We start from the raw sequence: 142,564 nt of genomic DNA on the forward strand, positions 1-142,564 counted from the left end.
TGGAGTGTGAACTCATTTCACTCCAACTCAGGAGCGAGCAGAGGCCATGCATGGGAACAAGTAAAGTTAGCAGTATAACCAGTTTTGAGATTTTATTGTGAGTTTCATGATATTTGTGTTTTTTTCTTAATGCTCCAGATGCTGGAATCAAGAGATTACATGAGAATCTCCATTTTCATTGACATAAAGTTCATCTCCAGCCCTTGTGATTGATGAGAAAAGCTTGGAGACATAAAGCAAAAACTCAGAAACCAGAAGACAAAGAAAGAGAACCCAACATTGATCGTTTAAAAAAATTCCGAATGACTTTTAAGCCAATCTCAAGGTTTGGGGACGTGACCCATGTTTTTTGAACACTTGGGATCGGCGATACTGGGTTAAATGCTTGGCATGACCCTCTGCACAGAGTAGCAAGGCCCTGAATCCTGCTTCCCTGCAAAAGCGCAGGACATAGCAGAAGGGTAGGGCTTGGGTGGAGAACAGTGTCTGGAGTGCATAGTGCTAATGATCGGCTGCTAGACAGGAAGAAGGTGGCGTCTTTCCAGCAGTACTGTCATTAAAGGAGCATGAGGTTCCCCGCCCATTCGGGCCAGCTCATTGCTTGCATGTGCACCTCCCCACACCTGCACTGTGCAGGATCTGGCTCTAACTGGGATCTCCTGCAAAACGAATGCTATTCTGCAAGGCATGAGGTACTCAGAGCTATCCTGCATGCAGTACCTGCCTCTCTGCCTGGAAATCTCTTTTGCAAAGATGCTAAGGATCCTGCAACTGCTGGAGATCAGGGCAGGGAGAGCCTCAGGTGGTCTTTAAAATATCCCCCATATTTGCATCACAGCCTCAAAAGTTACCCTGTTCTCCTGCTGTTTCTTTTGAAGCTGTGTCTCCAAACTGCATTTCACTTCCCCACCCTCCTGAAGCTTCTTCTTCCCCAACCTCCTATATCTGAAGAAGGAAGGAGTCGAGCAACCCCTGACGGGCTATTTATCCTCAGGTAGCTGGGAGTCAGGAGCTGCTCAGCAGATCTTTAGAGAAGACAGCACTGCAGTAGGCTAACCCACGCAGCCCTCTAGCAGTTCATCAGGGTTGTAAGACTCCCTGTGAAAGAGACACTTGCATTGCAAACACTGCAGAATCAAAGTCAAGTGCCAGGAATAATCCCACATCTGGGTAATGCTAATGTGGATTAGACATAATGACTCCAATCTCCAAAGGTATTTAGTTGTGTAACTCCCAAGATGACTTTTGAGAGGGAGGGAGGAAGGGGAGATTTAGAGCCGTCTTTGGCATTTCACACACAAACTGTTTATTTCACAAACGCATTCACTCTCCACCCAGGGGATCTCATTTTCCATCAGCAGGGAAAAGGACAAAGGAACGCTGCAAGATGTGAAACTGGGTGCAGAGGAGTGTCTGGGGCTGGTTTATGACCTCATGTGCACTGGTCCAAATCTAGAGTCATGTCGTTGATTTCAATGGAGTGACTCTGGATTTACACAGGTGTAAATGAGACTAGAATTCAGCCACCAGGGGCCAGAAAACTCCAAGGAGCTCAGCTCTCATTTAGGCACGAAAATCAAGAGCCAGCTTTTCTGAACAGCTCCACACCCAGTCTCATGTGCTTGCTGGAAAATCTGACCACAAGTCTCACAATGGGAGCAGCCGGAGGCTGAGCTGTTAGGAAATGCTGCCCCTTATTTAGGTGTCTGGATAGGGGCCTCGCTCTTTGGAAGACAAGGCTCCAATTGTGAATGCTGAGCACTGGGGAGCCTGGCCCTATATGTTTCTAAAGTAGGGTGACCAGACAGCAAGTGTGAAAAATCGGGACAGGGGGTGGGGGGTAATAGGAGCCTATCTAAGAAAAAGACCCAAAAATCGGGACTGTCCCTATAAAATCGGGACATCTGGTCACCCTATTCTAAACTGAAGTTTATACTACTATAAACTAAACCTACCTTTGCCCCTTTCTATCACACTCATGGGGTTGAGTTCAAGAGGTGGGCGTGGCTAGGTTAGGAGACAGTGCCCCAGCTGCCAAAGCTGAGGGCAACGTGACTCTTTTGGCAGGCCACTATCTCAGCTGAAAAACAACAAACCCAGAAGTGCTAAAACTCCTGCGGAGAAAATGTCTTTGGGAAACAGCTTCTCTCTCTCTCTCCCCTCCCTTTGCACCCCCCCCAACACATTCATGTGCATTTACCTCTTATTGATTGATTCCTTTGAATGACTCCAGCTAAAAAATCTTGTAGCTGCAGCCTGTGAGGGGAGATCAATGGAGAGGCATTAGCAAGAGGCACAGAGAAAAGATCTCCTGGGTGGAGGGTCTCTTCAAAAGTCCTCTCTGGGAGCAAAACCACCACATCGATATTTCATCATGACCTCTCTCTCCCCTCTTCCCCCAAGAGAGCTTGATAACAAAGCAGGTCCTCAAGTCTTTCACAGAGACTAGATTATAACTATCCCAATTGATCTGATATGTAAACAAAAAGGAGGCCCCTTAAGCCAAGCGACTTATTGGCAAAGCTCCAATGGCTGCACAGACAGGGTCAAACTCTCATTAGTTTCTAAAAGCTTGGAACCTTTCTCCTATGGATTGTGGAACCTGAGCTGCAGAGAAATTCAATTAGTTATGGCAAATTTTAACTACTCATCCCCAGAGACTTCCCAATCAGCTGGCCGCTCTGGTTAGACCATTTCACTGATGTCAGAGTCAATTTTCTTTCTTCACTGGTTAATGTAGGCCACAGATTTTGACCAAGGGTGTTTGTATCCAAAATTTGGATTCAGTCCTGTGGAGAGCTACAGGCCGCCCCTAATGTTTGGGTGCAGATCCAGACTTACCCAGACACCAAGAGTGTTGAGATTTGGTTCCATCCCTCATACAAGTTGTGACATTTGGATCCTGGGTCCACACTCTCCCAAAATTCAGACCCAGATTTTTGGTTACTGGGGATTGTCCCCAGTAAAAATAAACAGGAGGGAAGGGGAAGACACAGAATAATACTCTGCAAAGTCAGGTTTGGTCTATGCTTAAAAGTTAGGTTGATATAGCTATGTCGGTGCAAGGTGTGGAAAAAACCACACCCCTGACTGATATAGGTATTCTGTCCTAACCTGTAGTGCAGACACAGCTATGTCAATGGAAGAAAACGTCTGTCAAGCTAGCTTAGAGGGCTAGTCTACACTGAAAAATCCACACCCCAGAGAGATATAGCTCTACTAATCTGTACCCCGGTGTAGATAACGTTACATTGATTCAAGAATTCTTCCATCAAACTAGCTACTGCCTGTCAGGGAGGCGGAGTAACTACGGCAATGGTCAAACATAATTCTGTGCTGGATTAGCAGGAGTGTTGTAAGCAAGACACGAGAAGTAATTCTTCTGCTCTACTCCACGCTGACTAAGCCTCAGCTGGAGTGTTGTATCCAGTTCTCGGCACCACTTTTCAGGAAAGATGTGAACAAGTTTGAGAAAGTCCAGAGAAGAGCAACAAAAATGATTAAAGGTCTAGAAAACATGAGCTATGAGGGAAGATTGAAAAAATTGGGTTTGTTTAGTTTGAAGAAGAGAAGACTGAGAGGGGACATGAGAACCGTTTCCAAAGGTTGTCACAAGGAGGAGGGAGAAAAATTGTTCTCTTTAACCTCTGAGGATAGGACAAAAAGCAATGGGCTTAAATTGCAGCAAGGGCAGTGTAGGTTGGACATTAGGAAAAACTTCCTAACTGTCGGGGTGGTTAAACACAGGAATAAATTGTCCAGGGAGGTTGTGGAATCTCCATCATGGAGATTTTTAAGAGCAGGTTGGACAAACTCCTGTCAGGGATGGTTTAGATAGTGCTTAGTCCCGCCATGAGTGCAGGAGACTGGATTAGATGACCTCTCAAGGTCCCTTCCAGTCCTATGATTCGATGAGAACAGAGTCCTAAAGGGTCAGTATCCCCTTACTGGTCCCTTGGGGGGACCATGCCCCTTCACAGCATCAAGGAATTGACCTGATGCTCATTAAACACCTACACAGTCAGGTTCCCTGACCAATCAAACTGAGAGTCTCTGAACACCCTACAAACTGGAGTCTAGCAAATATATACAACTTCAAGCTGCTAGAGACTCTCTGAAAGGAGCTTTGGTTGCAAAGACCACGACCAATTGCCTTGTTTGCTACACAGCCTTATTTCTTCTATTTTCCCCCTTTGAAAATTGCAATGTTTTGGCAACCAAGCGAGGGGAAGGGAAGGCTGTTTGCTCTTTCCCAAATGCCAAAGAGCTGCTGCAAACACTCGCTTTGGCTCCTGTTCATCCACGATTCCCGCAGTGCCTTTCATTCTGTAAACCCTTTATTTGGTTAAGGGGCAATCACACAGACAGCACAGGCCCTGGGTAGCTGAGATGGTTTGGAGCTACATTTTTCTTTGTGACACTGGGGAGAATCTGGATTAAATCTACTGATTTCACGGGCATTCACATTGGCATGATGGAGGAAAGAACTGGGCCCTAATTTGGTCTCACATGCTAGTTGCAGATGAACCTAGATACAAAGATAATCTACCTCCCAGGGTGGGTGGCTATTTTCAGCTGCCGCAGATTTCTTTTTTTAAGTAAGAGGAGTTACAAAACCGAGTGTGACTAAAAATTACATGGTATTAAAAGTATTCTTGTGAGCTGGATTAAAACCTCATTGAAGCTGATGGGTGCGAAGGTCCCTTTAATTTAAGATGACAGTAATTGACATGTAAGGGGCCTCACCTATATGAGGCAGGAGGAGGCTATGGAGAAACTAGCACCATGTGGACAGTTCCACTGAATATTGCATCTATGTGTCTGCATCACTGGGAGTGGGTGTGAAAAAGGCAAGCTGGGGTGCAGATAAGAAACTGAGGGAGACTCAGATGCAGAGCAGGGAAGCGATGCAGCAGCCTGGGTAGCTCTGGGAGAAGCCTAGAGGAAGATTTTGGGGTAGCACGCTGGCTGAAAGAAGTGATCCAGTGGCTTTAGTTCCTCCAGCCCTCACAGAAGCAGGACTTCCTACATTCCATAAACAAGACCGAATCATAGAAAGCACAAACTGAACAGCTCCCTGCTAGCGAACGAGGCCCCAGGAAGTGAGACTGACTCTACACAGGTGATGCAGGGGCTGCTCGAATTTACGCCAGGGCCCAAGCAGGACCCAGCACAGCCCCACGGTGTGGAAAGCACAACGTCAGCTTAAAGTCCCACCTGTTCCAACCCTGCCCCTATTGTGGGAATGGAGGGAGTGGGAATCAGGCCCAGGGATACTTCTGGTGTGGTCTGGTAATTAATTCTTGCTCCAATATCATCACCTGAGAGTTGAGGAAAAAGTGCCTGAGAACCCCGACTGCCGGCGCTGCGTCTCTCCGTGATTACAGGGTCTTTGGGAGACTTGTAGGGGGATGAGAATCACTCTTTAACCCAGCCCTTTAATGTATTCTGGACAAACTATTGGCACTGCATCAAAGGGAAACAAAAAGGGTGCTGGGGGCTCGCAAAGGAACCAAGGAAATTGGGCTGTCACTCACATGATGGAGGTTGGCCTGGGGCAGGGGGCAGCAGCGAATCTCCTGCTCTGTATGGCAAGGCAGGGCACAAGCCAGATGTTTTGATGCAACTGAAGAAACAAGTGGGACTTATCTGCCTCACTGGTTCCTCTGCCCAGCACCTTAGACAATCAAAGCACCAATGCCTCAGCGTTCCGGACCAGAGGCCACATCCGGGTGCGCAGAGGACATGGGTTGCAGCGGAATGACACTGCCAGGAGAACAGGAGGTCTCTGAGCTGGAGTGAGGCATAGAGCAGGGGATCGAGCCAGGCCATATTTGAGTGAGTGGCACAGCAGCTGGGCCAAACCTGAAAGGCTCTGTCACCCAAGTCGCACTGCACAGAGCAGAGAGCTGAGCCCAGCCAGCACCATGGGACAGAGGCTGTGGGGTACGTATGTTAATGTGTATATTCTATATTGTGGGTAAGAAATATTTAGCAAGCCAGATTTTTTTTTTTGCACTAAAGGTATTTCCTGGCTTGTGATGGGCCATCAAGGTTTACAAATGGGTCGGGAGCCCAGAAAGGCTGAGAACCGCTGGCACCAAGTGTCCATGGGGATGACTCTGGGTATCTAGCGGATCCCGGGCATGTGGGCCAATCTTGGGGGTGGGCTCCATTGAGCAGCCGAACCTCTGCCCTGACACAACAATTGGAGGAAGGCTCCGGGACTTGGCCTTGAGTTCAGGAAGGGATGTTGCTCTGCCAAGGATGGGCGGAAGTTCCTCCATCACCTGTAGTTTCCCTGGCTGCCTCAGGTCAGTAATAACTGCGGCGCTCCGAGACACTGGAATAAAGCCGTGCAGTGTGGTCATGGACACTTGGCATTACAGACCTCCGCTGTCTACGCGTGTTGTTGTTGTCGTTTAAGATGGGATTGGGAGATGCTAGTGCTCCCCTTGTGCTAAAGTGTGTGTCAGGCACAAACAGGCTGGGGTGAGACCACCCAACTCCCATCTTCACCTGAACCAGGGTCTGGACCTGAGTCTCTGAGGTGCAAGGCCAATGGATTAATGCCCCCACACCATAACTATATTCAGAATACGAAAGAAGAAAAACCACCCTAGGCCCAGATGCTCTTTCCAGAAAGAGACGGGGCTGCAAACGAGTCAGATCATAGCTGGGGCATCTATTTCCCACGGGCTGTGGGGAATGGGTGCTCTGAGGTGCAATGTGCCCCTGTCATGTGTGTGCACATGGATAAGTGTGTGCGCGTGTGTGTGTGACCAGCTTTGACTACACACAGCTGTGTCCCCACTACATGATTCTTCCGAATGTCACACCACATTCCAGCAGCACCAGTCAAACCCAGCCTCCTCCGGCAGGACTTGACCTTTGGGTGCCACCTGCCGCTCAGTGTGACACTCAGTGACACACCCTTGACTAACGCAAAGAGAGACCGAACAAAGCTTTTCCTTCTTTTAAACCCCACCCCACTGTTTGTCTCCTTTCCCTTCCCTGCCTGGAGCTCATGGTAGCTTTTCTGTGGTGAAAACCCTGGGACATGGGGAGTGAGCGGGGTTGGGAGAGAACTGTAGGCCCGGAGCAGGTAAACACTATGTTCAGTGTCACCTTGTCGAGTCTGACAGCTTGTTCCAGGCCTTGTGGGGAAGTGAGACCGCACAGCCTGCATCAGTCTGCACAGGAAAGGAGTCTTATCACACCAGCCCTGTTCCCTGAGATCCTTCGTGTTGCAATCAGCAGCATCTTCAGAGCCCTGAGCTCACCTGTTAAACAACAAGGCTTCTCCCAAAGATCGCATTCCTGTTTCTGCAGCTTGCAGACATACCAGTTTCACAGGTGCCTGCCCCAAGGGGCTTACAAGGCTCCAATCCTGCATTCAAGTCCACATAAGTCCCATTGGGTTCTGCAGGGAGCCAGGGGTCCATCCACACATATCCGATTTCAGGATTGGGTCCTAGGAGGCTGACTCTATGATGTATCCTCAGTTCCCACTTCAGTGGGAGTTTATCGAGGAGTCTCTGAAAGAAGAATTAGGTGCTTGGGCGGTAGCTTATGGAAGAAAGGGGCATTAACCTGGGGGGCAGGTTATTGCATTGTTCTGCATCTGTACAGCACCTAGCACCGTGGGGTCCTGGTCTCTGATTAGGGCCCCTGGACACTATGGTAATACAAATAATAGATAATAATACTTGCCCATTATGGAAATCCTTGCACCTTGCTCTGAATCAACTGGTGCCAGCTGCTGTCTGAGACAGGTGAACCGGAGTAATTCTAATCTGCTCCGGGCCTCTGGCCATTCTGGTGTTATTGCAAATCCTGCCCTTTTGCATGCTCAACCCTTCGAGTCCAGCTCTTTCCTACTGACACATTATGTCAGTAGATGAGACACACTTGGGAGATGAAGACTGACTTTAATAAACCCGAGAGCTGTGTATTTCTTTCCCAGCAGAACACCACTTAAAGGAGCTGTGATATTTCACGGATTCTGCAGACGCTCTTAGAAGTGTAGCTCAGTATAAAATTTCATTTCCTGCCTCCATGCCTCTGAAGCTTTATTGTAATGATGTTAAAGCTCTTCACTGCACTGGAGAGCTCAGTTCGCTCAAAACGTGGACCAGCTCGGAGCACCGCTCTGATGCCAGGAGGAGCTCAATGTTTTTAAGCATTTTTAATCACATGTCCAGTATTAGTGACTGATCAGCCCGAGGCCTCTGTCTTTGTCTGACTATGGCTTGTCTGCACACCTGCCAGAGTACAGTCCCAGACACACACGCTTTGTATGTATGGGACAAATACACAGTAAATATATGTGTGCACAGTAGAGATGGCCAAAACAGGAACTGATTAGCTGTGTTTGTATATGTGTGTGTGTACAATAGCTCTGTGTGTGTGTGTGTGTGTGTGTGTGTGTGTGTGTGTGTGTGTGTGTGTGTGTGTGTACAATAGCTCTGTGTGTGTATACGGCATCGCTGTCAATGTGTATTTACTGTAGTTGCATATGCAGCAGTTGTGTATGCCATAGCTCTGTGTGTATAACTCTGTGCATGTGTCCAGTGGTTTTGTGTAGCAGTGTGTGTGTATCGCAGTTCTGCGTGTATTGCTCTCTGGGTGTGTCTGCAGTAGCTCTGTGGTATTAGCTGTATGTGTGTGTGTGTTGGGAGGGTGTATAGTGGTTCTGTGTGTACCGCCCTATGTGTACAGCGTTATTGTGAGTAAAACGTTGCATCCAAAGTCCATTGCCCTTGTTTCCAAGGAACTGATCTCATTGGCTGTAACTCTTGCAGGGAGAACAAGATGGCTTTGGCTCACGGCCTCTTTCTCTGGAGAAGACCCAGGCTTCTTTGTTTTAAGAGCTAATGGTGGGATGATGCCTTGTGGTGGGGGGAGGGATTAGAGATGGGGGAAGCAAAGGACTCTTCACAAGGGTTTTTCTCTGCAGCCTTCATCTTCCAGCACAAACAGTGAAGACTGACTAACAACTAACTAACTCACTCAGTGAGCTACATTCTTTTCCTACATTGTCTCAGGCTCCTTCAGCAACCCCCTGTCTTCCTTCTGCTCTTGGATTCTCAGCTGGGAAGAGCCTGCAGTTTGCACATGACAGAAATCCTAATGAAAGCAGCTACCCTTTCAGAGCCGCCTGGCTGGCTGTTCTGAATGGCAACCTCCTCCCACTCCTTCTGACTCCACCTTTTCGCCTTTAACTCCAGCATCTGAGCCCTGGCAAGCTGATGAATTGGGCTGCTAAGCAAGCAGCTCGGGCCGAGCCCAATGAATTGAGCTTGGAATCTCCTGGTGGAGAAAGGCAAAGAAGAAAAACATTTCCCTGACTTCTGCATTGCTAGGGATCGTCACCTGCGTCATAAGCCTGACTCAGCTTACCTTGGGCTCGGGGGGAGGCTGGGTGCTGCACCCGGCTGACGTCAGGGCTCTGGCCCAGCTGAGATCTCCCCAGCAAGAGCTAAGCTGCAGGGAGCTCCTCGGTGTTTTGAGCGACGAACAGACGTGATGACAGGGCCAAGAGCAGTGCAAGGTGGCTAGTCGTGGGAGGGCATGGCCTAGCCTCTCCCCTCCCTGTCTCTACCCACTCACAGCCTGGCTGCTGAACTCTCCAGGTGCATGGGAATGCAGAAGGCATCCTTGCTGGTCAGCCCTCCTGGGAACCACACCCATTCGTGCAGACAGGTACATGCACTTGGGCTCACATGCACTAGCACACCTGCACACCCGCACACACACACTTCCACCAGCCTGATAACTGGGGAAGTGTCTCTCTTGGAAAAAAAATCAAAGGACAGAGGAAACTGAGGAAAGGAGCACTGCAGAACAGGCCTGCCCTCTTCCTTCCCCCATCCCACACTATATCAGCTTGTTGCCTCTGCACTCTATTGGCACAGATAAGGTGAGGAACTGCCCTGGTGCTTGGCAAGTGGTAGGTTGTGACCTTGAACACCATGGCCCAGAGATGCACTGGGGTCATTAAAGTCATGTAAGCTGAGCAAAGGGCACTGCCTCCCCCTTGTTCTGGGGCTGGGCACATAGGTCCATCCCTCTCTCTTCTGTGACAATCCTGGCACAAAAACAAGCCCAGAACCTCCAGGCCTGGGCCTTTGAGTTCCACTTTAGCTGCCCAGGAAGATTTCCTCTAGTGATGGGGAAACCTCTGCTGGCGCAGTGTTTAGATTCAAGTGCTGATCCAGAGTCTCTGTGGGTATGTTCACCTGGCACATTCTGCTCAGTCACTAAATGTCCCAATGACAACTTTGTGCGTGAAATGAGACAATCACTAGGCTCTTGAATGAATTTGCACCGAAAAATGATAAAAGACAAAAACACGTGATCACCCGGGCAAACACTTTTCCGAACGCGATCACGCCTCTTAGAGGAGACCCCCTAGTCCTCATCCTCAAAGAAATCTGCACAACCCCTTCAAAAGATGAGCCTGGGAGCTTAAATTCCAACTTTGCTAGACACCAGAAATGATGGTAAAGACCCTGTATTTGCTGCTCAATACAACAATCTGTATCCCATTAACCCTCCTGTGCCCTATGTCTGCAGAGATGTTAACTGCCCACTTCACCTTGCATGGTCTCTTGCAACATGTGTTAACTCCTTATGCTAATAATCCAGTCCACCTCATATTGCGCTGGGGCACTCTGAGTACCTTTCCCAGCCCTGAAGAAGAGCTCTGTGCGAGCTCGAAAGCTTGCCTCTATAACCAGCAAAAGCTGATCCAATAACAGATATTACCTCACCCACCTTGTCTCTCTAATGTCCTGGGACCAACATGACTACCACACCACTGCAGACAATGACTTTGGGGTCAGTTTGTGCCTTGGGCAAAAATTCAGATCAAAATTCAGATCGCTTCCTATTTTATGGGAACTTCGTGGCCCAAGCAGGATTCTGCTGCCTTCTGCCCCCTTGGTCCATCGTCCCACCCCTTTGCCACACCCCATCTGGGCAGAGTGAGGCAAACCCACCCCACAGCTCTGCAAACACAAGGCAAGTGCAGCTGTTCCCCACTGCTTCACCATGTGGCCTGAGAGGATTTCACCTCCCTGAGAAATGTGTTTTCCATCTCGGTTTGTCAGGAGATGAGGCGAGGGGGCAAGAGGTAGAAAGGCTGCTGTGACACAGAGCCTGAGCTGCAGTAATGTTTTTGGTGTGGGGAATGGATTGAACCAAGAGGGCGGGGTATACAGGGACAATTATAACAATGTACATTTTGCTGGAAACAGGAAACACTTACAAAGTCAATAGGCAATTACTTCTGCCACTGTATGAAAGCTTGAGGAGAGACCACGGGGCTCAGCTCTCGCTTCTGCTGTGCTAAATCCGGTGTGCAAATTGGGACTGTCTGGGTCAGGACACAGCCAAGGCAAAGACACGTTCTCCTCCAGCGTGCACCTGTGTCAATCAGGAGCAACATCACTGAAGTCAATGGGATGACACTGGGGTAAAAGCAGAGAAAGCTGAATCAGTCCCTGAGAAATCATCTTGCCTCTACAAACCATCTCAACGATCCAGCTGAACCCAGCCCCTGGTATCCGAGGATCTCAAAGCACTTTACAGTCATGAATGGAATAAGCCTCACAAGGCCCTGCTAAGGGGCAGGCAAGGATTATTATCCCCTGGGTAACAATATAATTAACAGGACTTTGTTCATATTCACCCTGTGCCTTGAGAAATGTCTGGTAGTACGTAGGGCTCAGTGTCCTTAGTCTTACACCTGGCTGGTATTATCTCCATGTTAGAGACGGGGAACTGAGGTGCAGGGAGGGGGCATGCCCCAAGCCCTCAATCTGAGCATCCCTGAGCCTTGGAGAAGTCCCAGTGCTGTGGCTGTGTGGGACTCGCACGAGGGAGACAGCGGAAGAGCCAGGAATAGAACCCAGGGGTCCTCTGGGGAAGAGGGAGAAGAGACGGGGATAGGAAAAGGGGACGCTAAGAGTCTCAGATGAGGGAATTGAATCCTGATGTCCCATGGGGTGAGGAAGAAATTAAAGACAGAACCTTCCTCTCCTCCTACTTCCCGAATCTTCACTGGCCTTTTCATTCAGGTTCTGAAACAGCCTGGTCCGTGTCTGCGTGCCCTGTTTCAGGCTGAGGCCGGAGGGGGAAGTGCTGGGAATCTGCTTGAACTCTCGAGGTTGCTGGCCCAATTCTGCACAACCAAGAAGTCCCGGCAGGCAGGTAATACAAACGTTGCTTCTTTCGCCCTCCCCCTCCCTGCATGCTGATCTGAACAGACCCTGAATTCCCAAATTGGAGACTCACTGATTTCAGTAGAGTTTAATCATAATTAATTAATTAATGGGGAATTCAGAGAAGGGGTGGAGGGGACACACACACACACACACACACACACACACACACACACACACACACACACATACACACACACACACACACACAGAGAAAGGGAATATTGTGTTGGGGGTGGGTGGGCTGCCAACCCAGAAAAACAAGAGCCGATTAGCATTTCTAATTATAACTGCTGCACCCAGCAACATCAGCCCTGTCAAGCAGTCAGAGACAGCTGATGGCATTGTGTACAGCCAGCTGTGAGTTAGATGCAGGAAGTATGGATGATCTGTCTCAAACACCTAAAGGATGAACAGAAAATAACATTACAACAGGAGTCTGTCATCTACTGAGCGGAGCTGGGAATCCCAGGTTGGGCGATGAGTCAAACCTGCGGCCATGTGGGGCTCTCAGTTCCCACCTCAGTAGGCAGAAGGGGAAATCCTGAATATGATGTTTCCTCTTTAATGCTAACAGGGTGCAGTGTGAGCTGCTTCATGCTGATTGGGCTCTTGCTGGTTCAGGGCATTATCCCCTTTTTCAATGCCCTGCCTGGAGTGCATCACAACTGGCCCCCTTCTTGGCTGATTAGGGCAATGCCATCCATGTAAGAGACTTCCATATGGCATTTGACTTGGTAACACACAACATTTTGATGCAGAAGCTAGAACAATACAAAAACAACATGGCACACCCTAAATGGACTGAAAAATGTCTAACGGTAGGTCTCTGAATGTAATTGTAACTGGGGAATCTCCATGAAGTGACTATGTTTCTAGTGGGGTCCTGCAGGGACTGGTTCTTTCTTGGCCTTGTGCTACTTAACATTTCTATCAATGACCTGGAAGTAAACATGAAATCATCACTGATACAATTTGGAGATGACACAAAGATTGGAGGAGGGGTAAATAATTAAGAGAACTGGTCACTGATACATAGCTTGGTAAGCTAGATTGCAAGCAAAAATATGCCTTTTAATCAGACCAAATGTAAATGTATACATATAGGAACAAAGGATGTCAGCCATACTTAGGGGATGGGGGGGATCTACCCTGGGGAGCAGTGACTCTGAAAAACCGTGGGGGTCTTGGTGGATAATCAGCAGAACATCAGATTCCAGTGCAATGCTGTGGTGTAAAGGGTTAACATGATCCTTAGATTTATGAACAGGGCAATACTGAAGAGGAGTGGGGGGTGGGTGGGTTATATTTTGTATATGACACTAGTGCGACTGCTACTGGAATGCTGTGTCCAGCACAGGAGTCCTGAAGGATGTTGAAAAATTGGAGAAGGTTGAGAGATGAGGCATGAGAACAATTAAAGGGTTGGAAAACATGTTTTATTGTGATAGATTTGAGGAGTTCAATCTATTTAGCTTAACAAAGAGAAGATTAAGGGTTGGCTTGATCACAGTCTATAAGTACCTACACAGGGAACAGGAATTTGGTAATAAATGACTCTTCAATCTAGAAAACAGAGGTATAACAAGATCCAATGATTGGAAGAAGCTAGAGAGATTCAGACATTTTTAACAGGGATGGTAGTTAACCAATGGAATAATTTACCAAGGGCTGTGATGGATTCTCCATCTTCGGAAATTTTGAAATCAAGAGTGGATGTTTTTCTGCAAGAAACACGCTAGTTCACATGGGAATTCAAGGAAGTCCTATGGCCTGTGCTATACAGGGTGTCAGACAAGATGGTCGCAGTGGTCCCTTATGGTTTTGTAATCAATGAATCTATGAGCCTGCTACATCCGCGGGTAACAGGGCAGGCTCTTTTACCTGAGGCTGTAGCACGCTGTTAGAACCAGACATCCAAGGTTCAATCCCTGCTGATGATAACCCACCCAAGGGCACAGTGTTACAGATGGTGGCTCCAAACTCCCTCGGGACCACCATCCTGATGCTGACCTTAGAGCAGATGCCTAGCTCACTGCAGCCCAGAACTCCTGAGCTCAAGTGATCCGCTAGCCTCATGGTAGAACAGGTAGGGGCAGGTGGGGAGAAGGCTTCTAAATCTTGGGCTTTACAACAGAGGGCGTAGCTGAGGGGCTTGGTAGGGGACCCTGGCTTAGCTTGACCCAGCCTGGAAACCTTGACCTGAGGGCTCCAGGTAGCTGGAATCCTTGCACTGTTTGACCAAATGCAGTAAGCACTGTGCCTGCTGCCTGCCCTCCCCAGGAATAACAGGGGAGAGAGTGGGTGGGTGGAAGAGAAAGAATCTTATTTTCAGCTCGGCATTTCGTGGCGCTGGCTCATCTCAGGCTCTTTGCAGTAGCTTAATGTGGATTTAAATCTCTTTTTAGACGCATGACTGTGAGGGAGAGACTGAGATCCCACATGGAAGGAAATAAGAATTGACATACCAGACTAGCTCACTGGCAAACCCAGTGATGTGAGTTTACTTAGCAGAATATCTTTGCTTTGGGGATTTCTGTCCATGGGCCCCGCAGTCCTAGGACTCTCTATTGAAGCTGCCAGCTGGCCCTGATGGATTCTGTGATGGGGACACCTGTCCTGTTAGAAAATTAATTTAGAGAAACACCTTGCTAAGCAGAACCTCCACAGTCAGAAACCTCTAGCATTTGAGAGGAGGCAGAAACACTGGATTTCAGAATAATAACATCTAACCCTTATACAGAGCCTTCATCTGTATAGCTCAGTGCACTGGCAAAGGAAGGAAGCAGGCTCTGCCCCAGTTTTATAGACAGGCTCAGACAGAGGAAGTGAATTATCCACAGTCATCCAGTGGGGGTCAGGAATAGAACCCCAACTCTCCTAAATCTTACACCTGTGCCCTATCCACTAGACCACACTGCCTCAGATACTAGATCATGGTTTAATCTGGATGCCTCTTAAGAGTGGGCAAGTGCTCAGTGACACATCAGAATGACTGGGCTGTCACCAGCGGGAACTGTTCACTCTCACGCAAAGCCAACATCCAACTTCCTGCCTTCTCGGCTGGTCTGATGAGCCGTGAAGACTGGGGCAGCTCAGGGGGATTTTTCAGAGAGACAGTCAGCAGGGCTGGCTTACGGCGGGGAGCTGGGAAAGCAAAACCTCCTCCTTTCAAATCAAGCAGCAAGATCTGATCTGTGAGTGGTGTGGCCTTGTCATCCCTCCCTGAGCCCTGTGGGCTGAGCCACATTCCTCTGACAAGATCAAATTGGTAGCAAGGGCTAAATGTGATGAGGGCAAGTCTCTGCACAAGGAATCAGTCAATTACCAATCCCAGGCGATCCAACCTGCCCTAATATTGCATAGCAATGATCTAACGATTCCTCTTCAGGATCCTGCCTCGCCTCTGTCATTTGCAGAACAGCTCCCAAGAGATGGCAGCTGGGCGCTCTCGGGAGCGAACACGTATGTTCTGCAATGTGACCGAGTCGCTTTAAATGCAGCGTGCAAGAGGGGCACATGCCTCCTGGGGAGCTCATCTCCTTATTCGGGTGTGTGAGAGTCTACACGCGTGTGGCTGTGAGTTAGTGTGTGAGAGTGGCTGTGTCTCCGTACGGTAGTGTGTGTCTGGGTGTTCCTGACAGTGTGCGTGTCCTTTGGAAGCCCCCATCCCCTGCTTCGCTCCCATGGCCTGGCTGGTCTGTGAGTTAATCCCTCCGGGAGAGAGAGCTGTTCCTTTCCCCTCCCCCCCAGGGCCTGATCCTGTAGTGGATCGAGCACCCTCAAGTGCCCTAAACTCATCTCTGCATGTGCAGAAGGCAATCAGCACCTTGCAGGATTGGGTCCCTAATCTTTCTCGTAACAGATTGCAGGCCTAATCCTGAGAGGTGCTGAGCACCTGCCCCGACCCCCTGAAGGCAAGATCCTGTAGGATAGGACCTGAGGAAGCAGGGAGGCTGCTGTGCTGCTCTCCATTTTTGCATGAACTGTTTCCATGGGGATGATAGGAGAGGCTGGGGTCCGGATTCTGCTTTTATTTCCACCAGGCTTACCCCTGGGATGCTAGTTTACACCAGCACAACTCAAAGCAGACTCTGACTCCTTGTGTTTCCTGTCGCGCTAGCAGCATAATCAGTCCCACTAGGGAGAATTCAAACAATCCCATTGAATTCTACTTGACGCTCTGTCTCTGATTCCTTTCCCTTTGCTGTGTCTGGAAGGGAGAACTGCCATCCTTCCACCCTGGAGGTTTCCCTCCCCGGGAAACCTGGCGTCAGCAGCACCCTAGAGCTACTCATTTGCTTTTCACATCCACTCTGTGCAGATAAAATCCCTGAGACTGTAATCTGGAATGATGCTGGGTGGTGAGCGAGTGCAGGATGGGAAGGCACAATGGTCTCCGACGATGTGCCTGTTCCCTACACCAAGCAGCTACCGGCGAAGGCACCATCGGTCTTGGGGTAGGACGATGTAGTCACCCTGATAGGTAGGCTGTCATGGCAGCAGTGTCCCGGGGGCAGGGCCCCCACACAAAGGCTGCTGGCAGACACGATCCAGACACTTGGAGAGATTTTGCTCAGAATTACAGGCAAAGAGGAGAGGGAAGGAGGCCTTGTTCTGAAGGGGCTGGAGTGACTCTGGGGAGTCTGTGTGACCTTGGGCACGTCACCTAATCACTCAGTGCCTCCGTTTCCCTTCTGGGAGTAATAATACTCCCTTTCTCCCAGCTTTAAGCTCTTCAGGGACAGGGACTGGCTCTCACTCTGTGTCTGTACAGGGCCGAGCACGATGGAGCCTAATGTTCATGAGGGCCTCTAGGTGCTACTGTAATACAAACAGTCGGAGTTACTGGCACTTGGACAGGGCTTGGTACCCCCTGAGGACAATCATCACTATCCGCATTTGGGGGTGGCTAATAATGAGGCAGCACTGGGGAAAATCAAGCACGTGCCCCATTGTCTGTCCATCCGTCTATCCCAGGAGCCAGAGGCACAAAAGGACAATGAGGGTGTTGCTGCCGGTCCTCTCACTCCACGCAGGATCGCTCCTTGCACTTTATCAATTCTACTCCTAAATGACCCAAGGGACGGAGCCATCACTTCCCTTCAGAGACTCCACCACAGTCTAGGGTCATAGGCTGCAAGGCCATGTCCACCCAGCCCGACCTGCCTAACGCAGGCCATGAATTGCACCCAGCCTAATAAAGCTTGCAGACAGGAATTGCTTCCTGATGTTCAGGATTTGTTCATTCCTCTCCGCCCTCCCTCCCTACTAGGAAAGATGCCAGCCCCATATCCTGGGTCTAGCAATCTAGTACACCTTCCTCTGAAACATCTGGTCCTGGACATTGTCCGAGACAGGAGATCAACGCCAAAGAGATATTGGTCTGATGTGTTATCACAATTGTGTCTACCACATCTGTTTGGAAGGGAAATCGTCTGGTCCACTGGTAAACGTTTTGCCAAATGATGGAGGGGTTGGAAGGGTCATTCATAAATAAGGGCTATTTATTATTCAGGGATGCTTATTACACTATTCTAAGGATTATATATTATACTATTTGCATGTATGTGTCAGAAAGAGACAGATAGCTGAGTGCTGCCACTTGAGAACTTCTGGAGATGTAATTGGAATTCATGAGGTCTCAACAGCACTTCAGAACAAGAGAACATATTCCTATCCTACTCTGATTATACACAGAAACATTCCCATGGCTCTACATTTCTTGAGAGGACACTGTGGGTGTTTTTAGAAGCCAATGTATCGATTTAATGCAAGGACACACAGCCAGTAAGAGTGAAACGGTCGCCAAAGACGCACCATGGCTGAGAAGTGATCACAGGACTGTGGCTTTCTAGGAAGCCGGTTTATTGGAGATTATCAGGGCTTTGTGATCTAAATTACTGGAGAGAAGCTGAAACAAGTTAATCAAAGGGCCCATATGGCCAGTGTGGTGTGAGCCATATAGGCTACCGAGAAAAGTTTCTCCATTGGAAACAAGGGGAAAAAATCCTGGCTCCATTTGAAGTCCATGGCACAATTCCCATGATACCTCAACAGAGCCTGGATGGCACCTAAGGCCTTTAATGAACGAGTTATTTTTTATCCAGACTTCCTGCCACCCCACCCCATCATACCTCTTCTCTCCTTCCTTTGCCTGGCCTCTCTGGGTCTGGCAGTCTAACAGAGCTGAGGTGTTTTAATGAGCTCTTTGTACAGTTGGTCAAAAACTTTCCATTGAAGCTCTCGGATGGGAAATGGCTTTTTTAACATTTCATGAAAAATGTCCATTTTTGTTGAAAAATTTGGGTATCTTGTAAACAAAAAATGCCAAAGCCTGAAAAAAATGATGAATATTTTTAACAAAAACAACAGTTATTTTTGTTCAAAATTTCCATGGGAAATTATATAATTTCCCAGCCAGCCACTAATCCTTTGTTGGATTTCAGCTCTTTCTGGAACAAAAGGATAATCTAAAAAATCCCCACACATCTGATGGGAAGGCAGAGAGTCAGAGCAATGCAGTTTGGGCACCAAGGACTTTTGTGCAGGTTGATCTGAATGCAAGAGGCCATAGGGCCTGATTCTGATCTCACTCCAGTTTTACACTCGTGTAACTCCAATTGCTTCAGTGGAGTTACTCCAGATTTACCCTGGAATAAGGATCTGATCTTACTCCCATTAATTTCAGTGGTGCAGGATCAGACCCTTAGAACAGAATCGGCACTCCTGATTTACTCCAGTGTTCAGTGTCAGATACTCTATGCGCACAGTATGTAAATACGTGTAGCTAGATATCAGAATCAGAGACAGATGCAGAGAGATTCCTTTACCCATGCTCAGTGGATAGATGATATAATCACACCTGCAGAATTTTTATTACTCTCATTATTGGATTAATTAATCATTCAGTGATAACTGAGCTTTAAGCATCTCAACAATCAATACTAATCACTTAATTACTTGGCAGGATGCTGCTGTGGATGCAGGATGCAGCTAACGCCTAGCTAGATAGTCTGGACAGTTCACCCCTGAATATTACACAGCCTCTATGGGAATCTGTGGCATTTCAAACCCCTCTGAGCCCTTCTCACAAATGTGTCATTTCTCATCTTGCTCCTTATTCCACCAGGCCTCCACACATGGTACGATTGTGCCTGTCTGAATGGAGCTCTGCCCCAGCTCTTGGGCTTTTAAAATGCATAAATCTCAAGCAGAAGAATGAAAATTAATAGCGAGCATAGGGCGTAGGAGCGAAAGATCAAGAGCCGTACATCTGCCAGGGTTATGTCAGCGAAAGCAAGATGCTGCTGGAGTCAAAGGCAGAGCTATATACTAAGGCTGGGTGCTTTTATTAGGTAGCACAGGCTCCATGTACACAGAGGGGCCAGAATGGTGGGTTTTTTGCAAGTAGGTCAATTAGGTCACCTGTCAATAAAATACAAAACAAGGATCGCTGCATAATCTTATCAGAAGGACTCTGGCTGGCTGTAGAGAGCCAGGGTGGAGGTGGGGCAGGCAGGGAGAGAAGGTGTGGGGAAGAGGAATATTATCCTTGCCATTTGTGATACAAAAGCCTCAAGAGAACATATATATCTATATCTATACACACACACACACACACACATACAGTGGCCTGGAGACTGCTTCATGGATCCCCAAGCCAATGAGGATTAGGTAATTGTGAAAATAATGATCCTAAGATTCAAAGCAAAATAATGAATTATTGCTTAGGAATACGGCTGGTTCCTGACTTTATGACCCTAGTCTATGATGAGGAAGAGGGGGTGATGAGGGGGAGTGGGAGAACCATGCCATGTTCTGTTATGAAATGAAATGCTAGGTGGATGAGAGGACAGAGTGTGTGTGTGTGTGCGCGTGCGTACACGTGTGAGTGAGCAAATACACCATGGATCCCTCTTATTCCAAACAGATGTTTCCCTACAACTAAAATGGTAATCGGGACATTGCAATGCGCTGGGATCATTTGGGATTTTCACTCTATTTCACTGGGAGGATCTTGTCTGTACACCAAACCTGGATCTACAGAACTTTCCTTATACCAGTAGCAACTGCTGTGTGTCCATGCACACGTCCTCCTGGGCGAGTTCTCTACACTTCCATTGACACAAAGTAATCTGGCTTGCAACCAAAGCAACCCTCTACTAGTGGGAGTTAAACTGGTTTAGTAGCAGCTGCAATGCATCCCATTTCCAATTTAACTAAACTTGTGCAAGTAGGTGTCCAACTTCTGTCCAACATTGCCCTGCGGAATTGACCTGTCTGGTCACTTTTCTTTACTCCACTGCTCCAGGAGCATCTGGTCCAGATTAGATGTCAGTCACTTGTTTTAACTGCTCTGGCAAATGCCTGGATCCCATTAAGCTAGGCATAAGCCCAGCTGTGTTCCAGGTTTCTGAGGGCCTCCTGAAGTAAAACACTTGAGTCTCGGCAGTGAGGGTAGTGAACTACAGAGCTTGGCATCCACTCTACACTGACTAAACTCTTAAAAGTCCTGTCTTCCATGAACTTGCAGTAAAACCTGGGATGGATTCTCTAACGGTGGTTCCAAAGTCCTGAAGAGGAATCATGATGGGATGTTGCCAGGGCATTACAGGCTTGCCTCAAAACCCTGCATCTAAACCTCCTTGAAATATGGGATTGTCTGAACTCTGAATCCAGGAGCTAATCCCCTTTTTCCAGTTGCCTCCTTATCTTTATAATGCTTTGAACTGAAAATCCAGAACAGAACTCCCATGAATGTTGAAGTGTTCAGAATCTTGATCCAGCCTTGGACTTATGGACTATAGCAGCATTTGTGGTGATACAGGCAAAGGGACTGATCCTGCAAGGTGCTGAGTACCTCCTGAGTGAGGCTGAGTGCTCTCAACTCTCACTGTAGTCAATAGGTGAATCATAGATTTTAAGACTAGAAGGGCTCATTACGATCATCTAGTCTGACCTCTTCTAGCTCAGTACCTCCAGGGTCAGGTCCTAAAATAGGGGCAGGAAAGTCTTGTGCTTAAGGATATAATAATCTGATTGGGAGATGTGCTTTTTGGGGTGGGGGAGCAAGGCTGGTGCAACCACTAGGTGAACTAGGTGGTCGCCTAGGGCGCCAAGTGGTTAGGGGTGCCAAAAAGTGTTGCCCTGGCTCAGCAGGGAGGAGTCGTCTTCCGGAGGCACTGGAAAGCCAGAGCGTTGGCTTGCGGGGGCAGTGAGCCGCAGCCATGGAGGAGCTGGCATGGTGCAGGGGGGCACACAGGAGCCAGGGGGTGCACAGGGGCCGCAGCCCGCAAGCATCCGCTGCAGCCTGCAGGAGCCCTCGGGAGGGGTGCCGGGCCACAGCCTGGGGCAGGAGGGATGGAGGGGGCATTGCTGCTTCCTGCTTGCGGCGCTGCCGCCTTTGCAGGGCTGCTGCAGAGGCCCAAGCCTGGCAAAGCCAGTGAGTGGACTTGGGGTGGGGGCTGACGGGGTGGGGTGGGCTCGTGGGGGGGTTGTGCACCCTCCAGGGGAGTTCAGGGGGCAGGGAGTGGGGAACCTGGTCTGGGGAGCAGCCCCTGGGCATGGCTGGCCCCTGAGATCTATAAAGGCTCACTGGGATTTGCCCCTCAATGAAAAGATGGGCACGGGGGGTGCAAGGTGGAAGTTTTGCCTAGGGCGCAAAATATCTTTGCACTGGCCCTGTGGGGGAGAATGAGGCAGTGCTGGTTTCCTCCAAAACATGAGATGCTGGCGACAGATCACTGAGTGCAATGAGCACACAAACTGATCCGGTAGGAGGTCCTGTTTTCCCACACTGCAAGTGACATTGGCAACGTGCTTTTCAAATGTGTTTCCACTCACTGGGCTGACTTTAGATAAACAATTCTCCTGGCCCAGTGGAATATATTTACACCCCACTGTGGTGGTCTATGCCAGAGGTCTCCCAGCTGATCTCTTTGTGTTAAGAGGAACACTTGCTGCCTGGGACATTTGACACTTTCCCTACTTGTACTAGGGGTTTTGGTACATGTCTCTCACAACCGTCTTCTTGCTCTCTATGTTTTCCATGAAAATGGTGCTTAAAAGAAAGTTCAAGGGACTTATCTGTTTTCCTGGGCCAATTAAAACTAAAAATAAGGTGGACAACTTCATCAGACCATAGAAAACTGAGTAAATGAGACCTCCAGAGACCGTAGCTGGCTGTTAATCCAGTCTTGTTATGAAAGGGATGCTGTTAACTAGTAGTTTCAAACTCCCAGGGCAGAGGTAATAAAATCTTTCTAGGGGATTTAAGATGATTAGAATATTTTTTTTTATATTAAAAGCAAAATTAAATAAACAGGATGTTTTATTTATTTGTTAATTTAAGCACATCCCTAGAGAGTTATGAACTTAAACAATAGCAGCTTTGTGCTAATATATAAGAACCAGAAAGGAAAACTGAATAGAAACCAACGGGAAACTAAAGTGAAAGTGAGCACATTCTGGTTTCAGAGTCCCCCCTGAGTGAAGTGCAAAAGTAAACAACTAGTTTACACGCTGAAAAGGAAAGTACATTCAAAGCAAACCAAACCAACGCCAAAACTATCTGTGCGGGTTTAATAATCTAAAGTGCTCTTAGTAACACAGGCAAGCAATTTTTTTAAAAATATGAGTTTTAACTTTTACGTGTGACCTTATTCATGTCATTTCCCCCTCTGTGCTGCTGTTTTTCTTCCTTGTTTATTTCTATTGCAAACTCCTTGGGGCAGGAACTGTCTTTTTCTATCAGTTCGTACCATACCTAGCACAATGGGGCCTCTATGTAATACAAACAACAATAATTAATATTGTTATCAGTGTACTGTTAAATTAATAAGATGAAAGAAAGAAACTTGGAATTTGTTTTCTCACTACAGGGAAGGAATTTTCTCCTAGGTCAGATTGGCAGAGACGCTGGATTTTTTTTTGTTTTGCTTCTTCTGCCGCGTGTGACACAGGTCCCTTGCTGATTTGAACTAGTGTCAAGGGTGGATCCTCTGCAACTTGAAGACTTTAGATCAAGATTTGGGGACTTCAGTAACTCAGCCAGAGGCTATGGGCCTATTACAGGAGGGGGTGGGTGAGGGGCTGTGGCCTGATATACAGGTCAGACTGGATGATCAGGATGGTCCCTTCCGGTTATGAGAGTAGCTCTGTGGAGTTTCTATGATAAGCGTCATCTACTGGAATATAAAACAAAAGGGAAACGTGTAGCACTGAGAACGCTCTCATAGGTTAGTTACTGTAAACAGATCAGGGCACTTTTGTGAGCATGTGTAAATTATTGGTCAGAAAAACCAGTGTCTTTATTGAAATGCTTTTGTCAGCTGAATACATTATTTCCAGTTGAACATCTTGCAGGAAAAGCCCATTAGGGACACATTTTCTGGGCATACTCTCTGAAGTTGAATGAGACTTCAGATGAGGTATTCCAACATTATAATGATAAGGGCCATATAGATACCTACAATAGATAGATAGATAGATAGATAGATAGATGGGGTGGATGGGGATAGATAGATAGATAGAGGGGGTGGATGGGGGTGGATAGATCGATAGATAGATGGGGATAAATAGAGGGGGTGAATGGGGATGGATAGATCGATAGATATATAGATAGGGTGGATGGGGATAGATAGATGGGGTGGATGGGGATAGATGGATGGATGGGGATAGATAGATAGATAGATAGGGTGGATGGGGATAGATAGATAGGGATAGATAGATGGGGTGGATGGGGATAGATATAGCCCTAGGTTTATTAGAAGGGACAGATATGCAACAAGATTTTTGTCAGCCCCACCACAAACTTGCAATTGGACCTGCTCGTGTGGGCTCCGCGTGGGCCAGGGCTAGCAGATGCAGTTGCAAGATGAAAGCCCCAGGGGGGTGATTTCATGGGCTAAAGCCCTTGCGTTTTATCTGGCAGCAAAGCGCCAGGCCCACTTTGGGGGCACTCTGCAAATAAATGGCCCCCTGCACTGAAATGAGAGGGGGGAAGCTCATTCAGCAACCAGGGCCTCTATCTAGGGGCCAGAGCAGCCTCGTTCCCTGAGGACCTTCAGTGGGGTCTGGGGACAGGGCCGGCTTTAGGTCTATTCCACCAATTCCCCCGAATCGGGCCCCGCAACTAAGAGGGCCCTATGTCCAGTGAGAATCCCTTCCCTGGCTAGAGGCACCTTTTTAATTTTTACTCACCTGGCGGCGGGTCTTCAGCGGCCCTTTGGCAGCGGGTCCTTCGCTCGCTCCGGGTCTTCAGCGGCACTTTGAGTCCGTCAGTGCCGCTGAAGACCTGGAGCAAGGGGACAACCCGCCACCGAAGTGCCGCCACAGACTTGGAGCAGGGCCCGGTGAGCACAAGCCTCACATGTTTTTTTATGTGTTTTCTTTTTTTTAAGTCATCCCTGCCCAGGCCCCATCAAAACTGTTCGAATTGGGCCCCGCACCTCCTAAAGCCGCCCTGTCTGGAGACCCTCAAGAGGGCTGCTGGATTGGAAAGAAACTGGGGACCTGTCTCCCTGTTCCCCTGCCTGCGCACCCAGCGGCCCCCCCAGGGGTCATCTCCCCCAAAGGGCTCCCCCAAAACAGCCCAGCTTCTCACTGACTCAAGCACCAGCCGGCGGGGGGCGATGGGGGCTGGGGGGGGGGACGCTCAGCGCAGCTGGGGGGGGGAGGAGGGGAAAGCAACCCCCCCTCCCCTTCCCTATCGGCCGTCAGAAAGCCTCCCTTGGCCGCCCCTTTAATTCCGGCGCTGCGCTGCGCTGGGAGCCAGGCGACTTGGCTGCTGCAGATCCCGCCGCTCGCCCCGCAGCCCGGCGCCGGGGTCCCCATGCACCGGCCCGGGGAAGGAGCCTGGGGGGTCCCCGGGGCCCGGCCAGGCCTGGGGGTGAGCGGGGCCGGAGCGAGCTGGGCTTGATCCCGTGCAGCCTCCGGGCCGGGGGGATGCGGCTGCCCTCGCCCACCGCCGCCCGCTGCCCCGTGCCGCCGCCCAGCAGCCGGGCTCGGTAGCCAGCCCGCCCCCGGCGGGGAGGAGAGCCGCGGACCCCGCCTCGCCCGAGGATCGTCTTGGCGGCGGGGGCTGAGCTGCTTCCTCCCGCCCGCCCCGGGGGCTGCAGCCGGACCCGGCGCCGGAGAGCAGGGAGGGGAGCGGACCCGCTTTCTCGTGCGGCTCGGCCAGCCCCCCGCTCCGCAGCATGCGGCGGCTCCGGAGACTGGTGCATCTGGTGCTCTTCTGCCCGCTCTCCAAGGGCTTGCAGGTGAGGGCCGGGCAGGGGGCTGGGGGTGAGCAGCTGCCGCCCTGGCGGGGGTCCATCCTGCCTCGTTGGGAGGGAGGGGGGCGCTGCCTTGGATCCCAGGTTGGAAATAAATAAATACCTACAAAGTTAAGCCCGTGTCCGGCTCCGCAGATCGAGCCTAGTGCAATCTGGAGAAGGAAATTAAAAAAAAAAAGGGGGGGGGAGGGATTTAACCCCCTCTTCTCCCATCACTCCCTAAGGGATTCGCCCGAGGCGGAAACTGACAGATGGTTAATTTCACTGCACCTTTGCCTTTCCATTGTAGGGGACCTTGTGGGTCAGGGGGCTGGATACATAGAGAGAGATGAAAATTGTGTTTTGTGTGCATATGACGGATGGATGGATGGGGAGAGTCTGATGAAACCATTCCCTGGTACCAAACTCATTTTCTTCTGCAGAATGCTGGGTTCCTATACCAAACATTAGAAAAACCTCCAGCCCTGTGAGCTGAGAGTCATTGTGGTGGCTTCTTTTTCCATTTCCCCCCGAGAGTTTTTTATTTTATTTTAATTTGATAAGAGTGACTGGTTCCCTGTAGTTGCTGGAGAGGGTCAGTATGGATGCTACATTTGTAAATCTGTTTCTGACCCTGCTATGAATGAAACCTCAGGTGTGCATGTAATGAAAAAAGCAAATAGATGGATATTCAGCTTCAGCGCCACTGTATTTAGGGCTTGATCCAACGCTCATTGAAATCAGCAGGAGTCTTTCCACCGACTCCAAGGGGCATTAGGTCAAGCCCTTAATCCACTGGTTTGCAGTGAGATATTTTAACCACTAATGCTCTCCCCCACCCGCACCCCTCTCTGGCTTGTTTTTGAAAATTGATCCTGGATTATTCTACATGGAGTAAATATGGACCAGCACGGCACACCAATTGCATAACAGGAAGTTTAACTGTGAACCTCATGTTAGGAAGAATCCACATTGATAAACTGGCTCTTTTATGCTATGTAGAGGCAATCAGTCCTTACATAAATAATGGAACAAGCCAATGCAGCAATGTACCAGTCTAGAACGACTACTTTTTTCTCTGGCACACCAACCTAACTGAATTCAAAGTCTGGGTCATAGAGGAGGAGAAGGACTAGGAATAATTATCTCCCAAGAGGTCTTTGGAGTGGCAAGGAATAGAACTTAGCAACAGAACCTGAGGTTCTCCCTCAAGGCAAAACTCCTAGGGAATTTCAAGGAAAATGAGCAGAATTTGAGGCTCACTGATATATATTGGGTGGGGGCAGATCTGACTCTGGAGAGCAGAAGTTCCTCATCCATGAATGTTCTACCAGAAAAAGTCACACGGAAGCCAGCAATGATACTTGTCTTTTCAAGTGGCCATTAGAGCTGAAGGAATAATCCCAGCTGCTCTTACATGTTTGGTTAGCTGGAAAATGGGCTAATGTGAGGAGGAGATCTCGTATTATCCAGTAGGGCCAGCACTGGGGGAGAAATGGTAAGAATGGCAGAGAAAATGAGAAAAAGAAACCCAGCAAACCCCAAAAGGCTGAGGGAGCAGTTAAAGAGCAAAGTTCTCAGCTATGGCATATCTGTTCCTGCAGAATGATGTATTCCCTACTGCCCTCTCAACCCCTCTCCAGCTGGAATGATCACAGTCCTGGCAATATAGATCGAATTTGCAATGCTAGCTCGGCCCTGTGCCAAAGCATGTGGGATAGTCACAATGAGATGGGGACCGCTGCCCAGGAAGGAGCTGAGCTGAAAGCATTCTGCTGGCTCCTTTTAGTCCTGATCTCAGAGGTGAAGGGCCTCTGAGCTGCCCAGGCTCTCTGCTTTCCTTATCGTACTCAATCATGGCATTGAAATGGGCAGTGGGGGTGCTGCTGTACATGAGGAGCAGCGTGAGCTTTACACGCAGGACTTGAAATCAGTCCCTAGTATGGGAAATGGAGTGTCAAATAGCGAGCTCCCACCGACGCAGAACAGAAACAGGCGAGCATGTTAGCCATCCATGTTGGCATCTCTTTACTGTGCTCTGCTCCTCTTGTGCCAACTGTGCAGCTCTGGCAATACTTAGCAGCCTTTTGCACTTGCATTAGGATTAGTGCCATGGTTCTTTTTCCGAGTACTCGCTGTGTTAACCCTGCATGGCAGAGTCAAGAGACCGGCAGAGCTGTTTAAGGACCAAATCCTGCACGACTTCTTCGCACAAGAGGTCTCCTTGAAGCCATAAAGGCTTGATTCTCTGTGCCCTGCACCTTGTGTCATCATTTATACTTGGGCAAAGTGGGCCAGGTCCTCAACCTATCCCCAAGTATCTATCTAGCCCTGTAAACATAAACTGCAGCTGTGCTGATTTGCAGCAGCTGAGGATCTGGCCTAGGAAGGGCAAAGTGGGGAGTGAAATGCCAGCACCAGCGTGAGTGTCAGATTCTGATTTGATTGCATTTCTTGCTCCTTTTGCCCAGGTACGCATGCTGACGTAAGGTGCCAGACAGTGCAGAATCTGCCTCTAGGTGTCTGTGTGAAATCAGTGCATTTGGCAGCTGATGTGTGCATGTTTGATTTTGATCTGCTTCATCAAATTATGAAATCAGAAATGTGATGCCGACAGAAAGGAACTTGATATTCATTGGCTAGAGAACCTCGGTCGGTGAGAGCCTGGTGTGCACTGATAATGGTCCTGAACCAGTCTTCTTTGTGATGCTGTATTTTGCTTTTTTAAAAATTTGCCTGTAATACAGTTTACTCCTTTAATGTAAGAGTCGTGGGAAATCTTATTGACAAGGCCTGAAGTTTCTCTCTCTGTTAGCAAGGCCTGGCAGTTGGCAGTGGTAAAGAATCACAGAAAGAGCCTTTTTCCTCCAACACTGAACTCCATTAGAATAAGAGAAAATCCAGCATTATCCCTAAAGCTTCCCTCTGTGTCTCCAGGCTTCAATGGGGAACTTTTGCTGAGAACCCAAGGCCCATCTTGTCTAGCTTCCTGCAACCGATTTAAAGAAACAGTACAAATATACAGGCCATGGGGCAAATTGTTTTGAAAAGAGCCAGAATGACGTGGGTGATGAAACCAAGGTTACTCTGGAAGGATGTGGCAATGCACCGATGCTCTCTGTAGTGAAATAACAGCCAATCCGCTAGTAAAGCCCAGCAGAGAAGAAAATGGATGTTGCACATTTTGCCCTAGTCCCACATCTGTCCTGAAAGAGCATCGTCAGAGGGGCGGCTAGGTAGGCATGAGACTGGCTGGCAGGTCATGGAGAGCTGTGGCAAAAGAAAGGAGACAGAGCAGCCTTTGAGCGCTCTGTCAGGTTCGCCTTTGAAGTTCACTCCAGCCAAGTATCTGTAGCACTTCAAACAGGAGGCACTGAAGACTCCTGCTGGCCAGCTGACAGCTTGTTATTCAGCCTACCCACTGTACCCTGGCCAAAGGAAGGGCAGAACGCGAGCTGCTGATGAGATGTAGTTGAACTTAATGAGAGCGTCCGGTGTTATGGTAAAACCCTGCCCTATAATGAGAACAGGTTTTTGTGAAATATACATTAAAAATACCCGGAATGTCTCTGTCCTCACTGAGATGAAAACTGCCTGCAGAGGGAGCCAGTGGGAGCAGAAGTTCTGTTGCTCATTCTCAGGGTTTCACAGGGGGTTAGAACACACTTGTCTGCAGTTCTCTTGTCCTCCAAGCCCCACTCCCTCCCTTTCGTCTGTTCAGTCACCTGTGTGCGCTGTGAGCTCTCTGGGGCAGGGAAGTGTCTTTCTGTTAGTTGGGAGGGGGCCCTGGTCCCTGCCATTAGGGGTTACCGAATGATTAGTCAAGGAAAGCGGCTTTTTAAACACCAACACAAATTCCCTCTGATTTCCTGGAAAGTGGCCCATATTTTGCCAAAAACTAAATACATACAAACTCGCAAACAAACGGATCCCTTCTGGGGCCAGATTCTGTTCCCTTTTACGCCGTATGAACTAGAGTCACTCAAGGTTTTTAGCTTGGTGGAGTTACTCATAAAACTGGAAAAAATTAAACCCGAAGGGCCAGATCCTCAGCTGGTGTAAACTGGCAGAATTCCACTGACTTCGGTGGAGTTATGCTGATTTATGCAAAGTGAAGATCCAGCTCTAAATAAATCAAGACAAATGGGTCCTGTTGTTATTTATAGAGCAGGTCCTGATGCCATTCAAACAGCTCTGATGTAAATCCAGAGTAACGCCGAGATTTTTAGCCCAGTGGATTTATTCTGGATTCCACTGGTGTAACTGAGAGCAGAAGTAGCCCTGGCGCTGGTGTGATGAACTGGGAAAGTTCTTAATGTTTTCTCTGAATACTGTGTTGGTGCCTCAGTGTCCCCATGGCAGTTCTTAAGTATCTGGCAGAGCAAAGGGCCAGTGCACCTAAATGCCTGACACTCTGTCTCTTAGCAACTGATGGCCTGGGCCCCTCCTCTGCAAAGGTGCCAGCTGAAAGTGTTGGAGACAAAGGGATCAGGTGACCTCCTGGCCCGGGGAAAGGGGCTGAGCAGAGAGGAGGGGCTAGGGGGGGTAGTTAGTCTGGAGCTGGCTGGGGACAAGGAGTGAAGTGCAGACTTGGGGGAGTCTGGCTCACTGCCCTCCAGAATGGACCCGGCTGAGGGGTCCGGTTCGCTGTATCTACAAGCTCTGTTTTAGACCCTGTTCCTGTCATCGAATAAACCTCTGTTTTACTGGCTGGCTGAGTCACTTCTGATTGCAAAGTGGGGGTGCAGGACCCTGTGGCTTCCCCAGGACCCCGCTGGGGCAGGCTCGCTGTGGGAAGTGCACGGAGGGGCAGAGGATGCTGAATGCTCCAAGGAGAGACCCAGGAGGTGAAGACATGTGAGCTTCTTGCCCTGAACAAGTCTGCTCCAAGGGAGAGGAGGCTCCCCAAAGTCCTGCCTGGCTTGGTGGGGAGCAGTTCCAGAGCATCGCCCGGTGACTCCGTGACAGCTGGAAACTCTAATACCAATTGTCTCAGCTCAGTGGATGAAGGCTGGACCATGCCACTTATAGCAGCTGAAGATGGAAAAGGCCCATTCGATTGTCTAGTCCAGGGGTAGGCAACCTATGGCACGCATGCCAAAGGCGGCACTCGAGCTGATTTTCAGCAGCACTCACACTGCCTGGGTCCTGGCCACCTGTCCGGGGGGCTCTGCATTTTAATTTAATTTTAAATGAAGCTTCTTAAACATTTAAAAAACCTTATTTACTTTACATACAACAATAGTCTAGTTATATAATATAGACTTATAGAAAGAGACCTTCTAAAAAGTTAACATTTATTACTTGCACGCGAAACTTTAAATTAGAGTGAAAACACGAAGACTCGGCACACCACTTCTGAAAGGTTGCCGACCCCTGGTCTAGTCCATCCCTACAGTGTACCTTGGAATACATTGTCTAGGCAAGTTTTGCATGTCTTAAGAAATGGCATTTCCAATGCCCTCCTTGGGAGAGCACATAGTTGACTGGACCATCATTGGGCTGATGGCTGAGCTGTTAGGGTATGTAACTTCCCTTGAAAATGGAGACAGGATAACATGAGTGCAGCCTCTCATCTCTTCAGTTATCATCTAATCTCTCTGGGTACGTCTACAGGGTAATTTCAAATTAACATAAACCAGTTTTATAAAACAGATATTATAAAATCAATTGCACGCGGCCACATTAGGCACATTAATTCAGCGGTGTGCATCCATGGTCCGAGGATAGCATCGATTTCCGGAGTGTTGCACTGTGGGTAGCTAACCAATAATAACAATAACAATAACTTCGATTTGCGGCCACACTAACCCTAAATCAATATGTTAATATCGATTTTAGCGTTACTCCTCTCGTTGGGGAGTAGTACAGAAATTGATTTAAAGAGCCCTTTAAATCAATATAAAGTGCATTGTAGTGTGGACGGGTACAGCGTTAAATCGATTTAATGCTGTTAAAATCAGTTTAACTGCGTAGTGTGGACCAGGCCTCTCTCTCTAATCACTTGCCCCAATATAACATATACTATTCTCCTGTAACTGGCTTGCACGGATTTATGAACCTATGTGTATGATGCACTGACATTAAACCAGGGCCTCATCCGAACTGCCAGATCCAAACACTTTCAGAGTTTGAGGTGGTCAGAATCTAGATCCAAAATGTTGTGGCCCAGGCCTGGCCCATCCATTGTTGACTCTCTGGAGGTTGGATCCCAGCCCTGGCAGCTTGTCCCAGCAAACCTCTTTGACAGCCGCAGCCAAGGGGTTTTAAAAAAGAATAAAATGACCAAATAGGCCAAAGGCAATTGGTATTTGGATCCAATTAATCAAGAGGGAAAAGCCACTGGTGGTGTCTTCTGGAATAATTGGCTGGCTTGCTCCACAGATGGAGACCAGGTGTAAAATAAAGAACCCTAACATTTTAGGGACCTGTCCTGTAGTTCTTATGCAGGTGAGGCTCCCAAGCACCTCAATGGGAATGTTGAGCCTGTAGTGGTGTGGCAAACTCTGGCAATTTTATTGCGAGTCTCAGGATATTTGACGTTTTTTTCTTAAAGCCCTAGCTGCTGGAATCATGTCAATACATCAGAATCAAGGCTTAAACACCAGAAGGCAAATATTATTTTTTAAAATCTCATGGATTTTTTTTGTACTGGGGTGGCCGCTGATGCATAATTTGAACACCTGGGTTTGTCTATACTGCTGGAGCTAGCTTCTGCCTGCTGAACCGGCTCTCTCTTCTTGGCCACACAGGAGTTTCTGGCCTTGCTGCTTGGGCCAATGCAATAGAGCCACTTTGTTCCTTCTAAGCTATCAATGGTGAAGGCACCTGGTGAAGCTTTGTGACACTCAGAGGGTACATCTACACTACAGGATAAATTCGAATTAGCTTAAACCGATTTTATAAAACAGATATTATAAAGTCGATTGTGCGCATCCACACTAGGCACATTAATTCGGTGGTGTGCGTCCGTGGTCTGAGGCTAGCGTCGATTTCTGGAGCGGTGCACTGTGGGTAGCTACTGTAAAAGAATGAGGCCAATAACGTCGATTTGCGTCCACACTAACCCTAAATCGATATAGTAATATCGATTTTAGCTTTACTCCTCTCGTTTTGTAGGAGTACAGAAATTGATTTAAAGAGCCCTTTAAATCGATATAAAGAGCAGTGTAGTGTGGACGGGTGCAGCGTTAAATCGATTTAACGCTGTTAAAATCGGTTTAACAGCGTAGTGTGGACCAGGCCAGAGATAATCCAAAGACATTGACTCATGAAGATTCCTCCATCAGTTTTCCTGGGCCAGTTTGAAATCCGTACACTGACACCTACAGTCAGACAAGTAACCAGACTAACTGGGACAATATAAATGTTCAGGTGTTCCAAAGGACTCAGATAGCATGTGGCTTTACCAAAGTGTGCTGTGAGCAAAATTCCTGTTGAAGCCTCCTGCTTATGAAATGCATTGGCCCCGTGCATTTTTTCTCCCTCTAGTGGCTGAATCATGTAAAAGGAGTATGAGTCTGTTACTGATTTCAAGATTGCAGACCCAGGTCACGCTTGTAGCGTGAGATGTCCTGGATTCAGTGCTGTAGGTGACCCAAGCAGGGCATCATTACATTCAGATACCAAGAACCGGAATAGAAAGAATAGGATTTCTAGACTAAACACCCAGTCTCACTTGACGGCCCCATATCAGGCCCCCTCTAGATCCAACAGAAGCCTCCTTGGGGGCAGTATTAAACTGCCAGGAGAAAGCACCATTTGCTGATGATGTGTGTGGGCCTTTATTGAGTACAGCTGTTTTTAGATAAATGCAACATAGTCAAATAGGAATAGCCACAAATCTCTTGTATTTGTCAACTGCTCATGGTAATTAGAGTCTCCCTTTTTGCAGACAGTAATTTGTGGTGAATGTTTTTGATGGTGAAATAAGGCTAACCCAGGGCCTTGTAGGCTGATTCACACCTTGGTACAGTATTTGCAATTAGCACACACTGTGTCAAGATGTCTGCTCAAACCTAGACACTTTCACACTTATCTGCAGATTAGTTCAGAAACAGTTATTCAGATTGAACTGAAATAATGTAGCTAACTCAGTCCCATTGAGCTGAAATGCAAGAACGGGAGTTTGTTGCCCTTGTTTCCGACAGCAAGTCAGAAAACCATATGGCGTTCATGCAGCTAGATCAAGGAAGTGCTACAGCCCCAATATTTAGAATTCATAAGTGGCTTTGGAAAATGAAATGGGCCAAATCCTCAGCTGGTGTGGACTGGTGTAAATCCATTGGGTCCATTCAGATCCGGCCTTACATGAATAGAAACAGTTGCCAATTTTGGTTAGTTATTTCACTGGAAACTGTGGGTCAGATTCACCCCGATGTGACTCTCTGATTAACTGGACCAGTGTATTTATAATCTTTGCTGGAGACCCAAATACAACATCACTGAGTGGGCATGAATAAACCAATGAGTGCAACATTGATTGGTTGATGAAACATGTTTGCCGAACTCTCTAAGGCTCAGCTGGAAATGTGCTCATGAAATAACGAAGTGAACAATTAACAAAGTGACCCCCCCAGTGTCAGTGGAAGTTCTCACTGACATTTCTGCACCACTTCCTAAAACCGTGCTGGCCCTTCCGGCTCATGCCCTCCGGGAAAAGCCAGCAGAAATAGGGAGGCATTGAAACACACATTGAAGGTCAATAAACGTGGCCTCTCAGACCAGTATGCGGCGTGAGTCCACAGCTGGTGACCTCTAAGGGAAGATACCCTACTTCCAGCCCCTGGGTGTCTGATCCAAAGCCCACTGAAATCAATAGAAAGATGCCTATTAACTTCAATGGCCTTTGGATCTGGTCCTAAAAATGGAAACTCTCAGTTTGAGTGATTTGACTGATCACAGCTGTTGTGACAGAACATTAGGAGCGGGGGCATTTCTGCGGTAGCCATGATCCCAACCATAAAATGCCAGGAATTGCATCTGGAAACAAAGTCTTCTGCGAAGAGCTCTGCCAAGTAAGGGACTTATCCAAAGTCCATTGAAGCCAATGGGAAGACTCTCATGGTCATTGGCTCAGGTCCTAAGTTTGCAGCTGCTATTCTGTACTAGTTGAAGTTTCTAAGTGATCTCCAGATGCAACCTCAGGAAGAGTGCAATGCAGGAATCCAGTCTAGAGCCAACCAAGGACTGGCTTACTGGGGCAAGGTTCCTCCCCAGGAAAGGTTGCAACCTCCTCATCACATGTGGATGAAATGAAGCAGTTGGCTGCTAGATCTACTTAACTGTTTAAGAGGCACTGGGGATCCACCAGGACTCCTGGATCCCATTACAAAAGTCAGGCCAAGACCCTCATGGCAGGGAAGCCAAATGATATCAGAAAGCGGCATTGCGGTTGCTGGCCCTGGGGCAGAGAGGGAGAAATTACCATCTTAATGCCAGGAACAAGTCAGTCTCTGAACCTTGTCGTCGTTTGCATGGAATATTGTTGATGCCTTTGACAGACCATTCATTATTCATTGTTCCTGTGAACTCTCCAGAATGAAAACCCAGAGGTAAGAACCTGACAGTCATCATCATCATCACGTTCCCATTACATCTCTGGTGTTTAGGGCAGTGACAAAGCTCCTCCACCCCTGTCTTTTTCTGGCAAGTCTTCCAGTGGTTCCCCAGCTGTGCCCCAGGTTTTTCAGCTCGGCTTCCACAGCTCCTCACCATGTTGTTTTCAGGTGGCCTCGTTTTCGCTTGCCTTCATGTGTCCATTTTATTCCTACTTTGGTGATGAAATCAGTTTCTGTCTGAAGCACATGGCCTGAGCCTGTTGTTAATCTTCCTAATCCCATCCATTTGCTCTCGCTGGCACCCAGGATGTGTAAACTGAAGCGTCTCATCTCTGCTGAGATGTCCGTGTGTTCCAAACACCAAGTTTGGTTTTTCTTTTGGTGGTGAGCACTTCAGTCTTCATGCCAGTGGCTTCCTCTTGGCTTTCACTGCTGCCGGTCCTACGGGTTGTTGACTCCTGCGGGCCATCACACACAGTAACGGTCGATTTCTCCGCTGCTGTTTCCATAACATATTTTGTTTTTTATGGGACAGGGTTGCTAGCCCTGTGCCTAACCCCCAACCTGGAGGACCAGGATGTCTGTTTTGTCCGGCCTCTCCTCCACAGACCAATCCAGCCGGGTTGAACCTGCCCAGAGCAAGAAGCCTCCGCCGACACAGACTCTAGGGATTGTTAGATCATGTGAGCTGTCTCACCACAACAAGGCACGGACACCAAAGGACAGAATATGACAGTGCAAGGGGTTTTTGTTCCATGTACACGAGGTGTCCTGAAGGAGCAACAGGCAATGCCTCCAGCTGTATATGTCAGCATAGAACCATTTTATCCCAGGCCCCTTACGAAGGGGACAGTGGCGGTGTTAGAGAGTTTATGGATGACTGGAATCCCTGCCCTTGGATTATATTGTATCTAGGAAATGTAGCTTTTTTAACAGGCCCTTGGAACAGTTTCACAAGAGGGTCAGTGCCTCCGCTGTTGCAAACCAACCCAGTCAATGGAGCTGTGCTGGCATACACCAGCTGAGCCCAGCATGTGCCATGAGATAGGCGCTTGCATTGTGAGCTTTCCCAAGCAAGGCAGCGCTGGAGCGGCTCTGTACAGGGGAGATGAGAGCTCAAAGAGAACCCCAGGGGCTGCACATGATCACAGGGGTGATTCCCCCTCCTCCCCCGAGCTGGCACTGAACCAAAACACCAGCATGGTGTTAGGGACTCGAAGGTGGGGAAAGGGCTCTGTAGACCCCTGCCCCTCATTTCTCCCATAACAGATAATATTTGCTTTGGAAAGGGCTGACGTTTCTTGCATCGCAGTGACAGAGCTGCATCATCTTGGGGCACAGTGACATCACCCCAAACCTAGGAGTCAGCTGGCATTTGATTTCGCCTTCCGAGTTTCAGGACATGTGGTTACCCATCTCCATTGTACTGAAGAGTCTGGCCAACTTCTTGGATCCTCACAGCATAATCTTCCTTTTCTTTAATTTGCAAATGACCTACTCGCAGCCATGTTACATGAGAGATTGGGGTGTGTGGATAAACCAAAATAAAGGTTAGAAAAAGAGTTACTGAGAACAGAAAGTCTGAAGTTTCTGCTAGTGCTCAGACTGTTCCATGTGGAAATGTAATCACGTGAGCATGCCTCCCGAACACACGCAGACACAGATCTCCCAGGCCCAGGTCCTCCAAGGTGTATAGCTGCCAGTGAAGATCTGTGTCACAGTCACTCCCGTACACACGCCCAAGGCCATATACACAGACATGCTCGCACACACACACACACACTCCCCCAATAGGTATGTACCCAGATCCACACGTGACTACATATGCCCATGGCCACACACACAGCTCACATGTCTGCCATTAGGATATTTTCCCCTGATAGTAATGCATGTCTACAGCCTGTTTGGTGACCTTCTCCTCTCGCCTCCACATGTAATAAGCTTTTTCGATGGCAATTCCTCTCCTTAGGGGCTGACAAAAGCCCCATTTCAGCTTAATTGGGGCTATAATCCGTGAAAAAAATGACTAGAGTTGGGCAGAAACCAGCGAGACTCCTCTGATCTCAGCCTGAGGCTTTTGACACTCCCTCCAGCTGGGCTTTTGTGCAGCAGGGCAGCATGGGTGTGTCTACACTGCATTGTAAGCCTGGGTCAGTGGGACCCGGGCTAGTGGACTCAGTGTGTCCAAGCCCAGGCTGGAGCATCCACACTGCATTGTAAACCTGGGTTTACAATTGCTGGACCTGTGGTCTCTCACCTGGGCTAATGGATCCATGCTGCCCTGTGCAGACCTTCTGACTTGGATCTGCGGCTTGAGCTGCATCCGCACTGCAGAATGACAGGGCTTGGACTCAAGTCTCAGTGGGACTTGGGTTCAGACCCCCTGTGCCAAGTGGGTCCTAGGACCTGGGTCCTGAGTAGCTGACTTGAGTCAGACTGATTTGTGTGTGGACAGAAGGGCGGGGTTGGTCTCAAACCTGAGCCTGAACTTGGGTCCACAGTGCAGTGTAGGCATACACAATGGGATTGAGAGGAGGGTGATTGCTTCTTCCCCTAGGAAGGACTCTGCAGGAGCAGAACTTGCTGTGGGTGACTCTGATGTGATTTGCTTTGTATCTGCCAGTAATTCTGAGAGTGAAAAACAGCCCAGTTATAAGTGCACCTAACTGCTCCATCTAGCGTGCTTTAAATTCAAGATGACTGCAGGAGCGGGGAAGAGGAGTGACTCCTGCATTCTCCTTGTGCTCCTTCCCTCCATGCCCAGAGGTGACTGGGGGCAGAGCCCCAGCTGGGGTGAATTGGTGTTAATCAGCAGTGCTCCACTGACTTCAATGGCCAAGTTCCACCAGCCACGGGTCTGAACCAATGGAGGATCCTCGTTGTACAATATGTCCCCTATGGGGACCGCCGCCAAAACCTTAATACTGCTGCTCCTTGCAGAGACTCACCCATGGCCACCTGCTTATTTTACCTGATCCTTAGAGGAAGGAAAGCAGTGCTCCTCCCATGGGGCCCAAATCCTCTTCTCTGTACTTGCCTCCTTTTTGTTATTTGCATTGTAGTATGCCCAGAGGCCCCAATCTGGGATCACTGCCCCCATGTGCTCAGAGCTGTACAAATATCCATCCATACACTACTACAACGCAAATAACAAAAATGACAGAGGACTGTCCCTGCCCCAGAGAGTTCACAGTCAAAGCTCAGCAAGGAAACAGGGGAATACACCAGCTGGGGTTAGGAGGACGGATAATGTAACAGTGAAATTATCACCTGGAGTGTAATAAGTCACAGTACACACCCTGCCTAGCCTTTTTCAAGTGTTAACTTTTATATTCCTTGTATGTAATGTTGGCATTTTCCTGTTGTTTTTTCCAGAGTCGTCTCCCTGGCATCAAAGTGAAATATCTTTTCCTTGCCTGGCTGGGCATCTTCGTGGGCAGCTGGGTGGTGTACATACATTACTCATCCTATTCCGAACTGTGCAGAGGTCACGTCTGTCAGATGATAATCGTGAGTGCTGGCAACTTTTACTTCCTCCTGCTGCTTTGCTTCAGATCTGTGTGTTTTTCAAAGCCCTCAGGAAGGGAGAGGGGGACTTCGGATATTGGGAGGTAGTGTCATCAGAGCAGGGGACTGGACTCAGAAGTCCTGGCTACATTTCCCCAAGGGAAGCGATCGCTGTGATTGTTTGGGTGTCACTTTTAACACATTTTGAGGGTTCTTGAGGATGAAAGGGGCCATATATAAAACTAAGACAGGAGAGGGCTGAGAATCTTATAGGGGAGATTTCTGGTGCTTTCGGCTTCCAGGCAATGAAGGGGGAACAGCCTGTTCCATGATGTTTTTACATTTCAGAAGTGAAGAAACAGCCCAGTGAAAGATCCAGGCACTCACATACTGTGGAGAGGCTCAGAGCCTGATGTACACTTCATAGCTGGTGTGTGCTTCTATAAGGGACAGAACCAAGTCCCTGGACAAGAAGCCCACCAAATTCAGGGATGTTGGTGTCCCTTCCCATTCTTTGCTCTGGTCTCAGTTCCCACAGTGGGTTGATCCTGCCCCCTAGGGACAGAACAACACTAGGGCTGGCCAGAAAACAAGAATTCCTTTTCACCAGTGTTTCTCAAACTGGGGTCGCTGCTTGTATAGGGAGAGCCCGCTGCAGGCCCGTGCCACTTTCCACAGTGCCCATTGGCCTGCATTGGTGAACTGCGGCCAGTGGGAGCCACGATTGGCTGGACCTGTGGACGGGGCAGGTAAACAAACCGGCCTGACCCGCCAGGGGCTTTCCCTACACAAGTGGCGACCCCAGTTTGAGAAACACTGCTTTTCACAAAACATTTAGATATTTAGTCATGTCTTGTCATTCTGTGTTGGAGATTATTTTTATGAAAAATCAGACAGATAGAGCCCCAGGCAGAGCGGAGACTTGTCCCCAGGTCTGGGAAACATTAACATCAAACCCAAGCTGCTTCTGTGACAGGTTTCAGTTATGACAAATTGGCATTTTCCAGCAAAAATAAGTTTTGTCAGAAAATTCCCGACCATCCCCAAGCTTTGGAGAAGTGTGGACGCATCTCCAACCCCAGCTTTGTGGCTTGGCCTCATCTCTGATTTTAGCATTTCAGGACTGAGATGAAGTTTGGTTTGAGTTCTTATGAGGCGCCAGGAGTCGGGGGAGGTTTCTGTTTTCTCCCCGATGGAAGAGAGCGGATGACTGTAGCCAAATGATGCTGGAGGGCTTTTTGCATGGACCTGGCTTCTTCCCTTTGTGGGGAGATGATCTGCTGTGCTTGATAACATATCTAGGGAGCTCTAAGGCCTTTATTCCCCTAATATCTGAGTACCTCCTACTGAATGAACTGGCTGCCGGGGGATCTGAGAATGGAGCGTGTCCGTGTGGGCAGAGATGGAGCGAGGCGAACAATGTGGAAAACGTTTCTTGACAAATGCATGGCGTGAATGTGTGGCAAGGGCCTTGTGTGCAGCAGGGGTTGTCAGAATGAGTTCAGTCTCACAGGGCCGTGCGGAGTCTCAACCCCTTGCACGCGCCCAGGGGCAGGGTAAAGGAGGGCCGGGAAGGGGTGTGTCTGAGGAGCCGACCTGGGCTTGACTTCCAGCCTTATCATGCTGAGCAGACATGTAGCCAGACTCTCCCCTCTCAGGCCCCGCTCCTGGTACTCGGCTGGAGTAGCCTGGAGATGAAAGATGGCCTTGCAAGGAGGGCCCTGGGCTGGGTCTCAAGACACAAGAGTCACAGATGGGTAGGACTGGAAGGGACCCCAGGCAAGACAGCTGGGTTCAAATCACAGCTTTGCCCCAGACTCCCTCTGTGAGACCTTGGGCTGGTCACCTTGCCTTGGTGCCGGTTCCCCCTCAGTACCATGGGGAGAATCTCTTTTTGGGGACTGTCTCAAACTCTGTGTTTATGGAGCTCCGATTAGGGGCTCGCTGGTAACACAAATAACTAAGAACATGAACTGATGAGGTAGGGTCCTTGCTCTGCAGTGCACTCACCCCTGCTCACCCCTTCTCACCTTGTGCCAATACGCCCAGTGCCCTGAAGGTGTCCTGGGCAGCTCTTCTCCTCCCCAGCAGTCTCCAGATGTGCTGAGCAAGCAGCCCCGCAAAGTGCGGCTACAGGATTCCACAGGGTGATGGCTGGAAAGCTGCTTCAAACCATCATGGTGCTTCTTACGAGGCTCCTTGGGCTTTATGAAGGGATGTCTAATTAGAGTGAACACCCCTTTCGTGGTCCAAGACGCTCGCCCAGTGCTTCCTGTCTGTGACTTCCCAGTGCCAGAAGCCTCTGACCTGCAAAGAAGCCCAGTTAGTATTCACCTGATAGCTGTAATTAGTGGGGAATCAAAGATCGTCTATGCCACAGTTAACATACACAAGAGTTTTCAGCGGTGTAATGAGGCGTAGATGCCGGAGAATTTTCTGCTTCTCTGGCTCACTTCTTACTGCCTTCCTAACCCCATTGACACTTGTTGGGTTCTGCTTCGTCTCAACTCACCTCTGCTCTCACCCAACCTTCCGCAATGGAAATAACACTGGCCCCGAGTCAGCTTTAGGGGCGCCCATGGAGCCCCAGGACTGGGACAGGGCCCCTTCCATTCAGATCTCCTTTAAAAAAGGAGTCAATGTCTTCTCCTTCTCAGAGTACTGTTGCCAGGACAGGCATCCCAAGGCCCTGAGCCTGCTCCAGCTCACAAAGCTGGTCTTCAGGGCTTGAGACCAGGCCCCTGGCTTCATATAGCAAGAACGGGACAAAAGCAGCCCCATTTCCCCTGCACTCAGCAGTTGTGTCACTTAGCAACAGCAGCAGCATCCTGTCCCCCCGGCATGTGGGGAAGAGCAGGCACAACATGTGAGAAGGCGAGGACCTCAAGCAGTGAAAGGAAATTGCAAATGTTGCCACCTTGTGAAGTGACATTGCTCCACAGTAGTTTTCTGCCCTGCCTCCCTCCTCCAAAGCCCCCTCCCTAAAACCCAGCCCTGGCAATGTGGCCACTTGCCCAGACAGCCTCCTGATCTCCAACCCATCTATTTCCTGGAGATCCACCCGCTGAAGCATCATCCAGGGTGTGGAGGTGCTGTTGATCCTGGGGAAGGTAGCAGCTTCCTCCCACTCTACAACATTTTCCCTCCTGTGTGTGCTAGGACACTGTCCGCTCCCTTGCGGGAGAAGAGCCCTCTGACCCTAGAGGATGTGAGCCGATAGCTAGATAGGAGAGACCTAGCAGGGCAGCTGGGACAGCCAGCATGTAGAGCTGTGCTAACACGTCTCGACAGCACCATCGGCTGGAGGGTGGGATCTGGGTACCAAATGCACAAGCATCAACTATTGAGCTGCAGGAATAAGGCCAAGATTTGCAAAGCAGCTAGTGACTTTGGGTGCGTCAGTAATCAACTTCAGGTGCCTCAAAGGGGCATAATATTCAGAGGAGCAGAACACCCCTCAAGTCAGACCGCTTCAGAGTGACTCAGGTTGGGCCTGCACTAACCAAGATCACTAGTCACTTTGGAAAATCCTGTCCTAAGTCCTTCATCTGGGAGTAAGGAGAAGGATGGGGGCAGGTACTAGAGGGAGAGCCATAGCTAGGGTGACCAGACAGCAAGTGTGAAAAATTGGGACGGGGGTGGGGGGTAATAGGTACCTACATATAATAAAGCCCCACATATCAGGACTGTCACTATAAAATCAGGACATCTGGTCACCCTAGCCATAGCTGAATGCCTTGAGCCAGGGTATTAGACCAACATGTCTGGGAAGCTGAATTTTCCAGCCTCATGCTGGTTTGGTTTGGGGTGAGTACACATCCCACGAGCAATGATCACAGCTGCCTGAATGGCTATTTGTGGGGGGCTAAGCAAGCGACCCCACCTTGAGACTCCTGTGCCATGTGTTGACACTGGGACACAACATCCACGTGCTTTGGAGGCTGGGTTGCAGCGCGCCGGCCGTTTCATGACGCTATGGTGACGTTGTACAGAAACATCCTGCGGGTCCCATTGCAGCCTGTTGTTGTGTTGGGAGAAGTTTGTCTTGCCGTGCAAACCTCCCAGACTGACAAGATGACTAGAGAGGCAAATGGTGGGAGAGGGATTTTTTGAGGTGGGGGGGCATGCCCCCAAAATGCAGGGATATCCTGTGCCAATGCAAAATGCACACAGAGATGGACAGGTAGCCATTTTTCAGGATCATAGGATGGAGTCCAGTGTCTTCCTGTTATACCCACCCAGTACAAATCCTAGTCTGGCAAAGAAAATCATTCTGGGCCTGATCCTGAGCATCCACTGAGCACCCAGAACTCCCCCTGATGCAATGCTCTCAGTATCTTTCCAGCTCAGAGCCTGCAGGACAGATCTCTTTGCTGCGAGGCTGATGATAAAAAGAGCTACTGTGTGTCAACAGGTATGGATGCTTGTATGTATAGGCATGCATGTGCTTGTGTGTGTATGTGCATGCTTGTGAACATCTGTGTACATGTGTTTGAGTGCGAATGCCCGTTGGCGTGAGCGTGGTTGTGTCTGTGCAGCCTTGTCCACGAGTGAGGGTTTGTTTCCGCATGTGCGTGCGTGTGTGTGTGTTCACTCCATTTAAATTCCCAGAAATGTATTTCCTGGCTGTGGGTTTCATTGAGACAGATTAACTCTCCCCCCTAACCCCACTAACCAGCCCTAACCGACTCCTGCAAATGGCCGTAGTAACGTTGTTACGTTCTAATCCGATAGTAGGAAGGAAGAAAGCAGCAGTGGGGGAGGGAGGATGTTAGTGGGATTGAAAAATGCTTCATCTGGCATGCAGGCTGAGCTGTCTAATTGAGCCAGCCAGCTCTGGGAAGCTGTTAAAACCCAAAGGAATGGTGGATGGGGGGAGCTATGAGAAAGACAATATTGAATAAACGATGCAACACTGTCCATCAATTTTATCGTTAACTCTCTGTCATATCCCTTTGGGGTTCTAAATACCTCCTAACAAGTTATTCGTTAAGGATTTAAATTCTGCTGTCAAAATTAGAATGAAATAGCGGCACGTTCATCTCCTTTTTTGATTCTTATTTTAAAGCCATGAAGGGTCTTTTCCACTTCAGACCAGGAAGGGAATGATCCCGGGCCCCGACCTGGTCCTGTCACCCCCAGGAAGTTGAGCCGCACGGGCCCACAGGGGAGGAGGAGGCAGGAGTCACTTCCACCTGCAGAGGTGCCATGAGCATGCCAGGGCTGGGGCAAATCTGGAGGAATCTCTGCCCCAGAGCTTTAGAACTGCCCAGGGGACTGGAGCCGCATAACAATCACCAGAGCTTCTCTGAGCAGGGCGTGGAACTGGAAGGGGGCTGGAACAATGAGGTTCCAGATCATTGGCAGAGCTCTGAAGTCAGATCAGTTCATCCCATCTGGGGGTCACAGCCAAACAACAGGTGTATGTATGTGTGTCCAAGCCCGTCCCTCTACTGCTATCCCACTGAGGCCTGGGGAAACCTGTGCATTTCCAGGCCTGAGTTCCCTTTGGAGCCTGAGTGCCCTTTGGAGGAGGTAGGCTTCTGAAGCTTGCTCCAGCTGACCCATTTGAGCCTGTCTTAATCTCCTGCTATTGATCCTGACTCTGCAGCTAGGAAGCGTGTGGTAGCTCCTGTGTAGAACTCAGAGGGGAGAGAGGGACTGGGAGTGGTGGGGGGCGGCGGTGAGGAACAGCCCTGTGCATAGTAACTGACATCTGCGGAAACTCGATGCCTTGTGAACTGACCCCGGTCCTCTGGGTGCTCACACGGGGCCCTTTGTTCAGGGCAATCCTCGCTCGCTGGATACCCGGCTCCGTCTTGGCTCCTTTGGACTCAGTCACCTCTCCCTGAACCCAAAACCTCTCCCTTGTAACATGAGGAGAGAATCGGCCCTTGTGTGAGCCCACCAATGTGCCCGGTATGCTCCCTGCCCCTCCGAGCCCATGCCAGGGCTGTCTCCGTGCTGCCAGCCCTGTGGTCACAGGGATCCCCCTCCTCCATGGCTCGGATGAAAGCTTTGTGCATGATGCCCAGATGACACGATGCTGTGTGTGAGTGGCGCCGCTCTGCTGGGCAGCTCGGCAGAGACAAGCAGGCATTAAAGTGGATGAACCGAGGAGAAGCAGCTGTCACTGGACCAGCCATGGGAAGTGGCCTAGGGAGCATACCCCACAGCTGCCAGCCCACATCTGGTACCCGTGCCCCTGCCCCACACCTGCCTAGTTCTTGGAAACCTGAGATGTGACTTTCATAGTCCTGCCTGGGCCTTAATTCTCTTTCTTCTTCAGACTGAATATTCCCTTTGTTATTGGAGGGTTGCTCACAGGTCCTGGGTTGCATGCGTGTGTTTGGTTTTTGGGTGGCTCATGAGTCCTGGAGCTGAGTATCCTGGAAACTTAGGAATTGTCTGACCAGAATAGACCCTTGGCCCACCTAGGCTGGTATCATGACTTGAAAAGTGGCCAGCGACAGGATGCTTCAGAGAAAGGTGCTGGACGTTTCACATGGGGGCAGTTTCTTCCTGACCGCCAAGCAATTAGTGCTCAGCCTATACCCTGAAGCATGAGAGTGTACTGGCTTGTTTTTGCAGCATCTTGTAAATAGCTGCCAGCATAGATCACACTTACAGAAGAAAAAAACATTTCAGCTTCTACTGTGGGGAAAAAGCTATACAAAGAATTACATAGACTTTGAAAACAGAGTGAAAAAGATGAAAATAGATCAAATTTGGGGCCAGGCAACTTCAAACCTCTCTCTTTAAGTTGGCTATAAGATTCGGTATCAGCATCTCTTCTAGACTGCAGTGTAGTGCTGTTGTGTGCTGTTAAACAGCTGCCATACTCCAACCCAGAAGTGGCCGCGTTTCAGTGGGGGCTGAAGTGACTCCCCATACAGTTTACCTATCACTTTGGGATGATATGCAAGATATTCGTATTGGGCCAATGCTCAGTCCTTACTTAGACAAACCTTCTGTTGTCTTCAGTGGTTGTTTTGCCTGAACAAGAGCTAGATAGCATTTTGGCCTATTGTTATTTATTCCAGGGGTCGCTCCTGACTGACTAGCCAGTCTAGTGTTCACATCAGATCTGCCTTCAGTGGTGATTAATTCTTGTAATTGGAATGAAGTGGGGAGGAGAGGCTTTACTGTGAATGCTGCTGGAGTCGGATCCGACAGCAACCCTGATGAATGAAATCTGCTTTGTGATCTAATTAATAAAAGACAAGGGAAAATGATAGCATCGGTTTGGAACAGATTTTGTTCTAGATGGGGTAATCCCTTCCTAATAATTATATCTAGCCCTTATATAGCACTTATCAGTCAATCCCGGAGCACTTTACAAAAGGAGAGACCGTATCATTATTCTCATTTTACACTTGGGGAAACTGAGGCACAGGGTAGGAAAATGACTTGCCTAGGGTCACCTAACAGGCCCATGGCAGAGCCAGGAATAGAACCCAAGTCTCCTGTATCCCAGTCCAGTGCTCTGCCCATGAGCCTTATGATTTCCGTGAAGTTATTCCTGATTTATAGGGTTGTTACTGAGGTCACAATCTGAACCATTTCCTTCTGTACTGTTATTAACTGGTGCACAGGCCTTGTGCTGACCCCCTTCCCAGAGGTGAATCCCTCCATGACCCCTCATTGAGCTGGAAGACTTGACCAAGGGGACTGAGTCATCCGCACAGTGGGTAACGGAGGCTGGTTTCACGCTGAAGGCTTCACACAGCAGGTAGTGAGTAGGTGGGTGCAGATACCTGCGTGTTGCTCCCCAGCTTGTGTGCACAGCCGACCCATGCTGCATGCGTACCTACCTCCACTGCCTTCCAGGGCAACTCTCCACACCTGGCCAGGAATTCACCTAGCCAAGGGATGGGTAAGGTCCTCAACATGGAAGGAAAGTCTCGAGAGAGCAGGCTCTCTCTCTCTCGCTCTCTCTCTCTCTCTCTCTCCCTCTCCCCCACACACTTACCGAGACAGGCTTTTTAATCAGCCCTGATTACTGAAAGGTTGTACTATGTTTTGTTAACGGATCAGGGACTGGAGTGAGTGAGAGGGAGAGAAATCCAAAGTTTTTAGCGTGTCGGGGCCAAAATGCACCATCGAGAGCTGGGGATGGGAGCGGCCTCTACTGAGCAGTTCTTAAGGCCCCGATTTATTGGCTGTTAAATGAGGCGTGACCTGCCTCCCATCTGATTGAATAGTTGCTGTACAGGCAGCGAAGGGGGTAACTGCACAGCAAGGTGCTGGGTGACAGGAGGAGGGAGGGCACTGGAAAACATGCAGCAGCCAGGCGGCTGAGGATGTAGAGGTTGGCAGGGGTACCAAGAGCAAGGAGAGACCAGAGCTTGTTTGCCTTTCTGTCCTGATACGGTCCAAAAAGTGGTGATCTGCTGGGCAGTAGTGTGGAGCGATGGGTGATCGGAGCTGAACACCTCTTTATGAGGATGTATTAATAGTTTGTATTATGGTTACGCTCAGTGGCCCCCGCTAAAATTGTGGCCCATTGTGCCAGGCACCATGCAAATGCCCAGGAGGAGACAGTCCCTGCCCCATAGAGCGTAGACCCTAAATAGACAGGGTGGCAGGAAGGCAGGATGATTCTTAGAGCTTTATGGATTTTCTCGTTCCGTGAGAATTTTTCAGATTTTTGAAAAATTTTCCTGTCCCAAATTGGGCCAAAAAGTCAAAAATCTCTAAAACTTTCATGACCTGAAAATCCTTCATGCACTGCTGATCATCGGATGATGGTGCAGAGAACTGTGCAGTGACCTGGAGAGACTGAAACCAGTTTGATGGGCTCAGAAGAGGCTGTAACCGATTGCAGCCCTGAACAGAGGAGAGGAGAGGTGCTGAGACGTGAGCTGTGGCAGTTTAGTAGCAGAGAGGCTTATAAGTCAGTCCACAGTGAGGTGGGGACAGTGGGTTCTAGGCTGGGGACTGGGATCAGCACAAGGGATGAGGAATTAGGAGCCTGGATGCTTCTTTGAACCTTCTCTACCTGTGGAGCGTGCAGGGTTTGGCTGCAAAGCACACAAGGACAGAGTTCCTGCTGCTGGGGGGCTGGGAGTCCAGAGAGGGCTGGCTTGCTTGTGGAGATGTTTGGTGTTTCCTCTGCAGCCGTGCAGGGGGAGACAAAGTGGGGAAAAGCTACTGGCATGGCTTCCAACCATGAAGGCAGGGCCCAGTCTGGGACACAGATTCAGGTCATAGGCTTATAGAAATGCCTGGCTGGAAGGGACCTGGAGAGGTCATCGAGTCCAGCCCCCTGCGCTGAGGAAGGGCCAGGTCACCATCCCTGTTCCTATGACAGGGATTCCACAACCTCCCTTGGAAGCCAGTTTCCGAGCGTAACTGCCCTTACAGGTACAAAGCTTTCCCTAATATCTAACCCAGCAGTTCTCAAACTATTGTACTGGTGACCCCTTTCACACAGCAAGCCTCCCAGTCAATCCCCCTTATAAATTAAAAACACTTTTTAATATATTTAACACCATTATAAATGCTGGAGGCAAAGCGGGGTTTGGGGTGGAGGCTGACAGCTCACGACCCCGCCATGTAATGACCTCGCAACCCCCTGAGGGGTCCCAACCCCCAGTTTGAGAATCCCTGATCTAACCTAAATCTCCCTTGCTGCAGATTAAGCCCATTGCTTCCTGTCCTTCCTCCAGTGGACATGGAGAACAATCCACTGCTCGCCTCTTTATAACGTATTTGAAGACTGTTCTCAGGTCCTTGCTCCATCTTCCTTTCTCAAGACCAATCATGCCCAGTTCGATTGGTGCTTTGGCCCCTCTCCCCAGGCAGGTGTCCCAGGCGCTGGCAGAAAGAGCCGGGGGGCTGATATGACAGCAGCAGGTGGAATGTCCGTGTCCGCACAAGGGTGGTTCTGAACCCGGCATACACTTGGCAAGGGCACCTGAGAAGCTGGGTGTGTCTGGTGGGGACATGGAAGCAGACACCTACTGATTAGCCAGAGACGGTGGGGCTGGGATGAGTGAGCCCCATTGACTTCAATGGGACTGGCTGGTATCCTGCCGTAGGAGACTGTGGACTGGTGATTACAGCTTAGTGACTGGACGGCGGTGACCAAGGTAAGGGGCAGGGTGTGTGTGTGTGTCTATGGAGTGAGAGCTTTATGGAAGGACAGCAGAGCCTTAGCTCTGCCCGGGCACTGCCGGGGTTGAGATGTGGTGGCAGGGACATGGATCAATGTGCCAGCCTCAGCTCCGTTTTCTTTCCCGCTTCCCCTGCCATGGCAGACCCTACTTCTTCTTGATCCTAGTCTCATGCTGGCTGGCTCGGTCTCCAAGGAGATCCCTGCCTCCCTCTCTGAACTGCTGGCAGACAGAGGATTACACAGCAGACGGTGCTCCCTGACAGCTGCCATTAATGGCCTTCTGAGCATTTCCCTGTATGCAGCCTGGACTTTGCTGTGACGCACTCCTGTGAATCCACTGCCTGCGCCCCCTCCCTGCCCGCCACACACACCCCAGATGTGCTCACCTCCGTTCCACTCAGCCTATGGGGCCACATTATTATTAGAACTTGTTTAGATAGAGAGACCCCAGTGGAGATCAGAAGCCATGGTGCTAGGTGCTGCATGGACATGTAGTGAGAGAGAGTCCCTGCCCTGCAGAGCTTATAGTCTAAACAGACAACTCAGGATTATTACCCCATGTCACAGAGGGGGAACTGCGGCCTAGAGAAACAAAGTGGCTTGCCCTAGGTCACACAGGGCATCTGTGGCAGTACCGAGAACTGAACCCGGGTCTCGGGAGTCTCAGGCCAGTGCCTGAACCCGATGGCAGACCCTGTGCTGAAAGGCGCTAGAGAATAGGCATCGAGCAGAGGGAGGCATGATGCAGACACAAAGAGGCAGCTCCTTCTGGGAAAGCGTCTCCAGGTGCCTGGAAAACAGCAGCTCAGCTCCCTGAATTTATCGTTCCATCTCTCCTCGCGCTCTGCCTACCTGTCGCCAGCTGCCTGCTCTAGTAATCCCTCTGTGACACATCAGCAAGCCTACGAATCTGTACCCTTGTTCCTGGCTTCTCCCTCTGTCTCATGACAGCTGCATTACTATTACAGCACCCTAGCTGTAGGCTGTGACTGGCGTTTTCTCCAGCGATCCCCAACAGCCAGGGCCGAAGGCTTGTGGACTGGTCTGGGTCATGCCGCAGTCGGAAGCTAGGGAATGCTTTTGCTTGAGACTTGCCGTGTCTTAGATGTAAATTAATAGCACGAGCAGCAAGATTGGAGCAGGGAGACCATAGCCGTGGTCCTGGGAGCATTATCGTGCTGTTGAAGCCTGTTAGAATGATGGGTTTATATGCAGGGTGACACGCGTGGCAGACACCGAGCAGCTAGTGGGACATGGGAGGAAGGGGTTGCCAGAGGCTATCGCAATGGCAGGCAGATCTCAAGAGCACGGATGTTGAACAGGTTTGCAGCTCTCAGCAGCGAATTGAGCCTATGCTAAAGGGGGCGGTCGGAGCCCTTGCTTAGCACCGTGAGTGCACCACAAAACCTCCCCCTGTTCTCGTCCAATGCCCTCTGGGTTTGGGCCACGGTTGAATGGCACCAGGGCTGTTAGAGTAACGCGAATCAGCTCCCTGCTACCGCGGTGCTTCATTCTCACCTAGTTTGTCCGTTGGTGTTTTTATCTGCCTGTCTAGTCCCTCTGTCCACCCATCTAGAATTGTAATGCCACGTCCATCACTGTGGCCTCTGGGCACCTTACGAAGAGATCGCTCCCTCTCTCGGCTCCTCTCTCTCAGGCTTTCCTAGGCACAAGCTTATAATGCTTGAGTTTGAGTCCAACTCCCCAAGCCAGCTATCCTGGACTGTGGATTTCAGCCATGTAGGGCCAGACTGTGAACCCCTTACACCCACTGGTGAGTAGCTACAGCCGTGCATTGTCCCAGAGTGGGGAAGGAGTTCAGAGCCTGGGCCCTTAGCTTGTTACAGCAGTTGAATAATATTGTGCATTGTTAGTAATGCAGTAGCACATAGGAGCTCCAGTCACGGCCCAGGGCCTCATTGCGCTAGGGGCTGTACAAACACAGAAGAAGACAATCTCTGCTCCAAGGAGCTGACAATCTAAGTATGAGGCAAGAGCCAATCGATGGATACAGGCAGATCCCCTGGGGAGCACAAGGAATCAATAAGACAGTCCTGGTCAGCATGATAGGCTGTGGTCTGAGCACACCAGCTGCCTAACTGCGCTCAAGCATGTTGCATCCTGGCAAAGGGGAGCTGAGATATTAAAATATTCAGGTTTGAAAGCTGGGCCCCAAGAACTCTTTGTAACTCCTAATTCCCCTCCCTGTTAATAGCCCAGGATGTGGCATTGTCACATGGGGAAGTCACATAATGAGCGAGTTGAGCTTGTCCTGTCTGGAGGATGGCAAAGCAATTTAATTAGGTGTCGGCAGAGAGGAGGCTAGGCCAGGCAGACAGCGGCAAATTAACGTCAAAGTCAGGCCATGGAAATGAAGTTACAATGTCAAGGCAATGACAAAGCGATTCCTGTGTCAGGGGAGATCACGGTGCACCAGCAGAACGGCAGCAAAATGATTTCAGTCCACGCCTGCCAAGGGAAAGCAGGGCCTCTTAGTGAGAGCTGCATAATAAAGAGAAGTGGGGGAAAGCTGTGGCTTCTGGAACTAGCACTCAGCGGTACAGAGGCCCAAACAAAAGCCATGAAACACCGAGGAGTTGTGTTAATGTAACGTTACGCGATTGACCTGAATTGCTGAGTGGCCTGTGTTAGGCACGGGGTCAGGCTGCAGGATCACAAGGAGACTTGCGGGCCTTAAAATCGATGAGTCGAGACGAGCAGTGAAATGCCCCAGAAAGGCTGCCAGCCGGAACTCAACCTGGTTGTGCCAAGGCTTTGTAGCACACAAGCTGCTCTGCCAGAGGAACAGATGCAGCGTGTGTGGCCACTCTGGGGAGATCCTGAACACATCAGTATATCTCTGGCAAGGGCCTGCCCTGCAGGCCCCTCTGTGAGAGGGTCGGGTGCATTGCTGGGGCTAGTCCGACATGGCTGGGCTGAGGCGTTAAGGGAGAAGCTCCTGGTTATACTAGTTATCCCTTTCTCCTTTGTATCATGGCTCCAATTCTCTGGCAAGGAGATTCCTAGCCGTTCGCAGACAGCTTCGCTGTCTCTCCAACCGCCCTTAATGAGATTTTAACAGCAGCCGTTGATCGTCCTCAGTGAGTAACTACTGAGTTAATTGTGTCAGGCAGTGGGCACCCGATCACTAATCCTGCAGTAATAACGGGAAGGGAAGATCAGGAGGTCAGAAGCACTAGGCCATTAAGGATGCATTAATGTGCAGGAGTCCCTGTTACGTCCCGCAAGCACACATTCCCCGTGAGAGGGACCTGGAAGCATACACGGACCCTTATAAAGAAGTGCAAGAGAGAAGGGCAACAAAAATGATCAGGGGTAGGGAACAGCTTCCGTATGAGGAGAGATTAAAAATATTGGGGCTGTTCAGTTTAGAAAAGAGACCACTGAGGGGAGATACGATAGAGGTCTGTAAAACCATGACAAGTGTGGAGAAAGTGAATAAGGAAGTGTCATTGACCCCTTCCCATAACACAAGAACCCCCAATGAAATTAATAGGCTGCAGGTTTAAAACAAACACAAGGAAGTACTACTTCATACAACGCACCATCAACCTGTGGAACTCATTGCCAGTGGATGTTGTGAAGGCAACTGGGTTCAAAGAAGAATTAGATAAGTTCCTAGAGGATAGGTCTATCCATAGCTGTTAGCCAGGATGTCAGGGAGGCAACCCCATGCTCTGGTTGTCCCTAACTCACAGTCAGTTCCTTTCTTATGGCCTCTTCCTACTTGGTCATTTTTTCCCCCCAATATAAAGAACATTGTCTAGAAGTTAGAACCTGGACTCAGGAGTCAAGACTCCTGGATGCTGTTCCTAGCTTTGACAGGGAGTGTTGGCCTGTGGTTAAAGCCGCTGGCTGAGAGTCAGGACTCCTGGGTTCTTTTCTCAGCTTTGGAAGGAGACTGCAGGCCTGTACTTAAGGCTGTTGACTGAGGGTCAGGACTCCTGGGTTCTCATCCACTGAGTCATCACTTCACTTTGCTGTCGCTCAGTATAAATGGATTTAAAAACACTTCGTCCCTGCCATTGCTGTGAGACTTAGCTGACTGACGCCCTCAGACCAAGTGCCTGGCAGATTCATTATTTTAACGGTTTTTTTCTCTTGGCATGTACATTCTCCTGTTTGTTCCCAGTACTACCCTTTTGATAGGATTTTCTAGGGTGCCAGCGTGAGAAGACAGGGGCCCTTCCTCACCGGCTGGCAGGGGGAAAGCACATGCTATGCCCGCTCAGAGGTCAGAGAGGTTGCTGCTGTGGTATATGTTGACACCTGATCTCTGTACCTTGTACTCGTCTCTGCAGGCAGCTTGCATCTAGGAACTGCCACTCGTGCCGAACTCCTCTGCTCACCCCCAATGTGGCAGCAGTCGGTAAAGCCGCGATCCCACCCCATTTGTGCTAAGATCCCTCCCCTCTCAGCTTTATCGCTAATAACGACTCCCTGGGTAGGGAACCTTTTCATTTGCAGGCGCGCTGTGCTCATTTCAGATTTCAGCACTACCATGCCTGCCTTGTTTTGACACATTAATTGATTCTACTTGGTGAGATGTCACCGAATCAACCCTGCTCCTAACGAGCCCGCTTGATGAGGGAACACATAATGACAGTATTGCTGGAAATTGCTGCCAGGATAGATAGGCCTGGCCTTGGGAGTGCACTTATCGTTACATGGAATAGCTACGGGATGATTAAATGCTTGGTGCCCCATGGGTCTGCTGCTGTCATTTCACCAGCACCGTTTGAGAGTCCACCCACATGGCCAGCCAAGCTCATTGCTGCTCTGGCATACATTTCCCACTAAAATGTGTGTTGGGGGGGAGGCTTGTGTGGGGAGAAGGGTGCAGGGGGTAGATTGCAGGCCCCTAGACTTTCAACTTGGAGCGAGCTGTTCACAACAAAACACGCATCGCTCTGGTAATTCCAGCACATATGGGTGAGAAACTATTGGCTGGTGGTCTCTGACCTGTGCTATGCAAGAAGTCAGACGAGATGATCGTGTTGGCTTCAAAAATCTATTCTTCCCCGTCTCCCCCCCAGCATTATTTATTTATTCCGATGCTTGTGTGACAGTAGCGGCCAGAATCCCCAACTGCTGTGCAGGGCCCCATTATGCCAGACGCTGAACAGGCACATAATGAAAGACAGCCCCTGCCCGAAACTTGCCTTCTACATAGACACGACAGACCAACAAAGATTCTCTAGACCATTCGTTTTTCATACCTCTATCACGTTCCCTCCTGTTCACTCCCCCCTGCCAAACTAAACACAAACTTTTCAGGCTCTCCCTGGGCGTCTCTCCTAGCCTCTGATAATTTCCACTGCTGTCTCTGAACCTCCTGCTAGTTCTGCTGTAGATTTGTTACAGATTGGGTGACCGGAGTGAAGCACGGGATTCCAGTTGTGGGCACACCGTTCATCAATATTGGGCCAGGAGGGACCAATATGATCGTCTAATCTGACCTCCTGTGTAGCACCAGCCATGGAATTTCACCCAGTAATTCCTGCTTCAAGCCCATAACTTCTAGACGAACTGGATCATCTCCTGTGGAAAGAGATCTAATCTGGATTTAGAGACATCAAGTGACAGCGGATCCCTGGCATCCCTAGTAAATTGTTCCAGTTGTCAGTTCCCCTCACTGTAAAAAACACCAACGTGTGCTTTGTCTCTGTCCTGAATTTACCTAGCTTCAGCTTACAGCCATCGAATCTTGTTATGCCTTTGCCAGCTAGATTAAAGAGCCTTCTGTTAGCAGAAGCCGTCTCCCCAATTAGATACTGATAGACAGCGATCAAGTCACTTCTTAGTCTTCTCTTTGATAAAACTGAATAGGCTGATCTTCCTAAGCCCCTCACAATAAGGCAGGTTTGCCAGATTTAAAATTATTCTGGTAGCTGTTTTCTGAGCCGCTTCCACCTCTTTTCTACCTCTTTTCCGAGTGTGGACACCAGAACCGAACACAGTATCTAATGATGGTTTCACTGATCCCATGTACAGGGGTAATCCCAGCTCCCTTCTCTTGCTAGTCCCCTTCTTATACATCCAAGAATTGCCTCAGCCCTCTGTGAGCTCATGTACAACTGGCTTCTACCGGGGCCCCCATGTCCTCATCAGAGCGAGGCTACAGTCCCTCATCCTGTAAGCAGGATGCATGTTCTCCTTCTCTAGACTGGTTTATAGAGGTGGCCCATACCCTGCAGCTGAGTGCTCCAAGCAGTGGAGGTGCTTGAAATCTAGGCCCAATGGGTTTAGAGACACATCACAACCTCAGAACATGACTCCATAGGCAGCAGGATCTTTGGGGCAGGGCGAAGGAGAGTGCGTGAAATCTCCTGGGCAGAGCCTGGGGCATGATGGATACTACAGGAACACAAAACATTGTGCCTTTGAGTGCAGCCTGCCAGCCTTAGTAAGGGCGCCTTCCCCTGCCGTGTGCTGAGCTGGCAGTGGGCAATGGCTGGGCTGGGTTTCTGCTGACCCTGCTTTACCCCAGCTGTGTCTCACTGGTAGCCTGGATTTCAGGCTCTGTCTGCAACCTTGGGTTCCCTTGTCGGCTCTAACCGATTCTGCTGGGGCAGGTCGTGGGTGGGAGCAGGCAGGATTTGTAACCTGGTGCAGGAGTCCACCATCTGGCCATGCTGAGCCCGCTGCTGCAGGCACCCAGCCCTCCTGAGCTGAGGGTTCATTTGTCAGCTGGGGGAGCTGGTCCAGCCCCACTGGGGAAGTGTTGGACTGGGGTACACAGGCCACGTGCTGCTGGAAGCATCCTCCCTGCCTGGATGAGACAGCAGCTCACCTGGCTCTTTGCTTTCTTTTTCAGAGGCTTATTCCCAGGCCTGAATCCCCAGGGCCCTGCGTGCTCAGGGGGGAATTGGTGGGAGCTGCAGGTGCATCGGGCTGCATGCCGCTGGGGAAGGCCAAACAGCCAGGGTGAGCACAGTGCTGATGTCTGCACAGGCCTTCACAGCACAATCCCTTGCTGCCAGACTGCACAGGTGCAAGCTCAGAATGGTCCCTCTGGGGGTGGGGGGAGCTGTTGGTGGGAGTTGGGGGAGGAGAGAGAGTCAATGTCATCTGGGGACACTGGAAAGACCCATTTATTTTCCTAACTCAAAGTCCAAGTCACCGCAGGGCCCAAACTTCTTAACTGGCAACAACTGCTACGAATCCAGCCTCTGAACCAAGATCTCAGGAGATGCTTGGTCAGGTGGCAGCATCTACATTGCCTTGGGAGAGGAGAACCGGGCAGCTCCTTGAATTGACTCATTTGTATCAAAGCATCAATCAGCTTGTGGATCAGACAGTGCCCAGGCTGCATGGACAGGTGCACAGCCCTGCTGGGAAGGGGCAGAAATGGGGTCCTTTGAGGACAGAATAAGACACATGGCTTTAGGAGGGAAGGCAGCCTTATCTTGCAAGGTTGGGACAGTGATTCATTTGGCCAGGCAGGTGTAAAAGACCTCCTCCCCCCCTCCCCCTTAAAATGCTTTTTCAGTTTCTATGCGGCCGCTAGTCACCATTGATTTGTATCCAGCCCTCGCCTTCCCCAGCAGCTCTACCAGCCATCGTAGCAAACACAGAATGAATTCACACGGCAAGACTCCTTCTTCTCTCCCTGATTCAGGTTCATCCCAGCTAGCCCCCATTCCCAGCAGCTGCCCCTTCCTCTGTCAAACCTCAGAGGTGTTTCATCTACTCAGCAACCTGGCATACCCCCAGGCTTCCCTGCCTGGACTCTCCCCCCACTACAAGCTACACAACAGCTTGAGCAAAGGAGACTTTTTAAAAAAAAGTTTTTCCTCTCTCAAGAAATCCCTCCACAAGAGCCCTAGCACTGTAGCAACTAGGAGAGTCACTACCTACCTAAGGGCAACCCAGGCCTCAGACAGGCCCTTTCAAAGGCTTGGCCACCTTCCCCACCCGCTCTCCAATCAGCCAGGCTCAGGGATGGCAGGTGTAGCCCATCTCCCACTCAGCGTTTGTCTACACAGAGTTGTGTCTGGGTAACGGTTCCTGACTTACTCCACCTAGGGCCGCTCTGATTCTGGAACAGGAGGTGCCTTGTTCCGGTTTAGCTCAACCCAGCAGGTCAATCAGGAATAACTCCAGCTGTAACCAATCCCTCAGACTCACAACCCCCTGCTTTATAGTGTTGCCTGTTTACTGACTCTCCCTAGCTTTGCAAGGTTGGGACTCTCAGCTCTGCTCCAGGGCCTGGCAGCTTCCCCTGAATGCTCTAGCTAGCTGGCTGTCCCTGTGTGAAGTGGGGTGCTTCTCCCCACCCCTGTTTAGCTACATGGGTGGGGAGTTCAGGGGCTTCCCCATCTGGTTCTCCTGTGGTGCTGCTGTTTGACCCAGCTGGTAACCCTCTTCTATCACCACCATAGCAAGCAGAGCCAGAGGGCCCTCTTCGTATAAACGGAGTGATGGGAGCTCATCCCACAAGGTGCTGAACACTCCTAAGAGATGCCCAGTGCCCTCAAAGGGCCCTCTGCCCCTGGCAGGATGAAGCCCTAGGTCAGGGTCAATGTGACCATCTCAAATTGCAGTTCACTGAAAGCAAACCAAGGTGGCTTGTTTCCCCTCCCCTAGCCCCGGCCTTGTCCGTGAGACTTGAGATTGCAATGGCACTAACTGGAGGAAAGTTGTAGTCCTGTGCTAAAGAGGGGAGGAATCTCTAGTGACAGATGCTCCCATTCCTGTAGGCTGGGACATGCCTTAGCACCAATTTCACCTGGAGAGGGGCTCAGAAAACTCCCCCCAGCTCATTAGCCCTGACCACTTCACAGCACAGCTGAGCGCCTGGCCCTTTGAGGCTGGTCTTTAGCACCATAAGAGGCCGAACGGGAACCCCCGCATCCCTGAACGATGGGGGAGTTTGGATCCCGATTCAGTTTGCGACTCATCCTCATCTGGAGAGTAGTGTCCTGGCTGGAAAGCACCATCTCCAAATTGAGCCAGAGCATCCTGTTTGCTCTTACTGAGAGCTGGGCAAAGAGAGGCGTGAAACAACTCAAGTGAGGGAAGCAATGCGGTGACCACGCAGCCCATCTCCCCCCAGTGAGAGCAGCAGGTCATTTAGTGCTGAGCTGCCTGCCCGTCCGTCCTAATTAAGGTATTACTCATTCTGTCAGATGGAGACTGCCACAATGGAATGAGTGATTACCAAGTATTGATCCACCCCCTGCCTGCGGGGACTAATTTGTTTATTGATGCCTGCTGGATCGTTAGGGCAGGCCTGAGCCTGGGACAGAGTGGGCTTAAAGGGCTGGGTTTCTTTCAGAACAGAGAGGCTAATGCAGCCATTTGGGTAGACAAATGTGCAGCACATATGCCTGGGTGGGGGAATTTGCTCCATTCCCAAGCGGTGGGCTCATCCTTATCAGCTGTCTTGCTTCTGATGATGGCCGTTTGATAGTGTCCAGGAAGAGGCTGGACGTGTGCTGTAGGCAACAGGTCAGAGCAAATTGCCAGGAAAGACAACAGCTCCAGCTGAGCTGCACAGTCTGCTTTTGCATAAAGCCAAATGTAGATGGCATGTGGAAAAATTAGACCCAGCTCAGCTGAAGTTATAGGAGCCAGTTTTACCTTAGCCTTGGCTCTTTATAATAGAAATTCTTGGGCAAGATTTTTAGAAGTGACTGGTGAGTTTGGGCACTGCCCTTTGTGGGGATGCCACCTGAGCCCCAAAGAGGCTTGACTTTCAGAAAGTGGCTGAGCACCTGCCCTCTGAAAATCACGACCCTTCTTGTTGGCTCTGTTTGGGCATGCGACAATCACCAGCCACGTCTGAAAATGTTGGCCCTTTGGATTGATATAGCTCCTCTGGGATTTCACAGCTCTTTGCAAACATGAATGAGTTACGCCTCACCCACGCAGATGCAGTTGTTCAGTATCATTATCCCCAAGTTACAGGTGGGGAAACTGAGGCACAGAACACCTCCACATAGCTGAATCCCCCAGACAAGTTTTGTGTATTTACAATTGCCCTTATCTAGTTTGTAAAGTTTTCTTCCCTGACCCCGTTACTGGCTGAAAGGCCTCACCCCCGAGAAGAGGAAACTGTGAAACTGACTATAAGCAAAATGCTGTTGAATTCACAAAGTAAACAAACAGAAAAACAGAGCAGTATGTATTTTCCTCTAATCTGCATGTCTTGTCATTTTAGCTGGTCAACTTCTACCAATAGATTAAAATATAATTTCAGACAGCTGTGCATGTTTTTTTAATTGACGGTGTCCTTTTGACCAAACTGTATAAAACCTATTTAAAACATATCTAACAATATAAAACTAGTCCATATAGCTACTGAACCATTAGCTAGCCTAAGCTCTGAATCATTTACTGTAGGGTTATAGTAAATAGCAGTAAATTAACATCACTTTAGTTTTATGTATGAGGTACAATATCCGTTAGCTAGTTACACCTGAATCCATGATTTAAAAAAAAAAATTAGTAGTCGATGTTTGTTTACCAATTGGGGGGGGGGGAGCAGGGGAGGAACAGGAGAATTGGAAGCAAAAAGCCCCCCCACAAAGGCCATGATACTCTCCCAAGGACAAGTTCCAGCCCTGGAGATACCAAAACGCTTCTCCGCTCCCAGGAGTCTGTGCAGCTCTCAAAATATGAGGGTTTGTGGGGTGCTGTGCGCTGTGCACTTGGCACTGCTGCCCCCATGGGCTCTTGGTCGTTGGCTTCCCCCTTTTAGCGAGGTTACCCTACAGGAACGGGCTTGCGAAAGCTAAAAGGCTGCATCTATAACGAGGACACAACATTAAAGTTCCACGCACTCTTTGAGAGCAAATAGGATTCGAGCTGCCTGAAGAGCATCTCGCTGTGCTCAGAGGAAGATGCAAATCTCAAAACGTAAACAATGAGGTGCTAGACTATGGAAAGAAGTAAACTGTGCTGATCATTCAGCTGGTTTTCATGCTGATTCATTTCGAGGCCAATGGCCATGGACTGGCTGTGTTTAACTCCCACGGAGGGAAGCATAGCTCTCTTAGTCAAGAGTGGCTGAACTTTACATCAATTTCAGAGGCTAACTTAGAGAGAAGATTGGCAGCAGTTCATAACATATAGTTAAAGTACTCAGCTGCTACAGGCTCTTCTGTGTTTATTTGCACATGGGTCACAGAGTCGGAAACTGAACTGAACCCAGCTGCCTCTTATAATTAATTTTTGGTTTTCTTTTTTTCCCAGTAACTCAAACTGTTCTAGATCAGTATTTAAAAGCCTTAGCAGCAAGAATTGAAGTTAACCCCCTGTGAAAATGGTGGTGGGTAGGCTGGACAGCTGCAGGTTTCATCCTGCATGACTCGCCTGACAGATTTACATGGAGCAGGACAGCGAGTAGAGAGTGCCACAATCAGATGGGGCGATTAGTTCCTTTGAATTGGCTGTTTGCATTCTGCATTAAGGTTAAATCTGTCTGACCCGCCTTTCATTCGTTGCCCTTGGCAGTCATTTTATGCCTCTGATCCTGAGTTGGCTAACCTCTCTCTCCCTCTCCCCAGTGCGATCAGTACAAGAAGGGGATCATTTCTGGCTCAACGTGCAAAGACTTGTGTGAGGCGCACACCCTAGTGTTCCAGCAGTGTCTTTCCTCATCCCCCGCTCAGCAGGTAGGTAGGGCTGTCTGAGCTCTGGGAACTTAACTTGGTGGGTAAATGAGTCTCTTCCCACAGGGGGAGTAGGCTACTGGCGTCCCTTTAAGATAGCTGTGTGCCATGCACACCCCATACTCCTCAGAGCCTGGTCTGCACCATTTTCGTCACAACTGTCTTTTGCTTGGGAGGTCTGGGCTGAGCTTCTTCGAGACCTCAGTGGATGCTGCTTCCTTCTCCTGGAGCTGCAGGCCGGCCTGTGCTGCTAAGCAACCTCATCCATCCCCTGGCCAGTCTCCTACAGTCAAAGCAGGGAGGGCCTGATCCAAAGTCCATGGAAGTTCCTGGGAGCCTTCCTATGGACTTTGGATGAGGCCCTTGGAGAGGAGGCAGGTCAACCAGCTTTTCCTGGCCTCTGGTGGGGGTGGCACTGACAAGAAATAGTCGCTGTACAGAAGCCATCAGAAGAGTGGGGACGCAGTGCTTACCTGAACTCACTGGAGTTGGCATCCAAGATCCCCCTTAAATAAAATGGAGAAGACTTGGTGCAGGGCCAGCGCTTCCATTTAGACGACCTAGGCAATCGCCTAGGGCGCCAGGATTATTGGGGGGCAGCATATTGCTGGGGGGGGGGGGCGGCGGCAGGCGGCTCCGGTGGACCTGCCGCAGGCACAAGCAGCAGGTCCACCAGAGCTGCGGGAGCAGCGCGCGGGGCGGCGAAACGGCCGTGTGCCTAGGGCACCCAAAACACTGGCGCCAGTCCTGACTTGGTGCAATGCTGGGCTACCATAGCAGTTCTGTGGGGCTGCTTTTCAACCGCTCCCTTCATAGGTGGGTGAACACACTCCCCAGACCACCTCCACTGTGGTTACCCCCCATATGCCTCCACCCTGGCTACGTCAGTGGAAAGGCCAAGGACTGAGTGGGCCACCCAGAACCCTTCTGAGTGATGTGGGCACAGCAGCATAGGCGAAGCTTGCACTGCCTCTGCCCATGTGGTGCCTGTGATGCAGATAGAGGGCTGCATGGCTGCAAACCCACCCTCTTACTGTTACCAATACTAAACTAAATGGAATTAGTGGAAGGAATCTCAGTGATATCATCCAATGGGCCGCACAGCCACTGGGCTCTCCTGGGAACCCTTCAAGAACCTACCAATTATTTGCATTTACTTTCAGCCAGTCAATCTTCCCATGGTCACTTACCTCTGCTTTGGTCCAGGTTTACCAGGGGCGCTGGATGGAGAAAGAAGTGATCATTAAATGTGGTATTGAAGATGCTTTAAAGGCAGACAGCAACCCCGATTCAGTGCCCAGGAAGGACCTGGTTCTCTTTGACAAGCCTACAAGAGGGACATCCATGGACGAATTCAGAGAGATGCTCCTGAACTTCCTAAAAGTCAGTGTTGCTGAGGCACCCAAGCTCTCACAGTGCGTTTTTCCGGACAGGATATTATCATCTCTGTTTGGAAGTCCTTGGGACCAGCAATAGTGCTTGCCAGTGGGGAGAAGCCTAAACTAAATGCATTCTTCTATCCCCTGTAATCCGTGAAAAGATCCAGTCCTGTCTGAAGGACTCTGATCCCCACTGTTTGTTGTAGAGTGAGGCTTCATGTGATATGTCATATTCAAGATAATCCCCAGAGCAGATACTGATCCACTAGATAAGGATATGTATCGAACAAAATCACTGTGTTAGGTGAGAGGGTACATTTCAGTCTCATTTTGGAATTCTATTTGCAAGACCAACCCCTACAGTCAGTCAGAAAGGGACTCAAGCTGCTCCCTCCCATTGATTTCAACAGAAGTTAGGAGCCTAAATATATTTAAGGATCTGGGTCAAAGGCCCTTTTTGGCTCTTCTCTCAGCATTGCTAATACAGAGCCCTGGACAGTGTCCCATGTGTTTATATAGCAGTTAAGGGGACTCTCTTACTGTCTTTAATGCAGCACTACTGGGGCATCATTCTATTTTGAATTTATATAGAGGTTCTAAGTACTTATAAGTCTTTGTCTTTAAAATACCCTGTTTGAGTTTGAATGTAGCTTTATTGAACATTTTCATTGAAAGTGTTCATTTTTCCTATTTTCAAAAATGATTTTTTAAAAATGTTGAATTAAAATGCACCCCACAACCACACTGATCAAAAAAAAATTATAAAAAACCCAAAGTAAAAACTTTTACTTATTGCAACTTTTACTTTTTTTTTTTCCTGACCACCTCTACTCATGTCTTTTAAAAGCAGCCCAGTGCCCTTTTGCTAAGGAGGAGTTTATAATCCCAGTGACCCAGCCAGATTCCAATTCAGCTGCCATTCTATTTGAAGGAGTTATAAATGTGGTCTCTACTTGACTGAGGTATCCATCACATCCAAGCCTAGAACTGCTGGGTAGCACTGCTGTGTACTGCTAAGCACTAGCTACTTTTCACACTGGTGTGGATGAAACAATAAAACCGTATCTAGAGCTCTAAAGGCCATGTTATTTGATTACACTTTAAGTCATCCTGTTAGGAATACTCAAATCACTTCTCAGTTGGTAATTCCCTCCAAGTGAGGCAGGGATAAAACCTGCATTATGGGAAGAGAAATTAGTGATCTTAGGTGACACATGCCTGAAATTAAGTTTTCTAGCTTCTTGAAGCCGACAAGCACTGGCTTCCTTTTAACTCCTTTTCTAAGCTATTATCTTTCAAGAAGTATAAAAAAAGGGAATTTTCTTAAAGGGGAGACTGCACGGATTAATTAGAACACCACAGACTGCTGCCGTACTTTCTGCAGAAGAGTCCCAAAATGTTCAGAAACATGTTAGGAACACTCGCCCCTGCTTTCATCCCAACGTGCTACTTTCTCTCTCTCCTCCTAGAACTGCATATTTGCAAATATTTAGTCTAGCTGCATCTCCTGATAGCAAGTAGGTTAAAATGCAAAAGTAGGAACCTGCAAGCAGACTTTCAAAGCCATGGGGAAATAAGTGATGTTCTGTTTTAATGTGAGTCTCTACTGTTCCTGTGCAATCTAGTGGTAACGTTTGAACCTAAATCAGAGTGTTAAGATGACATCCTCTTATTCTGACTTTAGAATATAGATTCAATTGCAATAGATTTCCTGTGAAGAAGGGGTTGGTGGCTCTGATCCCAGATTGACTGCAACTCCCTGGGGCTGGCCCCAATTGGTGTAGAACCACTATGCCCCAAGGGTAGCAGACAGGCACAAAGGTGTGTCCAGAGCATGCTGCACTCTGCCTATCCCCCTTGAGGGCTCTTCCCACATTAAAGCAGCTCTCAGCAGCAAAATCACTCTGAGAATCTGAAGGGCTGTAACCAGCTGGCTGCAGCAGAGCGCGTGTCTCGGGGGTGTTCTAGCACTTTTACCTCACTCAGAAAGCAGCACCCTAATACTCTGCCCTGAATTAATGTACACAATGGGTAAAATTTAAAGAGCTGATGCGATTTCTTATTGATTTGCAGGCTAACCTAGGAGATCAGACATCACTTGCAGCCTTGGTGAACCGAATCATCACCATGGCAGATGTGAACAGAGATGGGAAAGTATCTCTGGCAGAGGCCAAATCCATCTGGGCCCTACTTCATCTAAACGAATTCCTGCTCATGCTCTCCTTACAGGAGAAAGAGCACACCTCCAAATTGTTGGGGCACTGCGGGGACCTGTACGTCACAGAGAAGATCCCTCACAACTCCCTCTATGGTACTAATGTCCCTCACTTCTTCCAGCCATTGCTGCCTTCAGCTATCCACCGGATTATTCACCAGTGGTTTGCCCCAGCCTGGCCCAGGAGAGCAAAAATCGCCATTGGCCTTTTGGAGTTTGTGGAGGAGATATTTCATGGGACGTACGGGAACTTCTACATCTGTGAAACTAGCTTTAAGAACGTGGGCTACAATGACAAGTATGACTTCAAAATGGTCAACCTGAGGAAAGTGGCAACAGAGATGACAATCAGAGGTTTCCTCAAGGGACGTCACTGTGAGCAGAATGTGGACTGCACCTATGGGAAGGACTGCATGGCAACTTGTGACAAACTCATGAAGCAGTGCAAGGGCGACATGGTCCAGCCCAACCTGGCAAAAGTCTGTGGGCTACTGCGGGATTACTTGCTGTATGGAGCGCCATCTGACTTGAAAGAAGAGCTGCAGAAGCAGCTACGAACTTGTATGACCCTTAGCGGCCTGGCTAGCCAGATGGAAGTGCACCACTCACTTGTGTTGAACAATCTCAAGACCTTGCTTTGGAAGAAGATTTCAAATACCAAATATTCCTAATGGGGCAGCCAGGATGGTAGGCTGTAGAGTTGGTATCCAGTTAAGGATAGACGGTCATGCCTCTTCATTCCGCCAGAGGAAATGCATCAGAAGCAGGTAGTTCACATGGCTGCAGTCTTTTCCTTCATGACACTCCCCCTCCCCCCCATAAAGCATCAATGACCCATTGCCACTCAGCAAAATCATCAATAGCGTGCTGTAAAGAACATGATGCAAAGTAGAAATACCAAGAGCCTGGCTGAATAGGTTTGGGGGAAGAAGACAGAGGAACCAGAGTCGAGCTGCACCTCTTTCCTGCTAATCAAGGAACAATCACAAGTGCAGAGAGAGAATGAATCATCATGCTGTAAATGTCATATCTTATTTTGATGAACACCTCATGTAAATAAATAGCTTTTGTGAGAGGAGCATTTGTACATCAATGGCAAACAGCCTTTTAAATACCAGCATCCTGGTGATTCTTAAAAGGGTAAAGTATCCCCACCCTGGAGTCTGCACAATTTATTTTAATGTCTGAATTTGATACTGTAAAATCAAGACAGTGCAGGGAGCCAACAGACAAGCTCACCCCCACACACTTCGATTCCGGTTGTTACACACCTTCCTGAACTGCCTGACCACATAGCAGGTAGGTCCTGGCAAATTCTAGGTTTTGTGTAAATAGCTGCTACGCTTGCGAGAAGAAGCATTACCCGGTAGACTGCACCATTACCCATTTGCATTGTTTAATAACGTGTTAAAATGATTACAGTTAAAGGAAGACACTGATGGCTATAACATAAGGATAAAACAGAATGTACAAATACAGAAAGTCCCCAGGCAGACACTAACTAAATTAACATAGTGGCATATATGCTACATGGTATACTGTATTCCCCATATCAAGAGAACAACAGTGCTTAGACACCAGTTCAGGTCCAAATCCACCTCTTGGTTTAATTGGCACTTTTAAAATTGACAGGATTTGACTGGAAAGGTAAAAGACTAATCCCCCATTAATCCACTGCTCTTCCCCTGCCCCCAAATAAAAATAAAAGGAATTTGAGACAATTTTTCAGTAGGCAACAAAATCAAATCTCAGTTCGCTGTCTCACCACTACCTGCTATTGAAATACTGACCCTTTGTTTCCATTTGTATTTACTTATAATAATCCTTTAGCATTCAAGATGCTCTGAACACATGGACTGAGTGGGGTGTTTAGTTTACGTGAACTATTGTTGGTTCTCCATTCCCTGCACAATTTTATCCATTCTGATAGACTGTATGCTGGTGATCCGACAGTAGCTTCGTGAAGCGAAGCACATCTGAAGTACAATCGCTAGAAAAAAAATTCTGTCCCACAGGATATATGGCCTCTAAAAGCAATCTTTAATGTCAGAGCTGTAAAGTTATGAGCCCTTTGGAGTGGAGATATCAGTCCTTTCTATTAGTTCTAAAGATCATCACCACCACTCAACTGTTATTTATGGGGAAAATGTTTTAGTGGCAACAATGCTTTAAATCTAGCTTGCAGCCAGTCTAACTTGCTTTCCCAGAGCCAGGCCAGCTTTGCACCACTGTAATTCATGCACCAGAAGACTAAGCATCTTTTGTGGGGGGTACTTTGTTTGGGGTTTCAGATTCATTGTGTTATGTCCACAGAAGTTACTCTGACTTGTTAAATACTATAGAACTACAGTGGGTAGAAAAAAAAAGGAAAAGAAAGGGGCCTAGAAATGCAAAGGCAAGGCCAACAATCTGAATGCAATGCATGCTGTTGCATTAAAAGGGCACTCGGTTGAATAGTTTTTTTTTAAGGATCCTGCCTAGTTAAGTGCCAGATTTTCCATCTTTTGCCAGTTGAATCAGAAGTGAATTTAAACAATTTTTTGAATGCAGTTTAAAAATAAACCAATTGGAATGGTTTAAATGGATATTACTCATGGTACTGTGAATACATCAATATAATTCACTTTAGATTAATTGGGTAGGCCCCTTTTTTCTTTAGGCTGACACTTAAATGAAGCCCCCACCCCAAGCCAGGAATAAAGTCAGTTTAAATTTTAGCCTCTATGGTTTCACTAGCCATTTGCTAATCTGAAAATGCCTGGGCAATACATGTATATAGCATTTAATGTAGTTTATCAGGAACATGCACAAGCAGTGTGAAGATCAGAATAGCTATTTATTCTTTATTGCACCTTGGCTCAACAGGTTACAGAGAACATTTAGATTTGCAAATAATATATTTACATCGCCGCATATTATATTCACATTCACTGTCTGCAGTGCTTGCAGCGTCTTTAAGCCAGTGCATGGCAGAGGCTGAAGATAAATCTAGCAAACTTCAAGTGCAGAGACCTCATATGGTTTCTTTTGCTGCTGCCAGGCTTGTTAGAAAACACAAACCTACAGGTGTCATCTGCAAACAAAGTGCCCCAGCATATTAGAATAAGAACTTCAAATAAATGTCGCCCTCAAAATATAGTGCTAGACATTGCAATACTTCCGTAGCCCAGGAAAGTACATCATGCTGCTCCTCACGCACATCTGGTTAGATACTTCTGATTGTGGCTCTGAGGAGAAAGATAGAAGCTGATCAGTCCCTGCATTTAAGACCTTGCTGATCACTGTGGAACAGCATCTGAGTACTGTACGCATTTAAAATGAACATACATCTCTGTTCTGATTGGCAACAAGATGATCTTGTCCCTGTAGCTAATGAACCAAGGATGTTGAACAGAGTCAGTTATGACTCAAGGACTATTCAAGAATTTCATTTCTCAAAGAAAAACAGCTCCATAAAATGAAACTCAGTTTTCCAGTACAGTCATTACAACGGATAAATGAAGAATTCGAAAGGCGTTTCCATTTTAACCGCTCCATGCCCAAGAACAGTGGTAGGTGGACATTACTAAGAAACAAAGTAATATGGACTCTCAGTGGGTAAAATTTATCCCAATACTGAAGGCCTTGCAGGAGGCCCTATGCAAACTATGAATCCCTTTGACAATGCATTTAAGTCATGAATATGGCTATGTGCATGCACCGAGCTGAATTTCATTCTAGTAAAGAATACTCAGGGCCCATTTAACAAAGAGGATAGAAGGTTAAGAAGCCATTCACAACCTCGTGACTTGTCCACAGCAAGGGATTCCATTTTTGCATAAGGTTATTGGGTGACACTGAACCATCAGCTTCAGGATACGGGTCACTCAGGAAAAAGGTTAAAGACCTAATCATTTGAGCTTAGCAAGCCATAAGCTCTTTTTCACAATCCTTTCTTGCTTGTGAGGGTCTTCTGAATCCCTCAGAGTCCTCTCCCAGTTCCCAAATTCCCCCCTAATCACCAGTGTAAATCCAACTTGTAGCCCCCTTCCTTCTAACGGAAGAGGAACGAAGCATCAATAGCAAATCTCAAGATGAGCAGATGCTACTGGTGAGCAATGCAAGGTTCTCTCTGCCTCCCACCTCAAAACAAAGTTGTGTGCTAACATCACAGCAGGTCCAAGCCCATATCAATCAGAGCCAAAACTAAACTGCATGATTACATCAGCAAGTAGGCTTGAGACTGAGAGTCTGTGTTAGTGTAATTTCTATGTGGAGGTGCTGCAAGAGGGATGTACAGGAAGGATCAACAACAGAAGGACATCAGAGGCTACATTAAGCAGTCCTGCACCTGCTCCAACTCTTTCTTATTTTAAACTCACACCTTCCTATGGCTGCTCAGTATGAAGATGCAGCTATTTAGACACCCTTCTGAAGTCTAGCTTGGATTTTGGCTCTTGGTATTCAAACTGGGTCTCCAATAGCAACAGAGAGCATTACCCAGGATGCCGCTGAGCTATACCAAAGGAAGGATTTTTTTCCCAAAACCATTTGCATTCAAGGATTTATCATTCTCAGCTGCACTCCAACAGATTGGATCCAGCCTTAGTTATTTACTAAGGTTTTATTACTTTGCTATTATGCAAATTACTTGATCTCCTCTGGCAACTAATTTCACTAATATTATCGATTGTAGTAGTTTCTGAGCATATTGAGTAATAAGATTTGCTACAAGAACCCATCTCAGATAATAACACCATTGCCACAAGCTGCAGGTAAAAGCCTATGGCAGCAGATAAGCGAACCTGATGCAGAAACCAAATTATAGCAATATTTATGAAGAGATTATTGCCATATATAGTAAGTATGAATTCTAAGACAACCCTAGAAGAAAAAGTAAAGGCAGCATAAGCTAAACTGGGTCTCAAGACAGGTTTTATGTTTAATTCAGAATATGCAACAATGCACATTTTAACCTTTCTTAATACACGTGCTTCTTGACTTTTTACTAAGTTTCTCACTATATCAGTAATATTTCAACTCTTCCAAGTTTTTTTTTAAATCCTCCAAGTTTGTCTTATAGCTGTCCCATCATATTCCTGTTTTCACGAGTTACAGATGTTGGTGGGGATACATGAATTAAAAAAGCTTGAAATATGAAATCCTATTACAGTTCCACAAACTATTGCTTGTTCTGTATTAACACTTGTGTCGAGACTGGAACTTTCATTCTCTCAAACTCAGACCCTCAAAAGGCCTGACACCACACGACTATGGTGATTTTACAACTGCAACTCTCAGACTGCTGGAGTGCTTAAATCAAACGTGTTGAAGTCCTAACTTACTACCTCTATTTGCAGTGTCTCAAACGTTTTCAGTGATGCTAATTACATTGGCAGGAAATTACATATAAATACCTGATAAAGTAACGTTGAACTCAACTGAGATGTCCATGCTCATCTGTTTAATCCTTAGGAAGGTTGGTATTTTCCTCACTGCCAGCTAGAGAACAGATAGTGGAACACAGGCCTTTAGTTTCTCTTGAACTCATTTAGCGGTGTCCAGGTCTTGGAACAGTGACTTGCATTAGGTATCATATGCAATATCTAATCAGTGAGCTGTAACTAGAACAATAACCTAATCTCTTAATTTCTTTGTATTCCTTGGTTTAAGTCAGACCATTACTTAATTTTGTAGTTAGTCCAAAAAAGCCATTACCTTAAATTTTGCTCAACATCTGAGACTGTAATTATGCGGATCATTTCTTTCTTCCCACTCATTTAAATATCTTGATTCTTAACTGGAAACCATTTTACTACTGATCTCCTTCTGGCACAGCTTTCAATATGCTATGCTATAATTCCACCTCCTTAAGCTCTCCTCCCATCTGTCTAACCATTCATACCCCAGGTGAGTCTCAAAAGCACTTTATTTCGCCCCCCCCTCCCCTCAATATTCACATCTTGGATATTTGTGATTTAAATGCAATATATAATGGTAAAGACTTATTTTAGAGATTATGCCTCAGCATGGAATGGTTCTAGATTCTGATGTATGAGTCAATGTGAACAATGGTTTTTCTTTCAAAACATGTCTGTCAGAGAAAAACAGAGTTCTCACTCTCTGGTTGGGTGCAACAAAGTCAGATACTTATTATCTCCAGCAATTGCTTGGTGGGAGACAGCTAAACAGGTCTCTCTCCAGGTAAACAATTACAACAAGCATTTATACCTTTTGTTACATACAATAAGCAACAGCTGCATTTTGTTTATACATAGGTCATCTTGATATCTTATTTTTCTCACTTCTATTTAGACTACAGTCTACATTCCATATCTAGCAACAACTTCTCACACAGTTTTCCCACTTGCCCCTCACAATCCTCACTTCTACAAGTCTTGTGTTATTACAGTAACAGCTGGCCTGACTCTTGCTCACAGAAGAGACTGTTTGCATTTAAATCCCCTTCAAATCCCTGTCAGTTCTTGCTCTACTTCCACATGTCTTACTTTAAAAAGGTTGGTATTTTCAAAGGCTGAAAATCAGAACCATGGATGAGTCCCCCAGGAAGGTGTAGTCCATATCTGGATTGCTGTCTGCCTTTGGGAAGACAATTATTAACTAGCACTATTAACATGTTGGGAAATCCACTTCAACCTTATTAACATTCTTTTATGAAGCCACTGCTATCGGGCAGTGCCTTTTCTCAATTAAATGGCTCATTTTGCAGCCACCAGTTACTCGCTTGGTTAATGGCACCTTTGGCGCCTCTAATGCCCACTTAATGAGGACATTTTCCAGCATTCGGCACTGTCAAATTGTGTCAGGCTATTAGTCAAAGCCTTCAGGAATTTTAGAATGCTCAGTATGGCTATAGCCTATTCCTCTTCAGTCACTTTACAAGACCAATACAGTGGAGGGCTATCTGCACTATACCCCTGAGATGGCACAGGTGTTGCATAATTATTACAACATGTTTATATCTTTGCTCCTTAACAGTTCATTAGCTTGGAGGTCAAGCTTCTTCGCAGACGTATTAACATATAAACTCATTGGAAAACTTACAAGCCATGTTGCACCTTTGAAGAAAAAGTTCTTTTTTTTTTTAAAAACACAATCAGATCAAAGCATTTCATCATTGGATGCACTGTGAAGTTTATTCCTCTCTTATAAAAGGACTTCACTGAATTTCTGCACAGAATTTGGATTGGATATTGAAAGCGTATTCTTTTAGCTGATCTATTCCTTTAACATATCTGAATTAATGTCTTTTATTACAAACTTGTGACATATGATGAATGCTTTTGCAGTGTTTGAAAGGATTTTGCAAACAGACGTGTGGAAACATACAATCAGCATTAAAGTTCTTTAGCAAATGTGTCTACTGGATTTAGCATAATTTTGTTGTTGAGACATTTGAGAGAAATGCTGTGCTTTAATAATAACTTTGTATTACAAGTTAATTGCTATATTAATGCATTAAGACCAATTTAATTTGAAACAGAGCAGTCCTTAAATGTGCCGATTACTTTAAAAGGTAAGTGATTTTCATTTGCTGAAATGGTTGTGTAAAAACCTTAATACAAATTCAATCTCTACAGAACAGTCTGATGCAAAGAAAACAGATGGCCCTTCTACCCTTCCTCCCCAAATTAATAAATTGTTTAGCCACTCATAAAGGATATAGACTCAAAGCAGCCAATGCTTCCTCTCTGCCCCCCTCTGGCATAAAGACAATACTGCAGTTGTATTTATGTGTCCACGGGGCAGTAACTGATTAGCAGGCAACAGTAAAAGGAAAATTAAAAAAAACCTCAGCCTTTCCAAGTGAAGTAGCAAACATCTACTTTAGCTATCTGAACTTAAGAGGCTAATATGTCTCCACAATGCTGACACACTAGTGATAGAGCTGCCCTGTGCCAGAGGGTTAAGCAGTGTTAACACACACACACATCTGAGAGAGTCTGGTTTCAAAGGTAGTCGCTGTTATCAGTAAATATTATGATGAAAGTTATGTAGTTCTGCTTGTGTGCACATGAATTGTATAGTGCTTACAAATATTAAAATGTACATATAAAACATAAAATGTGAGAGCTCTCACATTTTATCAGTTTCCTACATGAGCCAGGAAAAAAGTTCTAGCCCAAACCCAGTGGACAATGATGTATGATGATGACAGTTCTAAATTAAATAATGAATGCATTGTAGGACTGCCTTCCATGGTTATTGGGCTTTTCTTTAAGGCTTAAAAAACAAAGATGGACAAAAAGTAGGAAAAACTAATTGCTCTGAGAGTTTCTCAAAATTAACAATAGATGGTCTGGGAGCTTAGATCCAAAATGAACGTTGTAGAAATATAAGGTATAAATTGAAATGTACTCAAAGTTTTTAATTCAATGAAAACAGTTTACAGGTTGAATTTAAAAATCCCCTTCAGCCTAAGTAACCTAAACATAACTCTAAGCAAAGTGCTTCAGAGAACCAGAAAGTGAAACTACCAATCTAATTTCATTGTCCAATCTAAATAAGGGTCAGTAAAGGAGGGGAGGGGAAAATCAGCAAAAATGATGGAAGGTAAATTACATTTTAAGACCATTCATTTTCAAGCATTTAACAGTTTATTAGTGACAAATAAGGACTTTTTTTTATAAATATATTGTTTTTAAATAACCGGATCATGATGTCCCTTAAACATCAGTTTTTATGCTCCAACTCACTAGCACCAGCAGTTGTGGTAACTGATGTCATGCCTGGAATATTAGCTTCCGGTGCAAAGGATGTCATAGTACGTACCTTCAACAGCATTTACATTACGCCACTTCAAAGGAAGTTAGTGCTGTCCTCCTTCCTCAAGAGCAACTATGAACAGGAGAGAGAATATCAAACATTTGCAAAGCAAGGCACTGATTTTAAAATACTTCTCAGTTCTCCCTATTTTAAAATTATGGATTCAAATGTAAAACCCACTGCACTGTTTTTATTTCCATGCAGGCACTGCATGAACTCAGTAATGTTCCTACAATTCATACATCATTTGCTCACCCCCCCTTGTTGGGCACTGTGTAACCGATATACATTCAACCATGCTGCATGCCAACAAAACAGCCACAAATATTTCTACTTCAATTCATAAATAACCAGAATTGCTCTCTTCGCTCTTTCATTAAGAAGTGTGCCTAGTCTCACAAACCCAGAACTGAAGCTAATCGATTAACATTTTAAATAGAAGCATTACTTACGGCTTGCCTACATGGGAAATTAAGCAGCAAAACTATAGCTGTATAATCACACTGCTATAGGTATACTGGGAGAACTCTTCATGTGGCATTAGATAAACTGGAAAGTCACTCATTCCAGGTTCTTAGCATTTATATGATGCTATTTGTCTTCAAATTGCTTTAAAAGTATAACCCTCAAAAAACCTCATAAAGGGTATTAAAATGTTATCTCCAATTTAGATATAGCAGAACTGACACCAAGTGGCAATTTCCCCAAGGCCACAGAAGACAGTTTCAAAGGCAAGCATAGGACTGAGGAGTTCCTGAGAATAGAACAGTCACTTCTACTTGTCCTTGCATACAAGGATGTATGGCCTTTTCCTGATGCAGCTAAAATTAGTGTGCTTTTAACTGCCTTTCAAAGGATATTTGCACCATCTTTCACTGATCCTCTGAAGAAAGCTGGTATACTTGGAAACAATGTCAGGCTACTAATCATTCTGAGTGCTCACAGGTTCCAGAGCACTGAGTGCAGACATAGCCTCTTCCTCTCTGCCACCTAATGACACACACATGGCATGACAGCCACATGTGTAACGCCTCTAGGGGCATAGGACTATCAACACACAGCATGCTGAAGAGTAGTGATTCTTCCACAATAAAATCAAAGCAGCAACAAAAAAGAAATCCAAAGTAGGACCTCAACCATGAGACTGAAATCAACACACATAATCGCATCTCTATCCACTTACTTTAGAAAACATGGGCCTTCAGAAAACAAACAGCTGCTGAATTCATAAGCAGCTCCTCTGAGACAGCTCTCATCTCTCAGCAATCTAAAGCAATGCAAATACCTGCCATTTTGCAGCTTATATCTGTATTTAATTGTAGAGCTGTACATCAAGGACTTAGCTAGTTACTTCCAAATTCTGGTCTAGACAACACAGACTAGCAGGCTAGTGTAGACAAGGCTGTGTGTTTAACACAGTATCGGAGGGGTAGTAGCCATGTTAGTCTGTATCCACAAAAACTATGAGGATTTCTTCAAATGCATCTGAAGAAGTCGGTTTTTTACCCATGAAAGCTAATGCCCAAATACATCTGTTAATCTTTAAGATGCCAGTAGACTCCTCATTGTTTTTAACATGTCAGCTTAATATGTGTTAAAGGCACAACGCCTTGTCTACACTCCAGACTGTCAACATTGTTAGGAAACACATGCTAATTCCTAGTCTAGACAAGGGCTTAGCTGATGGTCTCTGATATACGGAAGTACTATTTAGAATGTACACAGACTCCATGCTCACCTCATGTCTAGGATGCAGACTTCTGGGACCACGTTATCTTTTGATTCTTCTTCCCCAAAAGACAAAATGCACTGAACAGCAATTATAATCATTCTAAAACTTGGCATGGAAAGGAATTATAATTCAAGAGAGATGGAAAGGATTGGGATGTTTGGATCTAGGATATTTCAGAGAAGCAGAGTTTGGATTCAGGCTCACCTCTGCAAACAATGTTCTTGAACAAATGGAGGGCGGGGAATAATATGCTAGATGGGCATTTATTTCCATGAAAGGATCCCAGTCTGCAGAGTAAAATATCAGAGCAGCTCCACCTATAATTTTAAAGAGGGCCAAATACTGAGTATGTTACAGTTCACAGAAACACCAGGTCACAATAGCACATAAACAAGGTTAGAGCTCCCCACTCTTGCTGATCAAAACAGCGAATTTTCACAAAAGACCTTGTTCATCCTCTTTACGCTACTTTAGAACCAACATCATTAGGGGATACCAAATGATTGAAGGGGACTGGTACTGGTGGAATACAATACTCATCAATTCTAGGCTGCTGATTAAAATTCAGCTCCAGCTGGTAGTACTGCAACTAAAAATGGTTAGCCACTAAACAGCTATCTACTGGTAATGCACAATAGGTTAGCTGGCGTCAGTCCAACATAGGACAAGTGTCAACATTGCAAAAGGCATCAACCACAATTTGCCCCAACGGAACGGGTAGAGACACCAATTACCTTCTTGCCCAGAGGTGAACACATTGGAGCAGGGCAGGACAGAGAAACTGGCCCTGCTCCTGAACATATGATACCTGCACTTGACAGAAAACTTCTATCTTCACAACTCAGAATCCAGCACCTTTCACTGACTACTACATTTATACTAAAAAATGTCAGGCTGCTAATCATTCTGAGTGCTCATGATTTCAGAACACTGAGCACAGACACAGCCTCTTCCTCTCTGCCACCTGATGACACAAACACAGCACAGCAACCATATCTGCAACGCCTTTAGGGGCATGTAGTGAACCTACAAGAAATGATGCTCACCTCAGCTCTAGGAGAAAACTCCTGTGTCTGCAGTATTCACATCTGCCCCCCTGTAAAAAAAAGCAAGAGGAAAAACAGAATAGAGCATTTATTATACTCATTTAGACATGCGCTTCAGCGGCCCGCTATTTGGGTATCGGTGTGTGGCTGAGAGCAGTTTGGAACACTAAGCACTACAGCCAAACTGAATATAACCATTTTTTTTAACCTTATGAGGATAACACATGTACATCATCTTTGCAATTAATTTTACTTTCCACCAGCCCCACAGCAAGACCAGAGTGGTTTTTTACAAGAGATGTCCCTTGACTAACCTGACCACAGAATCGGATTAGAAGGAAATCTTTAGAAAGTTTTCATCAGTTCTAAAAAAAATGGACAGCAGCAGCAAGAACTAAAAAGCCAATTCCATATGAAAAATATGGAGAAATTAATCAAGTGGTTAGAGCTGTGGACTAGGAATCAGGACTTCTGGGATCTATTCTCAGTAGTGCCACCAATTTGTTACATGACCATAGGTAAATCATTCTCTCCATTACTCAGTTTCTCAATTGTGAAATGGGTATAGGAATATTTACTGAGTGGATCCATAATTTCAAAGGATAAACACAGACAATGCCCCCACAAACTTTCTAGTAGTGTTTTCCCACTGTAGTACAAGGTATTCTTTGATCAATGAAGTTCAAAACAGGAGAAGTCAGAGACTTCAAGGGCACATTTATCCAGTTTCTCATGTGCCGCCAACAAAGCAAGTCTATTTTATAAACAATGTCAGGCTATTAACCATTCTGAGTGCTCATGGGTTTCAGAACAGAGTGTAGACATAGCCCCTTGCTCTCTTCCACCCAATGAACAAAGATGACAGTAGCCACTTTGCACAACTAGGGGAAGGAACCCATCTAATGTCAAAAGATGCATACACAAATGGCAAATCGCAATGATTTAATTATATTGGTGACGATTCTGATGCACAAACTGAGTCAATAAAACAAAAATATGTCATAACATCAATAAAGTCATATACCTCTTTACACTCCCATTTGTTCATGCACTGTTGTGTGCGTATGTAATGCCTCATACTGCTCTCTCTCAAGGGAATTTCCCCCAAAGCTAGTTACAGTGTGAGATTTTAAGATTCATACATTTTTAAGGCCAGAAGGGACCATTAGATTGCCTAATCTAACTTCCTGCATAACAGTGCCAAAGAACGTACAATAATTTCTACATCAAACCCATATGTGCTTAGAGTGGAATAACATCACTGATTCTCAAGTAGATGCACTACTCTTTATATCCTAATTGCTAAGCGAGGGTGCTCAATGTCTTTCATTGTACAAGTCATGTTTTAATAGAGATTGTCTCATGGACAGGCCCCTTCTCATTTGTAATCATTCAGCATACCCCTGGGACCTACAGGAAAAGTAACATTAGGAAAACATTTCATGTATTTTCCATGTAATTTAGCAGCTTCATAATGAGAAGCAGCTAACACAAGCTCTCTGCTAGCCAGTACAATGTGTTTCATAGATCACCATACTTAGATAACTTTGTACTAGGCCTAAATTCACTCACCCGGTGTCTCATTTTCAGGATCAAACCTCCTTGCATGCCACAATCTCTTTATATACTTTTGCTAAACAAGAAAAAGGAAATCAGAAAGAGGACGCTGAGTATAAAACAGCTGCCTCACACACAAGCCCCATAATTTTATTTTTTCCTCACCCAAGAATTCCCTTTCCTGAAAGCTCACCTCCCACCTCAATTTACCTAAGTCCCCAAAAATCTTCGCCCTCCTTTAATTTCTAAAATATTCACTTTCACCCCTTGTCCCAACCTTCCTTTAAAAACCTTGGGAATAAAAGCACAGCAGTAGGATTGGCAGCTCCCTTGTGTCTGGATGCACGACTACTACACAAGAAAGGGTGTAACTAACTAAATATTTCCAAGGAAAAGTGCTTTAGAGAGAGTTTTGAAAACAACAATTTCCCCTCTAACAATTCAAGACGCACGGCCAGATTATTTAAAAATTTTATCTGCAGGATAAGCAGGGCTCGATTTTGAGAAAACCTGGGCACTGCCAACCAGGGGTGGCTCTAGGGATTCTGCCACCCCAAGGAAGGCAGCCTACCTGCCACCCTTACGGCGACTAGCAGAGCACCCCCCATGGCTTGCTACCCCAAACACGCGCTTGGCATACTGGGGCCGCCCCTGCTGCCAACTCCACAGTTGGGCAGTGGTCAGCATCTCTGAAAATCAAGGCCATAAGTAGCGCCCTACCAAATTAACAGTTCATTTTAGTCAAAAGATTTTAAAAGTCATAAATGTCATAGTTTCAGCTATTTAAATCTGAAATGTCAGTGTTACAATTGCAGGGATCCGGACCCAAAAAGGAGATGTGTGTGGAAGGGAGTGTTGCAAGGTTATTGTAAGGGTATGTGTGTGTGGCGGTACTGCTACCCTTACTTCTGCACTACTGCTGGCAGCCACGCTGACTTCAGAGCTGGGCATCCGGAGAGCAGCAGCTGCAGGCTGGGAGCCCAGCTCTGAATGCGCCACGCCACCAGCAGCAGCGCAGAAGGATGGCTCAGCATGATATCACCACCCTTATTTCTGCACTACTGCCTGCAGAGCTGGCCCTGAGCCAGCAGCCACCACTGCCCAGCCACCCTGCTCTGAAGGCAGCACAGATATAAGGGTGGCAAATAACCCTGTGACCACCCCCAACTCCCTTCTGGGTCAGGACCCCAATTTGAGAAACATTGGTCTCCCCCGTGAAAACTGTATAGTACAAGGCAAACACACACACAGGGAGAGCAGATTTCATGGGCTTGATGCATTTTCCATGGCTGTGAATTTGGCAGGGCCCCTGCTTATCTACAAAGCTTCAACAAACCCCCCCCCCTTTAAAATGGCCGAACTGAAGAGGAAGGACCCAGCAGGATCCGCGCACCCCGGAAGCGGGTTACTCACTGCGGCCCCGCTCCCACTGGCGCTCCGCCACCCCGCTTTACACGGCTCCCCGCGACAGCCCCCCCCCGCGCTGTGCGAAAGGGGGGAGCAGCGCGAGCCGCCCGAAAAGCGCCGGCGGGAGCTGGGGACCAGGGTCAGAGGGGCACCCCCCCGCCCCCAGGCCCTTCCCCCTCCCCCCACGGGGGCGGGGTTCGGGGGGGTTGGAACCCCGGGAAACCCCCCAAGATACACGGGGGAGGCGCCCCAGGAGCAACCTGGGGGCGCGAATACGGGCCCGGGGGGGGCGGGGACAGCTAGGCCCAGCCCCGCGGGTGACCGTTGAGCGGAGCACGGCACGAGGGCTCGGCCCCCCCCCCCACAGTCCGGCGAGGCAGGGCCCTGCCGCCCCACACTTACTGCCTCTCCGCAGCCAGCCGAGACAAAGAGCCTGTGAGGCCCGCGCCTCATGCTTATATAGAGCTGCCCGACGGGAGCCCTAGAAGGACAAAACACCTTGTCCTCCGCGGCCCGCAGCTGCCTCGTGGTCGCAGACACTCCCCCTGCTGGACAGGAGCGTGAAGTGCAGCGAGTCGGCTTCAGGGCCCATGGGATGGGGAGGAGGGGTCAGCCTGGGGAGGAAGCAGAGAAGGGAGGAGAATCAGCATGGGGAGGGGGGGCCAATATGGCCAACCTCTAGCGTTCAAAAAGCACGAGCCTAGCTCTGTTCAACAGCTACATTTAAAATAGCTTGAGTGTTTTTTATTGCTCCCCCTGGTGTCTGAGCCTATACAGCTCACATTTCCCAGCTTCCTTCCCCAGCCATGCAAGCTAGACACACAGGTTTCCTAAATAAAATAAAACAAAACAAAACCCTACAACAGTCTCAATGAATCCAGTGACTCCAGGAGACGGAGCTTTAAGAGAAACACCAAATATCTCAAGAGCTGGCAACACTGGAAAGGGGTCTGTAAAGGCAGGGGACGAAAGGAAGGGAAATGAGGAGATCAGCCTTGGGGAGGACCAAACATGGAGTAAGGCTGGATTAGAGACCCATTCCTGTCCAGGAAGTGATTTTACCCCTGGAATATCTCAGTGTGCATGCATATGAGGAGAGAGCTGCAATGAGCTGATGGACTGAAAGCGAGTGGGAAGCTAGTCTGGTGAGCTTGAGTAAGACCTGTGCACCGTTTCTGTATTCAAGGTGTGCACACACATAGGACCATATAGGTAACAACGATTACTAAACACACTTTCCTCTTGAAATGAATGGGGAGACTGGTTTAAAAAGCAATGGCACACAGAGACCACTGATCAAATTATCAGAGGGGTAGCCGTGTTAGTCTGGATCTTTTAGCCTGCTTTTACTGATCAAATTATGTTTGTCCAAGTCAAACACAGATCTTGCCATGGTGTTAAAAGAAACTGATTGTTTCAAATACTAAGATGAGAACCCAGTCTTTTCATAATATAGGCTGCATTTCATCAAAGCACCTAATCGTGTGAGTCGTTCAATGGGAAATCAATGTGAAGCTAAAAAGTTAAGCACAAGTGTAAGAGCTTTGTGAACTGGGGCCTTATTCAATTTCGGCACCCATATTTTCCTTCCACATAAAGCAAGAGTTAAAAAATAAAAAACAAAACATAAAAGCCTTTAATGGAATGGTCTAATCTTTAAAAATATCACACTGTTGTCTAGATAATGCTTTAGTTGTTGTTGTTACAAGCAGCACTTACAATCACTGTGATGGGAAGAGACTAGAGAAAAAAATATTTCCGCTGTTAATTTAGCTTGAATATGACTATACAAAGTGTTGCCAAATACAGCATCATTTCCCCTTTGCAGCCAGTTCCCTCTAGTGTTTGTGTGGATCTTTCAGTAACAGAAAAACAAAACACTCAAAAAGGAGATGAATGTGAGATGACTGGATGGTAGTTAGTGTAACACCTATTTTTAAAAAAGGGGCCAGAGGCAATTCTGCCAAGTACAAACTGGTAAGCATAACTTCTGTACCAGGCAAATGGACTGAAACTATAGTAAAGAACAAAATGATCAGACACATTGATCAACATGATATGGAGGGGAAAAGTCAACAGTTTTTGTAAAGTTGAAAGCAGCCCTCACCAATCTATTAGAATTCTTCGAGGGAGTCAACACACACATGAACATGGGTGATCCAGCTGACATAGTATTTTTGGACTTTCAGAAAATCTTTGACAACTAAGCAGTCAAGGGATAAGAGGGAAGGTCCTTTCATGGATCAGTGACTGGCTAAACGTTAGGAAACAAAGGTAGGAACATGTGGTCAGTTTTCACAATGGAAGGAGGTAAATAGCGGGGTCCTCCCCAGGATCTCTACTGGGGTCTGTGATATTCAACATATTCATAAATGATCTGGAAAAGTAGGTGAACAGTTGGCAAAATTACAGCCAATACAAAATTACTCAAGAAAAGTTAAGTCCAAACCTGACTGCAAAGAGTAAAGTGATTTCAGTAAACTGGGTCACTGGGCAACAAAATGGCAAATGAAAATTCAATGTTGATAAGTGCAAAGTAATGCAAAATGAAAAAAATAACCTCAACTATACAAAATGATAGGGTTTAAATTAGCTGTTACCACTCAAGAAAGAGATCTCAGAGTCATCATGGATAGTTCCCTGAAAATATCTACTCAATGTGCAGCAGCAGTCAAAAAAGCTAACAACATTATGTACCATTAGGAAAAGGATAGATAATATAGAATAGAAAATATCATAATGCCACTATATAAATCCATGGTATGCCCATATTTTGAATATGGATAGGACTGGGGGCGGGGAGGGAGTAATGATAGAGGTCTATAAAATCATAAATGGTGTGGAGAAAGTGAACAAGGATGTATTTATCCTTTTCCATAACACAAGAACGTGTCTGTGTGTCACCCAATGAAATTAATAGGTAGCAGCTTCAAAACTAACAAAGTATTTCTTCACACAACACACAGTTGACATGTGGAACTCATTGTCAGGGGATTTTGTGAAGGCCAAAAATGTAAGTGGGTTCAAAAAAGAATTACATAAATTTGTGGAGGATAGATTCATCAATGGCACTTAAGCCAAAATGGTCAAGGGTGTAACCCCATGCTCCGCGTGTTCCTAAACCTCCAACTGCCAGAAGCTGGGACTGGACAATGGGATGGATCACTCAATAACTGCCTAGTTCTGTTCATTCCCTCTGAAGCATCTGGCACTGGCCACAGTCAGAAACAGGATAATAGGCGAGATGGACCATTGGTCTGACTCAGTATGTCCATTCTTATGACTTTCAAGCTACAAAAATGGGCCTGGGTCACTCACGGGCTAGTGTAGAACCTGAAACTACTTAATTCGTTCTTTAAACTCACCCGATTTCAAGCTGATAGGGACACTTTAAATAGTAGAGATTTTACAGCCATATTTTAGGATCATATGATAGGTCATAGGCTGAGTATGAATTGTAACACCTGACTCAGACTGGGCACTGATTAGGCTGTAAGACACCTTTTCTCTCCCCCAATCAATGACATCCAGTCAGTTTATATTTTTGTAAGGGATTTCTCATCTTTCATTTAATAAAACACACTTGCACGTGCAAAAGAAGGAATATTTTATTTTTTTCATAGGGAGAAGAGAAGTGGGAGGAGAGGGGATGGGAACTTCAACAGTTAAATTCAGATCACAGTAAGTTTAAGGGGGGTGGGGGGAGGGAAATCACAAGACAGATGCTTTACATGTTCCTCCTTGAAGAAGAGGCAAATACAAGCAAACCAGACTGGATATACCCGTCTTATTTAGCCTTGCATAGTTCTAGTTGCTCTGGATGAAGTTCCTTTTGTGGGGGAAGTGGCTCTCACAGGTGACTGATATTCACTGACAAATCCACACACATTTTTTTTTTTTTGCTTGGCAAGTTAAGAATCACAGATGAGCACAGATGTGTGACAGCAGAGCGGGGGCTGCCATCCCCATGGGATCTCCTCCTCCGGACTAGGCCAGGGACCTCTCTCCAATTCTCATTGAAGTTCATGTTAATATTTCCACTGTCTTCAATGGGAGCTGGATCAGACCTGTACAGAGCTAAGATTGGAGCCAGCATTCCCATCCCCTCCTCCCTCCCTCCCAAGCCCTATGCAAGTCAAAGAAGCCTGGTAGGTACCCTGCTGAGTACTGACCACCATCGTGGTATGGATGAGCTAGCAGATCTTGCACTGGGGCTAGTAAGAGCACGACGCTGACCTAACTGCTGTCAGTTTTGTTTTGCAGTCCATACAAAACCTCCATCTGCTTCCTTTTGTTCTTTGCCCGGGTAATGGTCATCTTAAAGAGCCTGCAGTAGAGCTCCACCGCCAGGGGGCTGTCGTCGTTCCCAGGGATGGGGTACGTGATGATGGAGGGGTTGCAATTAGTGTCCACCACTCCCACAGTGGGGATGTTCATCTTGGCGGCATCCCGAATGGCCACGTGTGGCTCGAAGACGTTGTTCAGGGTGCTGATGAAGATGAGGAGGTCGGGCAGGCGAACCCCGGTCCCGTACTGGATGTGGGCATTGGTCAGCAGGCCCCCCTGCCAGTAACGGGTGTGGGCGTACTCCCCGCAGTCCCTGGCCGTGACCTCCACCAGGTGGCTGAACTGACGGTTGCGGCTGATGAAGAGGATGATCCCTTTGCGGTAAGCGACATGGGCTGTGAAGTTCAGAGCCAGCTGGAGGTGTTTCATTGTCTGATCCAAGTCTATAATGTCCTGATCAAGACGGCAGCCAAAGATATACGGCTCCATAAACCTGGGGAAGGAGAATGAGACATAAAGAACTCAGAACATTTTTATTTTTTGACTGACATTTCCAAATGCTCCCTGCCCCTACAGAAACTCTTCTACACTGGGGCATCAGACAGCCTCTAACCAATGGGAGTCAAGGAGATAATTTGCCAGGGGGCAGGTTGTTCCATAATTGCCTTCTTGCACCTTCGTCTGAAGGATCTGCTGCTGCTGCTGTCAGAGACAGGCCACTGGGCTAGACGGACGTGGATCTGATCCTGTCTGGCAATTCCTGTGTTCCATTTAAGAGAAAGGGCAGTTAAGGCCCTGATCAGCCAATCAGATCCCTGCACCAAGCCCTGATAGACGGGCTCGTCCAGGTGGATCTGGTTTTATTTTGGTTCTAAACCAACCGACTGGCCACTCAGCTCATTACACTGGAATCCCAGAATACTGGCAATATGAATACATCTTTGAATGCCAAAAACCTTTTGCTTCCAGTGCTGCATGCCTGCATAACAGCAAATAAAATAACCTTCTCTGTGATATGACAGTCAAACACAGACTTATTGTCAAAGTCATTAGTAAGGAGCCACCTGAAAGCACTTTACAGGGCAAATAATCCGACCCTTCTTTTAACTAAAGACCGGATCCAAAGTTGATGGAAATACACCCATTGACTCAATGAGTATTGGCTCAACCCCAAGGCTCCACATCAAAGGTGTGTAACTTACCTGTGACGGCAACCCTTTTTATGCCCCAAGTGCACTCTGGCATCAAACAGCTCTTTCAGGGAGAAGAGCTCCTTCACATTGAAGAAGTCCGGGTGCCTGAGGGGCTCGGTTATAAGCTTGTCATTAATAACTGAAAGGAGGACAAAAAAGAGGTTTGAGCTCTGCCCCTAGTTTGTGCAGCACAAAAGTTCGGCGGTGGTGTGAAAAGGAGAGGGTTGTTTAGTCCTGGATTGCCAATAACAGCACAATGTTTGGGTGTGTATATGGTGGTTAATGCATTTACACAATCCCTTCCATCCAAGTATTTCAGAGCTTCACATTTCAAGACTCATATTATTTCTCTCTTCTTACATACAGGGAACCAGACATACAGAGAAGTGAAGTGACTTCCCCAAGGTCACACTGGAAGTCTGTGGCAGAGCCAGGAATAGCATCCAGGAGTCCTGACTCTGAATCCCAAACTTTAGGCACAAAACCTTCCTTCCTCTCCTAGGTGTATGATCAGATAGGTTAGAGGGGAATCAAATGTCCTGAAAATCCCATGCATAGACAATATGAAAACTAAAGTAGCCAACAGGGCTCAGAAGAGACGCTCATTAACTTAGTGATACATTATCTTCCGGCTTAAAGCAAACCTGGTGGCTGTCAGAGAGGGATGGTTGGCTTAACTCAACTTGCTTTGGACAATAGAAGCCAAATAGCCTGGTTGCTTTCACTCTCCTAAAGTAGGTGGGGTAAGGACTCTCACCAGTGGTGTCCACCTGCTGATTCGCTTCCGGGGCAAGAAGAGTTCCATAAAGCCGACTGCTGAGCTGTGAAGTACTGGGAGCAGCTTTCCCCAGGGACCCCAGGCAGCGAAACCTTGGTACCACTGACAATGGAGAGAAGGAAGAAATTAAACAAAAGCCTTAAACAGATGGGTAGTAAAATAAAGACACCAATCAGAATACGTTGCAGCACCCATCTGCAGAAGAACCCAAAGCACTCCACAAACACGAAGGCTTTCCGTGGCACACGATGGAGAAGTGGCTTGCTCAGGACCCTCTCAGGGTTAGAGCCTAGTTTCTTAAGAAAGATCTAAGAACTTTCTCTCTTCCAACTGGGCTTTGAGAAATATGAAGTGTGCACACCAGATGACAGGCTCTGCATAGGGGATCCTGGGACCTCATAACAAGTCAAGCTGCCCCCCTTTCTCTAGCAAAGCGTGGAGCAGACATCCTGGCAGGGAGAGGGTAGACAGCACGGGGCGCAGGCTTAGGAGCTCTGCTAGGGAGAAGAAGGGGACTGCTGGAGAGTTGGTTGCTTGATTTCGGTAACAACCAGAGGGGCTGTTTCCCGGGGAGCTAGACTCCAGCAGCATAACCCCGCAAGAGGCGAGTCTCCAGATCGTCGGGGGATTTCTTAAAGCCCCAGCTCCTGGAATCAGGAGAAGTTCAGCTCACATTTAAAGGCAAGTGTCTAGCTTCTGTCACCCACGTGCACCCTCAAGGCTCAGACACCAGAGAGCAAAGGACCAGGCTCCATTTTTTCAAAATGCGCTTTAAAAAAAAAGACCTCCGGATATTTAAGGCACTGGGGATCTTTACGTGCTTGAGGTTGGCACGATTGCCCCAACCTGAGACATACCAGGCAAAAGCCTGGCATAGCCACGGCCCAGGGCAGCAGAGAGGCCCTTGCACAGCTCGCCTGGGCTCGGATCCGCTCTCCTGTCCCCCCAAACTCCGCTCCCCGCGGCTCCAGCCCCCCTGCAGCCCGAGTCTTTGCCCGCACAGGAAGCCCCGTCTCCCCGCCTCACCCGCCTGCAGCAGCCTGGCAGCGGCCATCTCCGGAGCGGAGCTGCAGCAGCGGCGGGCCCGGCCACGGAAGAGCAGCTTAGGCTGCTGCACCGGCTCTTTCCGCTTCCTCCAACCCCCTGCCCCGGGCACAGCTCCGCCTGCTGCTGCGCTGGCTCCGGCTCCGGCTCCGGCTCCTCCCCTGCCGCGGGCTCGTCTGCAGTGCTGGGGCCGGTCCGATCACAGACCCCGCGCTGCAAATGCCCCCTCAAGGGCAGAGCAGGCGCGGGCTGGAATTCCTAGCGGGACCCGAACAGGGGTCCCTAGAAACAACCATCGGTGCTGAAACTGGGGGGCTGCCGCACCCCCGGGCTTGAAGTACTTTCCCTTCTAGGCAGGGGTTACAGTTTGGTGCAAGGGCTCTCAGCACCCCCACTGTAAAAATTGTTCCAACCCCCTGGAAACAGCAGGGTTTATTGGTGAGCAAATGACTGTTCCTCAGCTCAACCCCCCTTTTTAGAAATGATCAGTATTTATGGTTTGGACTGCGATAGCCCTTCAAAGCCCCAGTCCCAGCTTAGGATCCCCTTGCGCAAGGCACTGTGCAAACAGAACAAAAGGCTAGAAGGTCAGTTCTTTGCAGCAGGAACTAAGTGTGGGGTAAAAGACAACAGGTGCAGGCAGAAGGGGAGTGCCAGGAAACAAGGAGACGTTATGGGTCAGCCAATGTGCCTTCAGTTCTTCACTTCAGCAGGGTTCTCTCCCCTACATACACGGCTAGAAAAGGAGGCATGCGGAATACTCTCAGGAAAACTACTGACCTAGGAGGACTGAAAGTAACAGAACTAAGGGCTTAGTAACAGAACCACTGCAGGGCTTAGTAGGAGCGAGTACTCCACAGCCCTCAAGGGACTACTCCCTGTGGTGTGCATGGAAAGCGTTTGTAAGCTGGACCCTTGTCTACAGTACTGTGCCTTTAAGGGCCTCTCGCTTTGTTGCCAAGTTACAGCCTGTCTCCTAGCAACATAGTTTGTTACTTAAGCACCCTGTTTCTTGTGTGTCTGGTCAATTTCCTGCCTCTTTGTCCAGCTTGGACCAGAGTCACCAAAAAGTCTTAACTCAAAATGTCCCAGGTGCATCTGCCGGAAGCATTCAACACCTGTAACAAAGAGGCAGAGGAGGGTCGGTCCCAGAGAACCAGTGATTACTACAGAGTTAATGACAATTTGCCAGCCAGGTTCAACCACCCAGGATGGTTTCGGGGCTACAGGTGAGGAAGCTGATACAACTTGTGTGATGAGCAAAAGCAGCATGCTGAGAGAGAGGGAAGGGTTCATGGTGCACCCAGAGGTTGCCACACTTTGCAACAATGACCTGAGATCCTGTGAAGTCATGACCTCTGCAAGACTGTGAAAATGATACCCATTTTAAGGCCCGAAGGGCATCTGGGATATGTCCCATTATCTACAGCCAGATTAGCCATCATGGCCAGAGGTCCCAAGCGCGCTTTGCTCCATCTTCATTCAAGCCTCAGCTCTCCAGAGTCAAGCATGCACAGAATTGTCTTTGTTCTTAAATTCCTCCAGGATCCTTGTCTTTCTGTTTCCTTAGCAGACATTTCCTCTCTGCCCCATCAGTCTCACTGCTGGTGGATTCATAGTACCAGGAGACAGGTAAGTCTACAGTACGAAATTATTTCAAAATTATTCTATTTGAATTTTTGGATTGTACCAGGAGACAGGCGGTGCACCGTCTGCTGGCAGTATGGCGTCTGCCGTAGCTTTCATGGAGGGAGGAACGAGTGACAAAGCACACCCAGAAACACCTGTGAGAATGTTTTTGCCCCATCATGCACTGGGAGCTTAACCCAAAATTCCAATGGGCAGCAAGGACTGCGGGAACTGTGGAATAGCTACCCACAGTGCACAGCTCCAACATTCAATGCTAGCCTTGGTACTGTGGACGCACTCTGCCGAATTCATGTGCTTTAGTGGGGACACACAAGACCAAATGTATAAAATCGCTTCCAAAAATTCGAATAGAATAATTTCGAAATAATTTCATACTGTAGGACGTACCCTTAGAAATGCCTTCTCATCTCTCCCCACCTTATCCATTCCCCATTTCATCCCCAAAAGCATCTTTTCCTTTGCCTGCACTTCTTAATGTCCATCTGTTACTGTAGTTTATCTCTGTAAACTGCACTATTTCACTCTGTCGAGTGCTGTGGGATACAGTTTGTATGAAAGAAACTATACCAAGTAAAATTGCATTCTATTGTGTAGAACGAATGAATCTCATCCAATGTACAGGACCACCAACCAGATCTATGGAAGCAAAGCGCCTACTGTACATGAAATGCCAGTAAGTATATGCAGCACAAAGCTAATTAACGTGTGTATCAATCTTACCTTTTAAGTGAGCTCTAGGTACCTGTTGAGGAATAAGTTATTTGCTTTATCTGTAGGAATACTTTAAACAAATACTCAGCTACGCTTTTTGCTTTGTTCCTTTAAAAAAAACTGTCAATTCACTTTACCTTCCTTACAGGAGTATCTATCCTTTGCAGTATTTTAAAATGCATATATTGTCCTGCAGGCACTGTTTACTCACCCTCCTCTGCCCAGATATCGCCTGTTACTGGCATGAGCAAACTGGGTAGGGAAACAGTCCGTGTGTGGCACAGCCAACCAGAATACAGGCACAGAATACTGAAAAGTAGTCAAGGGAAATTGGCAAGGGGGAATTCTGATGTTCAAAATTTTTTTTACCCTTATATCTTTTGTTAAATTTAAGGGTTTTTGATGGTGGCCAGCAGTGGTTCAAATTTAGGTCTCCTGTATAAGACCCAGTAGGTGAATTTTTCAATTGCTATTCGAATTTGCATTTCATGTTGCCACTCCAGCCACTTACAAAGGAAGGGAAAATACAGTAATATAATTCATGAAAAACTGAGGGGCACCATAGTTCTATTTTCATATTGTAGGTCTCGGCAGATCTCTGAAATCAGAAGGTGGGATTTTCAGAAGCCTCTAAGTGACTCAGTGAGACACATGCTCTCATGTCACTTTGGGGCTTTTGAAAAATTCGACCCAGAAGCTTCAGTATCTCCACGCAGTGAATTTTACAGTATAAGAGGGTTAGAAAGAAAAGACTCGGTAGTTTAAAAGGGAGCAGATACACTGACCTAAAATCTCTTTGGAAACACACTGGAGTAGATCAATAATTTTTTAATTGGACACAATTATATTCCCCTCCTAAATAAACAAGGAGAGTTAGTCTCTGGCATCTTGTGGCTGAAGTCTGATGCCAAAGAGAACAAGGTGTTTACTCACAAACACCCCCACAAACAATTATACTACTACTACGTTTAAAAAAAAAATCAGAAAAGCCGAGGTGGAACATAGTGATTGCCAAAGTGAAAAAATAAACCATAACCAAAGCCATACACAGGCAAATGTGTGATGATCAATGCCTGAAGCTCCAGAAGCTGGCCCTAGCTCTTCTCCCCACTCACACATAGTATACCTTTCTGCGATAGAAGAATTAATATGGTATGTAAGAATTGCAGTTTTTGAATTTAGCCAAAATTGGTGTAACATCTCTGGCCTGCACCACTGGTGTGCTGCAGAAACCAGCACCCTTGCAGCAAAATATAGGACAAGTTTCCTGAGTACACAGGCCCTTGATTAAAAATCCTAAACAATGGGTGGATGGGTAGGGTTTTTTTTCTGGCCATAGCTGGTGTGTGGTTCATGCTATGAAGCATGAAGATTTAGAGCCCTTTTAATTATACCCTCGCTCTTGTAAAAACACAGAGATGCTATTCATATGAGTATCTACAATATTTCCTCTTGCTTTTCTCCCCCACAGACCTCCTTTAACATTATCTCACATGCATTTTCGAAACATCTTGGAAAGTGTGGCATGTATAGGAATAATGGGCTCAACACCTACATGGAGAAAAGCGATGTGACTGGCATAGATAACCTTATCACCTTCTACGACAGACTCAACTTTCACCCCAGTTACAATGGCAGTGGCCCATCCCACTGTGAATAATGTTTCAGCCATGATGTCTGCAGTATGACACCTGTTCTTCAGTTTACTGTCTACTGCCTGGTTAAAAAAAAACCACAAAAGAACGAGCGAACAATAGCATTGACATTTCCTTAGGATTTCTGCTTCTCTCCTAAATCTTTGAAAGCATGACTGGAAACGGTGCACTCCTGCACTGAGTGATGTTAAATACACTTCCGTCTGCCACATTAGCTTGCAGGATGATTCACCACAACAAACACAGGCTTCTGTTAAAATAATGCTGCATGCCATTGAAGCATCATTAAGCTGCAATGGCAATCTTTTATTATACTGTCTGACTTGAGGTTACCTTGCTGAAGGAGAGCCTAGATCCAATGTTAGCATGACGTAGTAGAAAAGGTCATGAAAACGGAATAAAATGAGTCAATGAGCAAGGATGAAAACTCTGTCATTGAGAGAATAATAAGAGCAAAATGCTGCTTTAGAGCAGGTGTGTTAATAAAGAAAAAAATCTGGAAAAATGTTTGTTGTTTTATTAAAATGCCTGTGAACACAAGTGAATTTAATGCTTGTTAAACATAAATGGATGGCTCCACTCCACAGGCAGCCAGCACACACACTTTCCCATGCCACGCTGCCCTGGCAGTGTGCCTCAGGAATGCCCAGCAAACACCACTGAGAGAAGTTCAGAGAAGTTCTACGACCCACTCCTATCTTGGGCCTCTGCTCAGATTGCCAAGTAAGGGCTACACTTATTCTGGGTTAGAAGGGACCATTGTGATCTCTGGTCTGACTTCCTGTATAACAGGCCACAGAACTTCCTCAAAACAATTCCTAGAGCAGATCTTTTAGCAAAATCTCCAATCTTGATTTGAATCCACCAGGGCCCTTGGCAAATTGCTCCAATGGTTAATTATCTTCACTGTTAGAAATTTACACCTTATTTCCTGTCTGAATTTGTCTAGTTTCAACGTCCGGCGAGCCATCTTTCTCTGCTATGTTGAAGAGCCCATTATCTGCATTTGTTCCCCATGAACGTACTTATAGACCGTGATCACATCACCCCTTAATCCTCCCTCTGCTAAAATAAATAAATTGAACTTTCGCAGTCTATCACTATACAACATATTTTCTAACCCTTTAATTGTTCTCATGGCTCTTCTCTCTCCAATATGTTAACATCCTTCTTGAACTGTGGACAGCAGAACTGGACACAGTATTTCAGCAGTGGTTGCAATAGTACCTAATACAGAGGTAAAATTGCATCTTTACTCCCATGCAAGGTTCCCTGTTTAAGCCTCTCATTAGCCATTTTGCACTGAAAGTTCACATTCAGCTGATTATCCATCACAATGACTATTTTCAGTCACTGCTTCCCAGGACAGAGTGTCTTATCCTGCAAATATGACCTGTGTTCTCTGTTCTCAGATGTATACATTTCCATTTAGCTGTATTCAGATGCCTTCTGTTTGTGCCCAGTTTACCAGGTGATCCAGACCACTCTGTACCTGTGACCTGTCCTCTTCATTATTTACCACTCACCCAATTTTTGTATCATCTGCAAACATTGAGAGTGATGGTTTTATATTTTTTTCCAGGTCATCTGCAAAAATATTAAAAACTACTGGGGCAAAAACCAATCCCTGCCAGGGACTACTAGAAATGCACACCGTTCAATGATGATTTCCTCATTTACAATTACATTTTGAGACTTATCTGTTAGCCAGATTTTAATCCATGTAATGTGTTCCATGTTAATTTTATATCATTCTTGTTTTTTAACTCAAAATACCATCTGTTATCAAGTCAAGCACCTCACAGAAGTCTAGGTATATTACATCAATACTGTTACCTTTATCAACCAAACTTACAGTCTCATCAAATATCAAATTAGTTTTCCACAAATCCAGGTTGATTTGCATTGATATTACCCTACTTTAATTTTTTATTAATCCCTCCTTTAATTTGTTATTAATCGAGTCTTATATCGGTATTATGTTTCCTGGGTTCAATGTCAGATTGGCAGACCTGTAATTACCTAGGTCATACCATTTACTCTTTTTAAATACTGGCACAACACTAGCTTTCTTTCACTTTTCTGGAACTTCCCCTGTGTTCCAAGACTTACTGACAATCAACGTTAAAGGTCCACAGGGCTTGTTGGCCAGCTCTTTCAAAACTTTTGGATGCAAGTCATCTGAACCTACTGATTTATAAATGTCTAACGTTAGTAGCTGCTGTTTAACATACTTAGTTACTGCTGGAGTAGAAATATATCATCATCATCTGATATGAATAATCATCAGTTTTTTTCCTCACTATAGAACAGACATATTTCTTGAACATAATCTGTACCAGTTACAATGGTGACTTCTGTGACATGGACTCTTGTCTACTGCAAGAAACAGTAGTTTAAATGGTACCAATAACTTGAGCTGATACCGCATAGAAGAACAGAAGTACATAAATTGGCTGTAAAATAATTCCTACAGTGCAGTAAGTGGTAGCAAATTAACAAAAATGCTCCAACACATTAACCTTCAAAGTCAAATCTTGTCCTGTTAAACTATGTTTTTCCCACTGCAGGAAAAAAAAATTACCTTGCTTGATAACAGGACACTTCCTATGAGGATCTGACAAAGCAACTTCAAAATTAAGAGTTTTAAGGTGGAATTGTGTTCATAAAGCTGAGAAAAGGTGTCATCTGGGAAATTTGTTCAAGAGAGACTGTCAAGTAGCTAAACCCTCAAATCTACGTTTGGAGATCCAAAATTTTTAAAGAAATTTCATTGTAAACAGTTTCAATAGCTTCTGTCTAGGAAACACAATCATGTTTCACCCTGGAACTAGAAAAAATCACTATAGAATTTCAAGAATAAACTTTTATTAGAAAAAAAGACATCCATTAACACACATTTAATATGATTAAATGATGTTCAGGTAGAAATCCTTGCTGAACCCCTTCCAGTCAACATATAGTTACTTATAATTAAGTGATAGTTCAGTCAACATAGCTTACAACAAAGATATACATATACTTAATAGCTTTTCTTCAATCACAAGTGATCCTTTCAACTCTTGGCTCATACTGCATGGTACTAAAGGATGAATGAATTTTTGAATCTTTGTTTCTATGTTGCTTAGAATCTGATCAGATATCTCAAGATCCATGTTTTCCCAAAGATATTAACCCTTTAAATAGTATTGTTAACTGATTTGTTGTAGAACATTTGTTATTCATTCCTGTCTCAAGACTATAATTTCTTAATGAATTATTCAAACAAGGGCAATGAATCCTAGAGAAATATTTTCTAAAGTTTTATTGCAACAAATGCAGTTATACAACCAATGAAACTGTGCCATTTTATATAAATCACACTCCATTGCAGTTCTAACCATGCAATGTATTTCCACATATAGTTCTCAAGAACTTTGTTTGTGGAGGAGACACTATCCTAGTTTAACAGTGCAACACACTGGTAATATATAACAAAAAGCTATGAAAATTTTTCAGCAGCTGGCTGAAAATAATATTTGGTATATTAGATGAGATGTGTCCAGGTAATACTGCAACCTATATTTTTCATAACATTTTCTTAAGAAAACTTCACTCTGACATGAATCATTTTTATACTGTTCTATAAAACTGAATTGGTCAAGCATGACAGGGAAAGTTTTAAAAAATACAAGCAAGACAAGTTGCTTTGTTACTAGTTAACAAGATCAGCAATGAAATATGAAACTGAATAGTAAGTCTAATAAAGGCATGAATATAGAACAAACAAATACAAATATATGGTGCCTGATCTAAAACCTATTGTAGTTCCCCAAGACTTTTGAAGGAGGTCCATGGTGTAGTTTCACTATTACACCACACAATATTTGGTGATCTCAAATACAGAAATTCCTGGCAGAATTCTGCCTTCATTTATAACCTGTCAACAGGGTTGAACAAATATAATAAAGCAAGGGCTGAAATTCACCCAAAGGCTTTATATTTTCAATATCTATCATATGGTTTCCACAGAAAAAACAAAGTAATTTAGAAAAAAAATCAGCCTTCTGCTTTCTCATTTACCACTTCTCTTCTAGGACTTCAGGGCATGTCTTCATTTCCTCCGTTGTTTCCAATTTTTTGCCTGAAATACAAAATCAACACAGTGCAGAATAAATAAGAAACAGATCAGGCAATTTTACACAATTTTATTATTCCATCCACTTTTTCTACCGATGAGATTAGTTTACATGGAGGACTGTCTCTTTTTAAAAAACTACTCACATTTACCTGCCCATATCTCTCTACCACATACTTTCTCCACAATTCTTAAAATCTCACCTACAAAAAATAAAAAAATCTTTTCTCTTATGCCTAAACCAATTCCCTGGTTTTGGTATTTGAGCTGAATGCTTCACTTTGTTACATATGGTTTATCTCACAATCTTCCACAACAGGCTGCCTTGCATAATTTAACTCTGTAGCACGTTTGGGGATACAGTTTGTATTAAAGATGCTATGCAAAATAAAGTCATATTGTACTGAATTGTATTTGTGTATCATTATAAAGAGCTGGAACACACCCCTTTAGATGAAATAATACAAGATGCACAACTAAACTTATCCCTCCTTTTAGGAAACAAAGTGATTTATTCCATCATTTTTTGAATCAAACATCACCATGACCAGGGTATTTGGATAATATTCATGCTAACTGGTAAAACTTCTAACTGTCATGGGAAAAGCCTTGAAGAGCTGTTTTAAACAGCAGATGAGCTACAAAATTGCCTGCAGAAAGCCTATTAGACAGTTTTAAAACTACGGGTGGTGTCATAGTGAAGTGCAGTACATACATTATTTTGTTATTTCCATTGCTTTTCAACCCTGAGAAACAAATCGGGCTTCTTTTCTTTTCTTTTTTCTTTCTTTTTGCCTTCAAACATGCAGCACACTTTCTGAAAGCACCAAAAAACAAAGCAAAACAAATAACCCTCACCATTCCTAGATTAAACATACCAACATGATTTGCGGGGGGGGGGGGGGGGGAAGTCTTTCCATAGGGTTATGAAGAAAATTGCCCATGCTAAAAGAGTGTGTTAGGACATTTGATTTTTTTTCTAGGTATTTATACAGGTTTTAGTCTAAAAATTTTACACTGTATTTGAGTATTTATCACAGGGATGCTGTTGATATGCTTAGTACTAAGCTAAGATGTTGATGTCAGATGTAAATTTACATTTTCTCTAAGTGTGACTAATCCAGAATTTACTAGTATAACATTTTTTCAGCCTCTGGAAACACTTGTTCCAAACATTTTAAGTCAACCCTTCATTCCCTCTCCACCCCACCAGACAAATATTACAAATCTCTTTGCATAGTTATTTTTAATGAGACCATCAACGTTAGAGTCTGAAATACAGCTAGCACATAACCTTTACCAGTTGTAGATGTACTACTGGTGAAAAGTGCTGTATTGACAACTTTGAGGACTGTAATCCTGTTTAGTAGCAGAGCAGGTAAAGAACAGACAGTGCAGGCATACACATGTACTTTCTTCCTGACCTGGAGGAACCTCTATGGTCCCATCTAATTCTTGACCTCTCTACTGAGACTGCCAAGAAAGGTGCTAATTAATGCCATTTGAAGTGGTGGCTTTATTAATGGGGGCATCTGTACACTGGGAATGGGACTGAGACTTGTCAAATTCATTGCACATAGGTCACTAGGCCATTGTTAGATACAAGCAACTTAAAATCACAGCTGGCCTAGAGGTGAAAGCCTTCATTATCTTATTACAAATCCTCCAGATTATCCAGTCCACATACAATGTATATCATGGTCAATACAGGACTTGTACATTTAGGATATGTGTATGAACAATGGTTCCCTCTCCTTGTGTCTGCACGCTGCATAAATGCTTCAGTGTAGTCTGCTCTTAAAATTGTGCGTTAAATAAGGTAAAGAGGAGGCTTTTCTACAACGATGGCCTGGTCCATTCTAACCAGAAAAAGGCCTGTATTGATGATTCCTGCTAGGATCAATTTATATGGAGCATTAAATATAAGATAAAGTATATCTAGTAAGCTCCAGAGAAGACCCATGACAACGAATAGGCCCTCAATGTGTTTAAATATTATAAACTTTGGGACACTGAGGATTAAAAAATGAGGCGCACAAAAAAAAGAATCTACCTGGAATTCTCTCCTTCCATTCTGGATTTTTAAAGTAAGATTTTTACATATCTGTGCTGGAGATAAAGTTATGTAAGGTTGTATTGTCAATCCAGGATCAATAGAGGTTCTTAAAGAACTGGAAAATAACAAAAACAAAAAATATATATATATATATGCATCAGTAGGCAAAGTGGAACAGATCTGCATTATAATCACTTCTGCTTTAGGCATCAAAATATATATAGTTTAAATTGCTTAAAACCTACATGAGCAGAATTTATGCACAGAGTTAAAAATCACATTACATTTTAAAATAAGACAGTGGATGATTTTAAAGTAAGTCATTTTCTTCTGTACTTACCTGCTAAGATCTGAGTTTGTCTACCACTGAGGAAATATGGAACAGTAAAATGATAACACCAACTTCTAAAGGAAGTTTGGAGTCATTGTAACTACAGGACAGGCACTGCAGGGGCACGCCAGTGCACCTTCAACCATCACCTGGAGGCGTCACAGTTGGGTCAAGAGGGCTAGTTTAGCTCCATACCTTTTCAATCATTGGCTTCTTTGATGAGTACCAATAAGGCATTCCTCAGCAGAAAGAAAACAGAAGCTCAAACCATGCTGGTATTGTACTTAAGACGACATTGCCTTGTATGAAGGGGTCAGGCAGGATCCCAAAGCAGGTTCTGGATGAAGCTTAAATCCACATAAATTACCAGGGTCACTGACTCAGTTAATGTAATGCTATTATTCCTTGACTGGGCAGCCTTTATTCTATTCATTTAATATTGATTGTTTATTGTTCCAAGGACTCAGGATTTATTTTCTTGACTAAGTGAATGGTTGATGAGAACTGTGTCCAGAATGATGCTGCTGCAAACACAGCATGGGAAGACACCTGACACAACAGCCTGTGTATGGCTGTGGTGCCAACACTGAAGATGATGTGTAGTGTTTAGAAAAAAGTTCCCTGTGGACAGTTTGCTTTTCTGACAAGTGAACAATTCTAAGGGGATGAAGTTTGAAAATTCAGGAGAAGCATCAAAGCAATCTAGGGACGTATCCATAAGGTACACATTGTGACAGAAACATCAGGGAAGACTGGTTGGGACACATATCAAAATGCAACCTCAGGCCACAATAGACAAGCTTCTGCCACGTGCAGAATATCTTTAATCTCCAACTACCCTCCTCCCAAAACAGTCTCAAACCCCAGCCATTCACACCCCAGTGTAAGCAGGAAACCATCCACCTCCTTCTGTACCAGTGCAGGCGGACAACCACCCTCACTGCCTCCAATCCTCAGCACTGGTCCTGGGTGCTGTAAAGAGTGTATGCTGGTCCTAGATACTGGAGAAGTGGTGCTGGGTAAGAGTGAGTGCTGATCCTGGAAGGTGGGGGTTGGTGGTGCCCAAGTTCCTTAGTGAAGTCTCTACAAATGCTTTCCACCTTCAATCCCACTATCTTCTGCTTACCTCTGCCTACCTCCCACTCCTGCAAAGCAGTCTTCAGAAGCTGCTTCAGCAAGCTGAGGAAAGATCCCACTCCTTGTCCACAAGCTTAGGGGAAAAAAAGGTGCCGACTATTACTTCCCTTGCAACGCTGGAGCATCTAGCAACCCAGCTGTCAGTGCAATTGGGAGCCATTAGAACTTCTAGATTTATAGACCCCTTTTTTCACATCACTCATGAAATTCTCCGAACTACATTCTAGTCACACTTCTTATAGCTTTGTAGGTTCTCCTCTCATTCTCTTTATTGTTACTAGGAATATCTGCATAAAACCAAGATCTTTTAAATCTCTTCCTGCTTCTTCTTCCCACTGGAAACCAGACTCCTGGTGTGTCAGCCACAGAATTATGATTTCAGATGTGTACAGAAGTGGGAGAAGACAATAAGCAGCAGGAGCAGATGAGTGTTTAGGGACTCTGTTCTTGTTCCCAGTTAAGTCAATGGGAGTTTTGCCATGGTCTTCAAGGGAAGCCGGAGTAAATCTTTTTTTTGATCCAGCTGACCCTAGTCATAAAAACTGCAGGCAGCGGTTCTCGACAACCTTGCATTTAAAAAAACAATGGGCAGGGAAAGAAAGATTTCATTTTGAATCAGTCTTTCGACACAGGATGTTGATACAAACCACCTGAAATCTTGCTGGTTTCATGGTTCATGATCAGAACCCAATTTATTAAATGTTATAAACTTATGAATTCACACCATTTCTTATATACAAATCAAGTTTTTCAATTTTTAAAAAAGTGCTCTTTAAAAATTAGATTAGTTTAAAGCACAAGTTACAAGGAACTGCATCTTAACTGAAAGTGAATTAGTACATCAAGAAAGGTTTCAACCACATGCACATCAGTTGGGGAATAAGACACTTTTTAAATCTCAATGTTGGTTTACTGAAATTTTATTTGAGGAAACACTCAGCCTAGTTTATATAGACAGGGTATATAGTGCTTCCATCATTAAAAATAATTACAGCTTAATGTTATTAAAGCAATATATTTGGAAAACTGCTATTTTAAAATACCAGCTTGCATTCCAATTTCAAACTAAAGACCCCAGTCTTGCAATCAGATTCAGGCAGGCAGAACCTTATGCCTGTGCAGACTGATTACAGTTTTGGGGGCTTAGAATACAACTTTTTTTCCAGGTGTACTATTACTAAATTAAAATTTGTAGTGACCTGATGTAATATTTAATCTAAAAATCAAATGTGGTCAGGCAGAAAGATGCCAGACGACCATTATTAAAATATTTTTTAAGTGTAACTGCACAACAGTATAAAGCACACAAAAGATATCTAGACATAAAGGTCATTGTTTCTTTTTTTATAACAACATTACTAGTACTACACTATTCTATGCCATAGCCTGTCAATTCTCTGCAAGATCAGAGCACATAGGGGGATGAAATGCAATACTGGATGCATTCTTGACTGCTTTTGCTCTATTCTGGGAAATTAAGGCCAGCCTCAGGCAGGCTGTTGAAATAAGAAATAGATGGGTGGTAGATAGAGATTTCGAAGAGATTAGCCACTTAAGAAGACCAGATTATTACAGAAATGCCAAATCACACTGCTGATACAAAAGATACAGACTGACTTGAAGGGCTTCACTACACACAAACTGAGACAATGAAATCAGTTTTAATTCACATATTTTAGTTATTTCAGTGCAAGTCTATGTGTGGGGATGCTCTTATTCCATCATCAGTGGATGGAACAGAGGTGTGAGGGGTGAATGGAGTAGGGACACTGAAAATACCCTAGGATCTCACTCAGACAAAATATTTGCCAGCCAAAGCTTTTAAGGAAGTGTTTACTGTAGCAAGCCTAAGTTTGCTCTATTGCACAAAACAGTAGAAAGATCAAATTTTTGCAGAGATGCATCTTATAGAAACCATTGTTAAAAACGAAACACAAGACACTCCAATGCAACATCAAGTTAATTTTGAAGGCCAAAACTCATCATGTATTTGTAGAGCATCAAAATGAGATTAAAGAATGCCTATGGAATTATTTTGGCCTTGGCTACTTCAGCAGCATGTAGATCCAGTGCAATCCACTGAAATAATGCTGTTTGAATGAACATATGGAAGCAAAAAGCTGCTTCACTATACTGAACTCCAATTGTGCTTTGAAGCATCTGCTTACAGGAGGTTATCAGAATGTTCGGAAGATAAAAAGGACTCAGCAGTCTCAGAGTTGAAGCTGGAAGCCCTTAAAAGACTGCTCCACACCATGTTCCTGAACTTGCAATTGAATCTATAGGGACAGACCCTTGTATCTGCATGGAGCTACATTGACTTCAGTGGGCCTGTGTTAGTTACAGTCGTCCAGCAGAGCAGTTCTAATTTTAAGATGGGGATCCAAGTGGAAAATAGCTACATGCAGATGTTCTAAAATAGTTCCAATTCCATGAAATGACAGAGAATGTGCTTCAATATCTGTAATATTCCTAATCAGCTGCTGCTGTTTTCTAAGATCTCTTAGCAACTGGCCAATACACTGTGGACACAAATTGGTTCACTTTCAATATATGTATGTTTTGATGCACCATATAATTTAAAGCATAATTAGCCATGCTATCTTCTTATCTAGGACAATGACATGTTAAATACAGCATCCTGTAGTAATGCATGCCCTAAAAATCATTATAAAAATATTTCCTTGAAGCACTTTAAATCATTTACAAAATTCTACAAAAAAAATTAAACATTTATCCATGATACACCTGTTAAATAGGATTTTTCACATTAGTGTACACATGATGTAGATCAGTATCTTCCATCTTCCTCCTTTCACTCTCAACTTTTATCAAGGTATTTACAATGATAGGTATTTTCTAAAAAGACTGAATGCTGTTATAAAAAAAAAATACTTACAAATCTGACACCTCGCTTTTCACCAGGGAGCTTGTGCATGCCTGTACAGCTATGTCACTAAACTCTGCCGAACTTCTGTCTAAAGTTTCCTGAACATGGTCCTCTTTACGATCAGCTTCCCTACTTTGCTCGGCTAACATTTTCCCTTCCAAACTAGAGTTGGGTACATTAATTTCTTCCTGCCTGCTGCTGTCTTGCTGGCTCTCTCCTTCCTCTTCCTTAATGGATGTGTTTTGGCTCTCAAAAATACATGTTCCTACGCTAACGCTTACTGCTGCCATGTTGGGTTTCTGCAATTGGGGATCTGGATTTGAATCTGAGCTGCAATACATATGTTTGTCTCCCAAAGTGTTATCCTTTCTGTAATCATCTGCTTCAGTTTTAACGTGCAAAGGAGCAGCCTCCAGTTTTTCACAGGTTTCTGCTATATGGAGACCTGTCTCCTCTACTATGAGGCTCTGAGTAAAATTTGCTTCTTTTATTCCTGTCTTTCCCTCTCCACCAAGGTCCCCATTCTGCACCAAGGCTCCACTTTTTTGTTCAAGTGCACAAATATTCGGGAGAGTTACCTCAGTCCTTAATGTGCTGCTATGGGGAAGTGGAAGTTCTACATTTTGCCTTTTGTTTAAAAGCACAGATTTCTTTCTATCGCGAGCATACTTTAGACCAGCTATAAATTTGCTTGAAATTTTTAACTGAAAGGTGCTATTTCTTTTGGAATTAGACTTAGCATTAAAGTAATTTTGCAATTTACACCCATCACCTTTGCTGTGTGTAGATGAAAGGCTTTTCTGCTTAGGCTCTATAGTACTCTTTTTACTTAATGGATTTCCTTTTACAGACAAAGCACCAGCAGCTAAACCTTTAGTCCATACTGTCCCTTGCTCAGCCTTCAACTCCAGAGTAGTATGGAGGAAAACGTTCTCTGCATGGGATGCACTTTTCTCACCATCATGCATTATTGCACTTTCTCCTACAGTTCTCTGAGAGCTTTTCAATTCATCTGTTTGCTGAGGTACCTTTTTAGTTTTTTTACTCTGACCCGATAACATGTTAGTCTCATTTTCGATTAGCTGATGCTTTGTTTTTCCTTTATTTGCACGTGGTTTGGTAACTCTCAATGAGTCAGCAGGTAAGTTATCCCTCCGTATTTCCATACTGTTTGCAGAGCCTTTAGCCTTTTCTGCCAAAAATTTCCTAATTTCTTGTTCAATGCTGTCATCGCTATCCACAGAGCTGCTGTCATCTGTTGCTGAAGTAGCAGTCAAAGAACATCTTTTATTTTTAGCTGCCTCCAAGTTATTCTTGTTGCAAACTGGTTTAGGTTTACATTCTTTTTTAAACTGCAACGCAAATGGTAAGTCCTTTATGCTTTCTGATCTTCCTTTTGAGAGCCTGCCATTTACATTGTTCTGGGGGCTTCTAACTGCATTTTCCTTAGTATCTTTACGTGATTTTGAAAGGCAGCTTTTTAGCAGAATAGGACTTTTGCATTTCCAGTCCTTTCGCTGGAGGCTACTGAGTTCATCCAAAAGCTGGGTTTCTGTGTCACCAAATCTGACTTTCTTCTTGCATTGGATTTTTTGGTCTTTGGACTTTTTCTTTAGTTTCCTCTTGGACCTTAAGAGGTCTTTGATAGCGCTATCAAGATCTTCATCGCTGTCCAGAGAACTGCTCTTGTCATCTGTACCATCTCTCTCTTGAGCCTGGACTGTATTTTTTATCAGTTCTCTTGTGTTACCCTGAACCTGCATCAAGCTGTTTGCAAAGTCTAAAGCAACATGCTTGTCAACAAGCCCAGTGAATTCTGCAGAGATCAGCTGCTGACTTGTTTCTTTGTTACCAGACCTTCCAGCTTCACAGGCTTTTCTATGACAGCTCAGGCCACTCCCATCTTGCAAAACTAGCATTTTGGCGCTATTACCATAACCCGCATGGGCATACCCCATCTCCAGCCCTTCTGTTTTATTGTCTATGCTCTGTTTTGCTACTTTGCTTTCTCCTTTAAGTCTCCTCTTACGACTCAATGATAGATTCAGTGTTTTGGGGAGGGAAGGTTCCAGGCCACCAGTCACACTGTTACGCTCAGAAGACAAGGGCCTTTGGACAGAGTGGGACAAATTATCAGGTTTTGTTACAAGATTTTCTGACTGTGCCTTGAGAGCCAAAAAAGCCCTGATTTCTTGCTCTATGCTATCATCGCTGTCTACAGGGCTGCTGTCGCTTTCGCAGTGGGAGGAAGGCAAGCTTTGGGGGTAGAAGAAAGGGTTTGCTGCAAATGATTTGCCCTCGCATCCCATTTGGGGTGGCATGATTGTTTTGGAAATGTCAAGGATGGCTTCCGCACACATCAGTTCTGTGGATGTGTCTGCTCGGCAAGAAGCCTGCAACGTGAGCTTGCATTTGGCAATTTTGTTTACCGGAGATGCACAACTTCTGGCTTTTTTCAAAGGCTTAAACAGTTTGTTAAATTCATTGCCAGTGCCTTTAAATTGTGTGGATTTTGTACTCATCTCCCTCCTTTTGCTGCTTAAGGATTTTTTATGGTCTTCTGCCGATGCACATTTTGTTGAGCTAATTGTTAGGCTTGCAGAAATGTCTGCTACACCTTTTTGGAAGTCTGTTGTAGGATTTACCTCTTTCTTGATTTTCTCCAGCTGATAAAGCTGAATGGCTTCTTCGATACCATCATCACTACTTGAATCAGATAAGTGAGTGCTTTCAATTATTTGTTCTCCTTCGGTTTTGAAGAAATGTCTCTTGCCTTCACCTTCTTTATTTTGTTCGACAACCCATGGTTGGCTAGTAGCTGTCATTTTAAAATGTGTCTGGGTCGCTTTACTGAAGTCACTAGGCTCTTCACTGATTTTAGACTTCAAACATTTAGATTGTACATTGGTCTTCCTCAGTTTGGGCTGGTGCCTTAAGAGAAGTGCTTTGCATCCTTGCTTTAAAGTACTGCGATTTGCTTTGTTAGCTGATTCTTTGTTATATTTAAACATAGATTTCACTTGAGTTTCTTTCTGTTCCAGGTTTTTATCCTCCACAATTACACACTTATTAGTTTCTTGCTGTTTCTTTTCATTCAAGAACTGTACAATTTCAGCATGTATGCTCTGTTCAAAAGAGTCATCACTACTGATGCTCAGAGGTGAAGCTGACCGTAGCTTCTCACAAATTCCCACATGGTCAGAAATGAAGCCTTCAGTCACCATTTCAGCTTTAAATTTCATAGGGAGTAGATTACTAGTCACCTTATTCTGTGAGAGTTCCCTTTTGACCCTCTTGTCTACATCTGTTCTATCTGAACACTCTGCATTGCTTGGCAATGGCTGGATACTCTTGCTTTTCTTTTTCAAGTACTCTTGAATGGCTTCCTCTATGTCTCGATCAACAGAATCATCACTATCAGAATCCAACAGGAGGGTCCCAAACTCTGAACTGTCTTCCACTTCTGTGCCATCAGAATCAGCAGGGCAACCACACTTGGAATAGGTGTGCTGTTGTAGCACCCGGGTACTAGATGTAAGTCTGTTACTCCTTTTTTCTCCCTTTCGTTTTTTCTGTGTAATACAATCATAATCATTGTTCATATCCAGGGAAGACTCTTGACTTTGCAGGTTGTTTATGATCATCTGAACTTTTGCACTTACAGATGCTCTAGTAACATCCTCTTCAGATTCAGAGAAGCAAACAGGGTATCTACAACTCCTTGATTGTCCAAAAGATTCCCATTTTGTCTTCAGAGCTATCAAAGGAGAGGCATTCATAAGAAACATTCTAGCAGGCAATGAAGAAGTCCGCAAAATAACTGTTTTTTAGGTTGGTCTCTCATCCATCCTAAGGGAAAAGAAAAAACACTCATATAATGTATATAAAATAAAATGTATAAACACATTACTTAGTTTTCCATGTGATACTCTGTGATACAACTCATACATTACTAATGTCCAGTAGTCTTGTTACATCAGCTAGTCACAGAAGTTGCTCCTCAATATCATTTAAATGGGAAATCTACTACTTGTTCCATTTAAAGAGGAGATAAAACTGAGGTGCTGACCATTTGTGGTCATTAAAGATCCCCTGGAATTCTGGCTCTAGCTATAGACCAGTCCAGGTAATTACATCCTGCCTACCTAAAACTCTCCCTGCACTTTGAACATAGTATTCTTTGATTCTAATTCTAAAATGCTGCGGGCTATAAAAAGTTGTCAAGGTGAGCTGTAGCTGCATTTTAGGGATGGGTGAAGAGGACTCTTTATATGGGGGTGCATCATTTTATTAATTCTATAAAGACTTTGGGGACAAAAGAAAAAATTAAAAAGGTCTTTTTAACTGGAGCAGACTTGGGGGGAAAACTGCAAAATATTCTACTAATATCTGTATTTTCTTGACTATGATTATTGTGTTTAAATGTTCTCCATCCATAACTAGGTTTCACTGTCTATTTGGTTGTGCAGCAAAATTATTTATGACTATATTTCCACTGAGTGACTGCAACGTTATACATTCAGCAATATGACTTCACTGCGGGATCAAGGCCCTTCTATAAATACAAATCTTCAAGAGCCAGTAAAAGTGGTAAAAGCAGCAAAGAATCCTGTGCTGCTTTTACAGATCCAGACTAACACGGCTACCCTCTGATACTTAAAAGTGGTAAGAAGATTATGAATTATTCTTTATATTACAGTAGGCACCCACTCTCTTAAGTACTGTATAGCCACCCAGTGTAAAATAGACCTCATCCCCAAAGACCTTACAATCTTCCATGGGACTCCACAAGGGCACAGGATTCTGACTACAGGCACCAGTCTGCAGCATCAAGACCTAATTTTGTTAGCTCAACGCATGCTCCTATCAACCTCTGTGTTCTGTCAAAACACTGCTGCAATGGAGACATGCCACAACTGTGACACACAATCATCCCCACAAACATATTGGGTCTCAATCAGTCCATTGCATTGTATTGTACAGAAACTATAAAACCAAGCTTCTATCTTTGAATTTCTTCCAATCTAACTTTCCTCTAGACGGAGCATTCAGAAAGATGTTTTTTGCAAAAATTTAATTTGTGGCAGTATATTTTCTTTAAGAATTATTATAATTCTATAATTTTTAAACAAAACATTTTAGCTTTTTCTTATCTCTCTCATGTTTTGTTACAGACAAGTGGGTATTAAAAATGCGGGGGGAAATGATGCTTGCTTACTTTTATCAGGCACTTGGAGCACCAAGAATGAAAAAAGCATTGCAAGTGTGCTATATGTGGTTACTTTTGTCAAACTTGTTCTTTGATCTAGAGGCAGGGGTGAACTTTAACACCATTTTAAAAGCAGCCTGGGTCATTGTTCAAATCCCACCAGTCTAGGCAGAATCACCCCATATCTGCCTTACATGATTTCCCATCCCGGAAAGTCCAGCGGAGCTAATACTTTTGCTGCTCCTTCATCCTTTGGCTCCCTGCCACAATGTTCTGACATAAAACATTCTTGCTCAAGCCTTTGGCTCTAAATATCAATTCTTGATTTTTTCCCCCGTGATAATTAGTTTTAGAGCATTGCTCTTGTTATATAATTTAATTTTTAAGGATATTGATTAAGAATGTTCTTCCATCTGGTTGGTGCCCAGAGCAATCTGACACATGCGATTATAAATTCTCTCTATAGTGAAGCAAAAAAAAAAAAAAAAAAAGTTAAGCGTTTACCCCTAGTATGCACATTCTAAAAAAATACAAGTATCTTTGACCGTTCAAGTGTCAAGCAATTAGGAACCACAGGTGAACTGGTGACCTAGCTAAGTGGTCATTACTTAGCAGCAGCCTAGAAGACTTTACGTGTAACATGTACTGAGAGGGTCACTGGTAAAGAATGTGGATGATTAAATAGTTTCCAAGTTTTCTGTGGTATAATTTACGGTATACTTCATAAAAAAACCCAGAAGCTTTCAAGCACGAGTGGTAAGTTAAATAATCATGTTATGAGAGAAATGAATTAAGAGTGTGAGAGAATCAGAACACTGGGCTAGTTACCCCTGAGTAATGCATTCAATACGTTTAAGCTTTTGGCTCTGTACACATCACTATTTTTTCCCTATTAACCTCTTTCTTTCCAGAATAGCGGATGTTTTCATTATCTGAACAACATGGGATTGCTGGCATACTGAAAATTTACAGCTATCCACAGGGGACTGGGTTTAATTTGTGTGTCATGTTATCCACCCATAACGTCGGTGGGCCACTGCCAATCATTTAACAGCAGCTGCCGGAACTTAATTGCACACAACTAAATTAAAGCAATAGATTACCTATAACCACCACATTCAGCATCTTTATGGACAAAAGATCTCAAAGTACATTACAGAGAGTATACACAGCTATCATGTCACTGAGTCTTGAAATGCAGCCACTTCTAAGGAGCTACGTAGCAGCTATTTAATGTTAGACAGTAAGGTACCACAGTAATTTAAGACAGCAAGTGCGGGATACTGCACCCAAATACAAGCACAGACATTTGAGGAGGTAGAATTTAGTTATCCAAGTGGAGTTTGGCCAGGACATTAAAGTTAGTATCCTGACTCTTGCTGGTTGGGCGTGGACCTGAAGAGGACACAGTTCTCTTCAGAGCTGTGCCACTGACTTGCCACACAACCTTCAGTAACTTGCTGTAAATGGACACAGTGATAGCAACCCACCTCGGCAAAAGGATTTAACAGCAGCTGAAGAATCCAATCACTGCACAGTAGATGGTCCGCAAACAGTGCCACCGTACCTTCAATGCCCAAGAATGACCAGGCACACTGAGTTTTGCCTTCCTGAAGGAGATGTCCCTATCAGGAGACATCAAAGCATTGGTCTTCCTCAGCTCCACCTCACACTGGCCTGTGCCTTCACACCCCCTTGGGATCCCAACCCAGAAACACTCCCAACCAGCCCTTGGCTTCTCTGCTCAAACATCACCAACTCCACCCTCCTGGGCCACAACCTCTGGTCCCTTCCAGACACACCCTAGGCTGCCATTCCTAGGGACCCCTCCCCCCAGCCTCGCCTCAGGGATCCCAGTCTGTCACCCCCAGGGAGCCCTTGACCCCCAGCCCTGCACACCCCGGGGATCCCACCTCCAGGACCCCAGCCCATCACCCCAAAAACCCTGCCTTGTCACTCCCTGAGATCACAGCATGTCACTGCCAGGGAGCCCCCCTCCCAGGTTCCCAGCCTGTGACCCCCTCAGCGAGCCCCCCAAGTACCCTGCCCCCCATATCCCAGCCCCGTGCCCCCAAGGACACCGCTCCCAGGATCCCAGGCCATCACCCCCAAGGAGCCCTCGACCCCACCCCATCACCCCTGGGACCCTGCCTTGCCACTCCCTGGGGTCTCATCCCCCAGCCTGTGACCCCCTCGGCGAGCCCCCCAAGTACCCTGCCCCCCATATCCCAGCCCCGTGCCCCCAAGGACACCGCTCCCGGGATCCCACCCCATCACCCCTGGGACCCTGCCTTGCCACTCCCTGGGGTCATATCCCCCAGCCTGTGACCCCCTCAGCGAGCCCCCCAAGTACCCTGCCCCCCATATCCCAGCCCCGTGCCCCCAAGGACACCGCTCCCGGGATCCCACCCCATCACCCCTGGGACCCTGCCTTGTCACTCCCTGGGGTCTCATCCCCCAGCCTGTGACCCCCTCGGCGAGCCCCCCAAGTACCCTGCCCCCCATATCCCAGCCCCGTGCCCCCAAGGACACCGCTCCCGGGATCCCACCCCATCACCCCTGGGACCCTGCCTTGCCACCGCCGGAGAGTCCCCCCCCCGACAGCCCCCCCGGACCCCGTTCCGCGATCCCAGCCCCTCCCCCCAGGAGCCTGGGCCTTAACCGACCCCGGCCCCCCAACCGCCCTTGGCCTCGCCCCGCCGCCCAGAGCGGAGGCTGCCCCGGGCCTGGCCCCTCGGCTCCGCCTGGCAACGGCTCCCGCCGCCTTGGGCCTGGCGGTTCCGCTGCCCGGCCGGGGCCTCGGCGCCTCCCCGCCGCGCTGGCCGCTCACCTGCCGCCGGGCCCCGGGGTGGGGGCGCTGGGGGAGCGGGGCGCGGCTCCCGCCTGCTCCGGCCGCTGCCCGCCGAGCTGGTGCAGGGGCGGGCGCCGGGCGGCGCTTCCTCCCCTGCCCCCGGGGAGCGGGGGGCATGCGCCGCAGGGCTCCGCCGGGGGAGGCGGCGGCCTGCGCGGGCCGGAGCGGGGGTAGGGCCCGGGCCCGGCTGGGGGCAGCGCAGGGGGCGGGTGCATGGCCCCAGCCCTGCCAGCTCTGCCCCCGCGGAGCCTGCACGGGAGCGGGGTGCAGATGGCGAATTGCTGGGGGGTCCCTGTGCTGCATGAGGCCAAGGGGGGGGGGGGTGGAACCGGCTCCGTCTCTTTAATCTCTGCCACCCCCCCCAATCGGTTCCTGAACCTCCCGGCCCCCTGTGCCTTAGAGCAGCAAAGGCTGCGGCATCGTTTGTTCAGGCAGCGGGGGCCCGAGTGTCAAAAGAGCCCCGTTCCCGTTTAGCTACCCAGAGCTGTGCAGAATCTGGCCCCATATTTGGGTACCGAAACGGGAGGGGAGTCCCCGTGAAAACCTGCGGCTCCCCGCTCCGGTGGGTGGTGTGAGCCCTTCTGAAAAATCCCGGCTCCAAGTCCCGGAGCCTGAAGTGAAATCTCCGGGCTGCAGGACTCAATGGGTCTTTTCGGTGACTAACCGGATTCTCTGCATCTTGCCCCTGCAATGGCCCCCGAGGCTCCCTGCATGTTGCTGCTACCTGGCTCCGTCGCTGCAGGTGACCCATGTGGGGATGTTAGCAGGTCTCCTCTAGGCGTGTTTCAGCCGGGCAGCACCCCAAGTTGCAGTGGTTGTATGAACACCAGCACCTCGGTTGTGGGGCTAATCTCTGGACAGTCACAGACCCCTAGATGCTGCTCGTGTCCATAGAAACAAATTGCCTCTCAAAAAAGTAAACTTTTTTTTTTAAAGAGTTAACATGAATTCAACTTGGTTAATGCATTTGGGGCCTGATCCAAAGCCCATTGAAGTTAGCAGGCATCTTTCTACTGACACTTCAATAGGTATTGGATTGGGACTTGGTGAATTCATGAGTGCCAGTCTTTATACACATATGTATAGCTCAAGCAGTAAGAGGCTCAGGCTTGATCTAAAGATCCCATGTTCAAAATTTGCAAGTGACCTGTCAGTAGTGTCTTTATGTAGGCAAATAATCATCAGACAGTGCGTGTTTTAAGTTTTTCCATTTTCCCAGCCATGTCTGTCTCTCCCTGCACTTAACAAAGACCTTTAGTTCAAGCTATACTTCCCATCTAGCTCTGTTGCTATCTCTGAGTCTTCTCCACACCATCTGCCATCTCCTATTTAACTCACTGAAACACCCGGACAGAAATACCACTCCTTCTAGAAACAGACAGTTCATAAAGAGGACTATCAGCTCCTTTTTCTTAGCCGTGAAAGAAAACTATTGTTGCAGTGACAGTGCTGTTTCAGGGTTATATTTATAGCCTTTTTTACTCTGTTCAGTTTAGGTCCTGCATTGTTATGCAGGCCTAGAAAAGGGCAAAGGGACAATCAGTTTGAAGAAGATAAGAGGTGGAGGTGCACAAAGGAACAAACAAAAGCTAAACTGGAGTTTGCACTCTGCATTAGAGAGAGAAAGGGAGAAATAAGGGAATATTCTTTGAACAAATAGGTAACTTTTTCTATGTAAATGTACATAACATTTTTAGGCTGGAAAGAGTTAAAACCTAAAATGTCTTTCAACACCCGATGAAAATGAAATAGAGAAAATATGCTTTAGAACAAAAAATACTTTTTATATAATGGATATTTTGCAATAAAGTTACAAAAAAAAAAAAGACACTCCTCCAACCTGCAAATACTTACACTGGTGAGTAGTCCCAGGCTACTGCCATGTTTAAAGATAAGCACATACATAAGTCTTTACAAGATTAGGCCCTAGAGTCACCTGTGTGGAACTCATCTCAAGATCAGGGCTTAAAGTCCCAATCTTGCAAATACTGATGCACATATATAACTTTACTCACCCGAGTTGTCCAACGGGACTACTCATCTGTTTTAAATGTGCAAGACTGGGCCCACACAGTGCAGTGCACTTATACACAGATGTTATTACCAAGACCAGGAAAAATGTAGCATACAAAGATAACAAAAAACAATTCACGCTAATGGACCCTTGAGAGTGTAATATAAACCCCTTGGTCAAGGGGAAAAAAATCCTTAAAACCAAACAACCCCCAAGCAAGCACAAAACTCAAAAAGAGATTCTGCTCCCTATACTTGCTCCTGTCTGCAGCAAGCCCTGGTGTAGAAGGCATGTTGAGGGTGGAACCATGGAGTCGGAGGAGACCGGGCATAGCACATACCGTTATAGCCATTCTGACTTGTGCCACAAGCTGCACTGAGGAAGAGAATGCAACAGTTATGCTGGGAGCTGTTTTTGCTGCTGGAGAAACTTTGAATCAGGAGGGTTCAAAGGTGGTTTAAAACTTGCCCCTGGGTTGGCTCAGCAAAGAATGTGGCTTAGTTTCTAATCGCTGCATCTAGAAACCTCTGTGAACAAAGGAATAGGGAGATACATCCTCAGGATTAATGAGAAGGCAATTCTAGAGCGTTTGTTGCTGTTCAGATACTTTACAATGGAACAGCAGATGTAATGCTTTTCAGAAGAGAGCAAGAACTTCTGTTAAGTTCCTGATCCAACATGATTCCGGTACAGCCATGTACATACTTACAGTTATGTACATACTTAAGAGTTTTGCCTCACTGGAGCCTTAATGATCAAAAAGCCCAGCCACTCTTTTATGAGAAGCCAATTTCAAAGTTCATGTAACGAATATTAAAGTCACCTTCAGTTTGTATATCACAGAAATGTGAGGTTGGAAGGGACCTTGAGAGCTCCTCTCCCCACCTCCCAATGCAGTGGCAGGACCAATATACCCAGGCTATCACTGACAGGCGTTTGCCTAACTTGTTCTTAAAGACACCCAATACTGGGGTTCCACAATCTCCCTTGGTAACCTATTCCAGTACTTAATTATCCTTACAGTTAGAAAGATTGCCTTCTATCTAACCTAAATCTCCCTTGCTGCAGATTAAGTCCATTACTTCTGGTCCTACATTCAGTGGACATGGAGAACAATTGATTACCGTCCTCTTTATAACCTCCCTTAACATATTTGAAGACTATCTGGTCCCTCCTCAGTCTTCTTTTCCCAAGACTAAACATGCCCTATTTTTTAAACCTTTCCTCATAGGTGAAGTTTTCTAGAATTTTGATCATTTTGGTTGCTTTCCCATGGACTCTCTCTAAATTGTCCACATCTTTCCCAAACTGGACATAATAGTCCAGCAGAGGCTCCACCAGCGCTGAGTAGAGCAGGACAGTTATCTCCTGTGTCTCACCTATGATGCTCCTGTTAATAATATCTCCAAATGTATGTCAGTTCTCTTTAGTTTCCCACAGATGAAAGGGCCAACAATGCCACCTTGATTTATTTGCCAATAAACTTAATTTCACAGAGCATAAATATTTGTATGATGCTTCACAACAGTTAGCATTCACTACAAATTCATCTGACGAAACATGCAATATTTGGTATGCTTGTTACCAAAACCACACAGAGAAGATCTCCTCTGAATGTAGGAAATGCTGCAAATTTTACAGACACCCTAGTTCTCCTCAAGTACATATCAATGAGAAAAAATCTAAAATTTTCAATCACAGTCTTAAAAAGGAGTGACATCTAGTGGCCGTGCCATCAATCTGCTGCACAACGCTAACCTGACACAATGGCCCTGATTCTCCGCTGTTTCACCTTTTGTACACCAGCATTACTCCATTAACTTCAGGAGAGTTGCTGTTGACTTACACTAATGTAAATTAGGTCAGAATCAGGCCCTACACCTCTTAATAATAATATCACACATTCATTTTCTCTAAACTTTTTTATTCAAATATTACAAAGCATGCTATGCATTTTGGATAGAGATTGCATGACCACAACTGAATTGCTGCCACTTCGGGATGGAACATGTCTGCTATCTGACAGCATATTGCAATGACACAATAGAGTTTAGGATACAAAGTATAACTGAAATTGGAGGGGAGGTTTAGCTCGGTACGATATGATAATAGTTAGAATTTGGTCAGGACACGAAGGCTTATGGCTCCTACTCTTGCAAAAAGTGCCACAGGAACTTTAATGACCACTGGTCCAATTTGCTGTTGCCCCTGCACCTTGTTTAGTCTTTGGACCATTCAAATGTTGGTGTAAAATACTCCGGTTGTGATCTAGTCACATTAGCACATACCTTTGCACTCACTTTGCAGCATACAAATATCTAAACTGGGTGTGGGCAGAGGAGAACTGGAACCCATATGAGAACATCACATTGGTTCTCTATTTTCACCCAAAAGAGGGCACTTCCAGAGAACAGGGATATTATTTCAATACCGATTCAGAGAGAAGAATGCCATTTTCTGGGAAACTAACTCCACTTCCTGAAGTTTCCTTAGACATCCCCAACTAACTACTGAACAGCCCCAACCCTGCTTTGTTTGCAAAATCTGATGAGATGCCAACTCAGGCTGGCATGTATGGTTTCAGCCTCCCATATTATCTTCCTTCTGCCCTACAGTAGCTGAAACGGGGGAAATAAAACTCGCTGAATGTTCAGTGTTTCTTTTGGCATATATAATGTGCTTTTAAATTCAGAGATTGCTTGGCTGAACAAGCTTTCTAAAAGGTACCTTCTACAAAACCCCACCCCACCCATACCAAGCTTCTAATAAGCTTCCCTCATCCCTAACCACTGAGACTGTAGCTCAGTGGTGACTAAGGTATGCTCTCTGCATGACACATCCTCCCTCCAAAGCCACTTGAGAAAGGAGGAAGGACTCAATGTTTGTGCACCTCATTGGAAATGTGCCAGTTCAGTTTGCACATACACAAACTTTTGAAGATAAAAACCTAAATGACTGTAGCACTGTTCTTGTACACATGCCTTTCCTTGGGAACTGCATAGAAACTACTTGTTAACTGACAGCACTCTGCAGTTAGCAAGAGCTAGAAAGCTGTGGCAGGATTTTATGACTCTGGTGGGTGAGTTGCCACATTGCATGTCCCTTTGACTTGAGAGACTCACCAAGCCACTTTCTGAGGTCCTCCTAAGGGTCATTTGTCTTTCTGATCAGTAAATGTATGTGAAAATGAAGCCAGTGGTCTCAGCCCAGTTCCCTCGGGGACAGATGACAAAACTGATCAGCACTGATTGGCACCTCTGTTAAAATTACCAGAATGAAAATGTCAGTGTTTTCAAAATGGAACATTCTCCTGATTGCAGGATCTGACTATTTCATTTGCAGCTCATTGCAGGGGTCTCTCCTTATATGTGGCTATGCATCAGATGCTAGAGCTGCTTCTGTATATGGATTATCCAGGGTTGAGCCTGGAGCATTGGAAATGGCTTTTTTTTTTTTTTTCAGACAGAAAAGGACAAGGCTGAAAAGACACGAAAAAAGAATCACCTGGCAGTTTCTCCTAATGTTTGGACATGGAGCCACAGGTTACCTATTATATTTCTCATAGTCACCCTTGTTAAAACACCACACACTTCTACCATGCTCCTGTTTCATTCAGACCATTAGGGGTTCCTATACTGTGCAATGCACAAGGATATCGCTGAATCTAGAGCAGTGTGAAACTTGGCAATCTCAGTCTGTGGGGCTTGCATGAACTATTTTTATCTTGGTCCTGGTAGGTTTACATTCTCCGAATTTCACTTTGAATTTCAGGTTCAAACGAACCTTAAAAAAGTGAAATCCAGCCCAGGTCATTGAGTTTGGGGGTAGAAATGATATAAAATTATATGGGTTTGTATAGTGTAAGTGGAAGCTATAACTGACCCCTGGGTTTACTCAGAAATTGGGGCTGTAGGCTTGCATGGCTGTCAACCAAGGTGCATGAGACACAGGAAACGTTGCAGCAAAACTGGTGCAAGTTTTGGCTTTATGGTGAAACTCAAAAGGGATGTTCCCCCTTGTTTTGTTGCAAAACTTGTGTGTGGCTCTAACTTGCTTCCCACTAATGTGGGGAACACAACCCACTGCTCTGAATGTCAGGGGACATAAACTGGCAACAAACAAAGAACTGCATCAACTCTCCAGGATTGTTATAAACACTGTAATTTTGTGGGTTGAAGTGACAAGGCCCCGAAATAATGCCCACTTGCACCTTCTTATTTTGAAACATTGTTCAATCCCTTCCACCCGGTTAGACTCAGCAGACTACATGGAGAATGATTGGGTCGGGGAGTAATATCACTCAGAGCCGCCCAGAGAGGGGGGGTGGCAAGTGGGGGCCCACTAGACCCCCACGAGAATATAGTATTTTATAGTATTGCAACTTTTTTTTATGGAAGAAGCCCCTGAAATTGCTTTGCCCCAGGCCCCCTGAATCCTCTGGGCAGCCCTGATATCACCGATTGCAAAGTTAGGTTGTTATTTAATGAATGTCAAAGGGACACATCTGAGGCCTCGAGGTTATAAGAGACAGATCTAATTTTCTAAAGAGTGAATTCACTGTTGGTGAAAGCTGCCAGCGAACAACCTTGGAAACTGAAAGTCTCCATTTACTCACAGGAGAGATACAGCAGGAGCAGAGGTAGTGTGAGCTTCTATCCCAGAATGCCTCAGTGTTGACCTGGAAGGCTCACCTGTAGGAGGAGAAGGGGAATTGAGGGCAGGTCCTCAGTTGGTGAAATCAACATAGCTTCACTGACTTTCCACTCTTAGTCATCATGGCCCAATTTGTCCTTGGAACCTTTGCTGGGACTGCAACAGAGGGGTCAATCAATGTAAATGGCCTTTACATACCACTTTAAATAAAATAGAGTCACATGATACTTACTAAATATATCCAAAGGAAAATTATTACTTTTAATGCTTCAGGATCCATTCGGCACCTCCCAAGATTGGGCCCAGAATTTGTATGAGGCAGAGTCAGGTATTGTTTTCTGACTTCTCTATATTGGTGCTAGCAGCCTAAACACCTGGAATTAGAGTAAAACCTAGGAATAAAATTTAATGCGAAAAGATTTGGTTGCAGCCTCTTTTGTTTCTGGTTACCATTATAGACAAGTCTTATATTTTGACCTATCTATAGAAATCAGTAGAGAATAAGTCTCCATTATATGCTATAAATAGGTTAAAAAACTATCAGAAGGTTTTCTTTCTTTCTTTCCTTCCATATACACACATACATAAATAATCCTGTTATAAATTCTGTTGGAGGTTTAAAAAACACAGAAAGTATCTAATTTTCTGTAGATTATTAAAGTAATTTCCACAGATGTCTCTTAAATTTCTGTGGACTCCTCCTGGTTTCATCCCTAATAAATGCTATAAGTTTTTTCCCCCATACCTGAATAGCCGGCCAATTTCTATTTTTGTTACAGTATAGGATGTGACCATTAGGTGTCAGACTTTTATCACTATAGACAATATCTGGTTTCTGAAATTTCCCATAGAGCCGTAGACATCGTGAAAAGTCATCTCAAGAGATCATCTTCCAGCTTTATTAGCAGCAATGTGAGCTGATATCAAGAGTAATATGACATGTCTACAATACAGGAGACATTCTAAATGGACAGAAGTTTTTTTCCCCCAGACAGGGACATTTGGATTCTATCTGCTAAAAAGAAGCTCCGGAGGTCATGGTGCTTAATCAGCCACCAAACCAGGACTTGCCCTGGCCACTGGCACCTTCTTTACGAGCTCCATTTGCTCCTGTTAATGCCCACTTCAGACTCTGCCCTGGGACAACTTCCATTTCATGGTTTACAGACTGGAATGTAGGTGGAGGTTCTACAGTGTGGATCAGAGATTTCTGCCCTTTCATTGCATGTACTTTACATGATTCATTTATATTTTACCTCTCAGGCCACATCTTTAAGCTTTCTACAGCACCTTAGCACTGCTCTGGAGGCAGAAATGGACTGTAAAGGCAGCTTAACTAGCATCCTGAGAATTTCTTCAGGATAAGAGAAATTTCTGGGTTGTGCAGAGCTGATGAATCTGTCCTATGCCTGGCATAAAGGGGGCAGGGCCACAGGGCCATTGCACTCTGGCCATTCCTGGCTGCTGGGGCCCTAAAGATCCAGGTGAGACTGTAGAGCAGGGGTAGGCAACCTATGGCACACAAGCCAAAGGCGTCATGCGAGCTGATTTTCAGTGGCACTCACACTGCCCGGGTCCTGGCCACCGGTCCAGGGGGCTCTACAATTTAATTTAATTTTAAATGAAACTTCTTAAACATTTAAAAAAATCTTATTTACTTTACATACAACAATAGTTATATATTATAGACTTATAGAAAGAGACCTTCTAAAAACATTAAAATGTATTACTGGCATGCCAAACCTTAAATCAGAGTGAATTAATGAAAACTCAGCACACCACTTCTGAAAGGTTGCCGACTCCTGCTGTAGAGGCTGCTCTGAGTTACTCTTGGGTCCGAACTGGCTCCCAACCAGCCCCAGAGTCGGGAAGCTGCAAAAGTGGCACAAATCACCTTTGTTTCAACTTTCTCTTCTGTGCGGCACACAGCTCAGCTAGCTCAGAGGGTGCATCTCACTGCTCATAGCTTTAAAAATGTCTCTTCAAAAATCCATCATCTGTAAAAGGCAATTTACATTGTTTGTTATAGAAAACATTTTTGTGCATCTGTACAGGTGACATGGCACTTTGAGCTCGTTGGGCCAAACACACCTGGCGTAAGGAGGAGTAACTCCCTTTCAGGGCACTACTCACATGAGGAAGGATGACTTGTATAGCTGGAGAGCTGGGTCTGCAAAATGCCATGCATACTGAAGTGCTGCAAACATCATACATTAGTAGCCTATGCGACCCGCCATCTACATGTTGTTTAGTATAAAACAAAAAAGGATCAGTAAATAAGACAAAAGCTTTACTTTGAATGCAATCAAGACAGGTGAATGCCAAACCCAAGGAACGGTGTGATATTATTATTGCAACCCTTGTCCTTTCTCCCCCTCTTTTTGTTTGTTTCCTTGACTTGTTGTGTCACGTCTAACATGAGCATGTCAAACAGGGACCATGCCTTCTGATTGGTTCTGTAGAGCGCCTGTCACAGCCTGGCAGCTATACAAAAAATATAAAATAACATCAACATAGTAGGGTCCTGACTTTTTCAGTATTGTCCAATTTTATTGGGCTCTCACCCCACCTTCATCAAAGAGGCTCAATACTCACAAGCTCTGTTGAGTGGCCAGCCAGTCAAAACACAGAACACCAAAGACGGTAGGCCAGGGTCGTGCCAGTTTAACGACTGTAATGCTCCTCTGAAAGCATATCTGTTTTATGTGTCGGAGAAGCTCGGGAGCACTGCAGAACACCGAGGGATTCATCCGTGGACTTCAAGCCAATATATATATATATATTTTTAAGTGAATCATTTGTCCCATCCTGCCGGAGAATTTCCCACAGTGATGCTTTGATTCCAGCCCCGAGCTGGAATATAAACACAGATCATTAGGATCCACAACAGTGGTCGGTGAAGTCGATTAAAAAGAGGGCTGTGTGCTTCAAAATGGACTATTTAAAGGGTGAGATCAAAGAAGCACAATGGGAAATATACCTTTATCGCTACATGAAGGAAAAACATAATGAAATGGAGATGCTGCTCTGTGCCATGTATTTCAAAAGGAAATTGCTCTGCTTTGACTTTTCACTAGGATCACTGAAAGCTTTTCAATGGAATTGGGTGGAAAGAAAATGCATTCTAGCCTCAAACTACCGAGCTTTCCTCATTCTTGTTTTTCTGACTGTTTTACTGCTAAATCCCAACACAGTTTTGGACCAACAGCTTTTTAGCTGCAATTATAATGTCTCACCTGTATAGAGTGCCTATCTTGTCCACACGCTTCATGGACACAAGAATCACTTTAGCCGCCTATGAGATGGTACTCAGCAGCTGTATGTCAGTGCAGGGTCCCTGCAGGGGAAGTGCTGGAAAAGAGACTGAAATTCCAAGAGAATTTTAGGGAGGCAGAATTGGGCCAGCACATGCATGGTTTACAAATACCCCATGTCTTATGGAAAGCTTCTTGGGGTCTGCACATTGATCTTACATCTCACCTGAGAGCTGCCCCTAGTGCTACACTGGGCCATTGATTCAATGCTGACTCAGAGGGAAAAGTTCCCCTACTGTCATATGTGTGTGTACAGCACCTTGCACAACAGGGCATTGATCGTGGCCTTTAGGTGCCACTGCAGTACAAATAATAAATAGTAATTTGTAATTTTGGGGCCAGATCCACTGTTAGTGTAAAAGGGCAGAGCTCCGTGGAAGTCAAGAGGGCTGTGTTGCTGTGCCCATTTACACCAGTTTAGGTTCTGGTCCTTTTAGTCAACTTGTAAGCAAAACCTCGTTCTTGCTCTCATTTAATTCAATGACTCCAAGGACAGCAGAAGCAGGCTGTATAAACAAGGGCCTAATTCTGATCTCCCACCTGGTTCTATACAAGTGTAAGTCCATTGATTTCCCTGGAGCGACTCCTGATTCAGGGTGTAAGCTGGATCAGAATCTGGTCCTGAGTTAGCATTTTGAACTAATATTCTTAAAAAATATCTTTATATTTATATTTTTTAAAGCTTTGCAGAACACCTTCCAGGAATACTCTACTATTTTTAGAATGTGTAGACTCTCTTGACTGCAAACAACAGAGACTTCTCTGCAGTGAATTCATAACAGGGGTACTGGCAGATTTTCAAAGCTTGAAGCACACCACAAAAAGTTGACCCTTCCTGAGATCTGTTAAACTCCATTTAGGTGTTCCATCCATAGACAAATATATGCAGTCGTTACGGGACCCCACATCCCAGATTATGCCTGGATAATGATCAGAATGTCTAAGGGTCAAAACTTGATGCATGTGACAATTTCTTTTAATAGCTGAATATATCCACTATGAACCAACAGTTTGTTGGGCATTTGAAAATCATTCTGGCTCCAGTGCTAACTAGTGTCAGCTTCAAGCTATTCCATGCTGGCAGACCTTTGTCTTCTTGAAAGGCTTACGTTCCTAATTTGGCAAATACTGCAAATGGCTCTTTAACAACCACAAATAGTCAAGAATTCATTTAATCTAAGAGATGGCCACTGAAGTGGCTAGGGTGATCAGATCACCACAGTAAAATATTGGGGTACCATCAGCCCCACCCACAGTCCACTCCTGCTCCTCCCACTCTTCCCCCTCCCTCATCTGCTGCTGGCTTGCTGCATCCCTCCTCAGACCCCCACCCCCTGCTCGCCTCCCCACCTGCCACTCACCCCTATGGTGCTGACTTCTTCTCTGCCAGCTGGGTGCTCACCCACCCCCTACCTCTTTCCACTTCTATTGCCCTTACCCCACTCCATTCCACCTTGAGCACACCATGTCTCTGCTCCTCCCCTCTGGAAAGCACTAAGCACCACCAAAGAGCTGTTAGGCATCAGGAAGCACTGGATGGGGGAGGATCAGGCACACAGCACATTGTGGGGAGGAGAAGGACATGAAGAGGCACAGAAGCTTGGCTGCAATTTTTCCCCTGTGGGTGCTCCCCACCCACAGGGTCAGTGCCTCATAGAATATCAGGGTTGGAAGGGACCTCAGGAGGTCATCTAATCTAACCCCCCGCTCAAAGCAGGACCAATCCCCAGACAGATTTTTGCCCCAGATTCCTAAATGGACCCTTCAAGGACTGAACTCATAACCCTGGGTTTAACAGGCCAATGCTCAAACCACTGAGCTATCCCTCCTCCCACTCATCTCCTTATCTGAATATCAGGACAAATGGTGTCCCAATCGTACGTTGATCTGGACATGGGACAAAGGTTACATATCAGGACAGGCCCGGTTTTATCAGGACATCTGGTCACCCTAGCAGTGGCACAGAATCTCCTAGCACCACGCTGGGCATCAATTCTGTGCAGACTCAGAGAGAAGAGCACTCTACTGTACCCAGCTGAACTTTTAGAAGGAGACATTTTATTTTTAACCCTTACGTTGGATACACTTGCATTTTACTGTCAGGGCCCTGGTCTATCTCCAGTGGTAAAAATTTTTGACCAAGGACAATATCTGATTTATCATTCCATCCTTTTATTAGCGACAAGGGCTGGAGAAATATTGATTGTAAAAGGGCACTAGAAATAAGTTATGTGAGAAGGGTTTATCAGAGCCTTCTGGAGCATAGAGCGGGTCTATTCCTGTCCTTCCTGTAAACATTAAGAAAAACAAGTTGATATTTAGAGAGATGTTTTCTCTGGGCAGGGATTGTAACTGATGTCATCAGGTGCTTAACATGCAGCCCATCTGAAATCATCACCCATTCACTATTTGATTCCTTGGCTGCTAGCCATAGCCTTTAGCTAATTATCTGCTCTAATCTATTTTCTGCATTTATATAGCCCCCTGCATTGTGGTGCCGAGGCACCAGTCACAGGAATGAATGCTGAACATAGGGTGGTGTGTGTGTATGTGTGGTTATTATTAACTAATTGTATTAATGGTAGCAACTAGAATCTCCCAACCAAGACTGTGTCTCTAGGTGCTGTACAAAGGCATAGTGAGAGACAGTCCCTGCCCCAAAGAACCTACAGTTCAAAGAGAAAACCTGAACAAAGGGTGGGAGATTATTCCCATTTTACAGATGGGGAACTGAGGCAGAAAGAGATTAAGTGACTTGTCTAAGGTCACACAGGGACTCTGGGGGCAGAGTCAAATATATGAGCCTAATTCTCCACTCCATTAGCCAGTGTGACTCCATGACTTCAGCGGAATTATACCAGCCTGACACATGAGAGGCAAGCCCATAGCTTTATTTAGCTTTAGTCACTGACTGATGGAAATTTCTCTTGTCTAGCTCTGCCAATGTGTTTTATCTCTGAGCTTCACAGTTCCTCACTGTTCCACTCCTGGGCCTGCACTGAGCAGAGACTAGCTGAGCTGAGCAGAGTATGATTGTTTGGTGCTTTCTGTAAAAGCCAGGTTTCTGGAGATGAAAGGCCAGTCTATTAACCCACCTGGGCAGCTTAAGCAGTCTACCATTGACAATGCATTTCAGAAATTATTTGCCTGAGGAAGCATGAAATTTAGTTCTTATACCAAAGTAGCTTCTGAATGCTAGTCACAAAAGGCCCGGCTTTGTTCAATTATGTGGCATTGATCAGATTGGACTATGTGGCTCAAAGAGACAAAAGTTTCCTTACCATTTACTTGGGGTCTTTCACATTTTGCTAGGTCCCCCTGGGGATGGGAAAATTCAGCTGAGAACTTTGGCCATATTTAATGGCACCTTCCCTTTCCTGGTCATCACACAGTTTGAATCACCCACAGAGGAATATGCTCAGTGTGGAAGGCAAAGATTGGAATCAGGCCCAGTTCCTTCTGTTACTCTTCTTCAGGTCAGCTGAGCAAATTGTGATGAGCGTGGGGAGGAAAGGCATGAGCAGCTTGGGTAGACCACAGGGAAGGAAACTGCAGTAAGGAGCTAGAGGGAGGAAGCTGGGTGGCAGCGAACTAGGGAGAATTAAAATCTGAGATGCACTAGCACTTAGCTTTGTGCATATCGTCATCTCTCCTTGTAGCAGAGATAATGTGGAGGGCTAGATTCTGTCAAACTACATGCCTGCTTAAGGGAGTAAGAGTGCCCATTACACCTGTGCCTGGCCACCTAGACATTGCATCAAGACAGACAGGAGTAAATAGAGTTACTGACTAGCTTCCTCCCTCCCTGGAGCATGTAGGTGGGGAACGGATGCACCCTTCTTGATTTACTGTCTGGTGCAGTTTTGTTGATATGAGTGGGGTTGTAGCTTGCTGCAGATTTAGGCGCTTTGCTGAATGATACCAGCTGTGGATCAGGCCTTGTGTTGCTTTCTGCCTTATCGCTTATTTTTTTCTGCCTTCCTGTTGACGTGGCGCCAGTTTGGTTTGGTTCCAGGCTGCCCCTCGCTACAGCGACAGGGAAGAGCTTGCAGGAAGCAGAAACCTGACACTTGTTTAGTGTCTAAAGCTCCAGGAGTGGCTTTATCACCCTGCAGAAAGAGATGCTGGGATCGAGGAGAGAAGAGATGCTGCTGTTAGATGGAGGGAGGTCTCTTTTCAATTACCACTTCACATTTCCACCAGGGTAATTTATATGGATGTCATTGGCACATCTGTTGAGAGGCAGAAGTAATACAGGTCCAGCTGAGTAATAAAATTGCTTTCAGGGCTGTTTTATTTCAAGCTCAGGAGGCTGTGTGGTCAGTTCCACTGCATAATAGATGCATCTTTTCCCCATGCAGCAGAATTTCTGCTGCTCCCATGACCCTATTCTTTAGAGCAGGGTGGAGCTTGTGCTGCTCAGACATACAAAGAATATTCAGGACTTTAGCCGGAGGCCACGCTAGATAGCTGCATATTAATGAAAGACATTCTGTTCCCGCTTTCTTAGCCACCTGTACGGCTAGGTGCTTCAGTAACTGTGGGCCAGATGCTGCACTTGCTTACAGCCCAGGGAAGAGGTAAGTATCTCATGAGGTGTAAGTTAGCATAGAATTTGGTCACAGGAGCCAAGTTGTCACAGGGAAGGAAAAATAGATATAAGTAATGTCTTCTAAAAGCCTCTAACAATGGCCTAAAATAGTCTTTCTATACCTAGAAATGTCATGAGTTCCCAGGCTAGGATGGATGGGCTAGTAAAAGCGGCATAGAATGGGACTCAGGAGACATAAGTTCAGTTCACAGCTCAGCCACAGACTTCCAGCGTGACCTTGGGCAAGTCACCCTAGCTACACCGTGCCTCAGTTTCCCATCTGTAAAATGGAATAAGAGTCCCCTACGTCACAGCAGTGTTGTGAGTCTTTTAGCGGTTGTGAGGCGCTCAGATACTATAGTGATAGGGCCCATGGAAACACCTACATAGATAAGTTTAGAGGCTAACATCTGTGGATCTGCCAGGACTAGGAGCCAGCGGTGTGTGTCCATGTGAGACTCAACTCTTTCCATTGGTATGCAGTTCTCCTTTCCGGTACTAAGCGGATATGAGGTTTCTGACCTGAAACCTGTCACTGGTCCAAGCCTGGGACTGTGATGTTTTTTGGGAAGAAAATTCCACATTTACAGGAAGAAAAGGAAACATTTTTGTGAGTGGCAGCTCTCGGGAACATTTGTGGAGTTTTGGAATGATAGAGTGAGGACTGGTGGGGATGGGTCAGGGTGAACGTCATTCCTGTGCAGAGGGCTAGCACAAGGCTATGTGGTGCTAGTCCTCATGATACGACTTAAGGGGAATTATGTGTTACTCCTCACTCTATGGACAGAGGTGAATTTCACCCTGAGTGAGCACATGGCAAGTCAGCCAAAGGTGCATGATAAATACACTTTATTACTTATCTCCACAAATTACTGCATGAATGTCATCTTCATATGTCCGTATCTATGTCCATACTTGTGTGTTTTGGGATCTTTTCCCTCAGGACGTTGCCAGGACAACGAATGCTATTTAGGAGCCCATTCCTTCCCTCAGATACACAGCTCACGGGTTCCCCCACAATGAAGCCAGCAGGAACTGGCTCCTTATGCCGGAGAACAGATGCTTTAAGGGAGTCTTCAGAAGCCAGTTAAAAAGGTAACAGCTTCATTTGAAAAGACTGGAGCAAAACTCTCGGTTAATTTAACTTCTTTTCTGGAAGGCAGGAATATCAGTGATGAATGAGATTTCATCAGGACACACAGCTCATGCCCTTACATTTCTAAAGTACATTACTTTGCAGGGGCTCATTTTTCCACGTTGGTTTAGTTCAGCTCTGACAGCTTTTAGATAAAGAAAAAGTCTTGCAAGGAATCTCTTGCCTACAGTCATGGCCTCTGTGTGCAGGACTATGTGTGTGTGTGTATGAACATGTGTGCACTTGTATACACGTGTGTGCTCATAAGTGTGCACCTGTCCTAGCCTCATCTGTGATGGATCAGCTTACCTCTCCCCCCGCCCCAGGTGGCTACAAAAGCTAGCAAGTAGTCCAGCTGGGGAGAGAGGAGCCCATAAGAGGAAAGCTACAGGAAGCAAGCTTGCTTTTGGGTCAGGCCTTGGAGCAGAGTCTGACCATCAGGTAGGTGGCCCATAGAGTGGAAACCTGTAGAAACAGATAGACCCCAGTTGAGGGGGAAGGGACAAACAATGTGCTTCATTGGGCGTATGTTGAAGAAACAAAGATGAAGCCCTGAGAAGAGGGTTGAACCAGGTGTCATTCTGCTCTGGGCTGAGAGAACAGGCCAGCATCCTACAGCTCCTAATTCTGTCTTTCTCTAGTTATCTTCCTTTGCCTTTGCATGGCCCTATCCCCTCTCTGATATTCTCAACTTTGTCCTCCTGTTCGTCACCTCTGTTCCTTCTGTCACCCTGCCAACTACACATGACACATCCTCTCTGGGCTCATCCACAAAAGCCCAACTCCGTCCACATCTCAGTCCCTCGGAAAGTCCCACTTCTGGTGTGTAGATTACAGTAAATCAAGTTGACTTATTTATAGCCTTTTCCCCCTCCTCACCTCTGTCTACTTGGCTGTCTGTCTTTGGAGCATGAGCTCCTTAGGACAGAGCCCATCCTTCCTGGAAAGTGCCTCACAAACAGTGGATGACACTGTACTTGTCTATAAGAGATTTTTTTTATGTGCTTTACCATCCTTCCAGGCCTTTAAATATGGGCCTGATCCTGTACAAAATTGAGCATGTGCTACAAGGTACTGAGGGAAGTGCTGTGGGAAGTGCTCAGAGCTTTGCAGGTTCTTACCTTAGCATCACTTCTTAATGGAGATAAGCAAACTTCTGCCTTGTCTGGATGAGACAGTCCCTCGTGTCTCAGTTGCTCAAGATTCTGCTTCACAGATCCTGAGTGTTCAGCCAACAGCAGACACTGCACTATGTGGAACTGATGTGACAATAATCTGTCTCATGCTATTTCTGGCATATCTGTCCTTGGCACCACATGTCCTGGCAGCATGAGCCCAAGCGAGGCACTGGCAACCTGGCTAGCAGTAAAAATGGAACTGAATCAAAGAAATAGTCAATGGGCCAGATCCTCAGCTGGTGTCAGTGGAGCTATGCAAGTCGACACCAGCGGAGGATCGGCCCAATAGCTTCAGGGCTGCTTTGCTTTGCCAGTTGTATAAACGGATTGCTGGAGGGGTTAAGGTTCTATCACACTTTTTCATGAGGAACCCTAGTCACTTGCCACCTACCGTCTCATCTGAGGCCTAGGAGAAGATTGCTCTTGGCCAAATTTGGGTGGGAAAGAGGGAGAAAAGGTGGTTACATGAGTTGCAACCCAGTTCCCAATGAATGAGCAGCCACATCATTCAAAATACAGCCATTGTTGGTCTCAACTGGCATCCTCGCTGGAAGACCTGAGGCTGAGCCTCCCTCTCCATTTTAGATTTGGTCCCTTCAGGGTAGGATGGTGGCTTACTGGCAGGAGGCAGCATGAGGGATGGGTACAAGGTGCATACATACTATAATGATGAGGGCAGTATAGGAGCCTGTATAAAATAGGGGGGTCCTCGATCCTGTTAGCCTGGAAGATCCAATTCAGCTATGAGACAGAAACCTGGATTCCACAGTCCCTTAGGCCTCATTAGCAGAGACTTTATTACTGGTGACACCATCGAGAGCAGCAAGAAATCAGCTGGATTTTCCAATTCCAGGCAAAATGAGCCACACAGACAGTTAGGAAAAGTCATTTATTGACTCATGAACTGAACATACTTGATCTGGAGCCACTGAGAGGAAACAAAAGATGAAACCCAAATTCCCAAGAAATTTTCTCACGGCAGTCCCTCTTTTTAGATTAAAAAAATATAGAAGCTTAATGATTTGTGTGAAACAATCAGAGAAGTTCCAGTGAAAAGGAAGCTTTCCCTCCTTTTATGATATCTTGGAAAATATTAGAACTTGCAGTTGAAATAAATGTCATGGGTGCATTTCAGAATGCACCACATGTTCCTATGCAGAATGAATCCAGAGTAGATTTTTCTTTTACTGATTGTATTAGCCCCCAGAGTCCTCAGTCCAGACCAGATCCCCGTTGTGCGAATTGCTGGACTAACACATACTCTGTGAGTGACATAGTTCCTGCCTCAAAGAGTTGATTGCTTCTCATTTTTCACTCAGTCCAAGTCTCTGCTGTGAGTTCGGTTTACTGCAAGATGCAAATGAATTCCTATTAAAAGGTCACAACATTTTTGTTGGGCAGCTTATTACTGTGCCCTCGTTCAGCAGTGTTCTGGATATTAGAGGCCTGATGCACCTCTTGCTTCTCTGGTGTAAATCAGGAGATCTCCACTGAAGTCAATATTGTCACACTGGTGTAAAGTGAGAAGAGAATTAGTCAGCTTAGCCATTGTAACATGAGAGTTTATGAAGCTATAGCAGTCAGTCTTCCTAGCTAACTTAGGTATTTATATGGCCTCAATTACCATAATATCTGGGCCCCTCACAATATTTAATATATTTATCTTCACAACAGCCTGGGAGGCAGGGCAGTTCAATTATCCTCATGGTACAGATGGGGAAATGAAGGCTGGAGGGACTGAGTAATTTGCCCAGTGTTACAAAGGATCAATATGGAATAGAACCTATACTTCTTCCAGTCTTTCTGTCTCTTCTATAAAGCTGGTCAAAATTTACACCAGAAACAATCATTGTATGGAGGATATAGAAAGTTATTTACACTACAGAAATCAACCCTCTGACAGTATTTAAAGTTTCCTGCATGCATAACTTTATTCGTATCTCTCACGGAGAACACTCAGGAGACCTAGGCCCAATTCCTAGTTCTGGCATTGGTTTGTTCGGTGACCTCGGCAAATCTCATCATAAGAATGGCCATACTGGATCAGAGCAAAGGTCCATCTAGCCCAGTATTCTGTCTTCCGACAGTGGCCAATGTCAGGTGCCCCAGAGGGAATGAATAGAACAGATAATCATCAAGTGATCCATCCCATTGCCTGTTCCTGGCTTCTGGCAAACAGAGGCTAGGGACACCATCCCTGCTCTGTGTCTCAGTTTTTCCATCTATACAACAGGGAGAAGGACACTGACCTCCTTTGTAAAGGGCTTTGAGATCTACTGATGGAAAATGCTCTATAAGAGCCAGGGATTATGGTGACAATGTCTCTTTGTCATCTATTGTGTTGTGCAGTTGGGCCTTGGCATACTGAGAGGTGTGCCTGTCTTTCTGTGCCTCATTTCCTCACCTGTAAAATGGAGATGGCATTATTTCCTATTTCCCACCCTTTGTCGTGTCTAGTTAGACTGTAAGGCCGTCAGGACAGTGATCTCTCTTACTATATGGAGCCCCAGTCTTGGTTGGGACTTCTAAAGATATGTCCCCAGTGCAATAAAAAGCCTGCTGCACTGAATCTCAAAGCCAGCTGTCTCTGGCTCATGGGGCTCGGGCTGCAGGGCTAAAAATTGCATTGTAGACCTTGGGGCTGGAACCTGGGCTCTGTGAGCCTCCCCCCGCATGGAGCCTCAGAGCCCAGGCTCCAGCCCACGTCAGAATGTCTACAGTTTTATAGGCCCACAGCCTGAGCCCTGCAAGCCCAAATCAGCTGACCCAGGCCAGCTTTTATTGCAGCACAGACGTACCTCAAGGTGGTACAGTAATCAAAATAAAATGGAGATGACGATGCAGGAAACAGAACAGAATCCAGATCATTCACTCTCCCATAGCAGCACTGTTTCTGCAGAACTACCAGTAATAACCATTTGGCTGGGTTCTCGGTGCTCAATTCCGAGCCAGGAACCTCCTTTTGAAAAATCTTCATTAATAAAGTCAGCAAAATGGGCTCAAAGATACACAGGGAGCAAACAAGATGGAAGGGAAAGTGCCTGTTTGTATACACACTTTCTGGAGCATAACCACGCTTCACTAATTCTACCTGATCTCTGTAGATGGCACTCGTGCCCCACTATCTGTCACACTCACGGTAGAAACCTGCTGAGAAGCTGAGATAAGAGACACTAGCTAATGAACTTTAATGCACGCTGGCAAAGGGACAATGGATGAGCTATGCAGCAGATTTTCCCTTCTGACAAATTACTGCTTCATTTGTAAGAGGAGAAGTTCTCATTAAGTTCATTTTCAACATTTTGTTGTGGGGAAAAGAAATAAGTGTTGCCAAGTGCACCGGATTCCCATGCTGAGTTTAATCTTCTCAGGTTTGAGTGTTGTTTTTTTGCTCTAGCACACTAGCTGCTTCACAGAAGTATGCTGTTCTGAACACAATTGCTGCTGGGTGGGAAGAACAGTTTTAAAAAAACCAGCATGAAAAAACACAGAGTTTTTTGGGGAGAGAAATGATGACTCTATGTTCAAATGTTGCTCAGATTTCTGTGCTTTCAGGACATGGTTTGAATTAAGTGTATTTTAAAGGTGAATTCAAAGACATGAATATTATTTTTATTATTATTTATTATTTGTATAGTGGTAGCATCTAGAAGCCACAGTCAGAGACCGTGACCCTATTGTGCCAGGTGCTGTACAAATGCTGAACAAAAAAAATACTCTGGGCCCTAAAACAACTTCCGAGTCTAATTGCCCTCCTTTGAGATCTTCAGATGAAAAGTATTAAAATGCTCTACAAAGAGATGTTAGCTAGATCCCACAAGATTCCTGAAGCAGGCTGTCTTGTGTGTATGCATTATGATACCTGGAAACATTTTTAATGGCTAAGTAGCTTAAGTCCTACTGACTTCCATTGGGAGTTTGGCCAATGAACATCAATGGGCCTTAGACTCTTTAGTCACTTAGGTGTTCTGAAAATTTTACCTGCAGTCTTTAATTACACGATCACCTACCCGAATTTCCATAGACCCTCTGCCTCATTCAGTGCACAGGTGCTGGGGGCAGAAGAGGGCTAGAATAACAGGTCCACAGGCATTTCCCAACTTTTGATGTTTGGTTTTGCAACCTGGACAAGGTCCTTTTTAATGTGAGAGTCAAGGTGGGGGAGGGAATATCTTTTATTGGACCAGCTTCTGTTGGCGAAGCAGACAAGCTTTCGAGATATACAGAGCTCTTCTTCAGCTCTGGTAATGTATTTCTTTATTCTGCATGTATATTAATACTGCAAGGAACCAGGACTTTCTAGAGCCCCAAGCCATGGCCCCGTCAATCCTTTCCTTAAGACAAAGGAATCTGCAGTCCGGGTCTTTCTTATCTGAATATCAGCTTTTGGCTTTGCCTTTATTAGAGTGAGTCTGCATTAACTCACTTGGGAGACAGCAGATGCTCCTTTTCCCAGTCTCACAGAGGAGGTACAGAAGGGCTTTTGCTAGGGTCTGGGGAATGCAAGTATTTCAGTCCCTCTGTCCATGGAAGGCGCTATTTCTCTGTGCTAGAGCAATCCAGCCTTTACTAGTAACCAGCACTTCGCCTCTGTCTAACTTAGATACTTATCTGGCTCGTGCCCCTGAAGCTTCTGAGCATCTCAAACCTTTATGTATTTATCCTCACAACACTCCCGTGAGGTAGGGCAGTGCTGTTATCCCCGTTATACAGACCCAGGCACAGAGACACTAAGTGACTCACCCAAGGTCACACAAGAAGACTGTAGCAGAGAAGGGAGCTGAACCAAGTGTCAGGCCTGCACCCTAACCCCTGGACCATCCTTCCTCTCCAGTCAGCTGTATTGCAGCCAGCTTGGTTCCTGCTTTAAGGATGAGACATGTGGCACAGCTGTGACCAAATGGCAGTCTCCCCAGTGGACGAGTGGAGTTGGAATGCTCCCCTAACCTGCACGAATGTCACTGCTTTGGGTCTCTCTTCACATCTGTTCTTGATCAACACTTAATAAAGTCTGTTCATCTCCAGACTGACCTCCTCCATCCCCCTATACGGAGGACATCAGCCCTTTCACAGGGGAATCCGAGCCCTCGCAATCTGCTGCTGTTGGGTTCACTGGAAAAACAAAGGAAACAATGAAAAATCAAAACAGAAGCATGGTTGGACTATCCCCCACTGCCCCACCCCATCGGGGCTGAGAGCAGGTTTAGTATTCTGAGTCATCAGACTCAGTTTATGAGCCATTCTAATTATTATGACAGACCAGGGAGTAATTTTAGTGTTAATTATGCAAATATGCCTTGATGGGAATCTCCAGAATTAGTTTATTCCTCCCCTCCCCACCACATCCCAATCTGCATCTTAAAAATAACATCTGCCTGGGCAGTCTAATGCTGCTCGTTGCTGATCACACCTGGAAACCAGAGGCAGATGGTTGTCCCACCCTGGTTTCTTTGCACTAAGACTCTAGCTCTACCAAGGGTGGCCTCTCTGGTGAGGGTCATTTTGGGCTTAATAAAGACAATACAACCAAATAAACACATTGAAAGCACCTGCTTTCAACTCAAGCCAACGAGAGCAGAGATTCCTATATCACTCCCTTGCTCACAGTCACATGTTTGCAAAAATCAGGACCAGGCACTGGCAAGACAATGCACAGAGTCCCTGCAGATCTTTCTAGATTTTGAGGCAAGAAGGAACCAGAATCATCTTTTATGTAGATTTTAAGCTGGGCAAGGAACCAGCCTTGTGTTCTGAGTTTGTGCAGCACCTAGCCCAGGGGTTCTCAAACTGGGGGTTGGGACCCCTCAGGGGGTTGGGGGGTTATTACATGGGGGCAGGGCACAAGCTGTCAACCTCCACCCCAAACCCCGCTCTCCCTCCAGCATTTATAATGATGTTAAATATATTAAAAAGTGTTTTTAATTTATAAGGGGGGTCGCACTCAGAGGCTTGTGATGTGAAAGGGGTCACCAGGACAAAGGTTTGAGAACCACTGACCTAGCATGATGGGGACCTGGCCCATAACCAGAACTCTTAGGCACTACCGTAATACCAATAATTAATAAGTATATATGATCATTTCATTTGACTTCCAATGTAACTCAGTCCAGCAGAGTCCTATGGAAAGGGTGGCCTGAAGCCAAACTGGACGATCTGGAGGAGTAATGGACAGCTCCCCCGTGCCACAAGCGGGAAGGCAATTTGCAACACTGCAGAAAGATGAGCCTGGACAACAAATACTACTCACATAGACAGCAGCTTTTACAAAGACCCTGCAGCTAGAGTGGAACCTGTTCCAAGCAACCATTCACAGGACTGACCCAAACTAAAAGAGAGGGTGTCAGCCAATAATCATAGACTCATAGACTTTAAGGTCAGAAGGGACCATTATGATCATCCAGTTTGACCTCCTGCACAACACAGGCCATAGAATCTCACTCACCCACTCCTGTAACAAACCTCTAACCTATGTCTGAGTTATTGGAGTCCTCAAATTGCAGTTTGAAGACCTCAAGCTGCAGAGAATCCTCCAGCAAGTGACCCCGTGCCCCATGGAGCAGAACTGCACTTATTGTTTTTAGGAACGATCTCTTAAAACAAAAGTTCATTCAGTAAGGATGGCCATTATGCAGGATTCAACATATTCATTAATTAAACCTCATTGACCTAGCCCATACAGCGAGTCAGTGGCAGAGACAGAGACAGAAACAGAACGTGGCAGGAATCCTGACTTTCAGGTCCTTGCTCTAAACACGAGACCAGCTTCCATGTGCTGTGTAGCCTATGCTTTCAGATCAGTAAACAAGCCAACAGGTTGACTACATCATTCACAAGAGGATTGTTACATTTGGTCAGAGGGTTTGTGAAATTTACAAATAAAGACCAAGTAATGGCCAGTCCCTAAAACCTGATTAAATTTTTGGTCAAACATTTCAACTGAGAACAAGGCAGTGGTTCAGTTTATTATCATTACCAGATATGCTAGAGGGGATTGGGGCCTTTTGTAAAAAATAAAGGAAAGGTGAAAAAGAAATCAGACTGGAAAACAGGTCTGGATGCTTCCAATTCAGGCCAAATGACTCAAAGGGGTTACTATCCAAGGGCTCTTCAGGGGCCCACATGAAAAGAGCTGGTTCTTTCAGTCCAGTTCCTAGTAGACCAGTATGCAGAAAAGCAAAACTACCATCCTGACAGATACTCTACTGCAGTGCTCCTAGTGGGCCAGGAAGTGAACAGATGTGGGAACATGGATCCCTCCAGGGACGGATTGAAGCACATTGGCAAGGCAGGAAGCTTGACCTAGTGCCACCCACTCTGTCCCTGGTCCATGCCTAGAGAGAGGATTTCAGTTTCCAGCACTGACTAAGTGGCTTCCGTCCCTTTGCTGGCTAGAAAGAAGGAAAGACTCTGATTTTACTAGGAGAGATTCAGCTTCCAATGCCGAAAGATGCCCAGGAGCAGGATGGAGCACCAAACCACAAGGACACCTTCTCAGATCAAATCCGTCACTGCCAAATCTACAAAGACAGAGGGATGTAGAGAACATTACAGAATCATCCCAAATTGCCTCATTTCACTGTACACAGGCAAACCTGGATGTAATGCATTGCCCAAGGGGACCCCTGGTGCCATCTGGTTCAAGAGATACTGGTGTATGCAGATAATTAATGTCTGATCACAAGCTGCTAAGTAAGGAAACTATGGGTAAGGCATAAGTGCAATGTAACTCTTTGGTCCACTTTCCTATTTGCTGCATGGGACTAACAATATTTGATTATATCTTTGATTTCCCAAGCCAGATGCACCTCTGTGCCCAGCCAAAGCACCCCAAAGTCATATATATCTGTGTTGATATATATATATATATAGATAGATAGATAGATAGATAGATATAAATATAAATTATTTGTATTATCGTAGTACCTGTGACAAGGTTCTTGCTGTGTTAGGTGCTGTCCCTCCCCCAAACAATTCATCCCCTTGTCTTCTCTCCTTTTGTCTTCTTTAGATTGTGAGCAGAGCTGGTTAAACATTTTTCAAGTAAACATTTTGGGGGGCTGAAAAATGGCCCTTTTCCAATTGTTTTTTTTTTTAAAGAAATACGTCATGCCTTTTTTCGTATCTCTCCTCCCGCCTCCGGATTTGTAAGTGAAAAAAAATGAATAAGAACATTATCAAAATAATTACAGAAAATTTCAGTTAGCAAAACCCCAATTTATACAGCATTGCATTTCAGGAAGCATTTTGATCATAAAAATTGTGACAGATGGGTCCATTTTACCCCTTCAAAATGGAAATCACTTGACATATTTTTGCAAAAAGATATATCTGTATTTTATTTCCCCACCTGCTCTAACTGTAGGTTTCTCAGGGGCGAGGACTATGCTTTCTCTCCCTAGCGCATTGTAGGTGCTACCAGAAAAATAAATAAATAAGTACCATTTTAAAAAGACAGCTCTCTCTCTCCTGTATTAATTGACTTTACAGCTTGGATGCATCCCACCTCCTGTGAAAACACAGCCATAAATCACCTGCTCATTGTCACTTCCTCCGAAACAAATGCAATGAGTCTGTCCCAGCCATTTCCAGTGGGCTTTGAACATGGCACTGCTTCTTCCGAGTCCCTTGCTGAAGGAGCACTTTTGAATTGATGCATGAAATGTACTTGGAAACAAGGTTGTGTGCCTCATCTCAGCTGTTACAGCAATAAGTGCTCTTATCTACTCACAGCTCCAAGGGCACTGTCTAGCTCACCTCAGAGCTGGAGAAAAGGCTAACTGATTGTTGCCACCAGAGCCAAGGCCTGAATTCAACATCTGGAATTGTAACTACACAGCCAAACTTGTCTTCAGTCCTTAAAACCAAAAATATGCTGGGATAAGTCATGGAGAAGCAAACTGTACTGCCACCAAAAGCGCTTTTCTAGGTGCAGAGAGAGAGGGGAGCAAATTTTCACCCTTTTATGGCTGCGAATGTGCCGACGTTCTGCAACTACATGGCAGGGAGTTGGGACACATCTAAGCAGCTGTGCCTGTCACTATCTGGTACTCAGATTCTGTGCAATAATGTGTACAAGTACTTAGATCCTTGTGTCCACAAAATTCAGCTGGGCTTCAGCCCAATTGAAAATATGCTTCTCACCTCCAAAATCCCACACATCTTAATGCAAGTAATTAAAAACTGGTCTCTCTCTTGTGCTTGCAGGTTTGGAACTCTGCTAATTCTGGCTGCAGTTATTTTCACTTGGAGAGTCTATGGAACTTATGTGTAGGTGCGATCAGGTACTAACACCCAAAAGATCTTGGATGGGAGTCTTTTTTTTATTGACTTAAGTGGACTTTGGATCAAGCCATATGTTAGACTATTTCATTGATCAGAAAACAAAAGGTTCATGTGAGGCTATTTTCAGACTTATAATTCAGGTTTATGATTCTATATTTCAGAGGAGAACACCGGTCTTAGTGAAGTTGATCAAATCTTCCCCTATTGTGCATCACATGTTCTTGACTGGAGAAATGAAGTTACAAATCTTTGCCCAGAATGACAAATTCAGAGTCTGAGGTGCTGCTGACTGGGAGAGAAAGAATGTAAAATGGAATGAAAGTGTGTTCACTTTCCTAACATCTTGTTCTGGAGCAAGTATCCTCTTTAAGACAAAATTGCCAGCACCTCACGACTACACTTAAACTATTTGACATCTAAAATTGAGCAGTAAGCGACATTCACGGTAGACAGAAGGAGTAAAAGCTGTAACGGAACTGATAAAAGGAAGCTGCTTGCACTTACCGAGAGAAATGTAGAGACTAATAAAGCAAAGTCATATCTGTTGCACAGGAAGACAGCTGAAGAGGGACAAGAAAAGGCTTTAGGGTTTATCTAGCGAAAAGAGAGAGATGGCTCTCTCCACATGGAGAAAAGTTTCCAGCAGACGGTACACAGGTACACAGAGCTTGATGGGATAGTAGGGGAAGTTATTCTGAAAGACTGCGGTGACATTCAAAGCACAGATCTGCCGGATAATGTCTAGCAGAGATGGAAGGAACACACTGTAATGCTGAATAAATTGGTGCTAAGATATATCTGATGACACATTTCACAGTAGGGAGAAGAAGAGTCATCACACAGTGCTGAAGCTGGTTTATCAGGCTCACATCCACCTTAAACAGGAGGGCTTAGTTTAGAGCCTCATAATCAGAGGTATTGAGCACCTGCATTTCCTATTGACTTCATCCAGAGTTGCAGGCGAAAACCAGCCCCTCAGAGACTGGGCTCAGTCTAATGGGAGTCTCTTGCTTAGCAGTGGAATGATCTGTAACCTGGGGCTTTCCTGCTCTTCCCCTCTTCTCTGGAGTTTCATTTACACTGTATCTGTCAGTTGTGCTAAGATACTCCAAAAGCATCTTGAGGCCAGGAAGCTCCCATGGAACCATGTGGATCCCCCAAGGAATTCCAGACAGTGTGGAGACCCAGGGCATCTTCCAAGCAGCATCCACATGGTGGTGATGATATTATCCTTTTGCCTCCAAAAGGCAGGTTGAACAGACTGTGAACACAGATCAGTGCCCAAGCCATCTCTGCCTGGCAAATCTAACCAGAGGCAGGGGATGAACAAGAGGGCACGAGTGGATGAAGACGAAATCTATGGGGCCAGCATGGGTTTTGTGAAGATGAGCACTGTGAGCCATACATTTTCAGCCTAGTTGTGAGTAGTAGTTTTCTCTCTGAGACGCACCAACTTCAGGATGTTGTGCACAATCAAGATGCTCTACCCTAGCCAGATTTCCCTTCCTTGCATCTTCCGCCTGAGGATCTCAAAGCACGTCACAAGCATTTATGAATTAAGTCTCACGACTTGAGCTGCGCCGAGGGTGGCAGCTCCATTTTGAGATTTCAAAAGCTGGCATCATTCCAAACTGGAGTAAATCCCAAAATTTTGAAATTCTCGGTGAAGGAAAATGCAATATTTTTTCCTTTTCAGATTAACTGAAATGTTTTGTTTCAATTTTGACTTTTAAAATGTTGTATTATATAAAATACAATTTAAAAAGATTTGGAACAAAAAGTCATTTAAAAAAACAAACAAACAACAAAAACTGGAATGTTTCATTCCAAAAGTGTTGAGCTAGGATGTTTCCACATTGTTGGAATTTTTTCCTTCTGATTTTCTTCCAAATAAAAAATTCTGGCAAAATCCACCCAATTTTGCGAGGTGTTTTGATGTCAATGGAGTTGCATATTTGGATGGAAAATAGCTCCATTTAAATTTCTCTGACCAGCTCTACATACAACAGCTCCACTGAAGCAGAGAAGTGTTAGCCCATTTCACAGATGCAGAGAGATGAAGTGTCTTGCTGACGGCCACCTGGGAACTCTGTACAGCCAAAATTAGAATTCAGTTTTCCTGGCCATTATCTTGAGGCTCTTAAATATGAATGTTTCCTTTCTGTAGGAACAGATACAGATCCAAGAATGTCTACATGATCTTCCCTCCTTTGTCTCTGTTGCCTGATTTTCAGAACTACAGATCTGTAGCTCTCTGTGACTTCAATTGGAGCTGTGGACATACAGTGCCTCAGAAACCCAGGCCTTTAAACGCAGTGTGTTTCCCAACCTATAATGTGCCATCTCCCAACCTCGCAGAGGGGCTGTGAGGCTGATTTTTTCAGGGTTTTACTGAAAAGCTGCAAAGCATTATAATTAATTCACGAGCAGGATGAATCCACAGCTGCTTTCAGTATCCTATCAAGAGTGTTTCTGCGGGAGTTAAAAGTTCTGCTTTCTGGACAAAAACAAGGAATTCAGCCTGTGTCAGACTTTAATATTATTTATTTTCCTAATTCATTCATTGCTTTGATCGTCAGTTTCTCATTGCAATTTGCCCACCCTTGTAATCTGACCACAGAACCGACTCACCACAACAACCCTCCCTTTCAGTTTTGTGTCATTTTCTGTTAATTATCAGTCATTTCATTAGCTTCTCCTGCATCACAATTAGGGTTTTTCATGGCAACAGCAGCCATGTTAATTAATTTCACACAACCACACACACACACACACACACACACACAGGGCCTGTTTATAGGGTGTTAGCAGAAACAGCGGCATTGCTGGCTCTAACTTGGCTTAGTTAGGCCTTGCATTGTTCAGGCAGGAACTCCTCAGCACTTTCCCTCATGTGATAGTCATACAGCAAAGCTCTGATCCTGGTGCCCTGCATTTTGTAGAAACCTCATCCCACCCCTCACTCACCCAGTATCTAGCACCTCATTTCCAGATCTCACAGCCTGCAGTACAGGAGAGACCTTCTCCCATTCAGATCAGTGGGCATAACATCATTGACTTCAACAGGGGTAAGATCAGTCCCCACACATTTGTCTTTGAAGTCTTGTGAGCCTGTATGGAACAGAAATAAACAAAGCCACCGTCATGGGCCGTCCATGGAGACTCAAGCCACAACCTCCCGCTCAAGAGCAAAGCCTCCATCATTTGAGCTAGGGGAGTGACTCTGACAGCGGGTAGCAGTAGTAAATTCTTCTCCTCTATGGAGGCAATGTGGCCTACTGGAGAGAGCGCTAGACTGGGATTGAGGAGACCTGGCTTCTAATCTAGGCTCTGCCACAGGCCTGCTAGATGATCTTGGGCAAGTCACGTCACCACTCTGTGCCTCAGTTTCCCCATCTGTAAAAATGGAGATAATGATACTAACCTCATCTGTAAAGCACTTTGAGATCTACTGATGAAAACTGCCAGATAACAGCTAGGCATTATTATTATCTTGGAGCAGTCAACACAGTGGGTCACATACCACTCACTGAAGCAGTCGGTCACCCTGAGATGCGGGAGACATGAACATGAGAGCGAGTGGAGCAGTAGTTCTGTCTTCTCCCAGTCATTCATTACTGATTAGATCTGGTCAGGAAGGAGGGGGCAAGAATGGGGGAAGTGTGCAAAATTTCCCACATGCTGTATTTTTTTAGCGCCATCAAGGCACTTGCCATGCCCACTAGCAAAGCACAGGAGAAGACACCAGTGGCTCTTGCAAGCTAAACACTCAGCCAGCTCAGGTGCTGTTCAGGAGCCTGAACGGGGCTGCAGGTGTAGAGTAAACTTCTAAAGGTGGGGCGACAGCTCTTGCTGACCTGGTTTAAGGCCTGTGGGCCTTGTGGGAGCAGTGACTTTCCAGGAGGGTGTTGAATAAGCAGCTGGTAGACTCACCCTGTCTGGGAGGTGTAGGGAGCAGCGTGGGGCTGGCAGGGGAGTTGACGAGAGCGGGCTCATTAGTATGGTGAAGGGATGAGAGCAGAGCTGCAGGGTGAGGTGAGCAGGGGAACTGTTCGCGTGGAGCCTTGGAGGGGTTGTTCCAGTCAGGCTGTTTCCTCCTCCCTCCGCCCTTTATATGTGACCTCGGTGACCAGGTCTAATAGGCCCCAGTGTGACCAACCCTGTCTGCCCTCCAACCCAGTCCCCCCCTTAGCTGGTCTCACTCAGCATCCTCTCTGGATGATGCCTTCCTCCGGCTCCTCTCTCTCTCTCTCCTCCTGCTGCTTTCTCTCTCTCCTCTTCCATCCGCCCCCTCCTCTCCTCCTGCTGCGCTCCCCTCTCTCTGCCTGCTCTGCCTCTCTCCTCTTCCCCACCCACTCTCCATCTTCGCCAGGCAGCGCGCTCAGGAGCTGTCAGGCCCCCTGAACCGAGCTGTCCTGCAGAGCGCAGGAATGTTAACATCCCTGCTGCGAGGGAGATGTGTGTGTGTTTGTCTGGAAAGCAGGCAGGAGAGGGACTGGAGCGTGGCAGGCCTGGGTGGCACAGTTTGGGCAGGCCGGGCAGCTGAAGAAATGTCCCAGGGCATGCGCACCAGTGACAACAGCTCTTCTCAGAGGGACGGAGAGGCCTGTTTTTTTGGAGATGCAGTGCCGGGCTCTCCTTTACAAGAAGGCTCCTTCACGCTGCTCTAGCAATGCAACTCCTACGGGAAGGCTCCTTTGACGCTACCAGGGCAGCATGTAGGGTCCTCAGCAGCAAGTCGAATCCAGCCCGACGCGTCAGAGCTTTGCCTCCCCTGGACATCCTCTCGGCTGAACTGGCTGCCGCCTGTCGCATCTCCCTAGAGCACCAGCCCCAGGACTGCTCCCTGAGCCGCTTGCCTCTGACCAGCATAGTATCAAGGACTGGGCTGAACCTTTATACACAGCTCACTATGCTGCTGATGTGACTTTCCATTGCTACCTTAAACCCTCCCTGGAGTCCCGAAGGAGAAGAGGGGCTCTCCACACCTGCAATTACTGCCTTGGGTCACCAGAGGCTGCTGCCGAGCCACAGAGCAGCTCGCCGAAGGACGCTGAAAGATGTCATTGTTTAAAGCAGGCAGCCAGCTTAGTTCTCTGTATTATTTGTGGTGGCTCTGCAAATGCTTTTGGGATCGCGTGTTTAAACTGCAGGCAGTGAAAGGACATGGGCTAGGGTCTCCGCTGAGGGGTCAGCCCTGGGGGGGGGTTAATTTGTAATGCAAGAGGTGCCTGGGCTCAAATAATGTTTTTACTTTCATAACTGATGCAGCAAGCCCAGAGCTGCTGGGGCTATGAACCGCCAAGCCTAGAGGTGCCAGGGCTCAGGCTGGCACAAACTAAGCCCTGGTGTCTGCAAATACTCCAGACCCTTTGCCCCGGAATATATTCACTGGAGCAAAAGGCTCCTGGATTTCCTTCCCCGCCCCGCTTCTCACAAGCAGATCTCTTGCATTTTCATCAGGCAGCTATCCTTATTGCAGCGACATCCTTCCTTTTAGCGGAGCTGAGCTTAAATGTAGACTAGTCTGAATGACGCCATTAGCAAGTAGCCTGCCGGGTGCAATTAACGATTTGGAGGGTTAGAGTTCTGGAAATGAGAATCCAACATGGGGCCATAGAGAGAAATGGAGAAACAGACCTTTACGAGGTGCTGTTCTTTCCCCTTTGCAAAGGTGATCCAGGCTCAAGGGAGTGGACTGACCCTGTGCAGAGCACCTCTCACCTGGGGGACCTAGCATAATAGATGCTGGGGGGATAATCTCTAGGGACCAGTGGCCCCAGCATGGCTATACGAATCCATTAGCAGCTCTCTGATCCTTCACTATTTACTAGAACTGAGCACAACCCGATTCCCTTTTAAGGTTATGAAATATTCAGATCCATCCCCCCCACCCTTCCAATTTCTGCCTGGGATTGGATGGAGCTGAAACACCAAAGTGTGACAAGGCTACTCTTGCATGATTTCCAGTAAGGAGTGAAAGTGCTGAAAATTTCTGCTCTCATCAATCTCCCAGCTTGGATAGACAGTGGGGTTTCTCAATAGCCCAGTGCACTCTGGGACATTCCCCCAGAGAAATGGGCCTTGCCCATTCCAGTGATACAAGAACATCAAACACCAGCAAGGAGCATTCTCCATCGCAGAACTCCATCCCATCCTTGGGAGCTTGCTGGGTGACGAGGGACAGTGTTGGTGCAGAACTGATATGGAGGCCGTGTGCTGGCTGTTCAGAACAGCCCTGTCTGTAGGGATTGGCCCAGCTGTGCTCATGTTGGTTGGAATGGGATTGCAGAATGAGATTTTGGCCTATATTACAGCAATGAGGAGCTGTCAGTCTGAGTATGCACAGCTCTGCAGGAGGGACACTTGCCACTTTTTCCATATGGAAAAGACCCCTAAATCGGTGCGGAAAGACACAGAGATGGAGATTCAGATGCGGACGAGCTCCCAGCAGCTCCACAAATGATTATACCTCAGGCTGGGCAGATCCTCCACCAACCCCATGGATTCTCAGGGGCAGCCGAACCAGAGTGGTCAGAGGCATAGAGTCACCTGCCAGAGGGGTTTGTTTGTGTCCCTACCTGGAGCAGAATGAAGCAGCTCTAGCTAAAGAATGCCCAGATGATGGGGCAGGATGGGTCAAAGTCCCACAGACTGTGGAGGAGGGGCGGTGCCAGAGCTATAGAGGCCACGATGGAGTGGTGGTGATGATGACAAGGGGTTAAAAATCCCTCCTTATAGTAAGTCAAGGAACATCTCCCTTTCCCCAAAGATTCTCTCCACTGCTAGTTGCTTCCGGAGGAAGTGGAAGGGAAGAGCTGAGGGAGGGAGGAATTTGCAAGGATCTCAGACTATGAAAGGGGCAGAGGTGTGTTCCTTGCATCCCTCAGACGCTCAGGGTCAGATCCTGCTCTTATTTACACTACGGCCAAGATGGAGCAACTCTGGAGCAACATGAGGTGAACATCAGTGCATGGGCGAGCAGGATGTGCATGTTGTGAGTGGGGAGAGATGGGGATACTCTAACCAGCCCTGGACAACTCAGCGATGTGTCAACTATAAAGCTGTTTTGTTCTACAGCTCAGCAATAAACGGTTCCCTAAGAGACACGAGGTGCCTGGATTTTCTCCATTCCTTGTGTGCTGCCCTCAGCTGACCAGTAGTTGTTCACTTGGTCTGATCTGTGATCTGGCCTGTCACTCCCAGACTTGTGGCAAATTGTTTTCTAGCACTTGGGAGAAGTTGTTGTGTCCAGATTTGTACCTGTATTCGTGAGGACAGAACCCAGGGAAAATTTGACTCATCTGGTCAACAGTCTCTCCATTAAAATACCGATTTCCCCTCCCCTCCCCTTCCCTTAGTTAAAGCAATACATTTCTAGTCTGATTTGCATTCAACAGCCCTTTGCTGTCATATCTCAGCAGTCATGAGGCACAAGCCTTTGAATTGTTAGCTGTGAAACTTGCTTGACTCCATTAACATAAAAAAACATCCAAATCAAAGTAACACCCACTAGCAAAGCAATTTTACCTAAAAATGATCTGGTACATGAAGCTACAATTAACCCTATTGGTACTGAAATGTCTGTGTGCACTAACACAGTGTACGATAGCACACACGGCTTCCACTGTTGAGCTCTCCAGCGCTGCTTAAGTCATGTGGACTCCTTTGCCGCCTTCTGGAAGAAATCAGAACTCCTTAACTATGTGTCATATGGTAATAAAACCTCTCTGAGATTCTCTGTTAATTCAACTGGCAGGGGCCTGTGGTTCTGAAGCAGAAGACTTCCAAGTATCCCTGGCATGCAGCAGGTGACATGCATGAAGGTCTTATGTGGCTAGAGATGGGTGAGGGGACACGGATTAATAATCTACAACAGGAAAGCAAAACAAAATTCAGATCTCCTGTACTGTTATGTTCTGAATGATTAGGATGGTTTTGGAATTGGGATTTGGAAAGAACGTGCACTATTGCAATTTTCAGGCATTTGTCGAGCTCAGGAAGGAGCTGGGTCAGTCGCAAGAGATGGAGAGAGAGAACTAATGTTTCCCTGGACACCCATAGTTGGAACCCGTCG

At 46.2% G+C, this 142,564-nt stretch overlaps 4 protein-coding genes and 4 non-coding genes across 26 annotated transcripts; 2 read left to right on the top strand and 6 right to left on the bottom strand.

Annotated features, from left to right (window-relative positions):
• The first annotated feature begins 25,266 nt into the window (after positions 1-25,266).
• DIPK1B (divergent protein kinase domain 1B) lies at positions 25,267-64,979 on the top strand. Its single transcript, XM_050926757.1, has 5 exons — positions 25,267-25,489; positions 38,419-38,553; positions 60,205-60,312; positions 61,516-61,692; positions 63,762-64,979. Exons 1-5 carry the CDS (start codon positions 25,427-25,429, stop codon positions 64,572-64,574), a joined length of 1,296 nt encoding a protein of 431 aa, XP_050782714.1. The 5' UTR covers positions 25,267-25,426; the 3' UTR covers positions 64,575-64,979.
• Positions 64,980-66,720: 1,741 nt separating this feature from the next.
• On the bottom strand, positions 66,721-85,810 carry MRPS2 (mitochondrial ribosomal protein S2). Of its 17 annotated transcripts, none has more exons than XR_007770020.1 (8): positions 84,649-84,742; positions 78,910-79,025; positions 77,020-77,080; positions 75,448-75,497; positions 74,408-74,718; positions 72,676-72,741; positions 69,300-69,384; positions 66,721-67,130 (listed from the first exon to the last, which is right to left on the bottom strand). XR_007770020.1 is itself a non-coding variant. In XM_050926766.1 (4 exons), exons 1-4 carry the CDS (start codon positions 85,721-85,723, stop codon positions 82,648-82,650), a joined length of 825 nt encoding a protein of 274 aa, XP_050782723.1. In that variant the 5' UTR covers positions 85,724-85,810; the 3' UTR covers positions 82,002-82,647. The 17 variants fall into 17 exon arrangements, 1 of the variants encoding a protein (XP_050782723.1); XR_007770021.1 differs by lacking the exon at positions 84,649-84,742 and adding an exon at positions 79,133-79,147; XR_007770027.1 differs by lacking the exons at positions 78,910-79,025; positions 84,649-84,742 and adding exons at positions 70,392-70,482; positions 78,814-78,902 and having other exon boundaries at positions 74,606-74,718.
• On the bottom strand, positions 71,542-71,653 carry LOC127036319 (small nucleolar RNA SNORA17). The gene has a single exon (XR_007770083.1). It is a non-coding gene; the product is annotated as a small nucleolar RNA SNORA17 (small nucleolar RNA).
• LOC127036315 (small nucleolar RNA SNORA17) lies at positions 73,580-73,713 on the bottom strand. The gene has a single exon (XR_007770080.1). It is a non-coding gene; the product is annotated as a small nucleolar RNA SNORA17 (small nucleolar RNA).
• On the bottom strand, positions 75,287-75,419 carry LOC127036316 (small nucleolar RNA SNORA17). The gene has a single exon (XR_007770081.1). It is a non-coding gene; the product is annotated as a small nucleolar RNA SNORA17 (small nucleolar RNA).
• LOC127036318 (small nucleolar RNA SNORA17) lies at positions 76,215-76,339 on the bottom strand. The gene has a single exon (XR_007770082.1). It is a non-coding gene; the product is annotated as a small nucleolar RNA SNORA17 (small nucleolar RNA).
• Positions 85,811-85,975: 165 nt separating the features above from the next.
• Positions 85,976-90,215, top strand: PIERCE1 (piercer of microtubule wall 1). 2 transcript variants are annotated; one of them, XM_050926770.1, is made up of 4 exons: positions 85,976-86,151; positions 86,762-86,942; positions 87,958-88,036; positions 89,546-90,215. In XM_050926770.1, the coding sequence occupies exons 2-4, from the start codon at positions 86,797-86,799 to the stop codon at positions 89,732-89,734; spliced, it is 414 nt and encodes a 137-aa protein (XP_050782727.1). In that variant the 5' UTR covers positions 85,976-86,151; positions 86,762-86,796; the 3' UTR covers positions 89,735-90,215. The 2 variants fall into 2 exon arrangements, with proteins under 2 accessions (XP_050782727.1, XP_050782726.1); XM_050926769.1 differs by lacking the exon at positions 85,976-86,151 and having other exon boundaries at positions 86,560-86,942; positions 89,546-90,214.
• Positions 90,216-92,677: 2,462 nt separating this feature from the next.
• PPP1R26 (protein phosphatase 1 regulatory subunit 26) lies at positions 92,678-107,306 on the bottom strand. 2 transcript variants are annotated; one of them, XM_050926751.1, is made up of 5 exons: positions 106,960-107,306; positions 100,270-104,109; positions 95,900-96,017; positions 94,562-94,663; positions 92,678-93,852 (listed from the first exon to the last, which is right to left on the bottom strand). In XM_050926751.1, the coding sequence occupies exons 2-4, from the start codon at positions 104,046-104,048 to the stop codon at positions 94,571-94,573; spliced, it is 3,990 nt and encodes a 1,329-aa protein (XP_050782708.1). In that variant the 5' UTR covers positions 104,049-104,109; positions 106,960-107,306; the 3' UTR covers positions 92,678-93,852; positions 94,562-94,570. The 2 variants fall into 2 exon arrangements, with proteins under 2 accessions (XP_050782708.1, XP_050782707.1); XM_050926750.1 differs by lacking the exon at positions 95,900-96,017 and adding an exon at positions 97,360-97,443.
• Positions 107,307-142,564: the final 35,258 nt, after the last annotated feature.

The sequence above is a fragment of the Gopherus flavomarginatus genome, chromosome 17 (assembly GCF_025201925.1).
Source record: "Gopherus flavomarginatus isolate rGopFla2 chromosome 17, rGopFla2.mat.asm, whole genome shotgun sequence".
Taxonomy (NCBI): Eukaryota; Metazoa; Chordata; order Testudines; family Testudinidae; genus Gopherus; species Gopherus flavomarginatus.

What these genes read in the sequence shown, in the direction of transcription:
- MRPS2 (XM_050926766.1), bottom strand. Translation starts at nt 85,723, where the DNA reads ATGGCCGCTGCCAGGCTGCTGCAGGCGG. An exon ending in TGCCAGGCTGCTGCAGGCGG is followed by an intron (nt 84,772 to 85,695) that starts GTGAGGCGGGGA and finishes CTCCATTGTCAG; the next exon opens with TGGTACCAAGGTTTCGCTGC. An exon ending in TCAGCAGGTGGACACCACTG is followed by an intron (nt 84,031 to 84,648) that starts GTGAGAGTCCTT and finishes TCCTCCTTTCAG; the next exon opens with TTATTAATGACAAGCTTATA.
- DIPK1B (XM_050926757.1), top strand. Translation starts at nt 25,427, where the DNA reads ATGCGGCGGCTCCGGAGACTGGTGCATCTGGTGCTCTTCTGCCCGCTC. An exon ending in ACGTCTGTCAGATGATAATC is followed by an intron (nt 38,554 to 60,204) that starts GTGAGTGCTGGC and finishes CCCTCTCCCCAG; the next exon opens with TGCGATCAGTACAAGAAGGG. An exon ending in CCTCATCCCCCGCTCAGCAG is followed by an intron (nt 60,313 to 61,515) that starts GTAGGTAGGGCT and finishes GCTTTGGTCCAG; the next exon opens with GTTTACCAGGGGCGCTGGAT.
- PIERCE1 (XM_050926770.1), top strand. Translation starts at nt 86,797, where the DNA reads ATGTCCCAGGTGCATCTGCCGGAAGCATTCAACACCTGTAACAAAGAG. An exon ending in GGATGGTTTCGGGGCTACAG is followed by an intron (nt 86,943 to 87,957) that starts GTGAGGAAGCTG and finishes TCTATTGTGTAG; the next exon opens with AACGAATGAATCTCATCCAA. An exon ending in CTACTGTACATGAAATGCCA is followed by an intron (nt 88,037 to 89,545) that starts GTAAGTATATGC and finishes TCTCCCCCACAG; the next exon opens with ACCTCCTTTAACATTATCTC.
- PPP1R26 (XM_050926750.1), bottom strand. Translation starts at nt 104,048, where the DNA reads ATGTTTCTTATGAATGCCTCTCCTTTGATAGCTCTGAAGACAAAATGG. An exon ending in GGAGTGGGAGGTAGGCAGAG is followed by an intron (nt 94,664 to 97,359) that starts GTAAGCAGAAGA and finishes TGGTGCTTTCAG; the next exon opens with AAAGTGTGCTGCATGTTTGA. An exon ending in AATGGAAATAACAAAATAAT is followed by an intron (nt 93,853 to 94,561) that starts GTATGTACTGCA and finishes TTTGTATTTCAG; the next exon opens with GCAAAAAATTGGAAACAACG.